This window comes from Miscanthus floridulus, chromosome 2 (genome assembly GCF_019320115.1).
Source record: "Miscanthus floridulus cultivar M001 chromosome 2, ASM1932011v1, whole genome shotgun sequence".
NCBI classification, from domain to species: Eukaryota; Viridiplantae; Streptophyta; class Magnoliopsida; order Poales; family Poaceae; genus Miscanthus; species Miscanthus floridulus.
The window spans coordinates 68,506,757-68,650,935 of NC_089581.1; the positions used below are offsets into that span (position 1 = coordinate 68,506,757).

Genomic DNA, 144,179 nt, shown 5'->3' on the forward strand with positions numbered 1-144,179 from the left:
GATCAAGTTAGAGCCATCTACACTTATGATCTCTACATCATCTACCCCAAATATGCATTTGAATCCAAGATCACATAATTGAGCCACGGATAGCAAATTGAAGTTCAAGCTCTCTACTAGCAACACATTGGATATACTCATGTCATTTGATATTGCAATCTTACCAAGCCCTTTGACCTTGCCTTTGCCATTGTCACCAAATGTGATACTATCATAACCATCATTGCCATTGGTGTTGATTGAGTTGAACATTCTTGCATCACCGGTCATGTGTTGAGTGCACCCACTATCAAGAACCCAATACCTTCCTCTGGCTTTGTAATTGACCTACAAAAGAAGATCAATTCTTTTTAGGTACCCAAACTTGCTTGGGTCCTTGAAGGTTAGTCACTAGGCTCTTTGGCACCCAAATGGCTTTCTTCTTTGAGCCCATCCATGGTTTGCCAATGAACTTAGCCTTTACACCATTTATACCCTTAGTAAGCATATAGCATGAATCAAGCTTAATAAAGGATACATTAGCATTTTTGTTCTTATTTTTGGATTCTTGCTCTTTGTGACCCACTTGTTTGTAACTAGTGCAAAACCGACCATTGTTCTTCACAAAACTAGTCTTGTGAGGAGCAAAGGCCGCTTTGCCTTTCTTGGGGGTATAGCCCAATCCCTCTTTGTAGAGAGAAGCTCTTTGGCTACCCAAGCACATAAGCAAGCGGTCCTCACCACCATAAGCCTTAGCTAGGTTGTGAGTGAGCTTAGTGACCTCCTTCTTGAGGTTCTCATTCTCAACCACTAGTGAGGCATCACAAGTGAGACCATCACTACTAGATGAGGTAGAAGTAGAAGTGCTACAAGAAGGGTTAGAAGGAGCAACAATGATAGGCATAGATAGCGGTTCATCAATTATATCACAAGTTAAACCTACATTGCAAATTTCAACATGCTTCTTTCTATTTTGCTCATCAAGCAAAGAGGAATGAGCCTTTTCAAGCTTTTTGTGAGCTTTGCCAAGCTTCTCATTGGCTTCCTCTAGCCTCCCATGAGATGCATTGAGCTCATCAAAGGCTTGCTTAAGGTCTTTAAGTTCCTTACGCAAGCTTTTGCATTCCCTTCTCTTGATATCAAAGTGTTCTCTAGCATCTTCTAGCATGTCAAATAATTCATCTTTAGTAGGTTCATCATCATCACTATCACTATCATTTTCATTTTTATGTTCATTATCATCATCATGTTCTTCATCACTTTCATCATCGCAAGATTGTACCTTAGTGGCTTTAGCCATGAAGCATGATGAGGATTCGAAGAGAGAAGACTTCTCATTTATGGCAATGCTTGCAAGAGCCTTCTTCTTGGTGGTCTTGTGATCATCACTATCATCATCATCATCACTTGAGGAAGCATCACTATCCCAAGTGACTACATATGAACCACCCTTCTTCTTCTTGAAGGCCATCTTGTCCTTCTTCTCTTTCTTTTCCTTCTTGTCCTTCTTGTTCTTCTTGTTGTCATCATCATTGTCACTATTGTATGGGCATTGAGCAATAAGATGATCTTTGCTTCCACACTTGAAGCACCTTCTTGACTCTTCTTTATTCTTGGAAGAAGACTTCTTTCTTCTAGCGTGGTAGCCCTTCTTCACCATGAACTTGCCAAATCTCTTAACAAATAGAGCCATCTTCTCATCATCATCATCATCCCATGATTCATCTTCTTCACTTGATGTTTCTTGCTTAGCTTTGCCCTTGGATGATGTGGGTTTGAATGCCACACTCTTTTTCTTCTCATCTTTCTTCTCATCTTTCTTGTCCTTCTTTTCTTCCTTCTCATCATCATCTCTATAGGTATCATCGGTCATTATATCTCCCAATACTTGGTTTGGTATCATGGTGTCCAAACCGCTTCTCACTAGAATGGTGACCAATGTACCAAATCTTGAAGGCAAGCATCTCAAGAACTTGTGGGAGAAGTCCTTGTCCTTCACCTCTTCTACAAGTGCTTTGAGATCATTGATAAGCACTTGAAGCCTATGAAACATCTCCAACACACTTTCATCCTCCTTCATCTTGAAGCTTGCAAACTTCTCTTTGAGAATGTAAGCCTTTGCACCCTTCACGGCTTGAGTGCCCTCAAATGATTCTTCCAACTTCTTCCAAGCTTCATGAGCCATCTCAATATTCTTGATTTGCTCAAATGTTCTCTCATCAATTGCATCATGAATAGCACTAAGAGCAATGTCATTGTTTTGGAGAAGTACTTCTTCGGCCGTGGTGGGATTCTCTGGATCACCAATCTCAATTTTGGTTTCTACCACCTTCCACACCTTTCTATTGATTGACTTGATATGTGTGGTCATCTTTGACTTTCAATAAGGATAATTTGTGCCATCAAATTGGGGTGTCTTCTTGGTGTTGTTGATTTGAGCCATTTTAACACCGAAGGTTGTTAAGCCTCAAATAACAATGACCTCTTCTCTGATACCACTTGAAAGGTCCTAATGGCTAGAGGGGGTGAATAGAATAATAAAATTTCTACAACAACACTTAACAAAATGGTTAGACAATTATAAGGCGAAGCGAGTGTTGCGCTAGCTTACTCAAAATGCAAGCCACCTACCACAATTCTAGTTTAGATAGTGTCGATCCACACAAAAGCTATGACACTATCCTATGTTAGTGTGCTCTCAAAGGCTAACTAAAGAGCCACACCAACCAAGCAAGCAAGCTCTCACAACTCGCTACACTAAAGAGCTTGTCAACTAGTTTACGGTAAAGTAATGAGAGTGATTAGAATAGCTATACCGCCATGTAGATGAAGAACCAATCAATCACAAAGATAAATAACGATGGAGACCAATCACCTCAGAATCAATGATGAACACAATGATTTTTACCGAGGTTCACTTGCTTGCCGGCAAGCTAGTCCTCGTTGTGGCGATTCACTCACTTGGAGGTTCACGTGCTAATTGGCTTCACACGCCAAACCCTCAATAGGGTGCCGTACAACTAACATAAGATGAGGATCACACAAGCCACGAGCAATTCACTAGAGTACCTTTTGGTGCTCCGATGGGGAAAGGTCAAGAACCCCTCACAATCACCACGATCGGAGCCGGAGACAATCACCACCTCCGCTCAACGATCCTCGCTGCTCCAAACCGTCTAGGTGGCGGCAACCACCAAGAGTAACAAGCGAAATCCACAGCGAAACACGATCACCAAGTGCCTCTAGATGCAATCACTCAAGCAATGCACTTGGATCACTCCCAATCTCACTATGATGATGAATCAATGATGGAGATGAGTGGGAGGACTTTGGCTTAGCTCACAAGGTTGCTATGTCAATGAAAATGTCCAAAGATGTGAGCCACAGTCGGCCATGGGGCTTAAATAGAAGCCCCCACGAAATAGAGCCGTTGTACCCCTTCACTGGGCACACTGCGCTCTGACCGGACGCTTCGGTCTTGCTGACCGGACCCTGGACTCAGCGTCCGGTCCACTGATGAACGCCACGCGTCACCAGCTTCAAACGTTGTTCATCAGATTCCAACGGCTACGAAGTTGACCAGACACTCTGGTAAAACTGACTGGACGCTGGAGCCTCTGCGTCCGGACGAGTACAGTAAGGGTCGAAAACCAGTTTTCCTCGACCGGACATAGCCTAGCGTTCGGTGGTAAACCCTAGCCTCTGTACCGCCAGTCAATGTGATCGGACGCAGGCAGTCAGCGTCCGGTTCTTTTGGATCCAGCGTCCGGTCACTTGACCAACGCTGGCATCACCTCTGTTTTCACTTCTAACTTCTCCACCCTTGCTCCAATGTGCCAACCACCAAGTGTATCACCTTGTGCACATGTGTTAGCATATTTTCACAAATATTATCAAGGGTGTTAGCATTCCACTAGATCCTAAATACATATGCAATGAGTTAGAGCATCTAGTGGCACTTTGATAACCGCATTCCAATACGAGTTTCACCCCTCTCAATAGTACGACTATCAAACCTAAATGTGATCACACTCTCTAAGTGTCTTGATCACCAAAACAAAATAGCTCCTATAGTTTATACCTTTGCCTTGAGCTTTTTGTTTTTCTCTTTCTTCTTCTCAAGTTTAAGCCCTTGATCATCGCCATGCCTTCACCATTGTCATGCTATGATCTTCATAAGCTTCTCTACTTGAAGTGTGCTACCTATCTCATGATCACTTGATAAACTAGGTTAGCACTTAGGGTTTCATCAATTCACCAAAACCAAACTAGAGCTTTCAATCGACTGGTCCTGCGTCCAAGCCAGACAGATCTCCAGATCGTTTCGGCTTGCTACGTGTCCACCCGGCGTGGCTACCACGTTTTCGCACCGACAGCAGCAAAACGTTGTGAAAGAATACATGGCATTTTCATATTCGAGTAACATGAGTAATGAGTTCCATGTTTTACATTTACAATGAACTGCAAAATTATAGGGGCAAACAACTATACCCTTTGGATTGCACTCTGCATTACGCGCCTGTAGAGCGATCATTTTTATATCCAACTGGCAGTCTAAATTGACTGTTGAGACAATGTTCCTTAGACATCAAAGGAAGGATGGTGAGAACTCTATGTAAAAGTGGACACAGAGGCGTCACTAATCGTCTAAAAGTCCTTTTCTTCTTAAAATCAAATTCAAACAACTTAATCCCAGAATATGTTTACGAATTGTATCTTCATCTGCAAACCAATTGTTTCGTTGTCATTGTCACACCGTTTACAAGCACAATCCCTAAAACTTTCCTAAGTTGAGCTAATAACTTTCCTAAGTTGAGCTATTCACCGAATCAGGCACGAATTTCCCAACGCGCAAATCACGACCATCCCCAATAGATAATCAACCCCGGCGAGACCCGTGTCCAGATTGGTACTGATCAGATTTAGGTGCCACTAGGTTTTATAAAAGCACCAGCAAGCACGATAAAACTGATCAAACCGCGCCTAGATCCATAAAACCCGTCCGATTCAGGAGCTACCGCACGCACGCACGCGTTCAGGTTTATATCGCCCAAGCCCCAAGGCACGTAAGACTCACTGGAGGGCAGGGATGATGCCAGAGGGGTGCCTGGCGAGGTCCACTGGCCGTGCCGCGTCCATAATCGTTGCGCGCCACCTCGTCCGGCACCCACCCCCATCGCGCCTCCGCTCATCCCCAGCAGCGTGGACATGGCTCGATTGACCCGATCGAAGCCCCAAGTCCTACAGTAGAGTGAGGATTTGCAGCGGGGGGAAGGGTTCAAATGGGGCTGGTTATATACGGAGGTTGAGGCGTTTGAGCGGCAGGATTGGGTGGTGGTGGAGGCGGCAGTGGCGGCGGATCGAGAGCGGCGGGTTAGGGTTCAGTTCGCGAGTTTGGAGAGGAGTTATACGCGCAAGGGAAACCGGGTCTCTAGTTTATATAGACAAGGGGGTGGAGTCGGAGTATGGGTCGATCGTGCCCGGGAAAGGACTAACATCGGTCGGTTTTGGCGGTGTGGGTTGAGTCCCGACCCGACAAGACTCGGGACGAGGAGATGGACCAATGCAAATGCAGTGCCGGCCTGTCAGGTGCCGTTAAGCTAGACTGAACAGCTGGAGCACGCGGCGTCATTCCTGTTCCGTGCGCATGTGAGCAAGGTGTAGTGTAGTGGGTGAATGACTTAAGCCTAGTTTCAACCGGGAAACTACTTCCTATTTTCCTTACTCGCCACGTTAATAACAAGGACACTGCTAAGACTATCTCCAACAGGTGACCCATTAGGGCATCCAAACCCAAAATGAGTCTCCAGTAGTATTGTATCAGCCTCCAACAGAGTATCCATATAGGAGACCCATTTTAGGTGCCAAGAGAGACATAACCTAAATCTGAGTATCCTCTCTTCTGAAGACTCATTTGCAGAAATGGTTCTTTTTTGGGTCTTGTTGTTGGAGAAGATAAAAAATAGGTATTGAACCCTTTGTCTGTAGCACTATCCAAACATGAAATGTGTCTTGTATTTTGGGTGCCGTTGTTAGAGATAGTCTAACGCACGGGCATGCGTGCATTAGACTAGCCGCACGACGTCTTCCTCCTCACGCCCCTGGTCCCCCCACCTTCTTCTCTGCGTGCGCGGCATCTTCCATCTTCTCCCTCTCTAACGCCCCCTCGTTCTCGCCCCTGCCGCTGCCCACGGCCCTGACGCGGCGCGATAGGGTTTCGCCGAAGCTCCATGGCGCCCGTGGCGGCCTTCCCCCCCTCCCGTCGCCACCATGGCCATGGGCGCCCCCGTCCCGACCTGGCCCACCGCCTCCGCCACCGCCAAGACCCTAAGCTGCCCTCCCACTGTCCCCGTCGCCTGGCCAGTCTGCACCCGCCCCAAAAAAATCCCTTCTAAGCCCGTCGGAGATGGAGATCTTACCTCACCGGAACCCTAACGGCGGCAAACTCCTTGTCTCTAACGCTGGCGAGCTCCTCGCCGGAACCCTAGCAGTCTTCTTCTTCTTCGACTCCGGTGGGGGAGCGGGCGTGGTGAGGCGTGAGTGCGGGCGAGCGCGAGCGCGGCCGCCGGGGAGGAGCTCACTATTGGCAGCCGGCCCATGAATTAATCTGAGAGGGAGGGATGAAAGACGATGCCTTCCGAGAGAGACAAGCGTGTGCTGTGTTAAATGCATGCACGCCCAGCTTTATGAAAATGCCTAATAAGAAACTGCCTGGAGAAATCACCGTACACAATGCAGAAATCACCGTGTAGACCACCTTTGCTTCACGTCCAATATAATCCACTCCCTTGCCGCGTAGGGTGGCGGCGGGCCACGCCGTGCCAGCAGCAGCCACGAGCTAGGCCGCGCCACACCAACGCGGGCGTGGCTATGGGACAAATCATCCAGGATTGATGGGCTTATTATTTTACTATATGCATTGCTACTTAATCTGATATTTTTATTGTAATGATTATATGAGCTTGTCTTGTTTTCTTACCAACTACTCCGTATGTTGCCTATTGTTTTTTATGAACTTTTATATTTATGGAGTATTATGATTGACATATATATTGTTCGATAGCAACATATTTGCATGAGATGTACAATAGATCAAAGAGATGTAATCTTGTTGACTACATAGTTGCCTGATCCATCTTCCTTGTGTGGTGTTATTATATTCTTCTTTATATAGAAACTATTATGAAAACTATGGGTTACAAAGGATACTTTCTACATAAAATTGATTGTTTTCTCTCACCTCTAGAAACTATCCTTAGAAATCATGGGTTGGGACTGCCCTTATATCCCCACCCATTCAGATACATCTTAGGCAATGAATGCACCTACTTCTCCTGAATATAAAAGTCTCAAGTTAGTGATTGGGTAAGATTGATGAAACAATTAGACCCAGGGTGAAGATTATCTTTGGCTCTATCACATTCATGTTGTATGTGTTATAATTCGTTCTTAATTCCCGTATCACACCATGTAAATGTATTTTGATGAATTGAGTGGCCAAGCGGTCGACCAACTGGTTGAGCTAAAGAGTGGCCACAATAGAGTGATTTGCCAACCAAGTGGCCAAGCGATGATAATCAAAATAATTCAAAACCACATCTTACAATAATAAGACGTGAACTATCACAATTATAAATAAACACGTGGAGCGTGCGTATGCACGCTACCGGTATATATATAAAGTGGAACCCGTACATGCCAAGCATGTATTTGGAGGGATTTAGTGGCCAAGTAACCAAGTGGTTGAGTTATCGAGTGACCACGATCGAGTGAATGGACAACCAAGTGGTTGAGTGATAAATCAAATAACTCAAAAACCCACACCTTACTATGATCAGACGTATCACAATTAACATGTGAGACGCGCAGCATGCTTAGACGTCGACTATTACAATTACAAACATGTGGGGGGCGTGAGGCATGCAAGTGCATGGCTATATTAATTATATTTAATATTTAATAAATAAAAAAGGATCAAGTACACAAAAATCAAGGTAGCTGCCAAATTGTTTATATTTATTATAAATCAAAAAAAGCAAAAATGAAAAAATATAAATAAAAAAGAAGCAAAATGGGGAAAAATATCAGAAGTGGGCTTTAAACCCACGCCCTCGTCGAGGACCAGAAGTTGAGTCCAGCGCCTCAGACCACTCGGTCATCCTGACTTTAGTGACGTTTTTCATGAGTATTATGTATTATTCTTATCATAGGTAACCTGTATTCTACTTTTTTCATTTTCAGAAGAAAATTCTTCATTCACGTTGGCCTACAAGATTAAGTTTGGAGCAAATTCGGATCTGTCTGTATATCTAAGGATCTAAACCGTACACCAATGGGAATGAGCAGGAATACATAGGCTAGAGCATCTCCACCGGTCCCTCTTTCCTAACCTCCAATGATAAAATATTGTTATTTTAGAGATTTTGTAGCTCCAGCAATTCCCAAATCCAATCCCAATGGAATTTTTTTTTCTCGGTCCCTCAAATTATAGCCTCCCACCCCTCAAATAAAGGGGAGGCCTCTCCCCCCCTAATACATTTTTTTTATTGTGGGTTGGATTTTCTCGTTCTATTGGAGAGAAGATTATCAAATCCCAAAACACGTTTTGTATCTCATTCGATAACTAGTTTTTGAGATTGGAGTTTTCTCCGACCGCTAGAGATGCTCTTATAGATACTGCTAATCTCATGTTTGTTTACATCTGTATCCTTAGATTCAGTCAAAAATATTTCTTCACATATTAGGTAAAAGCAATACCCATATATATTGTGTTTCACTAATTCGACCAATGCACCTTTTGTGTTACGCCCAAAATTTTTTGATCCATGGCAACATAATATTATATTATAATCCCTCAACACAGGAATAAATCTGTGGTAACACTGTTCATGTACTGTCTTTTCACTTTTTAACACTGTTTATGCTCGCATGTTCGGTTTGCTGGTTCGTATCGTTGCTGGTTCGTGAAGAAGTACTGCTGGCTGGTTTGTGTGAGAGAAAAATATTGTTTCGGCTGAAAATTTACGATCGTATACGACAAGCACAAGCCAAACGAACAGGCTGATTGTTTGGGCTGCACCGCTGTGTACCACACCTTCGTCCAGTTCAGGCCTTGTTTAAATTTAGGACGTAAAGTTTTGGGTGTCACGAAGGGATATCGTATAGGGTGTTTAGATACTAATAAAAAAATAAATTATAGAGTCTGTCAGTAATCCGCGAGATAAATTTATTAAACCTAATTAATCCATCATTAGCACATGTGTTACTGTAGCACCATATTGTTAAATCATAGACTAATTAGGCTTAAAAGATTCGTCTCTTAAATTAGTCGTAAACTGTGCACTTAGTTATTTTTTAGTCTATATTTAATACTCCATGCATATGTTCAAATATTAGATGGGATAAGAAGTAAATTTTATGGGAGAAACTAAACAACGACATAGCTACTTTTTTTTTTTGTTACTGTTTCAACTACTTCCCTCGACTCGTGCAGCGGAGTGCGCGCGTTCGTGCTAGTCTTCCTTGTGTCATCGCAATGTACAACGTTCGCATTTGATCGTCTTGGATTCTATCTGACAAGGGACTAACAAAGAATGAAAGAATCATAAAAGGATTTTTATCCATAACTAATGTGTGATTCAAATAATTTTTTTGAAGTACCTAGTGCTCGTGGGTTCTATATCGAAGGGTCTGTTTGGATTTTCTCTTTTAAACTTTAGATCTAAAGTTAGCCCTAAACTTTAGATCACCTCACATTGGAGCTTTAGAGCACAAATGTGAGCTAAAGTACTCTAAAACTTTTAAAGCTCTAAAGTTTAGGCGGGGAGTCAAACAGGCCCTAAGTTGTACATGCGATCTTGAGCGGCCATTCTAATCTAAAGTATAAATGGATTAAGGGATTATACTCTATACCTACGAGTTAAATACTAATGGAGTATTGTCTAATTATCTTGCTTGTACTCATGGACCCCACATTGTAAATGGGAGGACCCCTTTGATTGGGTTTTCCAACCTGCTTTGGTTTCTTAAAAAGCCAAAAGTTAACCTAAGATGTAAGAAAACCAACCTCCTTTAGCCTAAAAGTTGATTTCTCCCTAGTAGAAAACCCACAGCAACTCCCCTCCGGCTTTCATTGGTTTTGGAGGTGGGCAACGTCGAAAATATTACCCACCTGTCACTGGTTATGAAAAAATAACGATTCTTTTTCCCATCTATTCCTCGTCGTGTGAAAGGGAGAGAGACGTGGGGAACTCCGGTCTGTATCGAAGCCTCGTGTAGCTAGGGTTCTCGTCGCCCGCCGCTACTTCGCCGGTGCCATCCGTGGCCGCATGCTGCCTCGCTGACGCAGCTTGTGGACGTCCGCAACCTCGCCCGCCACAGCCACCGACTGGCCGAACGCCAACCTCGGCCCTAGGCTTAGGGGGTGTTTGGTTCCATGGACTAAATTTTAGTCCATGTCACATCGGACGTTCGGATGCTATTTAGGAGAACTAAATATGAGTTAATTATAAAACTAATTACATAGATGGAGACTAATTTACGAGACGAATTTATTAAGCCTAATTAATCCGCCATTAGCATATATTTACTGTAGCACCACATTGTCAAATCATGGACTAATTAGGCTTAAAAAATTCGTCTCGTAAATTAGCCACAATCTGTGTAATTAGTTATTTTTTCATCTATATTTAATACTTCATGCATGTGTCAAATATTCGATGGGACAGGGACTAAAATTTTCCTGTAGGAACCAAACACCCCCTTAGTCGCTGGCTAGCTGGCTGCTTCAGCACGGGGCCAGGTTCCCCATGGTCCCACCGCCCACTAGCTCATCCCTAGGGCACCATCCCGTCCTTCTCCACACACCCCGTCCTCGCCACCGTCCAGCCCCGGCTCTCAAGGTACATCAACTCCACCTCTGTCCTTCTTTGAATGTGCGGAACACATGATTAATGAACAAAATAGATGTACGATTAGTAGTGAGCATGGAGCCTAAAGCAGGTATGAGGTGGATTCTTTTACTTGGATATAGGGTCCACTCTAATGCTACCTATTGTGAGCAGAGACGTAACAAAAGTCTATTTTATTAGGCCGCATCTTACTGCCTTTTTGCACCACAACATTGCCTTTGCTCTTAGTGTGTTTGGTGAGGGGCACGACACTATTATCCTCAACAGTGTAGAGGTAGAGCACAACAAGCAACACCCAACGCCGAGAATTCAGACGGTATATATAGAATTATTTAAACATTTGTTAGTTTTTATATACAATGGTTAAATTTAAATGTTTATCAGATATTAGTTGGATATATATGTGACTATTTTCGGACATCGGGGAGTTAACGATCAAGTTGTATTTGTATTAAAAAAGTCCATATTTGTATATGATATATCAAAGAAAATTACAATATTTAAAAATATATATTCAATAAACATCCGACTCTCTTTGATCGGATGGCCAGAGAAAATATCAATATCGTTTACATCGGACTCTCTATGAACGACTACAGCAAAAGCACAAACCTATACACTGTATTTTGCATAACCGATGTAGCTCCTACACAATCTAGTAAGCAAAAACACAAAGTTCCTAAGCTCACTAGCAATGCCCAATAATAAGGCTACACAAGCCAACTTATAGAGCGCAAATTTTTTAGCTACACAAACTAAGTAATTTGACTAACAAGGTTACTCAAACTAAATTAGCTATGCAAGGAAGTTACTTCTATGCTACACAAGCAAGAAGGTAACTAGCAAGCTATACAAGTGTAACGAGGATGCAAACCAACGGGAAGACAATGATGACACGGTGATTTTTATCCTGAGATTCACGTGCTTGCCAATACGTTAGTCCCCGTTGAGACAAGCTCCAAGGTTGCCGCCGGTCCTCTTGCTAGTGGTGACCCGCAAGTCACACTTTTCCACGTGGAGTGCTTACCACAAGCTCTAGCACTTGACCCGGCTGGACCATTTGTCGCCCTTCGCGTCTCGCTCTACTAGAGTTGCTCTTCGTGGCTTCCGCGGGATAAACACAATCCCTCTCACAATCACTTCTCCGGAGCACCACACAATCTTCTTTGCATGCTTCGATGGAGACCACCACCAAGCCGTCTAGGAGGTGGCAACCTCCAAGATTAACAAGCACCACCGGCTTGCAACTCGATCACCTAGTGCCACTCGATGCAATCTCACAATGCAACGCACTAGAATCACTCACAATGGATTCGCACTTCTCGCAAGTACAAGTGAGTTAGAGGCTTATCAAACCAAGCACACACAAGGGCAACACACACCCAGGGTGCTCAGCCACCCAAATACCTGAGCTCTACCTCTATTTATAGCCCCCAAGCCAAATAGAGCTGTTGGAGCAAAGCTGCACTTTCTGCAAGGGCACCGGACACGACGGTGCGGTCATCGGACATGGGGTGGCGGTGCCCCCAACGGTCGAATCCAATGGCTAGTTTGACTAGCCATGGTCACCGGACAGGCGGCAGTGGCACCGGACAGGGGGTGGAGGTGCCACATTGGCCAACACCCTGAAAACCCTTCTCTCTAAAAAATAGGGCGGTGCATCGCTGTCACCATGACAGTGACCGTGGCGGTGACCAGCCCTACTCCCTCGCTCTCAGTCGAAAAGAGGCGGTGGCATCAGACTACACCTGGCAGTGCACCACCCTCACCATGGCGGTGTGCACCGCAACTTCTAGTGACCACCCCGACTCATGCTGTGCTCGGGCAAGTCCAGGTGGGCACCGCCCTAGGGGTGGCGGTGCCACCGGACCACCAGTGGCGGTGCCAGTGCTCAAACTTGCTACTCTCGGCCTCCTCAGCCAGTCACCACCATAGGGGTGGTGGTGCACCAGACAGGGGGTGACGGTGCCCCCAGGGTAGCACCCCGAGTCCGGTGTCACCTCCTCTTCTTTGCCTTTTCTAACACCTTTGCAAACATACAAACACTACCAAGTGAGCACCACCTTGTGCACGCGTGTTAGCTTTTCACAAATATTTTCCAAAGGATTAGCACTCTTTTCACAACGCCACTTGATCCTAACACATATGTAAAGTTAGATCGGTCAAGTGGCACTAGATGACTAATATGCGAACAAGTTTGCTCCTCTTAATAGTACGGCCATCTATCCTAAACCTGGTCATGTACTTCTCTACACAACCTTTGACCGGTGAAATAAAATGCCCTACAAATATACCTTTGCCTTACGCATTCCATTCCATCTCCTCCAATGTTGATGCAACATATGCACCAACCAATCACAAATGATATGATCCACTTCATATCATCACATGACCATATTGGTTCATCGATCTTGACTTCACTTGCTCTTCACCATTGCCTCGGTCCATCGGCGTCAAGTCATCACTCAACTTGCCCTTCACTCTTACAACCGGTCCATCGAGCCAAGTCCTATCTTGATCTTCTCCACCTTAGTCACATGACTCAATGTCATGTCTCATATGCAATAAGCTCCTCCATCATATGTGTGAGCTTTACAACATCTCCGAACCATTTTCACCTCTATGGCATATGTTGCTCACGCATATATACCTGTGGACTAATTTCCTATGTGTCTCAAATTAAACATAATTAGTCCACCTAGGTTGTCACTCAATTATCAAAACCAAACAAGGACCTTTCACCTGCTAGCCATGCCACCGCCGTCGTTAGGTTTTACGGTGAGTGGGTTGGGTTGGGGGGTCTAAAGCCCTAGAGGTGGGAGTGTGATGGGGTGGGCTGTCTAGGACATGGGGCGCATGGCTTGATGGGCTAGGCGCTGGAGATTTGGGCCAGGGGTTGGATGGGTGGGCTAGGGATGTAGGGCTGGGGGACGCGGTGTAGTCTACTGCCTGCTGGTTTCCTTCTCTTGCTGATCGATTCTACGGTTTCTCGGTTTGGCACCAGGCAAAAACTAGGCACTGAGCCGATGACCGAAGTTTGCTGATACAAAAATGGAGACCGAACTGAAAAACTGATACTTTGGTTCGGTGGTCGATTTTCGGCTTAAATATGCCCACCATGAATCTTGTTGATTGAGTGTTTTGAATGTCTTGAGTGATACGTACATATTAAGTTCAGATTGAGCATAATGATCATTGACCAATGTGCATGATGTTGCTATTGGTGATCTTTGATGAGTGACTATGGTTTCATTATCGATGGGAACGTCGCCTACCACCGAAAGCACAACGCCGTTAAATCCTAGAAAATTCGCTCCTACGGAATGTCGAACCCAGAATCTGAGGTGCTACTGAGGCTCCCGCAACCATTAGGCTACATGCCCTTTCGCTATCGTGGTCCTGTTCTGGTATGGTAGTACGAACACATCCCAAAACATCTTTGGCCATCTTTTTTTTATAAGATCTTTGGTCATCTAGTACCTGCATAGAATGATTTTGAATTGTCGTACCTTGTGAATTTAAGAGTTGTGTTTGTTGTGGAGTCCATCTCAATTCGAAGATAATAAGCCTTGTCTATGGCTTGACCATCACGAAGCGCATGCTTTGGCAGTTTGACATCCAACTAATAATAATATATATTGTGGAACCTATGAATTGTGATCTTTTATTATGCTAAGTCATCAAAGAAGCACTAATCGACCATCCATTAACTAACTGTAGTGTGACAGAGTATTAGCTAAACGAGTTTACGCCTTGTTCGCTTGAACTTATCAGTCCGGCTTATCAGCCATGGTGCAATGTTTTTTCTTTCACAGCAAAACAGCATCAGTCGGCTTATCAGCCGCAAAAACCATCGGCCGACATAAAGACCGAGTGAGTCAATTCTTGATCCTACATTGGCAACTATGCCAGATCTTTATTGTGTGGCATGGGGGCATAGATGTATAGCGACCACTATTATCATCTTTTCTTGTTTGAATTATTGGAATACAATCCAAATATATACTCCCTCATTGTGCTTTTTTCTAGATACGATTTGCTACGTATCTAAAAATAATATATATACATCGATAAGTAGGAAAAAGATATATATTATAGATAAAAATTAGAACAACTTACAATTAATAGAACTGTTAATAACTTTGTAGAGACATGTGTAAATTTTTTTTTACCGAAACATTAATCTATTTTATCTTATTTGTTTCTATAAACTAGATGGACTCTGACCATTTCAAATTTCAATGCTAAATAAAGATGGGTCTTTCATCTAGATGTGCCGGTACTTAAGCTTTTTAAAACTTTGACCAGTATTAGGTACTAAAGAATGTAATTCTAACGTAGTATTGAGTCAGTTTTTTTAATTTAATCAAGTTTATAAAAAGTTATTAATATTTTTAATCTTAAATAATTATCATGAATTATATTTATCATCAATATTTTTGTTGTATATCTTGGTTTCATAAATATTGATATTTTGTAAACAAAATTGCTTAAATTTGGATAATTTAAATAAAGACAGGACTATGACGGCATACTTTTTCAGGAAGAAGGCAGCAAGGTACTTCCTCTGTCTCAAAAATGGTGCAATTCTAAAACATTGTTATGCTAAATTATGTCAAGTTTGACCAAATCTCTACATCTAAAAAAGGCTCTAAAGTCATCATCTATCCGATGATACCAAATCTTGACGCCGGCTCATGCGTCCGTGTCCAATATGAATCATACTCCACTCGGAGCTCACATGTACACGTCCTACCCGGTTACGATACGAAGACCGGATCCACGTGTCCGGGTCTGATACGAAGTCCTCGATGCTCACACGTCTGCGCCCGATTACCGAGATTCAATTAAAAAGTTGTGACACCGGTGCAACACATCGAGAGTAATATCTATCATACTAAATAGGTACGTATACATACTTTCATAAAATACTTATTTTGTGTTTTCAATATTGAATTGGTTTTTTATCTGTATATTTGGTTAAACTTTAGACATTTTAATTGAGAATGTATCTAGAATTTCATATTTTTTGGACGGAGGTAGTACTTAGATCCCTCGTGAATCAAAATTAAAAAATGATTTGGCTGTTTGGCAGTAATTTTTTAAGAGGTCTGCCATATAAAAAGAAGTGCAATTACCGTTTAGTAATATATAATATAATATGTATCTACGAATAAAATGCGCCGTGTTCAGCGTGGACCCAAAGGGTTGGTGGCGAAAAAGAAATTGCCAGTCAGACAAGCACACGAAAACAAACAGCACGACACGGCGCCCGCCCGCTTCTAGAAGGCGCACTCACCTACCAACAAAGCGGTGAACTGGAGCATTTGTATACTCCATTTGGCATGATCCCCCTGAGTAATTCCTGGACAATTCCATTCGTCGGTTCATCGTGCCTATTTAGCAGGGGTGCGGTTGGTTCGATGATAAAGTTGGATGGGATACGGTCATTCATGAATATTAGGATAATGATATCTATGATGTATGTTTGGTTAGATAGATAGAACGAGAACGTGCCATTTTTCTGTTTGATTAGATGAATAAAAGTGGATGGGATTAGAATAGTTGTCTAATTATATATATTATTTAAAAATAATAACAACTAATTAGACACTAATAAATATGCACTAAAACTAATTTTGCCATGAAAATCACTAATTTAAAATGGATATGTTAATTACCACAACTAATAATCTAATTAGCACACAAAACATGCACTAATCAACGCATTGGCATTTATCAAAACTAATCCTACCATCGTAATTACTAAGTAATCATACATATACTAATCATCCTTAATTTATTTACTAATGACAAAGATTAGAAGACATGGATAAGCTGGTTCACGAGATTTTTATGAACCAGGAAATCCAGCATCTAAGGGTATATTCTCTATCCATGGTTTTACCGGTCCCAGTGATTCATCCAACCAAATGTCAGTGATCCATGAATAGTCCAATCCCATCCATACAAATCCAACCAACCAAACACATACTAGGTGACTGTCGTGCTGACATTCTCAATCCTGAGCATCGTGCCGGGCTGCCGGTAGCCCTGGGCAAATTTTACCGAGAATCGAGAACTGAACCGAAAAAATCGAGAACCGAACCGAGTTTATCGAGAACCGAAGTCTTAGTTCCCTGTTAGGTTCTTATTTCCGAGGAACCCAAATTTGTTCGGTAAAATCGGTTCCCCCCTCGGTTAACCGAACTAACCGAGGAACCGAAAATAGTGTAGTAGTGTGCTGTCTTAGTGTCTTGCACTCTTGCTGAACGCTGATGCCTTGCTTTAGAAGTTAGCACTCTATTTATGTATTTGTTACTCTGTTTGACTGTTATATATTTGTCATTGTGGTTTTGTATGTAATCCTGCTGAAACATTGTCAAAATTTGCTATTGAACATGTTGTTACATGGATTTTGGGTACTGTTCTTTTTTTTTGTTCTACCCGGAACTGAACCAAAAGAACCGATACCGAACTTGGTCGGTTCCATGTTTTTTGAAGAACCGATCGGTATTGGTTTTCTAAGAACCAAACTTCTTCAAAAACCGAAGAACCGATCGGTTCAGTTCGGTAGAACTGAACGCCCAGGGCGAGCTGCCGGGGTCTCCATCAGCGCTGGCTTTGGCAGGATCCGAACGTGGTAGGTGTCATGGCAGAGGGCGCGGGGACAACCAGCAAGCAGCGGCGGCATGGCACCAGCAGCAGGCAGCGGTGGTGGGAAGAGGAGGGCAAGGAGAAGTGATGGTCACGCTCAAGAGATATGGATATTTTCCGACTGTATTCGAGACCGAATCCGTTTAGAGAAGTTCAGATCTATCCGTATTCGAGTCTGGATATTCAACATCCGATACCGTATCCGTATTCGAATACTAAAATCGCATATTTATGATGTTGATATCAATCGTATCCTATAAGACATGGTTGACACTATCCGTATTCGAACCGAATCTGGACTGAAATATGAAAACAGATATAATATTAATGATATTCGTTCGTATCCAATCTGTTTTCATCCCTACTCAAGAGACATCATTCATTAATTGTATATATCAAATTTGAATAGATGGATGCATGCTTGAGTACCTATTTGTATCGAATGAAGATCAGTCTATTTTTTCTTCACAGGGTCCAAGTAGCCATTTTTTTGTTGGTTACAAGCATTATTTATTTTTCTTACTTCATATCCATTGTGTTCTTTGCCAATTGAAATGAAATCTAACTAAACTCTATTCATTGATATACGATATGGGCCATAGGTGGCAAAAGGTTTAGATTGCCTATAATCATTTTCTTTCAATACTTTATGAGCAGTGGCGGATGCACGATGCGGGATAAGGGGGGGGGGGGCAAAACAATGGAGATATTGATTTGCATGAAGATTTAATGGTGAAATCAAGTTTTTGCTACAGTGATTAGGCTTGAAATCAAAAAATTAGGGGGGCTGGAGCCCCCCACCCCCCAGCACACCCTGTGGATCCGCCGCTGTTTATGAGCCAAAGGAAATTTATATGGTTAATTGCATGGTGCTCTCGCCGGCCCTACTGTAATAATGATGAATAATCGTTCTACAAAAGCTCTTGAATAAGTAGCATGGGTGTCTCACTATTTATCTATAGTCTTTTCATGGCCTCTGGCAATAACTACGAACGACTGTGTATTATATCACATTGTATTATATCTTATTGCTGATGAATGTTCTTTAGGTTCTTTCTGCTACTTAAATCTCCCGTGGTAACGCGCAGGATATCACCTAGTTATTGCAATGTGTAGAATGCCGATATTGGTTTTTTTTTAAACTGATATTGGTTTATTGGTTATCCATTGGAGGCTAATATGAAGCCAAATTTGCGTACCTAGGTTCATATGTAATTGGATCGAACAAATACATGTAATAACAGACATCAAGTTCATTTTGACATAACTCTCGTTGTCCTCTTGTTATATGTTGTTTAAGAATAAATGTATAACAATACTATGAACGAGTATTGTGAAAAAAAAACTCTCATTCCTAAGGACCGTGCTAGTTTCACTGAAGGGTTCCATATCCTGATTTTAAGACTCCATATGTTAGAAACAATACAAATAAGTTTTATCCTCGTACAACTTATTTCATCCATGAAACTTTTGTAATCTCAATCTCTTCGTCCATTCTATGCCACGAAACTCTATTGAAATCCCATTAAGGCTGGTCTAATGCCAGTCTCAGTGGGATAAGCGTTTTTCGTAATGTGACAACGCTTTTAAGAAGTGAGTTTCATGAACATAAAAGTTGCCCAACACAATTACCAACTCTCTGTGAATCATAAAATTAAATGCTTATAGAAACATAGAATGAAAGTTTCCACTGAGGGAGTGGGTATTTCATCATGTTTCATTTATTCTATATTACATGGGAGTCTTTTTTTTCATGTTTATATTAAAAAAACTCGGGCTGCGGGGGTAAATACCCCGAGCTATTTTAGCTTAAGGTAGATGACATCTCACCCAGCCTAAGAATGAGAGGGTCATGAATGAATAGTAAAAATATAACGGCAAGAGTTTCATGGGTCATGAATGAATGGCATTTCTTTAGCAATGGAGTCTCTTTAGCAATGGAGTCTCAATGACTGTATTGTGACAGAGTATTAGCTAAACGAGTTTACGCCTTGTTCGCTTGAACTTATTAGTCCGGCTTATCAACCATGGTGTAGTGTTTTTTCTTTCACAGCAAAACAGCATCAGTCGGCTTATTAGCCGCAAAAACCATCGGCCGACATAAAGACCGAGTGAGTCAATTCTTGATCCTACATTGGCAACTATGCCGGATCTTTCTTGTGTGGCATGGGGGCATAGATGTATAGCGACCACTATTATCATCTTTTCTGGTTTGAATTATTGGAATACAATCCAAATATATACTCCCTCATTGTGCTTTTTTCTAGATACGATTTGCTACGTATCTAAAAATAATATATATACATCGATAAGTAGGAAAAAGATATATATTATAGATAAAAATTAGAACAACTTACAATTAATAGAACTGTTAATAACTTTGTAGAGACATGTGTAATTTTTTTTTACCGAAACATTAATCTATTTTATCTTATTTGTTTCTATAAACTAGATGGACTCTGACCATTTCAAATTTCAATGCTAAATAAAGATGGGTCTTTCATCTAGATGTGCCGGTACTTAAGCTTTTTAAAACTTTGACCAGTATTAGGTACTAAAGAATGTAATTCTAACGTAGTATTGAGTCAGTTTTTTTAATTTAATCAAGTTTATAAAAAGTTATTAATATTTTTAATCTTAAATAATTATCATGAATTATATTTATCATCAATATTTTTGTTGTATATCTTGGTTTCATAAATATTGATATTTTGTAAAAAAAATTGCTTAAATTTGGATAATTTAAATAAAGACAGGACTATGACGGCATACTTTTTCAGGAAGAAGGCAGCAAGGTACTTCCTCTGTCTCAAAAATGGTGCAATTCTAAAACATTGTTATGCTAAATTATGTCAAGTTTGACCAAATCTCTACATCTAAAAAAGGCTCTAAAGTCATCATCTATCCGATGATACCAAATCTTGACGCCGGCTCATGCGTCCGTGTCCAATATGAATCATACTCCACTCGGAGCTCACATGTACACGTCCTACCCGGTTACGATACGAAGACCGGATCCACGTGTCCGGGTCCGATACGAAGTCCTCGAAGCTCACACGTCTGCGCCCGATTACCGAGATTCAATTAAAAAGTTGTGACACCGGTGCAACACACGAGAGTAATATCTATCATACTAAATAGGTACGTATACATACTTTCATAAATACTTATTTTGTGTTTTCAATATTGAATTGGTTTTTTATCTGTATATTTGGTTAAACTTTAGACATTTTAATTGAGAATGTATCTAGAATTTCATATTTTTTGGACGGAGGTAGTACTTAGATCCCTCGTGAATCAAAATTAAAAAATGATTTGGCTGTTTGGCAGTAATTTTTTTAAGAGGTCTGCCATATAAAAAGAAGTGCAATTACCGTTTAGTAATATATAATATAATATGTATCTACGAATAAAATGCGCCGTGTTCAGCGTGGACCGAAAGGGTTGGTGGCGAAAAAGAAATTGCCAGTCAGACAAGCACACGAAAACAAACAGCACGACACGGCGCCCGCCCGCTTCTAGAAGGCGCACTCACCTACCAACAAAGCGGTGAACTGGAGCATTTGTATACTCCATTTGGCATGATCCCCCTGAGTAATTCCTGGACAATTCCATTCGTCGGTTCATCGTGCCTATTTAGCAGGGGTGCGGTTGGTTCGATGATAAAGTTGGATGGGATACGGTCATTCATGAATATTAGGATAATGATATCTATGATGTATGTTTGGTTAGATAGATAGAACGAGAACGTGCCATTTTTCTGTTTGATTAGATGAATAAAAGTGGATGGGATTAGAATAGTTGTCTAATTATATATATTATTTAAAAATAATAACAACTAATTAGACACTAATAAATATGCACTAAAACTAATTTTGCCATGAAAATCACTAATTTAAAATGGATATGTTAATTACCACAACTAATAATCTAATTAGCACACAAAACATGCACTAATCAACGCATTGGCATTTATCAAAACTAATCCTACCATCGTAATTACTAAGTAATCATACATATACTAATCATCCTTAATTTATTTACTAATGACAAAGATTAGAAGACATGGATAAGCTGGTTCACGAGATTTTTATGAACCAGGAAATCCAGCATCTAAGGGTATATTCTCTATCCATGGTTTTACCGGTCCCAGTGATTCATCCAACCAAACGTCAGTGATCCATGAATAGTCCAATCCCATCCATACAAATCCAACCAACCAAACACATACTAGGTGACTGTCGTGCTGACATTCTCAATCCTGAGCATCGTGCCGGGCTGCCGGTAGCCCTGGGCAAATTTTACCGAGAATCGAGAACTGAACCGAAAAAATCGAGAACCGAACCGAGTTTATCGAGAACCGAAGTCTCAGTTCCCTGTTAGGTTCTTATTTCCGAGGAACCCAAATTTGTTCGGTAAAATCGGTTCCCCCCTCGGTTAACCGAACTAACCGAGGAACCAAAAATAGTGTAGTAGTGTGCTGTCTTAGTGTCTTGCACTCTTGCTGAACGCTGATGCCTTGCTTTAGAAGTTAGCACTCTATTTATGTATTTGTTACTCTGTTTGACTGTTATATATTTGTCACTATGGTTTTGTATGCAATCCTGCTGAAACATTGTCAAAATTTGCTATTGAACATGTTGTTACATGGATTTTGGGTACTGTTCTTTTTTTTGGTTCTACCCGGAACTGAACCAAAAGAACCGATACCGAACTTGGTCGGTTCCATGTTTTTTGAAGAACCGATCGGTATTGGTTTTCTAAGAACCAAACTTCTTCAAAAACCGAAGAACCGATCGGTTCGGTTCGGTAGAACTGAACGCCCAGGGCGAGCTGCCGGGGTCTCCATCAGCGTTGGCTTTGGCAGGATCCGAACGTGGTAGGTGTCATGGCAGAGGGCGCGGGGACAACCAGCAAGCAGCGGCGGCATGGCACCAGCAGCAGGCAGCGGTGGTGGGAAGAGGAGGGCAAGGAGAAGTGATGGTCACGCTCAAGAGATATGGATATTTTCCGACTGTATTCGAGACCGAATCCGTTTAGAGAAGTTCAGATCTATCCGTATTCGAGTCTGGATATTCAACATCCGATACCGTATCCGTATTCGAATACTAAAATCGCATATTTATGATGTTGATATCAATCGTATCCTATAAGACATGGTTGACACTATCCGTATTCGAACCGAATCTGGACTGAAATATGAAAACAGATATAATATCAATGATATTCGTTCGTATCCAATCTGTTTTCATCCCTACTCAAGAGACATCATTCATTAATTGTATATATCAAATTTGAATAGATGGATGCATGTTTGAGTACCTATTTGTATCGAATGAAGATCAGTCTATTTTTTCTTCACAGGGTCCAAGTAGCCATTTTTTTGTTGGTTACAAGCATTATTTATTTTTCTTACTTCATATCCATTGTGTTCTTTGCCAATTGAAATGAAATCTAACTAAACTCTATTCATTGATATACGATATGGGCCATAGGTGGCAAAAGGTTTAGATTGCCTATAATCATTTTCTTTCAATACTTTATGAGCAGTGGCGGATGCACGATGCGGGATAAGGGGGGGCTAAAACAATGGAGATGTTGATTTGCATGAAGATTTAATGGTGAAATCAAGCTTTTGCTACAGTGATTAGGCTTGAAATCAAGAAATTAGGGGGCTGGAGCCCCCAGCCCCCCCCCCCTGTGGATCCGCCGCTGTTTATGAGCCAAAGGAAATTTATATGGTTAATTGCATGGTGCTCTCGCCGGCCCTACTGTAATAATGATGAATAATCGTTCTACAAAAGCTCTTGAATAAGTAGCATGGGTGTCTCACTATTTATCTATAGTCTTTTCATGGCCTCTGGCAATAACTACGAACGACTGTGTATTTTTGGTTCAGCATACCACCATTCATATATCACATTGTATTATATCTTATTGCTGATGAATGTTCTTTAGGTTCTTTCTGCTACTTAAATCTCTCGTGGTAACGCGCAGGATATCACCTAGTTATTGCAATGTGTAGAATGCCGATATTGGTTTTTTTTTTAACTGATATTGGTTTATTGGTTATCCATTGGAGGCTAATACGAAGCCAAATTTGCGTACCTAGGTTCATATGTAATTGGATCGAACAAATACATGTAATAACAGACATCAAGTTCATTTTGACATAACTCTCGTTGTCCTCTTGTTATATGTTGTTTAAGAATAAATGTATAACAATACTATGAACGAGTATTGTGAAAAAAAAAACTCTCATTCCTAAGGACCGTGCCAGTTTCACTGAAGGGTTCCAATCCTGATTTTAAGACTCCATATGTTAGAAACAATACAAATAAGTTTTATCCTCGTACAACTTATTTCATCCCATGAAACTTTTGTAATCTCAATCTCTTCGTCCATTCTATGCCACGAAACTCTATTGAAATCCCATTAAGGCTGGTCTAATGCCAGTCTCAGTGGGATAAGCGTTTTTCGTAATGTGACAACGCTTTTAAGAAGTGAGTTTCATGAACATAAAAGTTGCCCAACACAATTACCAACTCTCTGTGAATCATAAAATTAAATGCTTATAGAAACATAGAATGAAAGTTTCCACTGAGGGAGTGGGTATTTCATCATGTTTCATTTATTCTATATTACATGGGAGTCTTTTTTTCATGTTTATATTAAAAAAACTCGGGCTGCGGGGGTAAATACCCCGAGCTATTTTAGCTTAAGATAGATGACATCTCACCCAGTCTAAGAATGAGAGGGTCATGAATGAATAGTAAAAATATAACGGCAAGAGTTTCATGGGTCATGAATGAATGGCATTTCTTTAGCAATGGAGTCTCTTTAGCAATGGAGTCTCAATGACTGTGTGGGGGATATACCCCCGGGTACCACAAGATGGTACATGGGCCGCACCATCCAAGGTGGCCCGGCCCGTAAGATCAAGGCGTGCACATCAAGATTACAAGTTGTACTAGATATTATAATAGTACCAAATTGGATACTTTACTTGTAACTTTGTCTCTTCGGAGTATATAAGGAGAGACAAGGGTCCCCTAGAGGATAGGTTAATCTGTATACATCTCAATACAATACACCAAAGACATAGGACATAGGGTATTACGTCAATCAGACGGCCCGAACCTGTCTAAATCGTTGTCTCTGCGCCTTGTGTCACCATCTGGTTCCTGATTACACGCATCCTACCGATAATCTACCACCACGGGCACCCCCCTCAGTGGACTGCCGACCATATTTCGTCGACAGTGGCGCGCCAGGTAGGGGTCCCCTTTTGGGGTTGTGCGTGCTGATCTTCCGATGAATCAGATGGCAATTTTTTTCAGCAAACAATACCAACGACAACTCGGCTTCATGTGCTGGGCGATGGACAATCTGCTATGGCGACATCCTCCAACAACGACCCACGACGACCTACAGCCCCTACAGCGGACTCGTTGTGCCACCCGCGCAAGGTGCACAGGCAGGTCAGATCGGCATGCATGAACTGAGGAGCGATGCAGAACTCCCCGACCTTGTCAAGCATCACGCACGTGAAATCCAACAGGCAATCCAATCTACATGCACCAAGCCACCAACCATGCAGGCGTGCGGCAGTAATTAGTCACGTATCCATATTTGGCTAAAGATCCAATGGCAAACCGAGAGGACCAGACGTACAAGACATCAATAGAGTCATGCCAGGCCAAGCGAGCAATCAATCAGAAGGAACAAATGATCTACAATGCATGCACATGCTAATTAATTAGCCTTCATGCATGCGTGCATATACGCGTAGACCAGCCGATCGGCGACATGCCCGGCTCGACATCTGAGAAGCAAGCTAAGTCATGTTTCCTATTTTAATTAACTATACTATCGAATATATATTGGATATATCTACATCTACGTAATTACTTTTGGCAGGAGCCGAATCATGCCCAGACGCAGCCATCAAGAAGCTAGTTGTTGGGAGATTTATACGTACATGATTACGTACCTTTGCATCAACCAACATCAAGCAAGCTGCGACAAAATTGATTGGCTTGCATGTTATCTGGTCGGAGCTGAGCGTCTTCAAAGCCTTCAAGCAAGACCGGTCTAGCCGACCAGCGAGCCGCATCGAGCCACGTCGAGCCGCTGAGCGAGCCGCGTCGAGCCATCAAACGATCCACATCGGGCCATACGAGCAGACGTCGCAAACAAAACCGATCTACAGCGCCACGCGTGTATACGGAAATAAATTCCTTGCTGCTTACGCACGGATTTCATCGGCATGATATCAACAATGACTGCGACAACTAGGACCCTCGTCTGTATCCTTCGGTGAACTGCCATGTTGCAGCGGCGCCTTTCCTTGCCGACTCTGCCTCGACCGAGTTCGACTCCGACTCCCGGAGCAATGGCCGTGGCTGAGTAGGCTGCAGGACTCAACCCAAGACAAAGGCTTGCGAGATTCCCCGCCGTCACGGACTAGCGCCATGCACCCGGCTCGAAGCGCCGAGTCCCAGGTTTCAACGACGCGTTGATTCTACCATGTCCCGAGCAGCTCCGCCGAGCTCCGACTATGTTGACCACGGACCACATCGACCACGTCCCGAGCGGCTCCGCCGAGCTCCGACCACCTCGACCACCAGACCACGTCGCAATGATGATCACCGCGAAGAACGGCGCTACGACAATCGCGACCACGATCATGACGACAGATCAGAAAGCTCGAGGACCGGACAACTTCATCGCCACCGATCAGATTTCTATCCAAAGATAAGTACACTTCTAATATTTATATTTAATATAATTTTCATTACGACGTTTCTCCACAACGTCCTCGTCATGATTATTCTTCCAATAACGTTGGTCCATGTATACCATCCTAAATATAACATACATCTATACTGAATGCAAATCCTCGACCAGTCACGTTGACGCTCGAACGCCTTCAGAGACGGCCCTATCTCCGGCTTCTCCCTACACGTACACGAGCGTCTGCCCTCTGCGTTATGGGTGGTCGGCAGCGGCTCCTTAGCGACGCTTTGTTCTTCCTACACGTGCACGGGTTCCGCGCCCCGCGTTATGGTTAACAAGCTAATTAGGGCTGGAGACTCAGCTATATACTAACTGGTCGGACGGTTTATATTAAGTATAAACACAAACTTCATATTAACACTGATGTTTACAAAGCACCAACTGCTTTATCACATCATGCTCATTTGCAAATGACTGCTGAGTGTTGTTTCTTCACCGCTGATTTTTTCTCCATAATTTATTATTTTATACATCATGTACTACTATTCTACATATTTATATTGCAGGAATTTCGAGCTATGCTCGGGGACTTCGTCGCTCGCTTCTCGACCATGGCTCGGGGACTTCGTCGCTCGCTCCTCGACATGTGCTCGGGGACTGCCTCGACCACTCTCCAACCATGGCTCGAGGACTTCGTCGCTCGCTCCTCGACCTGTGCTCGGGGACTGCCTGCCTCGATCACTCTCCGACCACGGCTCGGGGACTTCGTCGCTCGCTCCTCGACCTATGCTCGGGGACTGCCTGCCTCGATCACTCTCCAACCACGGCTCGGGGACTTCGTCGCTTGCTCCTCGACCTGTGCTCGGGGACTGCCTCGACCACTCTCCGACCACGGCTCGGGGACTTCGTCGCTCGCTCCTCGACCTGTGCTCAGGGACTGCCCCGACCACTCTTTGACCACGGCTCTAGGACTTTGCGTCTCGCTCCTCGACCTGTGCTCGGGGACTGCCTCGACCACTCTCCGACCATGGCTCGGGGACTTTGCGTCTCGCTCCTCGACCGTAGCTCGGGGACTGCCTCGACTACTCTCTGACCACGGCTCGGGGACTTTGCGTCTCGACTACATGTGACTGGCAACTCGCATACAGTTGGGATATTTTTTCTCACTTAGACCTTGCTACAAGGCTCATACCTCGCCTTCCAGCAAGCTCGGGGACTACATCGGTACGATGCACCTGCCGGTGCATCTTGTATCGCCTGTACGACGGTTGGATTCTCAACTTAACTGGGAATTCTTTTTAGACTCTGGCACCACGTGCCTACATCACCTACTACCAGGCTCGGGGACTAAGTGGGCACACTTCACCTTGCGGTGAATGTGTTTGTTTTTCGACCTCTACGCCTCTGATGATCAAGGACGCTACGCTTCAAGACGCACTTACATTTCTTTTCAGAAATACAAGTGGGCACACTTACCAGGACGGAAATCTTTTTCTTTCTTCTTAAGAACACCATACATTCTTCGGACAACCTCCTTCTCCGGCGACAACGGTGGTCGGAGATGTCAAGAACTCAAGCCTCACTGTTCGGAGAAGGTTGAAACGGCGTGTCGCATCAGAATACATGGCGTTCGGGGACTAGCTGTGGGGGATATACCCCCGGGTACCACAAGATGGTACATGGGCCGCACCATCCGAGGTGGCCCGGCCCGTAAGATCAAGGCGTGCACATCAAGATTACAAGTTGTACTAGATATTATAATAGTACCAAATTGAATACTTTACTTGTAACCTTGTCTCTTCGGAGTATATAAGGAGAGACAAGGGTCCCCTAGAGGATAGGTTAATCTGTATACATCTCAATACAATACACCAAAGACACAGGACGTAGGGTATTACGTCAATCAGACGGCCCGAACCTGTCTAAATCGTTGTCTCTGCGCCTTGTGTCACCATCTGGTTCCTGATTACACGCATCCTACCGATAATCTACCACCACGGGCACCCCCTTCGGTGGACTGCCGACCATATTTCGTCGACAGACTGTATTGTGACAGAGTATTAGCTAAACGAGTTTACGCCTTGTTCGCTTGAACTTATTAATCCGGCTTATCAACCATGGTGTAGTGTTTTTTCTTTCACAGCAAAACAGCATCAGTCGGCTTATCAGTCGTAAAAACCATCGGCCGACATAAAGACCGAGTGAGTCAATTCTTGATCCTACATTGGCAACTATGCCGGATCTTTCTTGTGTGCCATGGGGGCATAGATGTATAGCGACCACTATTATCATCTTTTCTGGTTTGAATTATTGGAATACAATCCAAATATATACTCCCTCATTGTGCTTTTTTCTAGATACGATTTGCTACGTATCTAAACATAATATATATACATCGATAAGTAGGAAAAAGATATATATTATAGATAAAAATTAGAACAACTTACAATTAATAGAACTGTTAATAACTTTGTAGAGACATGTGTAAATTTTTTTTTACCGAAACATTAATCTATTTTATCTTATTTGTTTCTATAAACTAGATGGACTCTGACCATTTCAAATTTCAATGCTAAATAAAGATGGGTCTTTCATCTAGATGTGCCGGTACTTAAGCTTTTTAAAACTTTGACCAGTATTAGGTACTAAAGAATGTAATTCTAACATAGTATTGAACAGTTTTTTTTAATTTAATCAAGTTTATAAAAAGTTATTAATATTTTTAATCTTAAATAATTATCATGAATTATATTTATCATCAATATTTTTGTTGTATATCTTGGTTTCATAAATATTGATATTTTTTAAACAAAATTGCTTAAATTTGGATAATTTAAATAAAGACAGGACTATGACCGCATACTTTTTCAGGAAGAAGGCAGCAAGGTACTTCCTCTGTCTCAAAAATGGTGCAATTCTAAAACATTGTTATGCTAAATTATGTCAAGTTTGACCAAATCTCTACGTCTAAAAAAGGCTCTAAAGTTATCATCTATCCGATGATACCAAATCTTAACGCCTGCTCATGCGTCCGTGTCCGATATGAATCATACTCTACTCGGAGCTCACATGTCCACGTCCTACCCGGTTACGATATGAAGACCGGATCCATGTGTCCGGATCCGATACGAAGTCCTCGAAGCTCACACGTATGCGCCCGATTACCGAGATTCAATTAAAAAGTTGTGACACTGGTGCAACACACGAGAGTAATATCTATCATACTAAATAGGTACGTATACATACTTTCATAAATACTTATTTTGTGTTTGAAATATTGAATTGATTTTTTATCTGTATATTTGGTTAAACTTTAGACATTTTAATTGAGAATGTATCTAGAATTTCATATTTTTTGGACGGAGGTAGTACTTAGATCCCTCGTGAATCAAAATTAAAAAGTGATTTGGCTGTTTGGCAGTAATTTTTTTAAGAGGTCTGCCATATAAAAAAATGCAATTACCGTTTAGTAATATATAATATAATATGTATCTACGAATAAAATGCGCCGTGTTCAGCGTGGACCGAAAGGGTTGGTGGCGAAAAAGAAATTGCCAGTCAGACAAGCAAGAACACTCTGCACACGAAAACAAACAGCACGACACGGCGCCCGCCCGCTTCTAGAAGGCGCACTCACCTACCAACAAAGCGGTGAACTGGAGCATTTGTATACTCCATTTGGCATGATCCCCCTGAGTAATTCCTGGACAATTCCATTCGTCGGTTCATCGTGCCTATTTAGGGCAGTCCCAATAGTAAATTGATAATGGTTTCTATCCTCATTAAATGACTTGCCACGTAGGCAAAATATTGACATGGCAACGTATTTAATGAAGAAAGAGAGCAAAAATCATAGAAATTGTTTCTTCATGAAGAAATCAGGTCTACTCTTGATCCAATGTACCAAGAAACCATGAAATCACCATTGGGGAGAAACCACCAGTTTCTAGGGAGCTCGTGTCGCACTTCCATTGGAGGAAAAGATAGAGTTGGGGGAGAGAAAGAGAAAATAGTTATTACTCATAGAAACCATGGGTTGGAAAGCAGTACTTTTTTTGTGCGGTATCCTATGTTATAGAAACTACTAGTTTCTTTTATTGGGACTGCCCTTAGCAGGGGTGCGGTTGGTTCGATGATAAAGTTGGATGGGATACGGTCATTCATGAATATTGGGATAATGATATCTATGATGTATGTTTGGTTAGACTGATAGAACGTGCCATTTTCTGTTTGATTAGATGAATGAAAGTGGATGGGATTAGAATAGTTGTCTAATTATATATATTATTTAAAAATAATAACAACTAATTAGACACTAATAAATATGCACTAAAACTAATTTTGCCATGAAAATCACTAATTTAAAATGGATATGTTAATTACCACAACTAATAATCTAATTAGCACACAAAACATGCACTAATCAACGCATTGGCACTTATCAAAACTAATCCTACCATCATAATTACTAAGTAATAATACATATACTAATCATCCTTAATTTATTTACTAATGACAAAGATTAGAAGACATGGATAAGCTGGTTCACGAGATTTTTATGAACCAGAAAATCCAGCATCTAAGGGTATATTCTCTATCCATGGTTTTACCGGTCCGAGTGATTCATCCAACCAAACGTCAGTGATCCATGAATAGTCCAATCCCGTCCATACAAATCCAACCAACCAAACACATACTAGGTGACTGTCGTGCTGACATTCTCCATCCTGACCATCGTGCCGGGCTGCCGGTAGCCCTGGGCAAATTTTACCGAGAACCGAGAACCGAACCGAAAAAATCGAGAACCGAACCGAATTTACCGAGAACCAAAGTCTCGGTTCCCTGTTCGGTTCTTATTTCCGAGGAACCGAAATTTGTTCGGTAAAATCGGTTCCCCCCTCAGTTAACCGAACTAACCGAGGAACTGAAAATATTGTAGTAGTGTGCTGTCTTAGTGTCTTGCACTCTTGCTGAACGCTGATGCCTTGCTTTAGAAGTTAGCACTCTATTTATGTATTTGTTACTCTGTTTGACTGTTATATTTGTCACTGTGGTTTTGTATGCGATCCTGCTGAAACACTATCAAAATTTGCTACTAAACATGCCGTTACATGGATTTTGGGTACTGTTCTTTTTTCGGTTCTACCCAGAACCGAACTGAAAGAACCGATACCGAACTTGGTCGGTTCCATGTTTTTTTGAAGAACCGATCGGTATTGGTTTTCTGAGAACCGAACTTCTTCAAAAACCGAAGAACCGATCGATTCGGTTCGGTTCGGTAGAACTGAACGCCTAGGGCTAACTCCCGGGGTCTCCATCGGCGCTAGCTTTGGCAGGATCCGGACGTGGTAGGTGTCATGGCAGAGGGTGCGGGGACAACCAGCAAGCAGCGGCGGCATGGCACCAGCAGCAGGCAGCGGTGGTGGGAAGAGGAGGGCAAGGAGAAGTGATGGTCAGTTGGTCACGCTCAAGAGATATGGATATTTTCCGACTGTATTCGAGACCGAATCTGTTTAGAGAAGTTCAGATCTGTCCGTATTCGAGTCTGGATATTCAACATCCGATACCGTATCCGTATTCGAATACTAAAATCGCATATTTATGATGTTGATATCAATCGTATCCTATAAGGCATGGTTGACACTATTCGTATTCAAACCGAATCTGGACTGAAATATGAAAACAGATATAATATCAATGATATTCGTTCGTATCCAATCTGTTTTCATCCCTACTCAAGAGACATCATTCATTAATTGTATATATCAAATTTGAATAGATGGATGCATGCTTGAGTACCTATTTGTATCGAATGAAGATCAGTCTATTTTTTCTTCACAGGGTCCAAGTAGCAATTTTTTTTGTTGGTTACAAGCATTATTTATTTTTCTTACTTCATATCCATTGTGTTCTTTGCCAATTGAAATGAAATCTAACTAAACTCTATTCATTGATATACGATATGGGCCATATGTGGCAAAAGATTTAGATTGCCTATAATATTTTTTTTCAATACTTTATGAGCCAAAGGAAATTTATATGGTTAACTGCATGGTGCTCTCGCCGGCCCTACTGTAATAATGATGAATAATCGTTCTACAAAAGCTCTTGAATAAGTAACATGGGTGTCTCACTATTTATCTAGTCTTTTCATGGCCTCTGGCAATAACTACGAACGACTGTGTATTTTTGGTTCAGCGTACCACCATTCATATATCACATTGTATTATATCTTATTGCTGATGAATGTTCTTTAGGTTCTTTCTGCTACTTAAATCTCCCGTGGTAACGCGCAAGATATCACCTAGTTATTACAATGTGTAGAATGCCGATATTGGTTTTTTTAAAACTGATATTGGTTTATTGGTTATCCATTGGAGGCTAATACGAAGCCAAATTTGCGTACCTAGGTTCATATGTAATTGGATCGAACAAATACATGTAATAACAGACATCAAGTTCATTTTGACATAACTCTCGTTGTCCTCTTGTTATATGTTGTTTAAGAATAAATGTATAACAATACTATGAACGAGTATTGTGAAAAAAACTCTCATTCCTAAGGACCGTGCCAGTTTCACTGAAGGGTTCCATATCCTGATTTTAAGACTCCATAGGTTAGAAACAATACAGATAATTTTTATCCTCGTACAACTTGTTTCATCCCATGAAACTTTTGTAATCTCAATCTCTTCGTCCATTCTATGCCACGAAACTCTATTGAAATCCCATTAAGGCTGGTCTAATGCCAGTCTCAGTGGGATAAGTGTTTTTCGTAATGTGACAACGCTTTTAATAAGTGAGTTTCATGAATATAAAAGTCGCCCAACACAATTACCAACTCTTTATGAATCATAAAATTAAATGCTTATAGAATCATAGAATGAAAGTTTTCACTGAGGGAGTGGGTATTTCATCATGTTTCATTTATTCTATATTACATGGGAGTCTTTTTTTTTCATGTTTATATTAAAAAAAACTCGGGTTGCGGGGGTAAACACCCCGAGCTATTTTAGCTTAAGGTAGATGACATCTCACCCAGCCTAAGAAAACCCCCGAACCCTATGCCTCGCCCGCATACAGGGGCACGTTAGCTGGTGAGAGGGCCGGTCCATTTTACTTGTGCTCTGGGAACGCAGACAGGCGAGGTTTTTTTCCCCACACTGCCGACCTGAAGTTCGCCTGACCCAGGATTCAAACTTTGGTTACGAGGAACGCCACCCGAAGGCTTGACCAATTGGTCTAGCAACTGTAGGCTTTCATGTTTATATTTAACCAGAGGTCATGTAATTAGGGCTTGTTTGCTTGCTGCCTGCGAGATAAGTTTGCAGCCAGGCAAGCATATGAATCTCAGGCCACCAAAATTCAACGCCTGGGAATTCTTGACTTGGCTAGACAGGTTCTTGGGGCACCGCAACGGTATAAACTAGTTATTGGCTTTAAACCAATTTTCTCAATAGTGCTAATTTTTAGCATATAACTCATAATATAGATAGCCTTATGTGTCACTCTCATATGATCTTAAAATATGTGTATGATCATAGCTCTTAATCCAAAGCTAGATTTTCTCTTTCTTTCATTAAAATAATATAAAAAATACTTTACGTAGCTTATAAGTCACCATTGCTGGTGCTCTCGTTGCAGCAAGCAAATAAGCCCTTAGTTGGTGTCATGCATTGGGATTGGATGTAAAATTAAGAAGGCCGCGAAGGGTGCCACTCAATGCAGAAGGAGATATACAGTCATTACTGCTTAATGATCACACCAACGAACGATCTTATTCACACCGATTTTGCGTGAACTTAAGCCTATCCAAACCGAGGTGAACCAAACCTTCTAAGCTTCTATCCCTACACATCTTTCTTAGAGCAAGTATAATAAAGGGTCATAATCAAACTAAATACTGAGGTAGATGAGAGAAAAAAAAAGAGGAGAAACGGACTGTAAATTTATAGCCGGTATGGACACAAGAACTAAGACCAAACTCAGTGGGGATTTAATGTCCTAGTTTCCAACACATCTATATTGGGAAAACAGTGCAAAATAGTTTTATTCCCATAAAACTCTCTCTACATTTATAAAACTTTTATCATCTCTCTTCATCGTACAGTGCCACATCAGCATATTTAATGTCTATAAAACTCTGATGAAACTCCATTGAAACTGGCCTAAGAAACTACATGAGAGAGTCATGAATGAATAGTAAAAATATAACTATTATATAGGTGAACAGAGAGATAGACGGCAAGAACGAGAGATAGATTGCAAAAATTTATAGGGGCCATGTTTAGTTTCCACCAAACTTCTGAAAAATACACTATGTAAAAATAAGATTTTTCATCACATTAAACTTACGGTACATGCATGGAGTATTAAATATAGATGAAATCAAAAATTAATTGTACAGTTTGGTTGTACTTTACGAGTCGAATCTTTTGAGCCTAATTAATTAATGTTTGAACAATAATTCACAAATACAAATGAAATACTACAGTAACACATTAATTATTTGGCTACTCCCAAATCCAGGAACTAAACTTGCTCAGGGTCGGCATCCGGCTATTATTAGCCATTTTTCTGCATGACTCCAACGCCCTGCTTCACTCCCTGAGCTGGCACATCTCCACTCCTCGCCCTCTCTCCTGTCTCCTCGCTCCACCCCCACCACCGGCCCCGCCGAATTCCAAGGTCTATTCTTCTGCCCCTCTCCCGTCCCCGAGATCGCATATTCCGAGTTCCTGATCACGGAAAACCCTTCTGGGGACCCGGGAATTCCTCCCTCAGATCCGCGCTTTCCTCGGAGGCGTCGCTAAATTGCGGGTTCTTTGCGCAGGTTTCCCGCGTGCGGCGGCGAGCGGGGCGGGACGGGGACGGGGATTGGGTTGGATTGGGAAGGGGTAGGGACAGACCGAGCCGTCGCCCGTTGACTAGCGCGGCCGCCAGAGATGGGCAAGGGCGGCGGCTGCGTCCCCAGCAAGAAGCGCCAGCCACCGGCCGCCGCGCCCTCCTCGTCGTCTGCCGCGGCGGCGGTGCCGCGCGAGGCGCCCGAGGAGGAGGTGGCCAACGCGGCTTTGCCGATGGCCGCGCGGAAGTTGCGGCTCTACATCGTGTTCTACTCGATGTACGGGCACGTGGAGTCCCTGGCGCGGCGCGCGGCGGCTGGCGCCGGCGCGGTGGACGGCCTGGAGGCCGTGCTGCGGCGGGTCCCCGAGACGCTCCCGCCGGAGGTGCTGGAGAAGATGCAGGCGCCGCCCAAGGACCCCGCTGTCCCCGTCATTGCGTCGGCCGCCGAGCTGCAGGAGGCCGATGGGGTGTTGTTCGGCTTCCCGACGAGGTACGGCGCCATGGCCGCTCAAATGAAGGCCTTCTTCGACTCCACCGGCTCGCTCTGGGAGGCGCAGAAGCTCGCTGGGAAGCCCGCCGGGTTCTTCGTCAGCACCGGAACGCAGGGCGGGGGCCAGGAGACCACGGCGTAAGAATTGAACACTCTTTATTACTCTTTCAGGTTTCTTTTATTTAATACCCGTTACATGCTCTTGAAGGAAGAATCGAACACTTGCTATTCCATTGATAGGTCGTTTCTTAAAACTGAAAACAGGCCATACTTCTTGAGATTAATTACTATACTTTGTTGCTATAAAAGTGTTTAACTGAACCTCCAGTACAGGTCTATGACTTCTTTTCCTTCTGTTTTACTCAGGGTTAAGCAAGCCTACAATAGTATAATCCTGGTTCGTTAACTGGCTGAAGGATTTGTGATGTTTTCACTGCCTGATGGTTTAGGCTCCATGTGTGAAATAATCAAATCATGGATCAGTTTAGCACCTCACTCATTTTTCTGCTTTTGTTTGAAATTGTTTGTGTTCCTTCTCCCCAATTATTAGAATACCTGTTTTTATTGTATGTTTGATAATTTGCACTTCTACTCCATCCTCCGTTGTAGTTAATTCAGTGAATGCGAGTTTACAACTAGGAAATGTTATTAAATAGTATAATAATATACAAAACGACAAACAATTTACCAAAATGAGCGGTAACATGTGTAATTGAAGCTGAAATGCTCTTATTATTTTGACGACTTCCCGTAGTTCACTATCAATTGCTTCTAAAGCAAGATTCCTGCATCATGGTAATGATGATAACAATTTGCCAATTTGGTTGTTACAAAATATGAAACTGAAGAACCATATTTGTAGCAATTTAAGATTTCATCACACTATTTTCTCCATTATTGATGATCATGGTGCTGTACAGTGAGACTATTAACAACAACACGGGGTGGTCATAGATGAATTTAAGGACATTGGATATGATTTGTACAAAAAGGACTCTTTTGAGTTAATGCTATGGTACGGAGTACATTTAGGTGTACCTGATCAATATCTGCCGCAGTGCAGATCAAACTGCAGTGTGTGGTACAGTCCTAAGCATGGGCAGTAAATTCAAGATTTTTAAGATCAGGATGAACTAAAACAGATGCATGATTGAGAAGTTCCTATGAGAAATCAAAATTGCGGCCTTTTAAATTCTTGCATCCAAACAAAGGCTAACCAAAACTACTACTGGCTGAAAAATATTATCCCTTGTTCTCTCAAGGGAAAGGGATTTTGGATATTTTTGCTTGTTAGGTAAATGCTCCTTATTCCAGTTTGTAGCCAGTTGGCTATCCTTTTCAGTTTCTTCACTTGAACGAACCAGACTATACCTTATTAATTGCTTTCATAGTCTGCTTAACAGCTTAAGGAAAACAATGCAAAGAAAATGAAAAAAAATCTTAAAGCATAAATAATAACCATTACTTAATTTACGGTGTTGCTACTTAATTGCTCTAGAATCATAATTCTTTAGTACAAGGCTGGGACTAGTGTTCCTGTGATCATAAAAAGAATAAAAAAGAATAGAAATCCTTATGCCTTGGTTTCATTCTCCTTACTTGTTTGCGACTTGTATTTTTTCTCTATATAATCTTTGTAGCAGAATAGAAGTATCTGAATTCACTAGCTATTCCTGATCAGTGACCATGCTTTGTTTATTGTAGTTGGACGGCCATCACCCAGCTAGCGCACCATGGAATGCTTTTCGTCCCCATTGGCTACACCTTTGGTTCAGGCATGTTCAACATGGATGAGATCAGAGGAGGCAGCCCCTATGGTGCTGGCGTCTTTGCTGGCGATGGCAGCAGACAACCTAGTGAGACAGAACTCGCCCTTGCAGAGCACCAGGGCAAGTACATGGCCTCAATAGTGAAGAAGCTAGCTCACCATGCTTGAGCCAGCCACCCCTGTGCAGTAAAAGTCACACAGTCACCTTCCCCTAGCCCTTGGCTTCTCCTATTGTTTCCAGATACATCCGGCCCGTCGTATATGTGCACAGCTTGCCCTATTGTTTGTCAAAGTAGCCACCCCTAAATTAAGGTTCCTTTGTACATCGTTGGCATAAAGGTATTGTTGTCCATTTGAATAATAAGTGTCCCACAAAGTGTTCATCAATAAACATCATATGTCATATTGGTTTTGGAAAATTTGGTGTGTGTTCTTTTGCGCAGAACCATTCTTATACTATGAAAGAAAAGCATTTTTGTTCTGTTGCTTTTCCTGTCTGCTTCAATGGCCCCATGTGGTCCTTTGGATTAAAGGACTAGCCATCTTGAAATCCTATAATATTACTATGAGATGGCTTTCCATAGCAATTTATGAGGAAATTCTGGGATGGAATCCAATCTCTTGGAAACTCTCTTTTATATCTTTCACTTAAACTCCTGGTGTTTCTCCTATGTTGCATCCAACACTCTCCATCAGAACTTTACCATGTACTTCAGCATTTTAGAGGGGAAAATATATTTAAAACCTCACTCAACTATTGACCCAGTCCGATTATGTTTCCTGAACTGCAAAATCATATATCTTTTACTACCTCAACTATTTAATATTGTGCAAATCACACCTCTTGGTGGTTTTAGATAGGAAAGGGCCATATCACCTCTCAATTTTTGTCCTGGTTAACTTTCCTCCCTCTGTCCCTCAACCTTATAAGAAGAGGAGAACTAGAAGAATACCCTGCGTATTGTAACAATAATTTCTTAGAATTAAAATCGTTGCATGTATAAGCTGGACATGTAGTCAAAACTAGGCAATATAGTGGAAGAATCCAATAAAAAGTCTAACAGAATATTAGATTGAATTATAAGATGATGGAAGGATGAAACAAATCTATATTAGAATATGGATGCCTTATATTTTGATTAGATTGAAAATAGTAGCTGAACCTATTTTTTAAGGAAAAAATAATTGTACTTAATGGGTATGATTTGGATATTTTTTTTAGTTATAATGGAGGATGATTTAGGCCTGGTGTAAGCGATAGAGTCTTACCGCCTATGACCGGAGGGTCCCGGATTCGAGTCGCGGTCTCCTCGCATTGCGCAGGCGAGGGTAAGGCATGCCACTTATACTATTTCTCAGACCCCACACAGAGCGGGAGCTCTCTGCATTGGGTACACCCTTTATAATGGATGATGATTTAGATAATGAATGGTGTGGATAGTTTACATGAGGATTTGAAATTGTGAGGAAATGATGTGAATAGCTTGCATGTTGAATTAAAAATAGTGAGTTTACTTTTATAAGATATACAAATATAGATATATTCTTGCTCCCTCAATATTTAAAACGTGCAAATCACAACCCTAGTTGATTCTGGAGATAGTTTTATGGAAAGTAATTCATAATAAGATCCCTCAAAACGGAATGAATTCCACGATCCTGACTCCCTATGCCACTGTTTACGACATTGTTAATTTGCTGGGCATTGTTCGTGACAATAATGAGGCCCTCCGGTACTGTTCACTACACTGTTTGGTCCACTGTTTCCTGCAGCATTCATCTCCGCGCACGGCGGAGTGCGCGTATACGATGCCCCACATGCCATATGGCATCTCACATTCTATGCCTCTTCTTTACTATATGCGAAGTTTGGGTTCATCATAGACGAGTTATATCGGTACAAAATGTTAAGCTCCCTTAATATTGGGGTTTTCGATGCTCTTGGTGCCATATGCCCATATCAACATATCACTGAGTGTTTTCAGAGAAAAAAAAAATCATTGAGGACCAGTGCTTTAAATCTACCTAACTAATGGATTTGATTTATGAACATTAAATATGTTAACAATTAAGGAGATATATGATACTTCTTCCACTTGAAACCACTGAGGCGTATGCAGCCTGTTCGTTTGGTCGTAAACGATCGTAAATTTTCAGCCAGAACAGTATTTTTTTCTCACACCAAATCAGCCAGCAGTAATAATCCACGATCGTATACGATTGTTTCAGCCCCAGCCAAACAGGCTGATGATTTATCGGATGTGTCGGAAGAGACAGGCATATGATTTATATATACAGTACTTGATGTTTTTCTTTTTTGAAAATTATACAGTGCTAGATGTTGATGGAGCAAGCATATCTTGATTTTACCATTTAGGGAGTAAAATAAAACGAAATCAGTCCCAATTCATGGGAGTAAAATTTGGCCCCGTAAAGCTCAGATTGTTTTTTTTTCTTTTTTTTTAGAATCGTAAAGCTCAGATTGCTGGTGCAGGTAAAAAATAATTCTGGGCCGGAAGGGTCCGAAATCCATTTCCGGTTGCTGGACCGTATCAGGCCCGTCCGCCGTCCGGTACGGTATATCTCTCTCCCAAAACAGAAGGCGCCTCGCCGACGAGAAAGTGAACACGCGCTCTTCCGACGGCGGCCATTTCAAAATTTTGAAATCGCCCTCCGGACCAGAGGAACTGAGAAGCGTCAGCCCTCGCCTGTCCTCCCCGCCTCCCGCACTCCCGCTCGCCTTCCCTCGTCCGCCGCTGAATCCGTTCCGTCCCACCTCGCCGTCGCTCTCTCCGCCCCCGTATACAGGTATAAACACACCTCCGTCCCTCCCCTTTGTTTTCTCCCTTTGCGGCCTCGGCTCAACCTCGATCGCCGGGTGCAAACGCTGTACGGCGTGATGATCGCGGTGGTGGTCGCTCCTGTTCCCTTTCATTTGGGGCACTTCCGATGCTTTTCCTTCTTCCGATAGGGTTGTAAGATCTTATTGATGTGCATTTGGTGGCGCTTTAGGTTGGCTTCGTATTATCCTCTGTATAGATAGCGCGATCGTGTAGTGTTGGTGCCGTGTTGCGTGATGCTAGCGACGTAAGCGGCTCACTGTTGATTTCCCCTCATTCAGTTCGAAAACTGCTGGCCAGTCGGTGCAATAGCTTCAACTCAACACTCAACAGTATAGGCATGTTGATTTCTGAATGGGGGAATCGAGAGGAGCAGAGGCGTTGGTATGGTTTTCTAGAATGGTGGATACGGCTGAGCAAAGCATGTTGTAAAGCTTAACTGCAGTTTGCCTTTCAGCAGAACGAATTGTCCTGGTTCAGTATATTTGTTGTTTTCTCCACAAACGTGTAGATTTATTTATTAATCCAGAAATATTTTGTCGGGTTCATAAACTCGGGTCCCTCGGATACCGGCTTCCACGCCAGGGCTCAGCCCAGGAGGACGGCCTTCTTCTCTTCTGGACCGGCCCGAGAGTCTAAATTCAACAGACCGGAGCACTCGCTTTAGGCCTTGGCCGCATTCGGCCCATCTTTCCAACTGGAGCACTAGCTCAGGCTCAGGCCAACTCCGAACGGCCTCTCCGATCGGAGCGCTAGCATCAGGCCCCGGCCACCTTGGCACGGCCTCCACCCGGAAAGCCTGACCTGAGGACCGCCTCCAACTCCGACCCCGTGTCTCCGACCGGGGTTCATAGAAAATCCTGCCTATCGCTATTCTTCGACTAGCGCGCCAGTACCGATTAGGGCCATCCGATCGGGGACGCCCGCTTGGAAAGAACCAGAAGGCGTACTAAGGAAGGCAAGACAGGGCTCGCAAGTCAAACCACGGCACCAGGGACCATACCCTACGGAACAGTATTTTACAACCACCCTGCCACAAACAGCATTGTAGGCGCCGACATTTACCTCTACAGTATTGTAGGCGCCGATCAAAAACACCCGTACGGTAAGACCCCCCACGTGCCTCCGGGCATCGACAGTATTGTGGGCACCGGAATTCACCGTACCAGGCGAACATGGTAAAGCCATGCCTCCAGTCGGCGAGACAGCATTTTTGCAGGTACCGATGTCCTCCAGTCTTGAAGAAAGCAGCACAACCTCCCACATGTACCTGACATTCTGCAGTGACATCAACAGTATTGCGGGCGCCCACCATTGTCCCATCCCCATCGGCGTGGGCAACAAGGCTTAGAAACGTCTGTACTCTCTCACTCTCTCACTTGTAAAGCCATCCCCTTCTTCTATAAAAGGGGATGTGCTCCCTCCGAACAGAGGAGGGTTAACCTAAGTCGACTTCTTCAAGTTCAGGTTTAGGGTTGGACACTTCGTTCATAGCATAACTCCTGCCGATCTCGGCCCTTCCGACCGGACCGACCATACACCTCTCATTTCCCCTTCTCGTTTGTAACCCCACTACAGACTTCGAGCACCTGGGCTCGGGAATAAAGTCACCGACCGACCCACACTAGACGTAGGGCACATTGCCTGAACCAGTCTAAATCCCGTGTCATTGAGTGCTAGGCCACCTCCGATCACAATGTACAACAAAACTACAAATATTTACTAGTTGGTCACTTTCTGTACCGACAGTTGGTGCCGTCCATGGGGAGGACGCTATACGTTCAACACTTTTTTGGTAATCGGATGGCCCATTTCTCCGCCACCCCCGTCGTGGCGGGTTCGGGCGATACGATTCGCTTCGGCTTGATAGAGTTTCCCGCACTCTCGCCCGTCGGGATGCGGGTTCCACCCGTCTTCGAGCCTTCCCAGGCCTTCCGCTTCAGAAGCCTGGACTTTGCCGCCGACCGGCTCGGCATACTCCACCTCCGCGAGGAGACTCGTGACCCGGCACCCGTCGGAGGGACGTCCTCCATCAACTTTGGGACACACGACTCCAACGGCTCAGCATCTGTGCTTCATTCTGAGCAAACTCTCTGCTCAAACCCCGCTGTGAGTAATATACATGTTGTTATTTACTTACTATGTTCTATCTTCCGCCAAATACCCGGTGGGTTACCGTTGTCCCCGTCGCAGCCACCATACGGCCGATCCCCCTATGGCCTTGTGTCCCACGCGGACGCGTACGCCCGGGGGCTCCAGCGGATGCCAACACTGCCCCTCTCACGTCTGAACTCGTGGGGATGGCGGACTATGGTCCCAGCTGTCTCGACTTCATGGATGACGACGTCGGGAGTGATGACTCTAGCATCGGCGACGTGGCACCAAGCCACCGCCCGTCCCGCGAGTGCGCTATGACGGATGCTCCGGAACGGCCGCTAGGGGTAACGGAGTCCGCACGGACTCACGCCCCGCCGGGCCCTCATGCGGAGACCCCCGAGCTCACGTGCGAGCACGGAGAGGATCTACAACGACAGTGGCCGCATCGGCCACCAACTGCGCCAACGCGCTCGGTGCACCACGTTGCGCCCCGCGCACATGGACCGGCGAACGACGCCCGGGGTTGCGCCCATTGGGTCCAGCGCGACACCCCAAATAGGGGAACCAATCCCCCGCAGTTCGCTTGGGCTAGTCAGAACGTTGCCACCACGGCAATGCTCCTGCATGACCTGCCCGAGCCGAACGACCCTCGCGGACGGCCAATCCATCAGAACCTCTGGGCACTATTGGAGACCGCCGCCGTTCAACAGGCAGAGTACTCCGTATCGTGACTCGCGACCTCGCACCCCGTCCAAGGAACAGGGACGCAGTAGATAGGGCACCACACCCTGTCATCGCTTCAACCACCGATTGCCGCATAAGGAGCCGCAACCGCTCCTCATCTTGACTTGACGACCGCCCTGTATCGACCGCCTATCTACGCGTGGCTTGGGCCGAACCAAGACGCGCGCAGCGTCAACCAGAATTCCAGCCCTGACAGCCTGGAACCACGGACCTTTGTCCAACACCCCCAGTAAGCGCCTTTTCTGCCATGCTTCAACGAGGGCCGCGACAAAGGTAAGGCCAAGCACCAGGATCAAGATGAGGGCCCCTTCACACAGAGGGGAAAGAAGAACAGAAAGGATCACCGCCGACCGGCCAACTCCGCGTTGGCCGCCGCAACAGATTACGCGGGCACTCAGCCCCGGCAAGACCCTCTGGGCCACTTTCACGAGCTCATGGAGAGCCCATGCACCAACCACAACTATCCCGTCAACCTTCTCTACAAAGACTGCCAGCTCCTCAAGCGCCTGCTGAGGTAGGCTAGCAGGCCAAAGGAGGAAGAAGACAGGGAAGCATCGACTGAAGGACGACGATGACGATGCTCTCTCCAAGGACCTTGGAACAACTATGTCGTTTATTCTTTTCCTAAGTTTCAGTCTTACCTTACTTAGCGAACGCTCCTACAAGAGCACCCTGACCCGAACACTGTTCGGCTCGGAGCGCTCGGAGGCTCCACTAGGGGGCTCTACTACCCCTTTGTTATTTTTTTACCTTAAGTACTCTTTTGCTTTTGTATAGAGAAACTCCTTCCTACCTAAGTAAAAGGGTAGTTTGTTCCTTTGTTTTACCTTACGTAACTTTGCTTTAGAACATTCCGACTGATCGTACCCCGCCTTTTCCTATGGCTACGACCGGCCGAGCCTCACGGGCCACACCCCGGGCTCGCAAGGTTGTGACCTACGGAACAAATGGGCAGGTACGAGATAGAAAGAAATTTAAAACAAAATTATGCTAAGGAAAAACTAAGGAACGAAAGGGAACAAGCTTCCCCGAACGGAGCGACTCCATCACAAGAACAAAAACCAATTGCAGTCATTAAAACACACCATGAAACATCTTACACGGGGGCTTCCCCATGAACTTAAAACTTCCTACATTTACTAACTACTATTATATTTTTACATGCTACTGGGTTGACCCAGCGACATCCGACAACGGTGCAACCGACGAAGGCGTAGGCTGCTCACTTCCTGACGGCACGGCATCCGGCTCGACTGAGGCCGAGGCGACATTTCCCCCCGAACAGGCTCCGGGCTATCCGCAGGCTCGGAAGCATTCTCTCCACGCATGCTTTGGGCCATGTCTTGATGGTGAACGTCCATCACCCACTTGGCGGAGACTTGCTCTGACACCGACCGCGCGTGCGGCAGCAAGCTCACCCCAATGGATTGGATGTCCTCCGTGCTCAGACCCTCAGCATACCCACTGCAGATAGCGTCGAAGTCCAAGTTCAGGTGGTGCATCGCCACCGAGGTCAGCACCCCCGACGCTCCATAAAATAGCCCGCTCCTAACTGCGTCCGGGACCTCGGCCAGCTAGACCGTGAGCGCGCTGGTACTTGGCACCGACCCAAAGATTTCCAAGACGACGAGTCGGGCAACGTTGCGGATCTGGTCGAGATCCCCTTCGAGAGCACGTCGCTCTTCACGGGACTTGGCTGGCTCCTCGGCATTCTGGCTGAAGCTCACCTTGGACGTCTCTAGGTCTCGCTCTAGCGCCTTCACCTTTTCACCCAGCTCTGGAGGAAGGGCGACAAACTCAGAAATAGGCTGAGGGAAAAATCAACACCACAAGAAAACAAAAGGGTACGCACTGGTGTGAGAGGCCTCAAGGGTGGAGAAATCCTCTGCCTACCGGGCCACCTACTCGCGCAACCGGGTACTCGCGTCTTCCATCCCCATCGCCTGGCTCCAGAGCATGAGCACTTCCTGATCCGCCTCCAATCGGGCCCTCTGCTCTGCTTCCAGGGCCTTCTGTGCCCTCTCCAGGGCGGCCCGCTCTGGCTCAAGGGCCGCCAAGGCCTCTTGAAGTGCCGCCTCAGTATTGGCCAGGGACATCCGCAGCCCCGCCTCGATCTCATGGTGGGCCTTCGCCGCCTCAAGCCTGAAAGCATCTAGGCCCCTAAGTGGATTTCGGTGATTAATGTCAATACAAGATTACTGTGACTAACGTGTATTTTGCAGAGGCAACTAAGTTAGGTCATGGTAATGGAGATTGATTGGGCAATCGAGGTTGTCATGCCCCTACGATGGAAATCGTTTCGGTTTTCAAAGGATGGACGACAAGGTTAAGGATAACTAGTTCTAAGTGTCAATTGAAGTTGGAGAGACACTTAGAGTAGTTTAGGACTTTGTTTTTTCCTTTAGCCGTACTATGAAGGGGGGTATGAACAGGTAGCTTGACCTAGTTGAGTCTAGTGAGTTAGGTGTGGTGCACACTTGTGAAAACTAGCTCTAGATAGCTCCTATGAATGCCTAAAATCCTTTGGAGCAAACTTTATTCACATATGATCGAAAGTTGGAAGTGAATGGAGGGTCAAATACTGACCGGACGCTGGCTCCGGTGCGACCGGACGCTGGTCGCAGGGTCTGGTCAGTTCATTTGACTGTGAAGAACAAGACTGGTGTGACCGGACGCTGGAAGGTCGTATGACCGGACGCTGAGGCCAGCATCCGGTCGACTCCAGTAAGGGTCCAAACTTGAGAAAGTGCGACCGGACGTGTCCGGTCAGCGGTGACCGGACCCTGAGTATCCAGCGTCCGGTCATTTATAGTAAGCATCCAAGAGCGACCGGACACGTCCGGTCGGTACTGACCGGACCCTGACAGTGTCCGATCACCACTTGAAAACTGTTCGCGGGTTGAACTGACCGGAGCGTCCGGTCAAAACGATCGGAGCATCCAGTCACCCCGCAGAAGCTCATAACGGTTCGTTTTTTAGGCTGCCTTATAAATAGAAGGTCCACTCATGAGTGGAGTCACTTTTGCTCATTCCAACAGCTGAGAAACACGTTTGTGAGTGCCAAGAAGAGCAAGGTCCTAGTGAGGTGTTTGTGATTTGAGAATCCAAGAGTGAAACCTCATTAGTGAATCAAGAGTAGACAAGTGTGCATCCATCTTCTCATTAGGCTTCGCGTGGTCAAGTGAGAGTTCGTGCTTATTACTCTTGGTGATCGCCATCACCTAGATGGCTTGGTGGTGATTGGGAGTTCGGTGTTCACCCGGCGGAGCTTGTGGGTGACCCAACTCAAGTTGTGAGCGGCTTTGGGTGATTCGCCGCGACGGAGTGTCGAAGAATCAACCCGTAGAGAGCACTTGATCCTTGCGCGGATCAAGGGGGAGCTACACCCTTGCGTGGGTGCTCCAACGAGGACTAGTGGGGAGTGGCGACTCTCCGATACCTTGGCAAAACATCGCCGTGTTCTTTTCTCTCCCTATTTACTTTGAGCACTTACTTTGAGTATTTACTTTGAGCAATTCAATACTTGCTTTACATTCTTAGAATTGCTATGCTAGAGTAAGTTTGGAACATAGGGTGTAAGTTCTTTGTGCGTTGATTTGATAGGAACACTTTTCTAGGCACAAGGGGTTAATTGGGCTATCCGTAGGATTTGATTATTGCAAGAAAATTTAGAATTAGCCCAATTCACCCCCCCTCTTGGGCATCTTGATCCTTTCAATTGGTATTGGAGCCTCGTGCTCATATTTTTAAGCCTAACCGCTTAGAGCAAGATGTCTCACGGGGATGGACCTCCTCCTATCTTCGAGGGGGATGATTTTCCATATTGGAAAATTCACATGGAGGCTTACCTAGAAGCTCTAGATGTTGGAATTCTTAGAGCCGCCTCTCAAGGGTTCCCAACACCTAAGAATGCCGCACAACTTCAAGGCGATGAAGTAAACTATGAAAAATGGAATGCAAAGGCTCGCAACACCATCTTTAGAGGCCTTTGCAAAGATGTGTTTAATCGTGTAAGGAACCACAAAGACGCCCATGCACTATGGTTGGACGTTTGTGCGCTCCATGAGGGAACCAAGAGTGAGCGTGAGGAATGCTATCATCTTGTGATTAAAAAGCTAAATTCTTTTGAGATGCTTCCCAAAGAAAGTGCTAATGAAATGTATTCTCGTTTAAATGTTCTTGTAGAGGAAGTCAATGGGCTTGGACTTACTCAAATGTCACCATCCGACGTTGTGAGAAAGATCTTGAGTGTCCTCCCCATTGACAAATATGGGCACATTGTGACCGTGCTACATCAAGGTGATCTTTCCACCGCTACACCGACACAAATCTTGGGAAAGATCAATGCTCATGAGATGTACATGCACATCACGCCACAAGATGGCTCATCCTCTACAAAGAAGAAAGAGAAGGACTTAGCATTCAAAGCTAGCCAAGATAAGGGCAAGACAAGACTTGAGTATGAGAGCTCAAGTGATGAAGATGATGAAGAAAGTCTTGCTCTCATGGTGAAGAAGACCGCCAAGATGCTAAAGAAGCTAAACAAGAGTGGCATCAAGTTTGACGGCAAGAAGAAGTTCTTCACTAGCTCAAGAAGAAAGCCAATCTCCGAGATGGATTGCTACAATTGTGGTGAACTTGGTCACCTAGCTCATCAATGCACAAAGCCCAAGAAAGACAAGTTCAAGAACAAGGGCAAGAAAGATGATTCAAGTGATGAAGATGAAAAGAAAAAGAACAAGCCATACAAGAAGAGAGATGGCAAAAAGAGAGACTTCTACAAGAAGAAGAAGAGTGGCAAGGCCTATATTGTCGGTGATTGGCTCACGGACATTGATTCATCTAGTGGATCATCCGATGATGAGAGTGACAATGAGAAGGTGGCCGCCATTGCTATTGATCTTGCATCCTCACCACCACCATCGCCATCATCCTCTACACACCTATGCCTTATGGCTAAGGGTGAACGCAAGGTAACTAAGAGTGATGATAGTAGTGATGATGAGCAAGCTAGTGATGATGATAGTGATAGCGATGATGATTCACCCACATATGATGATCTTGTCAAAATATTAAGAAAATACACTAAGATCATTAGAAAGAGTAGAGCTACAAATGAAAAACTTGATGCTAAAAATGATTCACTCTTAGCTAAGTGTGATACATTAGAAAAGGCTAATGATGAGCTCAAAGAAACAAATGATTCTATATCATCCAAACTCAAGGAGCTCAAATCTTCTAAGAAAGAGCTTAAAGATAAACATGATAAACTTGAGTGGGTGCACAATGAGCTTATCACTAGTCACAACAAGCTAAAAGATGAATATACAACTCTAAAGATCAATTATGATACCCTTGTTATTGCACAAGAATTCTTACCAAATGAGCCACATGATGCTACTAACCATGTTGTTAAGATTGATATAGCTACCTCATGTGATGATTTAATTGATGAGAGCATTGAGCATGGATCTAGTAGCAAAGGCAAGCAAGTGGTTGAGTGCAATGACTATGATGAGTATGTCAAGCTCAAGAGTGACCATGAGAAGCTCATGAAAGATCTTGAAGAGATGAAAAGTCACAACACCATTGTGCTAGAAACTCTTGATCATGACAAAGAGTTGATCCTTGAGAATGAGAAGCTCAAAGAAGAAAACAAGAAACTCAAGGAAGAGAAGAACAATAATATTCTCAAGGAAGAGAACAAGAAGCTCAAGATGGAGAAAGAGCATCTCAAGGTGGGATTGAGCAAGTTTGCTAGAGGCAAGCATCTCCAAAGTGAGCTACTCATGAATACCGTCATGAAGATGGATAAAAGTGGCATGGGATATATGGCAAGTGTAGAGAAGAAGAAGGCTCAAGCTCAACACCAACAATCAAAGCCAAAGCTAAAGCCAAAGAGATGTTTTGAGTGTGGACAAGAAGGCCACTTTGCTCATGAGTGTCAAACTCCACCACCACAACCCTTGCCCAAGCATGCTAGACCCTTTGTCTTCAATGCTCACTACATGCTTAGAAAAGATTCTAGTGGAAAGATGAAAGTCATGTTCTTAGGACCCCCCAACAAGAGTAGGCCTAAGAAGATTTGGGTGGCTAAGTCACTTGTTGAGAAGGTGAAGGGCCCTCAACAAGTTTGGATTCCTAAAGCTTGAATCTCTTATGTGTAGGTGAACTACAAGACCGGTGGAAGTCATTGGATTATTGATAGTGGTTGCACTCAACATATGACTGGTGATCCTTGTATGTTCACCTCACTAGATGAAGAGGTAGATGGACAAGAGAAAATAACTTTTGGAGATAATTCAAAGGGCAAGGTTAAAGGATTGGGCAAAGTGGCAATATCAAATGATCATTCCATCTCCAATGTGCTCTATGTTGCCTCATTGAGTTTCAACTTGCTATCCGTTGGGCAATTGTGTGATCTTGGCTTCCAATGCTTATTCACCGAGAAGGAGGTTGTTGTATCCAAAGTAGATGACAAACAAGTGATATTCAATGGGTTTAGATACAACAACTTATATCTAGTTGACTTCACCTCCGAAGATGCAAACTTGAAGACTTGCCTATTCACCAAAACAACACTTGGGTGGCTATGGCATAGAAGACTTGCTCATGTTGGGATGAGCTCACTCAAGAAGCTTATGAAGAATGATTTGGTGAGAGGGTTGAAGGATGTGAAGTTTGAGAAGGACAAGCTTTGTAGTGCATGTCAAGCCGGCAAGCAAGTTGCAAACACTCATCCAACCAAAGCTTTCATGTCAACCACAAGAGTGCTAGAACTCCTACACATGGATTTATTTGGACCAACAACATACAAGAGTTTGGGAGGAAATCTCTATTGTCTTGTGATTGTGGATGACTATTCAAGGTATACATGGGTGTTCTTCCTTCATGACAAATCTGAAGTTGCATCTTGTTTCAAGAAGTTTGCCAAGAGAGCTCAAAATGAATTTGAAGTAAAGCTCAAGAAGATAAGAAGTGACAATGGCAAAGAGTTTGACAACACAAACATAGAAGCTTATTGTGATGAAGTTGGAATCAAACATGAAGTCTCCGCAACCTATACTCCTCAACAAAATGGTGTAGTTGAGAGGAAGAACCGGACTTTGATCACTCTTGCTAGGACAATGCTAGATGAGTACAACACCCCCGAAGCTCTATGGGCGAAAGCAATCAACACCACATGTTATGCATCCAACCGCCTATTTCTTCAAAAGTTCCTTGTCAAGACACCATATGAGTTGCTCAATGGGAAGAAGCCGGACGTCTCCTTCTTTAGGGTGTTTGGTTGCAAGTGCTATATCTACAAGAAGCGGCAACACCTAGGGAAGTTTCAAAGACGTTGTGATATAGGTTTTCTTGTTGGTTACTCATTGAAGTCCAAAGCATATAGAGTATTTAATCATGCCACCGGCTTGATTGAAGAAACATATGATGTGGAGTTTGATGAATCTAACGGCTCCCAAGGAGCACATGAGAATCTTGATGATGTAGGTGATGAACCATTGAGGGAGGCTATGAAGAATATTCCGGTGGGAGACATCAAGCCAAAAGATGATAAAGATGATGTACAAGTCATTGACCAACCTTCTTCATCAAATGTACCACAAGATGGTGAAAAAGATGGGAGAGTAGAAAATGAAGATACTCATATCTCCCATGAGCAAATGGTGGTACAAGCACAAGATGTTGATGCTCCACAACCTCCTCCTCAAGTGGTCAATAGAAGAAATACACCTCTCCTACAAGATCATCCACAAGATCTCATCATAGGGAGTCCAACAAAGGGTGTGATGACTCGATCTCAAAAACTTACTTCATTTATTGCTCATCACTCTTTTGTCTCTTGCTATGAGCCTACCAAGGTAGAAGAAGCTCTTAAAGATCTAGATTGGATCAATGCCATGCATGAAGAGTTGAACAACTTCACTCGCAATGAAGTTTGGACTCTTGAAGAGCGACCAAAAGGTGCAAGAGTCATAGGAACGAAGTGGGTGTTCCACAACAAGCAAGATGATCAAGGTGTTGTTATGAGGAACAAGGCAAGACTAGTTGCAAAGGGGTTCTCTCAAGTTGAAGGTTTGGATTTTGGAGAGACCTTTGCACCGGTTGCAAGATTAGAAGCCATCTGTATCCTTCTTGCATATGCATCACATCATGAAATGAAACTATACCAAATGGATGTGAAAAGTGCATTTTTAAATGGCTTTATAAATAAACTAGTCTATGTTGATCAAACTCCTGGGTTTGAAGACCCTAGATATCCTAATCATGTTTATAGGTTGTCCAAGGCACTATATGGGCTTAAGCAAGCCCCAAGAGGTTGGTATGAGCGCCTTCGGGACTTCCTCATTAAGAAGGGCTTCACCATTGGAAAGGTCGACACCACACTATTCACTAAGAAGCTTGATGGGCATATCTTCATTTGTCAAGTATATGTTGATGATATCATCTTTGGATCATCAAATGAAGACTCATGCAAAGAATTTGGTGAATTGATGTCGAAGGAGTTTGAGATGTCAATGATTGGTGAGCTTACATTCTTTCTTGGTTTTCAAGTCAAGCAAATGAAAGAAGGCATCTTCATCTCTCAAGAGAAATACACAAAAGATCTTTTCAAGAGATTCAAGATGGATGAATGTAAGCCAATCAAGACACCAATGCCTACAAATGGACATCTCGACCTAGATGAGGGAGGTAACCCGGTTGATCAAACTCTCTACCGTTCTATAATTGGTAGCTTGTTATATTTAACCGCATCTAGGCCCGACATCATGTTTAGTGTGTGTATGTGTGCTAGATTTCAAGCTAGTCCTAAGGAAACACATTTAATTGCCGTAAAAAGAATCCTTAGGTATCTTAAGCACACGCCAAGCATTGGTCTTTGGTATCCCAAAGGAGCTTTATTTGAATTAATTGGCTATTCTGATTCGGATTACGCTGGATGCAAAGTTGATAGAAAAAGCACATCCGGAGGGTGCCATTTGCTTGGTAGATCACTTGTGTCTTGGTCCTCCAAGAAACAAAATAGTGTGGCTTTGTCCACCGCCGAAGCGGAATACATTGCCGCGGGTGCTTATTGTGCACAAATATTATATGTGAAACAAACTTTGCTAGACTATGGAGTAGTTCTAGAGAAAGTACCTCTTTTGTGCGACAATGAAAGTGTGGTAAAACTTGCAAATAATTCGGTTCAACACTCTCACACCAAGCATATAGATATCCGCCATCACTTTCTAAGAGATCATGTGGCTAAAAATGATATATCACTAGAAGGTGTAAGATCCGAAGATCAATTAGCGGATATCTTCACTAAACCGCTAGATGAGGCTACATTTTGTAGATTGCGAAATGAGCTCAATGTACTTGATTTTAGTAACTTCACTAAAAATTGAGCTTGTGTTGTCCCTTGCATTCATTGTAATATATAACATGTTTAATTTGTGGCAATGCACATAGGGCTTGTCTAACATGGTTAAGATAACCGCCGAAAAACGTGTGAAGAAGCTTAACCTTGGATCAAACTTGACAAGCAACTAGATTTACTTACAAGTATTACATATGCATGAATGTTGTTTTGTCGTTTTGTTCCATTTGCCCTCTTGTTGCCTATTTTCTTAAAAAGAATTATAGCCTAAGGCAAAATATTTTGAAAAATATGAGGGTTTGAGAGAGGTCACTCACATCAGTCTCAATTGGTGTTTATTTGGATCTTATTCAAGTTGGGACTTAATTGGGAACAGGCAGCGCGAAGGAAGTTTGAAGACTTGCTGGAAAAGGTGCACCGGACGATGCACCGGACGCTGCTGTCCAGCGTCCGGTCAGTTCATAGGAGGTGAACTGCTGATGAAGGAGTGACCGGACACTGCGTCTGTGCATCTGGTCAGGAAGGGTTCAGCGTCTGGTCGATCGAAGGGTACACAAGTTATACTGATCGGACCCTGCCTATGTCCGGTCATGGACCACCGGACGCGTCCGGTCCCGATTCCAGAGGATTTGGACCTCTCTGGAATCGACCGGACGCTGGGTGGTAGCGTCAGGTCGCTACACCGGAGCGTCCGGTCAGTGGATCTCGCATGTTTTCAGGACTCTTTTCTGTTTCCTTCTTTGGTTTGCTTTGGATCCTCATATAACCGCGCCTCTGTGTTCCCTTTCCTTGACCTAACCCGCTCCACCTTATCCCTGTGACCGAGCCCTAGTCAGCGCCACCGCCTCCTCGTGCCCAAGCTCGCCGCGCCGCCATCCAGCCAGCCTCGCCCGGGCTTTCCAGCGCAACCCCATGCTAGTGGCCATGCCCAGTAGCCGAGCTTCCTGTGCCGGCCACGCATGCCACCAAGCCAGCTAAGCCCACGCCAAAGCCGCCGAAGCTTGCCGGAGTCATCTAGCCCTAACCCTTGGTAAGCCTTCCTTTTCTGCCGATTCTTCAGGCTACTCATATTTTGCGCTGCAACCTGTACTTCATACTGATCCACAGCCAATTCCTCACAGTGCCTGGATTGACCTAACCCTAGCTCGGTTCCGAGGATCCCTCGCATGACATCTTATCTTTTCTTGGATCGCTGATCGTCAGGTAGAAAGCCATTCGATTCAAATTCGCATCTACATTGCTTTCTCTATTAGGGTTTCGCATCTATTAGACATATGGTATTTATTTGTATATCCATCTATTCTATCGTGCAGCGAGTCGGTTCCGTTGTGGTTCTTGTGGCAGTTGGCAGTCAACTCGGAGCCAAGCTCACGAGTAAGGATCGAGGCCAAGCCTCAAAAGCGGTAGTTCGACAGTTGATCCTCATCAGCGGCAGTTCACCATCTTGTCAGCTCAGATGGCTCGCACCAAGAACGTTGGTGGTGGCCCAGGTGATGATGATTGGAGGCCCCCGCCTTGCTAGCCAGCCGGATCTAAGGGCAAGTCAACCAAGCAGGTGACATCCAAGAAGCGGAAGTACCCCGATGCAGAGACAGCGAGAGCAGCAGCTGTTGCAGAGGCCACAGAGCGTGCTGAGAGAGGTGGTGCCCGCAGTGGAGTTGTCATTGCAGATCAGCCAGTTTCACCAGCACTGAGAGCTACGATTGAGGATGTTGAGCGTCGTCACGAGAGTCTAGCTGGGACTGCCAAGTTTGTAGGACGACAGGTTGCCATTGAGGAGGGTCCGTCAGCTCAGCAGTAGCCTCCACCAGCAGAGCCTCAGCCAGCCTAGGAGACTTAGGAGGGTCAGGAGACCGAGCCGGCACCTCAGCTACGCCGCTCGAGTCGTACCAATGCTACAGTTCCACCGAGGCTAGTTACACAGCGTAGAGGTTCACGTCCTCCGCCCAGACCTCAGGGTCCGCCTCCAGTGGTTCACCTCGATTTAAGAGCCGCCATCGCCAGACAGGTTCAGCAGCTGTGATTTGTTGAGTTTAAGGTTTGGTTTCCTCTGAGGAGGGATGAGAGAGCAGCAGAGGGGTTTTACACACCACTGCTGGAGGATTTCTACAATGCTTATCTCAACAGTGGGGCAGTGTTCAGATCTCAGAGAGTCTGTCAGATAGAGTCTATTGTGGCAGCAGCCAGAGAGAGCATTCGGCCATACTTGTCATATTTGCCAGGACTATTAGATCTGATTGGACGGACAGGGATATATGTACCATCTTGGGTCCGTCAGTTTTATGCTTCGCTCTACATCGATCCACATCATAGATTAATTCACTTTGCCTTCAAAGGCAAAGACTACAGAGTGACGAGTGGCAGAGCCAGAGAGATACTGAGGCTATAGGAGTAGCCTGTCAAGATGCATGAGGTCTGTTATGGTCAGCAGGAGCCTCCCAGGCGTCCTCATGGAGGGTTGGTGCCCCCTATAGATTTAGTGCGACATTGCTTCAAGGAGCCGTTTGGAGAGGGGTCGAGCAGGAACCCCAGTGACTTGACTCCTAGAGTGAGGGTACTAGAGGCCATCATCAGGAGGACACTGCTTCCTAGGTAGGGATACAGGGAGGGCCTGACTCGCTTACAGCTCTAGCTTCTCAATGCCATCATGTAGCAGACAGTATTTGATATCTGGGATCTCCTGCTTTCAGAGATGGAAGATACTATAGCTGAGGGATTCAAGGGTTGTAGGTAGCTTCCCTATGCTCACTGGATCACGTTCCTCATCCATAGAGTAGTGCTTGATAAGCCCCCTGGCATGATGGATAAGTATACAGGTGCCACCATAGAGTTCCCAGCTTACAACCTATCATAGAGGATCAGGCACACCACTCCTCAGGCACCCAAACAGCCTAGCCGTCGTCCCGACGTGCCAGAGTCCGCAGCTCAGCAGGATGAGATCATTAGAGGGATTGCAGCCACTGAGGAGGAGGAGCTAGAGGCACAGCAGGAGGTGAGCGAGTACAGTGACAGCTCTGACGACAACTACTAGCCTATACCTCAGATGCCTCCACGCAGACACGATGCAGAGGCCGGTAGCTCTAGTTCTGCTCCACCTGCTCCATAGATAGACCCCGCTCTCATTGCTATTCTTGAGCGGATGCAGCGGGATTAGACACGCTAAGCACAGGAGACAGCTACCAACTTCGCATAGTTTTAGGCTCGTCAGGATGAGTTCTAGCGGTAGCAGTAGCTCCTTCAGCACCAGCAGTTACTTATGCAGCAGCAGCTCATGGGATTCATGTAGCATGTAGTGACAGCCATTAGGATCCCACTGCCACAGCCTTTGCCCCAGCTTGCACAGCCTCCTACCACTTCGATGACTCTAGCAGTACAGCCCAGTGGGCTCTAGAGTCAGGGATAGCCTCTAGCTCAGTTTGCTTCACCTCCTATACAGGTGTCCCAGTGGTTAGCCTCACCCGTGGTAGCCTCGTAGTTCACTCCATTTCAGACGGGCTTCACACTAGAGCAGTCTTCCTCGCTATTCATGCCTGAGACGTCAGTCTCCAGGAGTCTTGGAGCATCCTTCAGCGAGTTGACCAGCATGCCTACTCTACCTCATATGCATTCCACCGGTCCGTCTACAGCAGCTCCAGTCGCAGTGACTACTTAGAGGCTCCCCTCATCTGTCGCCTCGTCAGATCCTACGACAGACATACTAGTAGCTTCCCAGGCAGCACCAGCCCCAGCTTAGACCCAGACCGCTTCAGCGACACTTCCTACTTCTGAGGGTCAGTTAGTTCAGAGCTTAGGGTCAGATGATGATGGCACCTAGTTCCATCTTGCTCCACATACTTCAGCGCCCGACTCGTCCGCTGCAGCCCCGCCGACCGACCCTTAGGTTTTTGTGTTTGACGCCAAAGGGGGAGAGGATTTGTGTATGTAGACTTAGGGGGAGCAAGTTTTAGGGGGAGCTAGTTATCTAGTATTAGCTTATTATATACATTTGGAGTTTTATTTGTGTGATACACTATTACTTATGCATTCATGTGTTTACTTTCATGCATACTATTATATATATGTGATAGTGCTATCTACGTGATTGTGATAGTTGACATGTGTGATTTCTACTTTGCATTATCTATATGTCATATCACTTGTGATGCTCATTTGTTTTTGCTTCCGCGCTTATACTTCGAAGCAAATGAGCTTTGTTACTCGTACTCATGCTTAATTCATATTCTTTGAGTACATTGTGTTGGTTTGGGTCATATAAGCTTGCCTAACTCTTTTGCTCTTATCAATAAAAGCTTATATGAACCAAGCCCTTCAAAAACCTCACTCCATAACATACTCGAGGTGGTATTGTCATCAATCACCAAAAAGGGGGAGATTGAAAGCATCTAGGCCCCTAAGTGGATTTCAGTGATTAATGTCAATACAAGATTACTGTGACTAACGTGTGTTTTGTAGAGGCAACTAAGTTAGGTCATGGTAATGGAGATCGATTGGGCAATCGAGGTTGTCATGCCCCTACGATGGAAATTGTTTCGGTTTTCAAAGGATGGACGACAAGGTTAAGGATAACTAGTTCTAAGTGTCAATTGAAGTTGGAGAGACACTTAGAGTAGTTTAGGACTTTGTTTTTTCCTTTAGCCGTACTATGAAGGGGGGTATGAACGGGTAGCTTGACCTAGTTGAGTCTAGTGAGTTAGGTGTGGTGCACACTTGTGAAAACTAGCTCTAGGTAGCTCCTATGAATGCCTAAAATCCTTTGGAGCAAACTTCATTCACATATGATCGAAAGTTGGAAGTGAATGGAGGGTCAAATACTGACCAGACGCTCGCTCCGGTGTGACCGGACGCTGGCCACAGGGTCCGGTCAGTTCATTTGACTGTGAAGAACAAGACTGGTGTGACCGGACACTGGAAGGTCATGTGATCGGACGCTGAGGGCCAGCGTCCGGTTGACTCCAGTAAGGGTCCAAACTTGAGAAAGTGCGATCGGACGCGTTCGATCAGCGGTGACCAGACCCTGAGTATCCAGCGTCCGGTCGTTTATAGTAAGCATCCAAGAGCGACCGGACGTGTCCGGTCGGTACTAACCAGACCCTGACAGCGTCCGGTCACCACTTGAAAACTATTCACGGGTTGAACTGACCGGAGCGTCCAGTCAAAACGATCGGAGCGTCCGGTCACCCCGTAGAAGCTCATAACGGTTCGTTTTTTAGGTTGCCTTATAAATAGAAGCTCCACTCATGAGTGGAGTCACTTTTGCTCATTCCAACAGCTGAGAAACATGTTTGTGAGTGCCAAGAAGAGCAAGGTCCCAGTGAGGTGTTTGTGATTTGAGAATACAAGAGTGAAACCTCATTAGTGAATCAAGAGTAGACAAGTGTGCATCCATCTTCTCATTAGGCTTCGCGTGGTCAAGTGAGAGTTTGTGCTTGTTACTCTTGGTGATCGCCATCACCTAGACGGCTTGGTGGTGATTGGGAGTTCGGTGTTCACCCAGCGGAGCTTGTGGGTGACCCAACTCAAGTTGTGAGCGGCTTTGGGTGATTCGCCGTGACGGAGTGTCGAAGAATTAACCCATAGAGAGCACTTGATCCTTGCGCAGATCAAGGGGGAGCTACACCCTTGTGCAGGTGCTCCAACGAGGACTAGTGGGGAGTGGCAACTCTCTGATACCTCGGCAAAACATCACCGCATTCTTTTCTCTCCCTATTTACTTTGAGCACTTACTTTGAGTATTTACTTTGAGCAATTCAATACTTGCTTTACATTCTTAGAATTGCTATGCTAGAGTAAGTTTGGAACATAGGGTGCAGGTTCTTTGTGCGTTGATTTGATAGGAACACTTTTCTAGGCACAAGGGGTTAATTGGGCTATCCGTAGGATTTGATTATTGCAAGAAAATTTAGAATTAGCCCTATTCACCCCCCCCTTGGGCATCTTGATCCTTTCAGAGCCCTTGCTTGGCAGCAGTCGCCCGCTCCACCACACGCTGCTCCTCCACCCGCACCATGACCATCTCGGCCATCCAGACTTGGGACTCGCGGTAAGCGGACTCCGCCTGGCACTCTAGCTTGGCTATCCGGGCGTGTTCTGCACGGAGGAAGTAGGACTTCTGGGACCACACCTTCCTTATTTCCTATAAAAAACAGGCATGCTAAAAACAACCGACAAAAGACTCAAAGGGTAAGGGAGAGCACCAGAAACTCACCTCCACAGCAAGCTATAGGTCAACCTCAACCAACTGTCAGGCGAACTGAGCCTGCTTCCGAGCGCTCTCCAGCTTCACGGACAGCTCGGTGAGCTCAGACACCCTAACATGCCCTTATCCGCCAAAAATTTCCCAGAGCTGGTGCTCCCAGGAATCCCAGAGGATGAACCTCGCCTTCGATGGGTCCTCGGGGAAGGGCCACTCTAGGTCACCCTTCGATGAACCACCGGAGGGCCTAGCCTCCGACCGGACCACCACCAGCTCCCGCGGCGACACCACCGGCTTCGCCATGGCATCCGCCTCATCGTCAGACGGAATCTCCACCACCTCATTCTTGTAGGATGCCACCGCACGTCCCAACTCTGTTCTGGCCACACTCCCCTCCAGCGCCTTTGGCCCTGATGGCAAGGGTAGGTCGTGCAGCCCTCCACCCACCGAGACAGGGACCTCGTCCTCCCTTGTCTCTTCCGCCACGCCCGGTGGAGGGGCCACAAGAGTTACCTCCATCATAACCCCCACCGTCAGCACCGGGATCATGGCCAACAACACCGCCGCTGCTGTCACATTACCAGCAGCCACCCCGAGGGGCACCACCCCCAGGAGCAAAAGCTTCATTGCCACCACCCTGCTGCCCCCTTCACTCGCCGCTACATGCTATAGCGTGGGCCTCCAATCCTCCTGCATGGGGGTCGGGGCGATGCTCAAACCCAGCATCCCCTGGCCGCTGACAAAAATCATAGGTAAGCCACACTCCAGAAAGACTCGACCAACAAAAGTCGATGAGGCAGCAGAAAGTAACATACCGAGTGGCGAGCGACACGACACGGAAGGCAGACTCCGACGACCACATACCTGTAGGGCGAGGAACACTCCTAGGCTATGACCCACGCCCCTTCACTGCGGACGGGGTCAAAACCATCCCAACCGGTGCCTGCCCGGCCTGCGGGTCACTATGACCTCCGGCTCAGGACTCCCCGACTGGAGCAGCGGGCGGGGCATCCTCTGACTGCAAGTCGCGTATCGACCAAGCACCAGTCTGCCCCTCAGACTGCCCGAGCTGCTCGACTGTGGCCACGGTAGGCAAGGCCACCTCTAGCTGCAAGTCTGGCGTTGGCATCGGCTCCGTCGCCACATGAGCGCCCGTCCGCTCCTTAGACCGCCCAGCTCACCCAGCCGCGTCTGCCGTAGGCGGTGACAGGACTGGTGGCGCCACCGAGGAGCGCGGTGACCGCGGCCGCTTCAACGTTCGCTCGCTAACGGTGTCCGCGCTCGCTGCATGCTTCCGCGAGGCAGGAACCTTCGTGCACCGCACGGCCTCCTGCTCCTCACCAACCGACGTCACCGTAGGGTCGCGACGCACCACCGAGGTCACAACGACCTCCCGACTCTCCTCCTTATTGGAGAAGACCATGTCCTCCAGGTCTGTAGGATCATCCGACGTGAGTTCCAACTCAACGTCGCTCCTATGTTCCTCGGCCTTCACGCGTCGGGTGACCTTCTTCTTCTCTTCCTTCCGCTGAACCTCCTGGGTCCTCTTCTTCTTCCGAGCATCGACCGCCTCCTTCTGGGTGGCCTACCGAGCCCGGCCCTCTAGACCCTTAGGAAGGTGTGGCCAGGACTTGTACCTCCTAAGCCCCTATGGAATGATAGAACCAAAATCAAAGAAAAGGGAAAGGAATAGAGAAAGAACACGAACAAGGAGCATACCAGCGTGGGCACGATCGAGGCATTGAATGGTATGGGCTTTCCCTTAGCCGTCTCTCTAGGCCTCAGCTATAGCACTTGGCCGATGTGGCTCCAGACCTCGTCGTCCAGTAGATCCTCTAGTGATGCACGGTCCAGGTCCGATCGACCGCCATACGTCCACATCGGGTGCGTCCTCTCTGCCAGCGACATGACCCGACAGCGGTAAAGGGTGTGGAACACCTACACCCCATCGAGGCCACCCCTTATGAGCTTCCTTAGCTCCTCCTCGATGACCCCCACCTTGTGCTTCTCCATGTGGACGTAGCCCCACGACCAACTCTTCTGCTTTACCGGCCTCCCACTGGTAAACACTAGAAACGGCGCCCCCACCGGATTCCGGATGTAAAACCACTCCCCATGCCATCCCTGGTTGGAGTCACATGGAGTATATGTGGGATACGAGCCTCCTCCTGCACGCAGCTTCTGCTGTAGGACAAAGCCTCTAACCGGCGCGATCTCGGTCGAACTCCAGTCTACCATGGCTCTCCTAGAGAAGAAAAGCCAGAAGAGATCCATGTGCGGCTCCATCCTAAGGAAGGCCTCACAAACGGTGATGAAGTCGGTGATGTGCAGCACCCCCATCGGGTTGAGGTGCTGTAGCTCTAGGCGCCACTCATTGAGGAGCCCGCACAGGAACTAGTGCACGAGATACCCTAGTCCGCGCTCATGGAAAGTGAGGAAGGAGACCACCTCATCGGGATGAGGCTATAGGAACTCCTCCTTCCTAGGGACCCTCCAGTGCGCCACCTCCCGCGGCGGTAGAAACCCCTTCTCTGTGAAAGACTCCAGCACCGAATTCCTCATGGTGGACGACCGCTAGTCCGACATTCCACCCTAGATCGCAAAAGGATCAGTAAGTTCTCTTCTTCTCCCTCGACTCTCTCCTCCCCCCTTTCCTAGAAACCTTCGCAGCTCTCAAAGACGCTCTCGATGAGGAGGAAAAAGAAAGGCGGCGGCGGCAGACGATGAACAAGCAAAAGAATGAAGCGAACAACCTCTCTTCTCCTACTTAAAGGAAGGGGAGCAGCGGTTAGGAAAGGGCGTGATGATCGGGAAGGCGAAATGGCAGAGCAAAAATCTCTCTTTTTTCCATTAAATGCAGATGGGATGCCTCCTGACCGACGGGACATGCCCAGCGCGATGAAACGGCTCCTGATCGGGCGGGATGTGACAGGGACATGGCCCACCACTACCGCATGACCAACCACTACCACACGTCGGGCATGAAAACCAAAGCACCACCGCACACGGATGACTCCTTATCTCCCTAGGCCAGACCTAGAGAGATCCAACAGCAAAAATCTCTGCTAGGAGAAATCAACCGGCCTCCTGAGTCGATCAATTCACTCAGGATAAGCACCTGAGATACAGGTAGGAAGCGAAGGGGCGCCCCATGCGGGCCATGCCGACTCCGCCTCGAATGATGAGCATGGGTCCCGGTCAGACATTTCCGACTGAAGCTCTCCAAACCCTGTCTCTCAGGTCATTAAGGTGAGCATGTGTTCATTAAATACAAAACTGTTCACACAAGGGCTAACCCATGATTGACAAGCGCAGGTCTCGGTCGGACATTTCCGACTAGAGGTCTTCGAACCTCGTCGCTCCAGTCATCAAGGTAAAACACTATCAAAGCTCCTCTATTTCAATTTAAAACATTCATACATCCATACGCGCATTTCATACCACACGCCTGACCCCCCAGACGGTTAGGGCATGAACCGACCGGGGGCTCGGGAACTAAGCATTGCACATGTAGCGAAATGCATCAGAACGCTCCGTGTTGTGTTACGAAGTGGCGGTTGCCTCATTCAATATGAGTAACCAATAGAGCCAGGGGAGAAAACCGTAGATGAGCACCGTGTGGCCCTAGCCCAGTCTGGCAGACTAGGTCATCTCAACCTTCTCGTTCGATCCTGAACCTCTCGCCAAGCCCATAGAATCTCCATCGAAGGGGAGGCCAAAAGGCCACCCAGGTTGGTCTTCAGAACGACCTAGACATCTATCGGGTTGCAGGTAAAGGAGTAGTGGAATGTCACAAGAGGGCTATGCTGACCCCGTCACGAACGACAGACCTGGATTCCACTCGATCACACCCGTTAACAACTCACCGAGCTAGTCTTTCGAGACCAAGTGATTGGGACAGGAGACAAAACTCAGCCCTCCTGGTTTGTGAGGAACCAGATAGGGTAACGCACATAAACTCACATCGACCCCTATGAAAGGCCTGATAGGGCTCGGGGGCTCAAGAAAAATGCCAAGGACGGTGACCTCGAACTCGCTAGATCCACGACTATGACTCACCCGGTCCCCGGTGCGCACCGATGCTAGGACCCACGAGCACTGCCTCGTCTGATCTTTAACTAAACTAACAATGTCTTCATAATGGCTTCGGATGGCTTCACTGCGCTCCAAAGAAACCCTAGGACCGTGACTCCTAAACTCGCGTCGACAGGATCGGCGACATCCAGCTACGGCTCTTGGGACTGTGACTCCTAAACTCGCGTCGCTAGGATCGGCGACATCTGGCTATGGCTCTTGGGACCACGACTCCTAAACTCGCGTCGACAGGATCGGCGACATCTGGCTATGGCTCCTAGGACCATGACTCCTAAACTTGCGTAACGGCTTCAAATGGCTTCACTAACTAAAAATAAAACTCTCTTGATCCACGGCGCGCGCCAACGCCTAGGTCTACTCATGATTCCACCTCAATCCTATCCACGGTGCGCACCGACGCCATGGTCCATTCATGACTCCAGCTCACCCGATCCCACAGCGTACAATGACACCATGGTTAAACAAAATTTTGTCTCAAAACTAAAAAACATGCATACACGCCTACTGAGACGACACCCCCAGCCAGTTTAGTTCGAACCGCCTGGGGCTTGGGGGCTACACCCACGGGTGCGCTCGCGCGCACCCACTGACAAAATAGAAAAAACATCCCCCGTTGACAAACTTAGAAACACCCCCCAGTCGGTTCGGCACGAATCGCCCGGGGGCTCGGGGGCTACACCCGCAGGTGCGCTCACGCGCACCCACCGGCAAGACAAAAATCCCCCGAATGATTCTGCCCGAATCGCCCGGGGGCTCAGGGGCTCCTGTCGGGTTCATAAACCTAGGGTCCCTCAGGTACTGGCTTCCACACCAGGGCTCGGCCTAGGAGGACGGCCTTCTTCTCTTTTGGACTGGCCCGAGAGTCAAAATTCAATAGACCAGAGCACTCGCTTTAGGCCCTGGCTGCCTTCGGCCCATCTTTCTATCTGGAGCACTAGCTCAGGCTCAGGCCAACTCCGAATGGTCTCTCCGATCGGAGCGCTAGCATTAGGCCCCGGCCACCTTGGCACGGCCTCCACCCGGAAATCCTGACTTGAGGACCACCTCCAACTCCGACCCCATGTCTTCGACCGGGGTTCATAGACAACCCTACCTATCGCTATTCTCCGACTGGCGTGCTAGTATCAACTAGGGCCATCCGACCAGGGACGCCTGCTCAAAAAGAACCAGAAGGCGTAATAAGGAAGGCAAGACAGGGCTCGCAAGTCAAACCACAGCACCAGGGACCATACCCTGTGGAACAGTATTTTACAACCGCCCTGCCACAAACAGTATTGTAGGCGCCGACATTTACCTCTACAGTATTGTAGGCGCCGGTCAAAAACACCCGTACGGTAATACCCCCCACATGCCTTCAGGCATCGACAGTATTGTGGGCACCGGAATTCACCGTACCAGGCGAACATGGTAAAGCCATGCCTCTAGTCGACAAGACAACATTTTTGCAGGTACTGACGTCCTCCAGTCTTGAAGAAAGCAGCACAACCTCCCACATGTACCTGACATTCTGCAGTGACATCAACAGTATTGCGGGCGCCCACCATTGTCCCATCCCCATTGGCGTGGGCAACAAGGCTTAGAAACGTACGTACTCTCTCACTCTCTCACTTGTAAAGTCATCCCCTTCTTCTATAAAAGGGGATGTGCTCCCTCCAAACAGAGGAGGGTTAACCCAAGTCGACTTCTTCAAGTTCAGGTTTAGGGTTGGACACTTCATTCATAGCATAACTCTTGCCGATCTCGGCCCTTCCGATCGGACCGACCGTACACCCCTCATTTCTCCTTCTCGTTTGTAACCCCACTACAGACTTTGAGCACCTAGGCTCGGGAATAAAGTCACCGACCGACCCACACTGGACGTAGGGCATGTTGCCTAAACCAGTCTAAATCCCATGTCATTGAGTGCTAGGCCACCTCTGATCATAACGTATAGCAAAACTACAAATATTTACTAGTTGGTCACTTTCTGTACCGACACATTTCTTATAAACATGATTTTCCTTTCATTCTATGTGATTTATGAGTCACTATATTGCAATGCATCCCAGCACCCAATTTCTCCTAAGTTATCCCAATGCTTGTCAGTCATCATACACTATATATCAATTGATATTGAGGGGGCGCATTGTTGGCCCACAGGATCACTGGTTTAGGTGAGTGAACCACTCATCAGTCTTGTCGAGCACCCGCTAGTGGTTCTGAGCACCCACTAGCTGTGTCGACCAAGAACCAGTGTTGTCTGTCCCCACGCACTATGGCTAGAGCTTGAAGAAGAAGGAAGAACAGAGCATGCACACATAGTATAAGACACCAGCGTTGGCCGAAGCCCTATTTGGGAGATGGTAAATCTAAACTCTCTTCATTGAGTTGTTGTGGTAGTCTATTTATACAACTCTATCCATCTAGTCCTAGTACAGCTATCCTGCTGCAACAATGACTAGATAACATACATGGCTGACTCTACGCCGGTCTCTGCATGTGGCTATAGTGCTGCAGGTGAGCCGTGCGGCGCCTGCACCTATAGTGCTATAGTATCACAGCAGGGGGCAGAAAGCTCTAGTTTGGTTTTGGTGAATTGATGAAACCCTAAGTGCTAACCTAGTTTATCAAGTGATCATAAGATAGATAGCACACTTCGAGTGGTGAAGCAAATGAAGATCATGACATGACGATGACAATGCTATGGTGATGATCAAGTGCTCAGACTTGAAAAAAAGAAAGAGAAAAACAAAAGGCTCAAGGCAAAGGTATAAATGATAGGAGCTATTTTATTTTGGTGATCGAGACACTTAGTGAGTGTGATCACATTTAGGATCGATAGCCAAACTATTAAGAGGGGTGAAACTCGTATCGAAATGCGATTATCAAAGTGCCACTAGATGCTCTAACTCATTGCATATGCATTTAGGATCTAGTGGAGTACTAACACACTTGAAAATGTTTGTGAAAATATGCTAACACATGTGCACTAACACACTTGACCGTTGAGATCGGATGAACAAAGTTTGAAGTAGGGGTGAAAGGTCCTTGTGTGGTTTTGGTAATTAAGTGACAACCTAGGTGGACTAATTGTGTTTATGTGAGATACATAGGTGATTAGTCCATAGGTACATGTGTGTGAGCAACATATGCCATGAAGGTGAAAATGGTTTGGAGATGTTGCAAAGCTCACACATGTGATGATGAAGGAGCTTAAATGCACATGAGACATGACATTGAGTCATGTGATCAAGGTGGAGAAGATCAAGACAAGACTTAGCTTAATGGACCGATTGCAAGCGTGAAGGGCAAGTCGAAGGCTTTGGAGTGATGGACCGCGTGGCGGTGAAGCTTGAGCAAGACTTGGCGCCGATGGATGATGGCAACGGTGAAGGGCAAGTGAAGTCAAGATCGATGAACCAATATGATCACGTGATGATATGAAGTGGATCATATCATTGTTGATCATGTTGGTGCATGTGTTGCATCAACATTGGAGGAGATGGAATGGAATGCGCAAGGCAAAGGTATAACCTAGGGCATTTCATTTCACCGGTCATAGGTGTGTAGAGAAGTTTATGACCGGGTTTAGGATAGATGTCTGTACTATCAAGAGGGGCTAACTTATTTGCATATCGGTCATCTAGTGCCACTCGAGTGATCTAACTTTGCATCATCGCTAGGATCGAGTGGCGTGGCAAGTTGAGTGGCTAATCCTTTGAAAAATGATTGTGAAAATGCTAACACACATACACATGATGGTGTACACTTGGTGGTGTTGGCACATTTGCAAAGGAGAAGTTGGTGATGAAAACGAGTGAGTCGTGCTAGTTACAGAGTGACCGGACACGTCCGGTATGGTGACCGGACATGTCCAGTATTTGGCGGCGTACTCAGCGATCGGACGCGTCCGGTCACCACACCGGACGCATTCGGTGTGAATCAGAAAGAGCAGTGTTCAGTAGAGCAGTCGATCAGACGCTGACAGCATCTGGTCCGGTGTGACTGGACGCGTCCAGCCATCGGTGGGTGCTTACTATACTCGATTGGACGCTAAGGCTCAGCGTCCGGTCAGTTTCTAACTGTCGCATCCGGTCGGCCCTGGAGGCTTAGTAGACTCAACTGGACGCAGTGGTTGAGCGTCCGATCGTTTCGTCCTTAGCGTCCAGTCATCTTGTCAGAGAGCCATTGGAGGCAACGGTTGGACATGTGGTGGTCAGACAGCTACCGGACACGTCTGCTATAGCGACCGGATGCATCCGGTATTCACGATCGGTGCGTCCGGTCGACCTGAAAAACACCCAGTGAAGGGGTAACGGCTAGTTTAGCCCTTGGGGCTATAAATAGAAGTGGCCCTCGGCCATGGCTGGTGCTAAGCACCTTGGGGGACTTTGTGTCCATGCTTAAGAGTGCTTAGGAGCCCTCCATCTCACACATACTTGATAGTGATCATCTGATTGTGTGAGTGAGCCATTCTAGTGCCATTGCATCATGAGGTTGCATCGAGTGGCACTAGGTGATCGAGTTGCAAGCCGGTGGTGCTTGTTACTCTTGGAGGTTGCCACCTCCTAGACGGCTTGGTGGTGGTCTCCATCGAAGCCCGCAAGAAGTTTGTATGGCGCTCCGGAGAAGAGCTTGTGAGGGGCATTGTGCTCGCCCCGCGGGAGTCGCGAAGAGCAACTTTAGTAAAGCGTGTCATTGCGCTACCCTCACCTTCGGGGTAGGTTCTTGCGGCGCCCGACGTGCAGGCTTGGCGGGTGATGCCAATTATCCGCCGAACCACTAAGTGAGCGGTCGACACAACGAGGACTAGCGTGTTGGCAAACACGTGAACCTCAAGAGAAAAATCATCATGTCAATCTTGTTCTTCCCGTTGGTTTGTATCCCCGTTACACAAGCTTGCGATTACTTTCATATACATTGAGCTTGTGTTGTTCCTTTTATAATTAGTTAGCTTGTGTAGCTTTCTAGTTACCTTCTAGCTTGTGTAGCATAGAAGTAGCTCCCTTGCGTGGCTAATTTGGTTTGTGTAATCTTATTTGTCACATTGCTTAGTTTGTGTAGCTAAGTATTTGCGCTCTCTAATTTGGCATTGGTTGCTTTGTTATTGAGCATTGCTAGTGAGCTTAGTTGGCTTTGTACTTTTGCTTACTAGCATGTGTAGGAGCTCCCTTGTTGCTTAAAGTACTAGTGGCATAGGTTTATGTGACCTTGCTCCTAGAATTGGTTAGGTGAGCTCTAGCTAGCCCAGCACCTTTGTTGCTTGATTAGTATCTTTGGAAGGTGCTAGAGAACATAGATAGAGGGGTGTAGTCTTGGCTAGACCGATCGTCTTAATTCCGCACTTATTTCGGTTAGCCGACGTGATTAATTTTAGAAAAGACTATTCACCCCCCCTCTAGTCCGCCATCTCGACCTTTCAAGTGGTATCAGAGCTAGGTCTCTCATTTGTGGTCTTCACCGACCCGAGAGGATGGCGGTTTATGGGCTAGATGTTGATTGTCCACACATTTTTGATGGCACACACTTTACACAATGGAAAAATTGGATGATATGCAATTTTAAGTTTATTTGCCCTCAAATGTGGTGGATGGTAGATGTAGGCTTTTCTCATGTGTTGGATAAAGATAATCTAACTCAAGCACAAGAGAAATGCCTAGATCTCGACATCCAAGCTACTAACATCATGTATAGATCTTTGCATGATTGTATATTTGGAGAGATCATTGACATGAAGACCGCCCATGAGATTTGGAGTTATCTCAATGAGAAATATGGGACGGTCTCCGATGATGATGATGATGATGAGTCCAAGATAGAGGCACATGAGTGTGTTGAGCATAACCACAATTTGGTGATTGTGGAAGATTGCTCCACCTCATGGTCAAGTGATGATGATGATGATCGATCTACCACAAATTCACTTGAGAAGGTTGATGATGATGCCACAAGTGTTGCAAGTGATGATGCTACCCCATGCACACTTGATGGTGATGATGGTTCATGCTCAAGCCTTGATGAAGATGCTACTACAAGCTCTCCAACTACATCACCACATTGCTTCATGTCACAAGATGACACCAAGGTATCAAATGATAATGTGGTTGATCATGTTGATTCATATGATGAGCTTGTTAGTAGACTTGCTAGCATGACTATGTCTTTAGAAAATGAGAAAGCTAAAACATTGAAATTAGAAAATGAAAACTCATTTCTAAAGAACTCTTGTGAAGAACATAAAGACTTACTTGATGCTTATAAATCTTCACATGATGAGCTTAAATTGAATCATGAGACACTCCTTGCATCTCATGATAAATTATTAGAACAACATGCTTCTCTCATTAAAATGTTTACCAAGAAACTTAAAAATAATGAGAGTTCATCACATGGGTCAATTGATCAATCATATATTATTGCTAACCCTTGTGATGTAGGCAAGAAGCATGTATCCACCTCCTATGATGATTTATTAGATATGCCATGCTCTTCACAATTAGATGCTTATTCTACTTCAATGTCTTGTGAGACTAACCTTTTGAAGTAGAACAATGAGCTCAAAAATGGAGTGAAGAAATTGAGCAACAAGCTAGAGAGGTGCTACAACTCAAAAGTCACCTTTGAGCACATGTTGAAGACTCAAAGAAACTATGGTGACAAGTGTGGCCTTGGCTTCAAGAAGAAGATGACAAAGGGCAAAAGAAAGAGAGAAAGAAAGATGAAGAAGCTACAACAAAGAAAGCTCTCTCATACCGTGTGCTACCGGTGTCATGAAGTGGGACACCTTGCAAACGTTTGCCCTAACATTGAGAAGCTCAACAAGATAAAAAAAGAAGAGAGGCTAAAGCATGTCAAGTGCTTCAAGTGCCGCACTTGGGGTCACCTTACCTTAATGTGCCCAACCAAGCAATTGGTGAAGCAACTAAAAGAGCCTCAACCAAAGCCACAAGTTGAGCAAGAGAAGACACCCCAAGAGCAAATCAAGATCAATCATAAAGATAGTGGTGACTTGATGATGATGAAGAAGAAAACAAGAAGGGGTGGAAAGGCAAGGCATCCAATGCAAACTCAAGATGCCAAGATGATGAGCAAGAATGAAGATGAGAAGAAAGATTATGCTCACATCAAGTGCTTCAAGTGTAAAAGTATGGGACACTTTGCCTCTAAGTGTCCTACCAAGCTTGAGAAGAATGCTCAAGCAATTCATGAGAGGCAAGGCAATGAGAAGCACCACATGAGCAAGGAAGAAAAGGCTCAATCAAAGAGAAAGTGCTACTCATGTCGGGAAAGGGGACACATGGCATATTCATGTCCCCTAGGTGACATTTCTAAGCCTATTTCAATTGTTGATAATAATGTACTTAGAAAGAATGGTAATGGTACCTCTATGGTTGCTATTGCAAAGCATCCCGCTACTCATACTAAGGCGTTGCCTAAGTATGTTGCTCCTAACTTGAGAGGACCCAAACTTGTTTGGGTACCATCAAAAAGTGGATGATTGATTATAGGTACCATCGGCATTGGAGGCTTGGTTCAAATGATATTCATCTTGTTGATCATGTAGTTGAGCCAAGTATTGCTAAGTGATGATCATTATCCCAATGCCATGACAAATTGAATGAAGTCCAAATGTGCTACAACATACAAGTGTAAATTTCAAGTTGTTGGTGATTCATTGGATATATTTGATGACTTGCAAATGATTGAGTTGAAGCTTGCTAGTTGGATGATCATGAGCTAACCAAGGTATATCTCTTGTTGATCATTTTATTTGGGTGCATATGAGTTGATTGAATTGGATAAATATGCAATGTTGCTTGCTATGAGATGATTGAATGGATAATTGATTAGTAGAAGTTTGGATTGATTTGTGTTGGATAAGTTCATAAGATGACATTTAGTAAGAGGTTTGAATGGATATATGTCTTATGGAAGTATTCAAACAAGTTCGTATCAAGTTTGATTCATACATAATGAAGTATAGCTCAATTGTTGAAATCCGTCCTATAATTGAGAATCTGAGCTAGCTGTGATCTTAGCCATGTTTGAGTAATCAAAACTTATTGGATTGGCATGAAAATTGGTGTACATGCTGTAGACTTATGGTATAAGATGCTGTAGAAATTTCATGAGAATTGGATAAGAAATGCTTTAGTTTTGGAGTGGATCTTATCAGCTATAGTGCAGCAGTTTTCAGCATGTAGCAGTGGTGGAAGAATTGAAATATGGCAGCAATCTAGAAGTCCAATGAAGCTAAAATTTTTACAGCTGCTAAGTAACTTAGTATTGCACACCTCCACCAAATTTCATGGTATTTGGATTTGTACTTTGGGAGATATCCTTATTTCTTTATAGGGTACAAAATCTGTTAGAAAAGTGACAAATGTTGGATTGATCTAGAGTCACTTTGAGTGAAAGGTCCTCAAGTTGGAAACATGTTTACAAGTGTTTGAGGTACCTAAGTTTGGTTTTGAGATGATCTAAAAGCATGACAAGCAAAGAGTACAAGGCTATTTGATTGTGGAGTGTACTTTGCACACATTCGGTACTCAAATTAAAAGATCAAGATCAAACTCAAAGATGAAGTTAAAATTTAAGTTCTAGTGACTATTGGAAATCATTTGGTAGAAAGAAAAGAACTTAAACAAGAAGAAAGAAAAGGACTTAAAGAAGGAATCAAGGTTACTCATTAAGTTAAGTCCATCACTTGGATCAATCAATCAAGTTATTTCAAGTGAGTGTCAACAATGGTTCTTGGAGAGAGGTCACTTCTCCCTAGTGTAGGGGCTTGCCGCCTATATGTAGGTAAACCAAGTGTGGTACTTGGAAGGCTAACATGGAAGTGGTGATCCGAGAAACATTTGAGATGCTTAGTTGAAGTAGTCAAAAGGGTTGATCAAGAAAAGCAAGCAACACCCAAAAGAGAGCTAATCATGATATTTCAAGTGGTATTCTCAAATTGATACTCTCATGCAAGCAAAGATCAAAAGATAAAGCAAGTCAACCACAACAAGAAAGTGCACTTGATTATAAGTGGTATTCATTTCATATGGGTGAAGAATGAAATTCAACATGGTATTTATTGGTCTTCACCAAGCTTATAATTGGACTTCACATTGCTATTGGAGTAATGAATTGGAATCTATGTGACTATCCTCTACTCCAACATAGCAAAGGTATCATTGTAATGTGCATGATCATTTCATCCCTTACTAGTATGCGGTTAGTGCATATAGTACATACTTCATAGGATCATGCATAACAAATGAAATGCTTAAATTCATAGCCTACCACTATTGTTTGAATGATTACTTGATCTAGTGGTTAGTACATGAATTTGTTCATGAGCTAGTGAACCCAAGTACTTGACTCAATTTGGATTGCTAACAAGTGATAAGTACAACATTGGCAAGATAACCCTTGCAAGAGGTGTGAAGAAGCTTGTCATTGGTTCAACCCGAACTTGGAAGCTTAGGCAAATCATTTTAGTTCAAGTTAATCATAGAAACTCATGATAGTGATAAGAGTATAAGGACAAGACAACAATGCAAATGGATATCTAGTTTGTTTGTTTCAAGTGATATCTAGACTCAAGTATTTCATCAAGAATCTACAAATGATGTCTAGATCAACTCACAAGTGATATCCTATAAGTGGTACTCATGAAGATAGCAAATGTTCAAGAAATGGTTTTTATTGATAAATCAAACAAGTGGTTCCATACTAGAAGATTCTTTCAAATGATATTCACTTCAGACAAGTGGTATCGTATCTATACATAGTATTAATCATGCAAGACGATGGTTCCACAAGTGATCCTCAACTACAAGAGCTCAAGTGTACCAAATGGATGACCCATGCTATCACATAGGGGGAGGTGTCCCACAAATTGATCACAAGATCAAAAATCTTATGTGTGGTATCTCAAGAAGCCCTACACAAGATACAAGTGGTACAAGCTACAAGTGGTATTTACAAATGGTGTCATTCCAACAATCAAGTGATGTCCATAAAAAATGGAAGATTCAAGCCTCAACCATCTACCCCAAACGTATACCTTTGCATCAATGAGAAGCTCACCTTTTATGGAAATTGATGACAAAGGGGGAGAGATTGTACAAAGATATGAAAGCTTTGAGATTAAGATTGTACAAGGGGGAAAGATAAGATATAAAAGATCAAAGAAGTAGAGGTTGGACATGGATATGGACAAAGAGGGAGCAACATTGAAGAAAAGATGGATCAAAATTCTTGGACAAGAAAGCACACAAGTAGGGGGAGCAAGCTCATGAACTTTGATTGATTGCATTTGATATGTGCATATTCATGTGCTTGTTTGCATTGCATAAGCTTTAAAATTCAATATGCATGCTTGTGTGGTGTATGCTAGTTGTAGAACTTGAATGATGATTTGATAACTAGCATGCATAGGATGATAGCTAGACACTTGGTATGCTTTTCAAAGTAATGCTAGTACCTTGCTTTTAATGTTGATCTCATGAGGTATCTAGTGCTTTTATGTTCAAGTGATATCTAGCTAACTATGGTGCCAAGGATGAACTTAAAGGTGCAACTCCGATTGGTACACGCTTCAAAGGTTTATTCTATACACCTTAGCATCATTTTGTAGTAATTACTCTCCCACAATTTTAATCTATGCATATGTGCGACCTTCAAATCAAACACTCTAGCACATATGTAGGGGGAGCTAATACTACCATTTCGGGTTTGTGGTACTTGTCCAAAATCATTTTCACATGGTAAAATTGCTTGGGCAAGCAACATGAATCCAAAAGAGCTTAATTTCCATATCTTTGTAGAGTTATCATCAATTACCAAAAAGGGGAAGATTGAAAGGTCCTTGTGTGATTTTGGTAATTGAGTGACAACCTAGGTGGACTAATTGTGTTTATGTGAGATACACAGGTGATTAGTCCACAGGTACATGTATGTGAGCAACATATGCCATGAAGGTGAAAATGGCTTGGAGATGTTGCAAAGCTCACACATGTGATGATGAAGGAGCTTAAATACACATGAGACATGACATTGAGTCATGTGATCAAGGTGGAGAAGATCAAGACAAGACTTGGCTTGATGGACCGGTTGCAAGCGTGAAGGGCAAGTCGAAGGCTTTAGAGTGATGGACCGCGTGGCGGTGAAGCTTGAGCAAGACTTGGCGCCGATGGACGATGGCAATGGTGAAGGGCAAGTGAAGTCAAGATCAATGAACCAATATGATCATGTGATGATATGAAGTGGATCATATCATTATTGATCATGTTGGTGCATGTGTTGCATCAATATTGGAGGAGATGGAATGGAATGCGCAAGGCAAAGGTATAACCTAGGGCATTTTATTTCACCGGTCATAGGTGTGTAGAGAAGTTTATGACTAGGTTTAGGATAGATGGCCATACTATCAAGAGGGCCTAACTTGTTTGCATATCGGTCATCTAGTGCCACTCTAGTGATCTAACTTTGCATCGTCGCTAGGATCGAGTGGCGTGGCAAGTTGAGTGGCTAATCCTTTGAAAAATGATTGTGAAAATGCTAACACACAATCACATGATGGTGTACACTTACTGGTGTTGGCACATTTGCAAAGGAGAAGTTGGTGATGAAAACGAGTGAGTCACGCTGGTTATAGAGTGACCGGACACGTCCGGTATGGTGACCGGACACGTCTAGTATTTGGCGGCGTACTCAGCGATCGGACGTGTCTGGTCGCCACACCGGACGCGTTCGGTGTGAATCAGAAAGAGCAGTGTTCGGTAGAGCAATCGATCGGACGCTAGCAGCGTCTGGTCTGGTGTGACCAGACACGTCCGGTCGTCGGTGGGTGCTTACAGTACTCGACCAGACGCTGAGGCTCAGCGTCCAATCAGTTTCTAACTGTTGCGTCCGGTCGGCCCTGGAGGCTTACTGGACTCAATCGGACGCAGCGGTTGAGTGTCCGGTCGTTTCATGCTGAGTGTCCGGTCGTCTTGTTAGAGAGCCATTGGAGGCAACGGTTGGACATGTGGCGGTCAGATAGCTACCGGACATGTCCGGTATAGCGACCGGACGCGTCCGGTATTCACGATCGGTGCGTCTGGTGCAGCGTCCGGTGCTACGTCCGATCGACCCGAAAAACACCCAGTGAAGGGGTAACGGCTAGTTTTGCCCTTGGGGCTATAAATAGAAGCGGCCCTCGGCCATGGCTGGTGCTGAGCACCTTGGGGGACTTTGTGTCCATGCTTGAGAGTGCTTAGGAGCCCTCCATCTCACACATACTTGATAGTGATCATCCGATTGTGTGAGTGAGCGATTCTAGTGCGATTGCATCATGAGGTTGCATCGAGTGGCACTAGGTGATCGAGTTGCAAGCCGGTGGTGCTTGTTACTCTTGGAGGTTGCCACCTCCTAGATGGCTTGGTGGTGGTCTCCATCGAAGCCCGCAAGAAGTTTGTGCGGCGCTCTGGAGAAGAGCTTGTGAGGGGCATTATGCTCGCCCCGTGGGAGTCACAAAGAGCAACTTTAGTAAAGCGTGTCATTGCGCTACCCTCACCTTCGGGGTAGGTTCTTACGGCGCCCGACGTGCGGGCTTGGCGGGTGATGCCAATTAGCCGCTGAACCACCAAGTGAGCGGTCGACACAACGAGACTAGCGTGTTGGCAAACACGTGAACCTCGGGAGAAAAATCATTGTGTCATCCTTGTTCTTCCTGTTGGTTTGCATCCCCATTACACAAGCTTGCGATTACTTTCATATACATTGAGCTTGTGTTGTTGCTTTTGTAATTAGTTAGCTTATGTAGCTTTCTAGTTACCTTCTAGCTTGTGTAGCATAGAAGTAGCTCCCTTGCATGGCTAATTTGGTTTGTGTAACCTTGTTAGTCACATTGCTTAGTTTGTGTAGCTAAGTATTTGCACTCTCTAATTTGGCATTGGTTGCTTTGTTATTGAGCATTGCTAGTGAGCTTAGTTGGCTTTGTGCTTTTGCTTACTAGCATGTGTAGGAGCTCCCTTGTTGCTTAAATTACTAATGGCATAGGTTTGTGTGACCTTGCTCCTAGAATTGGTTAGGTGAGCTCTAGCTAGCCCGGCACCTTTGTTGCTTGATTAGTATCTTTAGAAGGTGCTAGAGAACATAGATAGAGGGGTGTAGTCTTGGCTAGACCGATCGTCTTAATTCCGCACTTGTTTCGGTTTGCCGACGCGATTAATTTTAGAAAAGACTATTCACCCCCTCTAGTCCGCCATCTCAACCTTTCAAGGGGCCACGTGGCGTGCATTGCATGACCAGACGCTGGGGTCCTACGTCCGATCGATATGAACGGAGCGTCCGATCACCCCGTGTTGTGCCCAGTGAAGGGGTACCACGGCTCTATTTCGTGGGGGCTTCTATTTAAGTCCTATGGCCGGCTCAAGCTTAGTCTCTTGGTCATTTGCATTGACATAGCAACCTTGTGAGCTTAGTCAAAGCCTTCCCACTCATCTCCATCATTGATTCATCATCTTTGTGAGATTAGGAGTGAATCCAAGTGCATCGCTTAAGTGTTTGCATCTAGAGGCACTTGATGTTTGTGTTTCGCTGTGAGATTCGCTTGTTACTCTTGGTGGTTGTCGCCACCTAGATGGCTTGGAGCAGCGAGGATCATTGAGCAGAGGTTTGTGATTGTCTCCGGCTCCAATTGTGGTGATTGTGAGGGGTTCTTGACCTTTTCCCGGTGGAGAGCTAAAATGTACTCTAGTGAATTGCTCGTGGCTTGTGTGATCCTCATCTTGTGTTGGTTGTGTGGCACCCTATTGTGGGTTTGGCATGTGATGCCAATTAGCGCGTGAACCTCAAAGTGAGTGAATCGCCACAACGAGGACTAGCTTGCCGGCAAGCAAGTGAACCTCGATAAAAAATCATTGTGTCACCATTTGATTCCGAGGTGATTGGTCTTCATTGATTTTTATTCTTGTGATTGATTGGTTCATTCCTCGACACGACGGTATAACTATCTTGTTCTCTCTCTTTACATTACCGTAAACTAGTTATCAAGCTCTTTAGTGTAGCTAGTTGTGAGAGCTTGTTAGTTTGGTTAGTGTGGCTCTTTAGTTAGCCTTTGAGAGCACACTAACTTAGTGTAGTACCATAGTCATTGTGTGATTAGAATCTATAGAAACTAAAGTTGTGGTAGGTGGCTTGCATTTTTAGTAGGCTAGCGCAACGCTTACTTCGCCTCATAATTGTCTAACCGGTTTGCTAAATATTGTTGTAGAAATTTTTAATAGGCCATTCACCCCTCTTTAGCCATTAGGACCTTTCAAGTGGTATCAGAGCCGAGGTCACCGTGATTTGAGGCTTAACAACCTTCGGTGTAAAAATGGCTCAAATCAACAACACCAAGAAGCCACCCTAATTTGATGGCTCAAATTATCCTTATTGGAAAGCTAAGATGACAACTTATATCAAGTCAATCAATAGGAAAGTTTAAAAGGTGGTAGGGACAAAGATTGAGATTGAAGATGAAGAGACTCCCACCGTCGTCGAAGAAATGCTACTCCAAAATAATGACATTGCTCATAGTGCCATTCATGATGCTCTGGATGTACTTTGCCGGCACAAAGTGGAGGTACTTAAAGACTGCCTCTTCTTCGTCGATGGTGACGATGTGGCTCTTCAGCTTGCTGATGAGCGTCTGCAAGCGGAGGGAGAAGTCCTCCACCGTTTCACCATCTTTGAACTTGAGGTTGGCGTACTCCCGCTTCAGAAGCTGGGCCGTCGCCTTCTTTGCGCGATTGGAACCGTCGCGCATCGCCGCAATAGCCTCTCACGCCTCCTTAGCCGAGCTCTTCGCCCCCAACGGCTCCCTGTACTCCGTCGGTACAGCAGTGAGGATAGTCTCCAACGCTGAAATGTCATCTTCCTCATTGTCGGTGCTCTTGTCAATAGCATTCTAGAGCCGTCGGACTCTGAGCTTGACCTTCATGGTCACTTACTACTCACCATAGTTGGTGCGAGTCAGCGTCGGCCAACTGGTGTCGATGACCTCCCGCACCGTGCGAACAACGACCTCCGGTCGTGGCTGGACAGCCACAGCAGTCCCACTGCTGTCGCCCATCTCCGAACCGCCCGTCATCACCAACGGTTAGTCTGACGACGGCGCTTGTACGGCTCTGATACCACTTGTTGACCCACAGGATCACCGGCTCAGGTGAGTGAACCACTCACCAGTCTTGCCGAATACCCGCTAGTGTTGCCGAGCACCCACTAGCCATGCCGACCACGAACAAGCGTTGTCCGTCCCCACACACTATGGCTAGAGTTTGAAGAAGAGAGAACAGAGCATGCACACACAGTACAAGACACCAGTGTTGGTCGACGCCTTATATGGGAGATGCCAAATCTGAACTCTTTTTATTGAGTTACCGTGGTAGTCTATTTATACAACTCTATCCATCTAGTCTCAGTACAGTTGCCCAGTGCTGCAGGTGAGCCGTGCGGTGCCTGCACCTGCAGCGCTACAATATCACAGCAGGGGGCCTTTCGGCGCCGCCTTCCCTTGCTGTGTTCACACAAGGTAGCAGTAGATTATCTAACGTGCATGTTGCAGTGTTGGTTTGAAGAGGCGTCGTTCATAATACTGAAGCTATGGAGGATTCTGTACAAGTTGCATGTGTAATACCAAATGCTGCAGATACTGCATTTCAGATTTACTCCTTGAAGCGATCGGCATATGCTGCTGTGCTGAGAGCATTCTGTGCTCACTCAGACATTCTCTCAAGGGTACTTCCTCACTCCTATAAGTTCAGCTGTGAAGTATTAGTACTAAGCAAATTATATACAGTAGGAAATATGGTGATCTGTTACTCTATACCATGACATGGTAATATGATAGATACTTTTGTTTCTTATGTCACTTCTGAGGATATCTTGTTGAAACCTTACTCTTCATGCCCTTATTAGTTTCCTTACTTTAATCCTCCTTTTTTATGAGTATGTTTAGCTATTACACAGTTCGGGTGAATTTCAATGATAGCATTTTTTTCTAGAATATGCACGATAGCATGTTCAGTATCTTTTTCAGCTACATATATGTGTGTTGCATGCTACTTACCTTTGCTTTCTTACAGGACAAAGTAAGATGTCTCACTGAACTGAGAAATGAGCTTAAAATATTGCAGACTGAACATGCAGAATGTCTTGTGAAAGCCAGATCAAATAAGCAAATCAAGTCTTTTAGGTGAAATAGTTAGTAATCAATATTGCTTCTCATAGTAAAACATATATGCTGATTGAAAGACTTATCTGTTCCACAGCTCCAAATTTCTAACTTTTTGAAATTTTCGATGCTATATGTTGGCATCTAGTACTGTTTCATGTTTCTGTGTGGCCTAGATAAATATTTTCTTGTTCCTGTTTCCTTGTCTTACCTAAGCAAATTCTCCCCAATACTGATCACCTTCGTATTAGATATATTACAAAACAATTTATGTGGACTGCTGCATTTCTTGTCACAGTGCCGGCTTGCACTCCAAAGGAAACTGCACTGAAGTTATAAAGGATTATCTAGATCTTGCATGCGTCCTACCAGATGCTGGAGATACTGTGTTTCAGATTCACTGCTTGGAGCGATCAGCATATGCATCAGTGTTAAAAGCTTTCTGTGCTGTGACAAACCACATCTCATTGGTACATCTGTTAGCTATACCTCCTTTTCCTATAAGCTCCAAATACAAGTAATCGAATCATAGATGATATAATCATTGGATCAATTGTATATTGTTTTATTATACTCCCTCGGTTCCAAATTATAGTTCACTTGGGCTTTGCTCCAAGTCAAAACTTCTTTAACTTTGAGCAAGTTTATAGAAAACCGCACCAACATGTACAACATCAAATTTCTTTCATTAAATTCTCCATAAAACATATTTTGAAATTACATTTATTTGAACTTGAGATGTCAACATATTTTTCTAAAAATAAGGTCAAAGTTAGAGAAAGGTTTGACTTAGGCAAAGCCAAACTTAACTATAATTTGGAACGGAGGGATTTTGACATTGTATCCAGGCCACGCCTTTTTACCCGTTTGCTTTATTCAGTACTCTTTACCTATACATTTTTACAGTTACAGGTCAAGCTTCTATCTCAACTAAAAAATGAACTTAGGCCCCGTTTAGTTCCGAAAATTTTTGGCTTTTGGCTACTGTAGCACTTTCGTTTTTATTTGGTAAAAATTATCCAATTATGGACTATTTAGGTTTAAAAGATTCGTCTCACGATTTCTCGGCTAACTATGTAATTAGTTTTTTTTTCGTCTACATTTAGTACTCCATGCATGTGTCGCAAAATTCGATGTGATGGATACTGCGCAAAAAATTTTGGTTTTTGGATGAAACTAAACGGGGCCTTAGAATATCGCATAGTGAGCATAAAGAAGTTATTATGAAGGTCAGTTTAAATGAGCATATCAAGTCTTTGAGGTGAGCATGTCTAGTCATTTGTTCTCAGTACGAAGTGTATGCTTATTAAATGCATTTTCTTCCCTGCAGTTTCACATGCCTAACCTTTCTTATTGAGCAGGAAATTTAGTTTGGCAAATCTGTCTGTTGTTACAAAGACCAATCCAGCTTTTGATGTGCATGCTGTGCTTCATGACAAGATTGGCTCAACTGGTCAGGTTTGCACTTCATCCACAAGCTGCCTCAGTTTGATACAGCAATCACCAGTATCAGAGAATTCAATGTCCTCCACAAGGTGTCAATTTTCTTTTTTTTTTCCCACACAAATCAATTTTTCACAAATAAATGTGTTGATGCTCATTTATTGTGATGGCTAATGGAACAGAGACATTGGGATATCAAATAGCTCTAATGGAGCCAAAGAAGGACCTTATTTAAATCTTCATAGATAAAAGGATTGATTTTATTAGTGCTATGAATTTTTTTGTATATATATACATATCTGAATTTTGATATATTGACATTCGTGTGACATGAATTTTCATATATTTATATACACCAATGTTGATATATATCCTAATATCCTAAGCTCAGCGCTCCAAACCCTAACCAAGGCGTAAATAATAACCCTAAATTCTATAGTTATATATATTTGAATTTGAATATTCATAATTAGTGTTACATGAATCCGCTCCAAACCCTAATCAAGGCTCCAAACCCTAACCAGATCGAGCTTGGCATAAATAATAACCCCTAAAGTCTTGCTATATATAGTTATTTAAGTTTAAGCCACTGACTCGCTCCATTTGCATATGCATGACTAGTGTATGGTTTTCATTTATATATAGTTGTGGTAATTAAGATGGCCGAGCCGCAAGACGACTACAAATAGAACGAGGTCATGATGAACATTATCAATGCTGGCACTCAATATGGCCCCAACTAGAATGAGGCTGACCCGAAGTTCTATGATAGCTCTCAATACTTACTGAATTTTGGAGATGAGCAAGAACTTCTTGTGCAAGAAAATCCTGACGAGGTATATTTGTTAATAATCTTGCATCTCATATATATATATGAAATTAAACATAATTCCATTAATTCGTATATATATATATGCATCACTGAATCTTTGTGTTTTTACGTATGTAGCCCTCTGGATTGACGACGTCGATGAAAAGTAAAAGTGCACCAGGCCCGACAAAACCGTTAGAGGGCCACCACATAATCACATAAGTCGATCCTAATACCGGCGAACCGCTCCTGCCAACAAAGAATGCAAAGAAATTTGTAAACCATGTGTGGGGTTCTTGTTAGGGACAGGCTCCCGATCAGCGCCCGTGAATGGAAAATGAAGAAGGAATCTCCTCAGATCAGTTTTGTCTTTGAGCGAGACAAGGACGTTCTTTGGGATTCAATCACTGCACATTTCCATCTACCAGGAGGTGAAGATATAAAAAAACTAGTTAAAAGTTGGGCTCTCAAGAAGATGGCCACACAATTCCAGACCGGGAATAAGAAGCTATACAATGAATTTGTGAAGAAGAATCTGACTCCAGATTTCAGTGGTAATAGCTCATACAAAAAGTTGAGGGATGACTAGCCTAAATTTGTGAGGTACAAGACCTTAGAAGAGGGTGAGGCACGGGCGAGAAGGAACTAATAGAATGCGTGACAAAAGGTATACCATCATAAAACGGGATCAGGTGGCTACAAGAGTGGCATTCCTAGGTGACAAAGAATGGAAGCAGACATGCTTTCCAAAGGGATCCATCCATTTTCAATCGATTGGCCCGAACGTACTAAGAATTGGTTTTCGCTCATGGGGGATCACTAGACCTAGAGACCAGGGAGTCGGTTGTCGGTGGGCAAATCAAAATAGCAGCACAAAGACTTTTTGATATTGTAGATGCTTCTGCCAGTGGTGTCTTTGTGCCCAACTAAGAGAAGGATGAGCTGATGTACGCCCTCTAGATTCCTGAACACCCTGGGCGACTATGAGGCAAAGGGTTGATTTCGTGGCGGCATGGCTTTCCTGAGGACGATGCTACCTACAGAAGCCGCCATCAAAGGAAGGACGAGCAGGCAGAGCGGATCCGCAGGTTAGAGGAGGTGGTGCTTCGATCGTAGGAGCAAGAACTAAACATGGAGGTGAGAATGCAAGAGGAAATCATACGGCAAGTGGCACAATAGTTGAGTAGCCAAAGGCAGTCAACATCAGAGCATGGAGTCAACATTAGCCCCCCTCAGCTAAGAAGCAGTTGCGCTTCCACTGAACTCCCAAATCAAGATGATGCATTGCAGCACTTCCCCGTGGATGACATCACTGTGCCTTTGACGCCATGTGAGCTGCACATTCCCATGGGGAATAGCACATTCATGGTGGCATACGGTATTGTTTCTCCTGTGATCCCTAACAAGACACCAAGAAGCCATGGGAATTCAATTCCACCTGGATATTATAGCATCTCGGTGGATAGAGTTATCAAAGAATGTAGGAAAGTGGCTCTTGACTTTCCTGGAGGTGATCGGGAGAAGACCCTAGGACAAGCAGAGCATTTATTCGTTATATGGTGCAAGCGCTACATCATTATTCTTAGTGCGGTGGCTAGGGTACCATCGCCTCGTCCTCAACTACCTCATGATAGGTGCGGATGAAAGTGAGTGAAACAGTTTTTGAATAATCATTATCAATTATTGGCTTCTCGCGTATAACCATTTACTCATAATTATTTTTATACTCACAGGTCTCCCAACCTAAGTCTAGTTCTTTCATCCCATGATGATCATCAGAGTGCTCTGGACGATGATGATGTGTTACATGGCACGACAGCATCTCCATCTCCATCTCCTCCAAGGCGGTCTCCCCCTCCTCCGCTTCTCGCGCCATAGAGGTGCCATAAGAGGCCCTCGCCCCCGATGAAGTCCTCATTGAAGAAGAAAGCCAGTCATCGTAAAACAAAGTCCCCGGAGAAGCTGCCTTACGAGAAGTCTGAAGAGGAATCAAAAGCAGCGGCACAAAAAGATTTGGATAACTGGCGACAAAGTGTGGCGGAATCAATAGCAAAGAAGAAGGAACTTATGAAAAACCCGATAAAGCCGCACTACATAGCTCAACGAAAACTAAGGAAAAGAGTCAGCGAAGTGGAGAAAAAGTGGCGTGAGTCATGTAAGCCCTCACTATTATCGGACTATGAATGCTCTCTCGACAAGTCATATAAGGCGTCGCTGAAAGCAAAGAGAGCAGGGAAAGATGTTGCACAGCTTGGGCAGCAATCTAAGTAATCTATCGACCCGCTAGTTGTTGAGGATGATTGTACAAACGCACAGGGCGGTCCAATTGATAGGGAGACACTCCAAGAGTTCATGGACACAACAGGTCTCACACCACAACAACTCATTGGGGGATGATCGATACCAACAGCCAAATTTGATATTTACCGGACCTATGTGTATGACAGGAGTCTTGTCAACCCTAAGTCCTGGTCATCACTAGGTATGCAAATGTTTTTGTTAAACAAGTGGTACTTAAATGCGTGTACGAAGGAAGAGGCATGGCTTCTTGCCAGAGTTGGACCAGAGCATTACTTCAATGGCTATGACATTGTACATATTGAGTTCAATGAATTACACCAACTATTAAACCGGGACGCTCTCGACAAATCTCTCCTTGGCTACTGGTGTCTGTAAGTGATTATTTCTACAATTGAAGTAACTTGCATGTTAGTTCGTTGTCTATATATATTTATCCTCACACTATATATATTAGTTTGTACTATATAAATGCATATTTGAGATGCTGAAACTAAAGAAAAAGAGGTTAACTGATGTTGGTTTCATGGATCCGAATCATACATTCAGAGACACGGTTACTCCATATGATAGATGGTGACCGCAAGTGGAGAAGACTCTATTTAGGTTCTTAGATAAGCAACATGACAAGACACTGATACTCTTCCCTTACAACTTCAAGTGAGTGTTAATATATTGTGCCCATTTCATTTTGCTTACTCCATGTTGACTTTAGTTAATGAGTTATGCCTACGTATAAACATGTAGCTTTCACTGGATACTGTTGGTCATCAATATGCCTAGAAGTCTTGTAAAGATCTTTGACTCAGCGACAAAACCCGAGAAGATTACCAAGAAATGATAGATATTCTCCCGTGGTAATTTCGGTCTCGCACGCTGTATACTCTCTTATGCCATTTTATTGATATAACACCATTATGGTCATTGGAAAGTGCCTCTGGATATAGTCCAATACCGAATAAGTACTAGCTAGGTCACCGCATCTTTATTTATTTCAATTCATTATTACCAAGCTTTATTGATTGATGATAAATCTTTTCCTTGTAAAGTGGTGTCTGCAGTAGAGATCGGGGAACAACTTATGTGGATACTACGTCTACGAGTTCCTCATGAGTACTCAAGGAGAGCAAGTGAAGAGATCCTCGAAGTACGTACAAAATATACACAATTTATTTATTACCATTGTGTTGATATATATAATCATATATATATTCATACTTTTCCTTTCATTCGAATTGAAGGTTGAATGGAGAAAGCAAAGAGTTCTGCGATGTGACCAGATCAGAGCAATTCAAGAGGTATTGTTAGGATTTCTTATGAATGAGGTCATAGATCCCAAAGACACGTACTACTATAACTATAAAAGCCATAAGACTGATGAAAATTAGGGTTCAATGAAATCCCAAGGACATAAGGACAAGGTTTTTGTGACTTTATTATGTACATATTCCATGCATGTACAACCTCTTGAAATATATATATATATATATATATATATATATATATATATATATATATATATATATATATATATACATTTTAGTGTGATATTTATGTATAATGCTTGAACGGACGTACGTATATATATGGACGTATATTAGCAGCGTAGAATTCGTATATGAAAAACTAATCGAAACAAAAAGAGTTGAATTGAAAAGAAAAAATAAAATAAAAAGGAAATAAAAAAACCTTTAGTACCGGTTGGAAACACCAACCGAGACTAAATATGCCAGCCCTGGTGCAATGTCTGGGGCCCATTTAGTTCCGGTTGGTAATAGCAACCGGAACTAAAGGTACACTTTCAGTCTAGTTCCTAGAACCGGGACTAAAGGGGGCCTTTAGTCCCGAATTCGCAATCCCGGTTGGAAAATCGGGACTAAAGGGGTTTTTTCAACCGGGACTGATGCTTAGTCCTGTACTAGTGATGAAACTAGTACAATTTCTTTATAAAAAAAATGTTACCTATCTATTTATAAAATAGAATTGTTTGGAACTAATTATTTACGATGAAATTACATCATTCTTATCCAGGTCCTCAAGCTATAAAATTGCATATCTAGGTCCTAATAAACTATTTAAGTACCCCGGTCCAAAGCAGTTTTGTCACAATCTATTGACTGACATAGCGTTTCAGCGTCAAATTAGCATGTGGGTCCACGGTTCATAATTCCATGGACGGTTGTGAACTATCACATGATTCTCACCTCAATCCCCAAACCTTGAAATTGCATAAATCCCTAAACATGCTCGCTGTGCATGTTGGCCAACTTCTCTCATGGAGGCGTACACCCAACAACAGTGCTTGGCCCGTTTAATCGTGGTTTGCATGTGGCATCAATACATTCTTGCGAAGACGAAGACAAAATGAGAATAAGAAATATGGAGATCAAGAATGAGCAAAGACTCAATGTCTCACTATCTAATATACTCACAGAACTAAAGATGAGCAAACGCAAACCCTCCCCCCCCCCCCCCCCCCCCCCCGGCGCCGGCATGGCACGGGCCTGTGCTCTGGGCTGGGTTGGGCCACCCTGGGCTTCGTGCTTGGGCGACAGCCCGGACACGGCCCTCTGAGCCACTTTCTGTGCCATATCGGCCTTATGAATCTGGTTTAGCAGGCGGGGCCAGCCCGTGGCCCACCAAGTGCCAGCAGAGACTGTTCTTCGTTGTAGCCACCAGAAGAGCCAGAGAGAGGGAGCGGCGATGGGAAGGAGAAGCAGCCGCGGGAGGTGGAGGCCGGATCCGCCGTGTAGAAGGCCAGATCCTTCTCCTTCCTCGTCCTCTTCTTCATCGCTAGAGCTGGAGGCTGTCGGCGCTCGAGGCCGCTCCGCTCGAAGCCGCCGTCGCCGGGCCGTGGAGGAAGAGGGCAAGGGGGCCGCCGGCAGTGTGGAGGAGGCCGCTGCCCATTGGCTTCCCTTGCCTGGTGAGCCAGCGACACAGACGAGGCGAGCGGAGGCGGGGGAGTGCGGCGCATGTGAGAGTGCGAGTGTGCGCGGCACCTACGAGCATGTGAGTGCTCATATGTTGCACCAACCACTGGGCCTTCCTCTAAATGTCGGGCCGTTCGGTACGTGGCGCCCGCGCGTGCCTGAGGTGCAGCCTAGGCACAGCCCTATGCACCAGGCCAGGCCAGCCCGGGCTAAAAACCGTGCTTCGGGCCGGGCCACTGGGCTGCGGGCTATATCCTCATATATACACAGAACTTGTTTACACATTATACATTATAGCATTAGCCGGATACTTGACAAGCCAAAACAGTAGAGAGAGGGGGAAATTAAGATTGCAAATCAAACCAGTTTGAGCTGGAACAGAGCTTAAACGCAACAGATACTGGAAATGAGAAACACAAGAGTCTGGGTAGTTGGATAAGTATCCAACGAAACAGGGAACAAACGCTCAGACATTTACTAGTAGAAAACTACAAAATATGCTTTCATTCGGTAGCATATCCAACAAAAACGAAAATGAAATCTCTCTGAAAACTGAAACCATAACATTGCATAACAATGGCATTCTCTAGGAAACCTAGTATTCACATTCTAAATTATAAGTTGTTTTGACTTTTTAGCATAAAAAAGTCAAAACGACTTATATAACTTATAATTTGAAATGAAGGGAGTACATTTTATGAGTGTTTGCATTGGCTTGCCGTTGTTTGTTTATGGAAGTGATACGATCAATTTTCATGATGTCCAAACCATTTTCAATTATTCTTCGGCGCCGCACCGCAATTAGTAGCTGCACCTTGACGTGGCCCGTGAAAGGATAAAAAAAAAAGAAAAGGAGAAAATGACCTATTAGCAGTAGGGTTAAAGAAAATAGTCCTAAGAATGAATCGCCATGAGATGTGGAAATAAAAAAAAGAGTTGGGAGAAGGGATGTGGAAATAAAAAAAACTATAATGATTCTACGAGGACGTCCGTCCTCAAACTCATGTTCGGATGCGCCCCGTGACCCCACTCCCATCCCGCGACCGACCACTCCCCCGTGGCCCCCACTCCTATCCCACGACCGCGCCTGCTCCGCCCGCTCGCTCGCTGCCGCCCGTGCCTCATCGTGCTCTGAGCCTGCTAACACCCTGGGACGGACGCCGCGCCTGCGCCTAGCTCGCTGCCGCCCCGCCCGCGCGCTCCTTCCCTCTCTCGTTCTCCCGTCCGCAACCTCCATTGTGACCCGCGCTCCCCAGCGACCCGGCTCCCGCTCCCCCAACCAGAGACGAGGACGATGGCGGCGGCACCGACGATGTAGGTCGTTCCTCCTCTAGATCTGAGCCCTCCTCCTCCTCCTCTTCTGGATCTAGGCCCTCCTCCTCCTCTGAATTAGAGGGGCGTGGCGGTGGCTAGGGTTCCGATGACCTCTGTGGTCCTATTCCCTCCTCCCTCCAGCAAGCTCGAAGGTGATGGCCAGGGGCTGGAGCAGCCTGCACCTTGAACCCACACCTTTGTTGTTTTTGTACGTCTTTTTTTTTGTTTCTCCGTGTTGCAAGGGGGATTTTCGTATGTTGCAATAGGTGATCTCATGTGTTGCGGAAAGGGAGTTCTAACGTCGGGATTGTTGCAATAGGGTATCTTAATTGTTGAAATTACCTTTTCCAAATGTTGTAGCACTAAAAGGTGATTTTGAGATGTTTCCATTTTCATGTTTCATGGTTGATTTTGCGATGTGTGTAGTAATACAGTTTTAGATGTTGCAGTACAAATTTTTCAATGTTGCATTACATAATTTTCTATGTTGCAGTACATATTTTTTGATGTTGCACTACATAGTTTTGCGATGTTGTAGTATTTTATATCCCGATGTTGCACTACATAGTTACATATTTTTTGCGATGTTGCACTTGAAAGTGTTTTGTGCTCTTGGGACAGGGGGCGCGGTGGGATAACGGGGTGCGGTGGGGAACGGGGACAGGGGCACCGTGGGGGACAGCGGGTGCGGTGTGGATGGTGGCGTGGCAGGGGAACGGGCCGCCGCGACAGGCGTGGGCGGACGCTCCTCCAGATTGGTTTGCTCATATCGAATCGTTACGTTGCTTGGTCGGGATCAGACGGTTCCTGGGAGGTTTTTTTTCACGATCGGGCCATTCACCCATTTTTCATTAAGAGGAAATTAGGTTCCGAAACACAATGCGCGATCACGCTGGCAAGGAGCCTTCGTAATCACACGCACAACACCTAACTACTGGATTAGCACATTACTTATTACATGACAACGGTGTTACACGACCAAATCGGGCAGACAACGGCGAGCGTCTCGAAGCCGGCTTGAACCCAGTCCTCCGCCTCCCGCACCACGTTCCGGAGCAGCTCTTGAGTTCCCGCCACCGCTCTCGAGAACGTCCTGTTGTTCCTCTCCTTCCAAATGGACCAGGAGATCAGCAGCATCAAGGAATCGAACGACGGGCGTGCATCGTGGTCCAGCCTTTGCCGCTGCGGCCGCCACCACGGACCAATGTCTTCAGCACCCTCAGGCACTAGCGCCGTTAGGCCTACCGGCGCCAGTAGGGAGAACCATAGCTCCCTGGTGATCACACACCCCAGAAATAGATGATCGCTGGTTTCAGCTGCCTGACCGCAAACGAAGCAAGCATCATCATCCTGGTGGCCATGCTGCTTGCAACGGTCCGCGGTCCACAGACGACGATGGAGCGCAAGCCATAAGAAAAACTTGACGCGGGGTGCTGCCTTGGTCTTCCACAGCTCTTTAGCACCCAATAACACCGTCAAGCCGGCGAAGAAGGCTCGATAGGTGGATGAGGCCGAGTACTTTCCATCTGCTGACCACTTCCAGGTGAAGCGGTCCGCCTACAGCTGATCAAGCACCACACCACGCAGCAGACCTGGAGATATTGGCAAAGCACATGGGTGGTGAGCGCGCCCACGATGTCGCGCGCCCAGCGATTTTGGAAGAGTCCATCCTTGACTGACCTCCTCCTCCCCGCATTGGAGATCGCCGCGAACAGATTTGGCTCGAAGTGGCACAACGGCCCAACAGGCGCCCAGCTGTCCGTCCACAGCCTAGACGAGCACCCATTACCCAAGATCACCGTCATGCTAACAGCGGCCATGCCGGCGGCCACAGTCTTCTCCGCTTTTGACGGCGAGAGGCCTAGTTGCGCTGTCCTGCTAAGCCATTCCCAACGCAGCCTTAATGCGAATCCAAAGAAACGTAGATCAAGGACACCTAAGCTGCCCAGGCAAGTCGGCCTGTAGACTTGCACTTCCCTCCAGTGGTCGACTCAGCGCCAGCCCAGAGGAATGCGCGCCTCCGCTTGTCATTTTGATTGAATGCCTACGCGGACGGGCAACAGGTAATCAAACGGCCCCGAGGGACGTCCGGACGACGCGCGCTCGCACCGGGAGCTAGGAGCGTCGAATAAAAAAAGAGTTGGAAGAAGGGGTGAGGGTGAGCTCGACGCTCCTCCACGACCGAGCTGGATCTCCGTCACCCAGCTCCTCCATGGGGAAGGCCAGAAGACTTTTTTCACTTGGGCATTCGATGTCAGAACGAGCTCTGACTCGGGCTCTATAAGTGAGCCCAATTACCCCTCCTCCCAACTCTGGATCACGGACTGTAGTATCGTTATTCCAGCCAGGTTCTACGTGGTTAGAAAACCAATACGGCACTAATAATTATTACGTATTACATTACAGAACTGCAAGGCGAGCGTCTTTTTATCAGCACGAACACGGTCCGGCCCTGACAAAATCAGCCCGTGGATCGAAGTGGGCTGACCCGAGGCCAAGAGCCCACAGGACTCCCATGGCTCCCATCAAGCAGCGACTCCGACGGACGGCTCCCCACCGCCCTGCCGGAGCTGCTGCCGAACGCCACCGCCGCTGCTCCTTGAGGCGCCTCAACCGCCATCACGTTGGGTCAAACCAAACAAGCGCTTAAACACGCCGTGGCCGTGGTGCTTCTCGTTTTCGGCCAGCGCAAGGATGCTTGCTGTGATTGAAAGAAGCCAAAACAGTAGGGAGATGGGAAAGTTAAGATTGCAAATCAAACTAGTTTGAGCTGGAACAGAGCTTAAACGCAACAGATACTGGAAATGAGAACTTAAGCCTGACTTAGTACTACTATATGCTAGCTCATCTCTACGAAACACAAGACTCTGGGTACTATCCAACGAAACAGGGAACAAAAGCTCAATCATAATAACATTTACTAGTATAAACAATGACCAACAGGATCCAAAATATGCTTCATTCCGTAGCATTTTGGTTTCCAACTATTAGCTTCATCAGTAATTAGTTGATCCATCTTACTCTGGTCCTGCATATCCAACAGAAAGGAAATTGAAGTCTCTGAAAACTGAAACCACAACATTGCATAAAAACGGCATTCTCTAGGAAAACTAGCACATTACCATTGATTATACCATCAGTTATCTATCATGCTTAAAGTGCCGCAAGCTTGGTGATGAGATCTACGAGGACAGATGGGCAGATGCTTCTCAGATGGTCCAAACCACCGACCGCCATAACTTGTTTGAGATGAGCAGGGAAGTCCAGGAAGTCCAAGCATTCCTTCTTGAGCTGCCGGCAGTGGTGCTGCTCAGCTAGCGCAAGGATGGTAGCCACTGTGTTCGTGTTGATGTAGCTGCCCAACCTTCTTTCGCACACCAGCCTCAGCCCCTGGACACCATACCTATCTGCTGCCACAAGCAACTGCTGCCACATCACATTAGCATCGCCATCATTTCTCTCTCCCTGTTTTCTCTTCATCATTGGCACGGTATCAGTGTAAATGAATGTAAGCAAGAGCTTGAACACTCTTGCTTCTATGTCGTCTATGCGTATGACTTCGGAGGCTGTGTCCTTCTTCATCGGGCCGAAGAACTCAGCCCTGAAGACTGCGGATCTGGCAGCGAGCAGACACCGGTGTGCACAGATCGTCTCACCACTGACCTGAAATGTCACATCCATTCTCTCTTTGGACTCGAGGAGAGACAAAATCCAGGTGCATATCAGATTTTGGCACCACAAAAGCCGGCAGAGCAAATGCAGTGGAATCCCCAGTGTTCAGCTTCCTAATGACATCTTTCAAAACAGAGGGGCACCTACTAACCAGATGGTCCAAGCCGTCGAGCGCCATTACTTCCTGTAGATTGGCAGGAGAGTTCAGGAAATCCAAGCACTCCTCCTTGAGCACTCGGCAATGGTGCTGCTCAGCTAGCGCAAGAATAGTTGCCACCGTGCTTGTGTTGATGTATGCACACAACTCTTGTTCACAAATCAGTGTCAGCCTTGGGAGATCATATCTGTCTGCCGCTTCAATCAAGTGCTGCCACATAATTTCGTCTTCCTCTATGTCGTCGACCTCCGGCACTGAATCACTGTATATGAAACCGAGCAAAAGCTTGAACACTTGTTCCTCCATGTCCCTTACATGTATGACACCGGTGGTGGTTCCCTCTTTCATGGGGCCAAAGAGCTGTGCCTTGAAGACAGCAGACCGGGCTGCGAGCACGCACCGGTGTGCCCTGAATGTCCCACCCCCGACCTGAAACGTCACATCAGCACCGGCGCCGGACTGGAGGAGATCACCAAGATCTTGTTGAATATCAGGTGGAGAAGGCAACACATCGCTGACCGGAATAGGGCCACCGACGGCTTCGTTGATGTTAGCGTCCTTGTAGATGATGATGTCGCATCTTACGGTGAAGCTATCATTCTTCAGATAATTTGACTTCTCAAAGATTCCTCTTCTCTTTAAACATAGCAACTTGTAAGCATCACGACTACAGAATTTGTGATTTCCCTTTGCGCGACCACGCAATGACTGGTTGTTGGTCTGGACCTGATCAACGACGAAGCTGAACTCATACTGCACCATCACAGGATCGACAACGTTGCCTTGATCAAGGAAGAGATAAAAGGACATGTAGCCATCCTGTTCTGGTTGGTAGCCATTGGGGTAACACTGGAGAGTCCACCGGTAGCCTCCAACTTTTGGCGAGATTCTCTGAACTCGCCATTGGGGGCGTCCTTGAGAGAGGAATACCCATTGACCACTAGGAGGTGGTACCCGCTGTAGGTGACAGCAGTAGTGCCTGAAGCAGGTTGCTGTGGCCTGACCTCTCCGACAACAGATACGCCGGCAAATGACATTGAAGCCATGATTCCTTTCAGAACTGAAGATACGAGATGGAGTTGCTCGGATGTGCTGGGACTCGGTAAAGAGGCTAGGAGTACGTAGCTTGAACAAGAACAATGGAGGCACCTGTATATGTAGTAGTTGATGCCCTGTATACACACTTTTGGAAATATAGCGTTCACAACTCGTCTTCAATCCTCATTTCTGCGATAACTGTTTGGAGACTTTTCGAAACTCGTGGATATCTGATCTATAACCTGTACATAAAACTCTTTTACTCCTTCCTTAATTGAGAGGCCGAGCTACCTTCGTTTAAAAAAAAAAAACTCGTGGATTTCTCTCTTCGACTTCTGAAGCTGTGGAGGAGTAACTGCTTGGACTCTTCGAGAGTCGTGAATTGACGGCCGCAGAGATTTTTTTTCCCAAGCGATTGAGGGAAGCCCTTGGGTGCGCCCTCCCAGGACCACCAGAAAAACGAGCAGGAAGCAAGCGTCCCTCACTCCTCGTCCTCGTGCCGTTGTGCGTGTCTATAGCCTCACGTCAGTCCAGACTGGGCTGCCGACGGGTCACTCGGTTGTTTCGTAGACTTGCAGCAACTAGTGTTTTTTTTTTATAAACAACCTATAGTTTTTTTAAACAAACAATCTAATGTTTTTTAATATAACCCACGGTGTTTTGACAACACAAGAAACAACCGACGGCAACCCACAGTGAGGACGGACAAGCTTCGTCGACCAAACAAGAGGGCAAGAGATGATGAGGTATAAATTTCTCTTCCAATTTTTTTTCAGCAATAGGGGAAGTATCTATATCTATCTATAAAAGACTATAAATTTGAGGGGTGTCCCATCGCGGATACTGTTCATCAGATGCGCACACAGACTCAGATCACTGTATATGACAAACAGCACCCAACCCGATAAGGAACAGTGCCGCCTTTTTTTTTTGGGTCCCACCGTTTACTGCTGCCCGCGCGAAGCACGGGGTTCCCTGCTAGTGAGAACTTTAAATTTGAGGCCTTCCACATCATCGCGCACTGTTCATCTGGCGTTTTCACATACCCAGGTCACTGCAGGGCAACGTTACCGGGTGTGTTACTGTTCATCCAACGTTTTCAACAGTACCAGGTACCGGAAGAACAGTGCCAACCTTATAAGTTTTTTTAACCCGAAAAAGGAACAGTGCCAGCCCGATAAAAAAATGAAATATTGATTTGGCTTATGAAAGACTTGTGGGAAATTATAGTTGGGGTGATGCTATGGACTGGGTTGATTGTTATACCTTGCTTGTTTGTAAGTTGTTCACCGAAAAAGTTAGAAAAAAGGAAGGGAGATGCTAGGGTTTGGATGTCCAGCGCTCAGGACGCGACTGGACGCAGCCCCCACCAACCAATTATTAAACGATTCCACTAACTGTGGGCTGGCATCGCGGCTCCAACCGGAGTTTGATCTCAGGTTGCTCGCAGTAACAGAACAACGAAGCGGTATCCCTGCCCTGCCCATGTAACAGAGAAGGGGAGAGTGCGCACTCGCGTCCACGCCGCCATCCACTAGCGCACCTCCTCCACCGGCCCCGCCGCTCCCCCTCCGCAGTCTGAGAAGGATGCAAGGCAGTAGAAGGCGAGGAGACACCGAGGCGAGGCAACAGAAGGCGAGGAGGGAGATGCAACATCCGATCTACTTTTCAAACATGCAAATACAACACTTGCAACATACGTATGAAGACAGATAAAACACTTAAAACATGCGTCTGAAACACTTGCAAAAAAACACCAGAAAAAACATTTGAAACCATTGCAAACACACGCAACATCCTGATAAAAGCACCTTCAACATATGTGTGAAACATATACAACATCTAGATAAACACTCTTACAACATACGTCTGAAAAAACAAATAAAACTTTGGGAATATACGTTTGCAACATACATGTACAACCATTACAACAATGCAACATTACGATCCACTTTTGTAACATCCATATGAAAATACTTGCAACATACCTCTTAAACAACTGCAACACTTGAAACAGACACTTGTAGCATGCACTTTACTGCTTACAAAATGGAGGCTCGCCGGTCTCCATTGACTAGATCACTAGATTTCGCTGGACGCAGTCGCGCCGTCACCACCATTGACCATCGCCACCATCAACCAAATCGACTCCGCCAACCGCGCGGGGACCCCTTCGTGGCCGCCGGTATCCTGGAGGCTCCACGCAGCCCCCCGTAGCCGCTGTAGCTGGCGTCGTAGTCCCTGCCACCACCGAATCTCTCTCCAGGCAGTGGATCTTGTGGAAGGAGCAGCGAGGCAGAGTGGGGCGGAGAGAGAGAGAGAGAGGAGGAGGAGGAGGAGGGAGATGCTACTTGCTCGTCGCTCCTAGTCGGAGATGAAGCAAAACGTTTAGGGGTGGATAGGTAGCAAGGCGAGCGCATCGGAGTGGAAGTGCGGAACCGCGTGCGCTGGCCCATATCAGCGACGACCCCGGCTGGCACGCCCGCCAGCTCCTGCGGGGACGCGTCGAGGTCCACAAGGCGGCCACCAAGCTTGGCGTGGCCCAGGCAGAGGTGCCCGGTTAGGTCATAGCCGCACTCGAGTACCCGACCGTGGCCATGCCCGCCTCCGCCGCGTACTGCGCAGTCATGCGCGCACACGAGGAGCCCCACATCGTCGTTGTCCATTGTTCGCCCCCTACTCTGCCCCGTGCCTGTGTGGGTTATAACAGACGGAGCTGTGAGGGGAAGGCCGACCCAAGCTCCTCCACGTGTGGCCTCGGGTGTGTGGCCGCCGGCGTCGTAGACGCCACGCAAGAGGTGTCGAGCGAGGCCATCAGGCAGGGCCTCCGTCGTTCTTGTGAGCGTGTTCCCCCACGGTCATCCGGTGCTCGACACTATGCCGCTTCAGCCCTAGTGCTGCCACGCACGTCTAACAGATGCAGGGGACCCTCGGCGTCCGATCCAGAGCTCCACGCAGGTCACTGCGTGTTCTCTTCCCGCAGCAGCCAATCACGTGGGCGAGATGGTTGCAGGGCGACAGGTAGACAGGGGCTTCGGAGGAGGACGCAACTGCGGTGCTGTACGTCAACGTGCCTCGCCCGGGCAGGAAGTGGGAGCGGGAGCCGTACGTGACGCCGATGCAGAACATTGCGACATTGCCTCGACGGAGACGAGGTAGCCCTTCCCCTGCCACTCGAGTCTGGCTCCAGCGATGCAGAACACGGCGACGGCCTTGGTTTGGCGTGGTGGGCGACGGCGACGGTGAGCGCGAGCGACATGCGGCAGGAGGTGTTGTATGCCATGGTGAGGTGGGCGACGGCGGGCGCGAGCGACATGCGGCAGGAGGCGCTGTATGCCATGGTGAGGTGGTGATGGCGAGCGCGAGCAACACACGGCCACGGTCTCGACAGCGCGTTGCTCTAGCAAGCGGGACGGTGAGAGAGAGAATGGTCTATTTTTAATAAGGATATCTAACGTGAGGGGTTAATTAAAAAATACATGCCATGTTAGTGTGTCAGGTCAGCAAAAAATGTCCACATGGCTGACATGGGTCTGCGGTACACTGCTTAACAAGTTTAGGGACCTAGAAATACATTATCCAAGTTCATGGACCTATGTGGCACAGACATATAAGTTTGTGGGCCGCTGTTGCATTTAACTCTTTTGAAAATGAAGTGGCAAATTCTATACAAGATGCTCAACTACCCGTTGCGGAAGCAAAAAAATGGTGGTTATTGCTTGTGTGATCCATCACAATTTTATTCATGAGCATGGTAGTGAAGATTCGGACTTTGCTCGTTTTGATTGTGATCCTTATTTTATCACAACAATATATACCAGAAACGTATTTCCAGTATGCAGTCATCTGATGGTTCTGCTTTGGAAACCAATGCCGCCACTATGGATATATTCACTACCGGAAACCGGCACTTTGCCGAGTGCCGGAAGCTTTGCCGAGTGTATTTTATTGGGTACTCGGCAAAGACGGCTTTGCCGAGTGTTTTTTTCAGCACTCGGCAAAGATGGCTTTGCCGAGTGTTTTTTTGCACTCGGCAAAGATGTATTTTGCCGAGTGCCATTTTTCGGTACTCGGCAAAATGCGTCTTTGCCGAGTGCCTTTTTTCTGGCACTCGGCAAAGATGTATTTTGCCGAGTGCCATTTTTTGGCACTCGGCAAAATGCGTCTTTGCCGAGTGCCTTTTTTGCACTCGGCAAAGAGGCATTTTGCCGTGTGCATTTTTTTTTGGCCCTCGGCAAATTATTTTTTCAAAGCAATTTTTTAGGCCCGCAATGAATTCAAATGAAAAACTTTTCAACTACAAAGTTGCATAACTTCTCAAGATCTACAAAGTTTATTTTGGTCATTTCTTCATTTGATAAAACGACAATAACGTTGTTCATAAAATCTACATCTCTCATATTAGTTTCATGAAAGTAGAAGAGGGATATATAAGATTTGTGAATAATGTTACTACCACTATGTCGGATGAACAAATGACCAAAATACACTTTGTAGATCTTGAGAAGTTATGAAATTTTGTAGTTGGCAACATTTTGATTTGAAATCATCTTGTCATGCAAAAACGGCGTTTGAATTTGAAAATTTGAATTTTTCAAAAGACCTCGGATGGAAAAACTTTCTGAACGAAAATTGTAGATCTCCAAAAGTTATGAAACTATGTAGATGACAACTTTTTGATTTGAAATCATCTTATCATGCAAAACTACGTTTGAATCTCTCAGATTTAAAATTCAAATTTTCCAAACGACCTCGGATGGAAAAACTTCCTAAATGAAAATTGTAGATCTCGAAAAGTTATGAAACTTTATAGTTGACCATTTTTTGATTTGAATTCGTTTAGGGCCTCAAACAAGCAATTTACTCTCGGTTTAGTATAATATATGAGGATAGATAACGGAATTTAGACATAAGTGACAGTGTAGTGCAGTGGTAGAGCAGCAGACACGCGAGGAAGAGGTCGTGAGTTCGAATCCCACCGGCCGCGTTAGCCGCGAAGTTTGCGCAAAAAATGCAGCGACTTCGATGGCCGGTGGTGCTGGACGGACGGGCGCTGGCCAGTGGCGGCCTTCCCCGAAAAAAATTTGCTATTATTTTTGGGTTTTTTCGTATTTTCATTTTGCCGAGTGTAAATCTTTGCCGAGTGCTTTTCCGGCACTCGGCAAAGGCTTTGTCGAGTGCCCGACAAAAAGCACTCGGCAAAGGCTTCTTTGCCGATTAATTCTTTACCGAGTGCCCTTTGCCGAGTGCGGCACTTGGCAAAGCCTTTGCCGAATGTATTTCGGGCTTTGCCGAGTGCCGCAGACACTCGGCAAAGTGTCGGTTTCCAGTAGTGATTCCATGATGACACCACGGCTTTTGCTCTAGAACTAGCATGTAATGGAAGACTAGTCCTCGTTTAAACTTTAGTTATTTTTATGCATGGACAATCATAATATTGTTGAGATGTTGTCATGAACATGGGTTAATTAATTATCTATCTTGTGTGTCAAGATATTGTATTTGTGTTAAAAAAATTACACCATTTTTTTGAACAAATATGAACAAAAGATCTGTGCTACATGTATCATATTACAACGCAAGGGCAAAACAGGCCATTCCCACCAAAACCTCAATTTCATCAATCTAGAGCTGCTGTGTAGATAAATAGTTTATGAATCTCATATCCAGATTCACTTTTTCCGGTAGACGAGCTCTACCAAACAGACCCTTATAAATACATTCATACTACATAAATACGTGTGCGTTACTTCGGGACGGTTAGATGTATTTTTTTTTTTCTGGTCTGGTCTATTACTTTTCCGAGTCCGATCTGTTTTTTAGAGTTTTTTTTTACCGGATGGCGGTAGTTTTTTTTTTCTGGTCCGGTCTTTTTTTTGGCCGGAAGTGTTTGCAGTCCGATGGTAGTTTTTTTTTTTTGCCCGAGTTTTTTTTTTCGGGTCCCCATCCAGTACGATCTGGTCCGGTGTTCTTTTGCGGAGATGTTTGCAGTCCGACTGTAGGTGGACGATTCCTTAAAGTGTAGAGATTGTCCGAGATTTTTTGCAGTCCGATCGTAGGTTTAGCGGAGTTTTTTTTCGGTCCCGTTGATTTCGTTCTGCCTTAGTTGGACGATTCCTTTGGAAACTTGATAGGAGTCAATTTCAGTGTTGGGCTGTTGGCAGCAATGATTTTCTCCATCGTGTACTCCCATCAAAGTTTGATGTTTGAACTAATAACATGAAAACATTCTAGCAAAGCTTATCGAGATCCTATATTTTGGCATATAGAAACATAGAAAAAAAACAAACAATTTTCGTATCGCTGGCATATATAGACAGGTGTATGTTGTTAGGATTATTTTGCAAAGACCCAAGTGTTGTACTGCGTTGTGGCAGCCAAGCTACGCCACACCTTAGTTTCCATCCATCCCCCGCCACTAGGCCAAAGCTACATCGAAGTTTGAACTGACATGAAAACAGTCGAGCAGAACTGTTCAGCAAAGCTTATCGAGATCTTCCATATACAGAAACACTGAAAAATCAAACCACTTTTGTATCGCTGGCATATAGAGACGTTTAATAATTAAATATGGTCTTATTTGTCGTATATATAAAATAAAATAGGGGAAAATATGCTAACAAACAACTGAAAATTAATAAAACTGCGACTGCGAGAACGAAGAAATATTACCGGGCTTGGCTGCTTGGGTGCCAAGCTTGGCAACTAACTCCATCATTAATAAAACGACGCCGGTGCTGCTCGATCTCCTTCATGGCGCCGAAGAGCTCGGCGTTGAAGACGGGGGAGCGGACCGCGAGCAACCAGCGGTGCGCGGCCAGCGTCTCGCCGCCGAACTGGAACACGACGTCGGCGCCGTGCTCGGTCTCGAGGAGGTTCCTGAGGTGCTGCTGCAGGTTGGACGGGGGCACGGGCACGGTGGCCGGGGAGACCTCGCCCGCGGCGAACTCGATGACGAGCATGTCGCACTGGATGGTGAAGGCGTCGTCCCTGAGGTGCCTGGATGGGGTGTGGTTCGAACCTTTCGAACACGGTCCCACATGGCCACGTCTCGTATCTACATCGAGCTGTTTTGATTAGGAATCGTCCATCACAGCCCGCCCCGACGCTGGATCGGACTACGCGGTATGTCGCCCGCTCTCCTCCGACGGCGTCTAGGGAGTCCGCATCCCTCTTGTGCCGTGCGAAGCCGATACCCGATATGTCGCTCGCCACACTCGCCTCCGCCCACACGTTTACAACCGGTTGTGCAGGCTGCTTGGTGATAAGCTCGGATGATAATGACGTGCGGTTGATTGTTTCTATTTTTCTTTTTAATTAGCAGTGGGACCCACTCAAACACGAAAAGGTACATTTTGCAGATGCTTTGGTCAGCGTAATTAAATTAATTATTAAATAATTTGCACATTTACATGTGTACTGTGGGAGTAAACTACAAGACAAATTATTATTGAGTTTTTCTTCAAGTTTCTGGACAAGCTATGTAATGCTTGGGTTTTTAGAGCACACTAAAGATGCCACGATAATGTTCTTTTCATTTAGTTTTTTTATTTATTTTTAATAAAAAAATGATAAAGACCATGAAATGGGCTTTGCATTTTCTATGAAAATAGATTTGCAGATTTTTAATATGATAATCTAAATCACAAAACGTGTGTGTTGTCACAAATGTGCATGGAAATTCGCGAACCCGATGCAATGCACGGGCTTATATCGAGTACAGTAATACTTCTGGGCTGCGACGCCAGACCATCTACCCTTCCAATCCTATCCTATTCGCTTGTCCACTAGCTTCTCCATAAGGCTCTCTAGTCACACCGTTTTTAAAAAAAATCAGCGCCGCCTCAGTGTTCTCTAGGCATCCAGGCGTCCACCTGCTGGCATCTCCACTACGCTCGAGCGCAGCCGCCGTCTTCCTCCCTCTCCATTGCGCCTCCTGTCCACCACGGCCACCCGTCATCCTCGCCTTGCTCTGGTGCCTAATGTGGCTGGCTCTTCGGCCACTTCATCCACCACCCCATGGCACACCCCTTCGGCCAGCGGCGCATATATAGTAGATGAACTCCTCTGCCGTAGGTGTATGCAGCCATGCGACCCTCCTGTTTGCTATGGCGCCGCGCTGTGCCGGCTACCTTGATGCGCCTCCAGCCCCCTCCTCGCTTAGATGTCCTTCACGTCGCCTATTCTGATGGTCGGCCTGCTCGTGGATGATCTTGGACGGCAGGGAGATGGTGGCTTGGCACAGCGGGGTGCATGGGCGTAGCTGCGCTCCCCGGTGCGGCAAGCAACGAGGGGATGTTGCGTTGAAATCGCATGTTGCAAGGGTATGTTTAAGTTGTTTCAGAATTTTCAGAGGTATGCTACAAGTGTTTCACATGGATGCTACAAAAGTAGATCGGTATATTGTATATGTTGCAATAGCTATACACACATGTTACAAACGTCTGTTCTAAATGATTTATCTATTTTATCAGATATATGTTGCAAGCGTTTTATCTGGATGTTGCATATTTTTCACGTATATGTTGAAAGTGTTTTATTTGGATGTTGCATATGCTTGCAACGGCTTTCGTGTTTTCAGGCGTTTTGCAAGTGTTTCAGACATATGTCGTAAATGTTTGTTTCGAACTTATGTTGCAAGTGTTTTATTTGAATGTTGCAAAAGTAGAGCCTACTGCAGCTGTCGGGACGCCGTGCATGCGGTTCCGTGTGAAGCACACATGGCACGCAAGCAGGTGCAGGCAGTCCCCGCGTGCGTGATACGGAGCGGGGCGGAAAGCGGTTCCCACGTGCGCGTGGGAAGCGAAGCGGAAACGGGCTATTCCCATGTGCGAGCGGGCAGCACGGGCAGGGCAACGCATCTGCGTGACGCGGGCATGGGAAACGAAGGCATAGGAAAAGGAGAGGTGGGCGACACAAGCAGGCGCGGACTGACGGACGCCGGATGCTAGCATCTCCGCTTTGATTATGTTGGGATCCTTCCATGACTGCTCTTTTTTATTGACCTTTGTCAAAAGCTGGGATCGGGACAGAAACATGGTCAGCGATCCTCCCAAGGTGGATTTGTGACCCCCTAATCAACTTGTTTCGTAGAGTGGTCTGTATTTCATATCTTTTTGTAGTAGGCTCACAATAATGCGTGATGAACCTAACCTGACGGCGTCGCCTCTCTACGCCAGGAGCCTGCTGGTCGACATGAACGTGGCCGTGCTCGCCTACTCCGTCGGTAATTTGCTGGTGTTCAGTAATGCTGGCGTTGGTTTCTGGGCTGGTTTGAACTGACTGATGCTGGTTTGTTGTAAGAGAAAAACACTATTGACTGGCTGGTTTGGGCTGGCTGAAACCAACAAACGAACATGCTGGATGTCTGGGTCTGGCTGGTGAGTGGTGACCATGAATACTTGCTGAATACGATCCATGCTGCTCTGCTGTGTGCCAAGCTAATTTTCATTCTTATTAATTTCATCAGATGAACACGACGAAACAAATAGCTAGCTGCCTCATTATTATTATCTCTGGAGTCTAGTTATTCAACAGTGAGTGTATGGGCGGCTTCTCAACACTAGTTTAACAGATCTCCTAGGTTAGCAGTATGAGGCGGCTTCTCAACACTAGTTTAACAGATCTCCTAGGTTAACAGATCTACTATCCTTGGATGGTAGAGGCTGGAACTTTGTTCCATTATATAAAAAAGGTTAGCAGTACGAGCTATATGACACTGGGAAAGAAACCACAAATGGGAACTCTAGTTTAGTTCAATCTCTTTTATATATAGGTTCAATACAGTTTCCTGAAAGGAACCACAGATGGGCTCTTGGATTATTTTTTCTGTGTTTCAGCCTTTTAGGGAGTTCTATCACATTGTAATCTGCAAGCATATGTTTCATTCTTAGTATATTCAGTGGTTACTCCAGGTGGTTCAGAAACTTAGAAGCTAATCTAGCTGCTTCAAATTTTATTCTCTATACTAGTGTATTGATCATCCTTTTGCAACCCTGACAAAGCTGAAAGGTGTTCCTCCGGAAGTCGTCATTACAAGGCTATGTGATGATGCCTAAGCACCTTTGTTAAAAATGTGAACAAAATGCTATGATGTGGCATCAGCGTATATTTGTATGCCATATTATGGACTAGCTCCAATCTTTGTGAACAAAGGCTCTGTTATTTATGTAGTTTTTCACCACTTCTGATCTGTTGGAGGCACACACAGATGAAAGTATACATGGATATTGTAGTAGCATGGTAATTCATGTGCAAATATAATAGCTATTTGTATTATATATCGTAACGGCATGGGGCATAGGTGTAGACAACATTATTTTAGATTAAGTTTTGTAGTGGCATATGTGAGTAACTTAGATGTATATTTAGGATTATTTGACTAGTTTGTCATAATGGGATATTATGTGAATAATATTCCTCTATTTTTATTTTCTAAGATTTATTCTTTTTTCCTGGCGCATCCTCCGAGGATTAATATACAGAACCTCCATCATAATTTCTAATTGCAATAGTACTCCCTCCTTCCCAAAATAAACCAATTCCTAGAATAACCCTAAGTCAAATTATATTATGTTTGATCAACTTATGGCACCAAATATAACATCAATGGCACTAAATAAGTATAGAAGAAATTCTCACATGGCATGGCATCGTAAATTATATTTTAACCATTCATTTATTTTATATTCTATTATTTATGATTATAAACTTATGATTATTAGATAATACATTTTATTATAAGCTTAATAGTATTAGCAGAAAGTTGTTAGCCAAATTGTTGATCAAAGATTATAAAGTTTGTCTCTTGAAGTATGTGAAATGTCCCATAAACTGGACAATAGAGAGTATATTTTTTTATATATCTAGTGATACTATTTTGGTACAATATCATTGTTGATAGCAAAAATGTGCCAAAGTACGTAACGAACTCCTCTCGTCGAGACGATATAAAATATATTTCGATCATCTCATTTGGAGTCATTTGGATGAAGATATGATTTTAAGGCGTTGAACTAGGCAAACCGGCCTGGTTGGACGTTGGATTCATGGGCATGACCATGCCCTGCAGTTTTGGCCCGGCTCAGGCACGACTCGGAACAATAGCCGCCATGCCTGTGTTAGCACGGCCCGATGGAAGGACCATGCCTGGGCCTCTCCCTTAGCACGGCCCGATTAGGGGCGAATCGAATGCATCCCGCTAACTTTCCATATATAATAGACTCCAAACCCTAGCCCCTTCCTTCCATCCATTTATGATTCTTCTTCCTGCCGCCTTGCGTACGTTTTACCGATGTCGCGTCCCCTCCCAAACCACGATGTCGTGCCCCCTCCCTTCAGGCCTTCACTAATGTCGCATCCCCTACCTCCCCTAATCTCTTTCATACCGCTCCTCGACCTCGATCTCCCACATCAACTAGTCCCTGATCTCGCTCCCCTCCTGGCAAACTCTCCCGTCTAGCGAGCAGGGTGTGGAGGCGCGCTCGCCCACGGTGTCCGGCGCACAGAGTTAAGGTGCGCTCGTCCACGACAGCCGATGACATGCGACAACGGCGACGGAGCAACACACAAGGCGGAGCAGCGCGTGACGAGGTCGTGGCTGGACCGTAGGTGCAGCCCATGGGCGGGCATGGCATGACCCAATGAGCCAGGCGTGCCGTGCCGGCCCAACTCCCCATCAGGTCTTGCCCTTTGCAGGCCTGTGCCGTGCCGGACTGAACGACCCATTTGTCTATTTATAGTAAAAATCGGCTACGCCGGTTTCAGGATCCGGCTAAGCTTGTTTTTTTGTCATGGGAATCCTGTAGATTTCTTTTTGGAGACGTTTTTCTACAATGACAAGACCGACCCCTCTATATATGTTAGAGGTTCATGGCCGATTAGGGGTATCCAACGTCTAATCTTCAAAAAAATCAATCTACTGCCATTTCCCGGTATGGGTGGTCTTGCCAACCCAAAAGCAACCTGGTTGTGCCCCTCTTTGACAAATCTTCCGGGCGGTGCTAGGCCATGTGCGGCCTCGCTCGAGCGTGCTAACTCTTGCAGATGTGTGACCCGAATCGACGTTACAGTCATGCATTTATGTTTTTTTTCTTTAAAATTATTTAAACTTAAAATAACTCTAGAAGTTGGTTTAATTTTGTATGGAGAGAGTATTAGATAAAGATAGTAATAATAATACTGAAAAGTGTCGCACGCAGTTGCATTTCAAAATTTGCTTCTCGTCGTCAGTTAAATGGCAGGCATATATTAAAACATGTGTAAATAGAGGACGAAGCAAAGTAATCGAACGGTGAAGAATGCGACAAGCACGAGTAGGGGGCTCAACGTGTTGCTCCAGCGACCCATGAGCCCCAGGGCGAAGGGGTAGAGATGCACCACTACGTACGCGTTGAACGCCAAAGCGAACACCGCCATTGGGCCATCCCTCCACGACCCCCCTTCCATCGCTGCAACCATGGACGTCAGGTTCACCGCTAGCACCACGGCCGTCGGGACCATCAGCACCGTCCACCTCACGGCGTAGAGCTCAGCGAACCTGTCTTTCACACTGCAGGCAGCACTTGTGCTCGTCGCATGCTGCTTGGACGTCAGCTTGAACGATATCTCCTTCCCGGCCGCGACCTTGAGCGCCACCTGCACCGCCGCCGCCAGGTATGCGCCCGTGGCGGACACCATCCAGAACTGCTGGTTCCGCCACCAGTCGACCAACGCTATGCCGGACCACCTGGCCTCCAGGACGGCCACCATCGCGAGCGTCAGCATCAGAGCCGCCACAAAGGCGATGTACGTGGCAGACGGCGGCCTGATGATTATTGAGAAGAAGGCGCCGCCGGTGGTGGCGCCGTTCCCGGTCACGAGCTGGATCGCCGGGAAGACGCCGCAGTAGGCTATGAGAAAGATGGAGGTGAACGGGTACACCGTGGTGTTGAGGTACGCCAGGCGCTGCAGCGGGTGGAGCCGGCCGCCGGCGAGGAGGGCATTGTTGCGGGAGAAGAGTATCTCGAGGGAGCCCGCCGCCCAGCGGAGCACCTGGTACAGCCGGTCTGTGAGGTTGATGGGCGCGGTGCCGCGGAACGCGTCCGGCGCGGTGGCGCAGTAGGCGGAGCGCCACCCTCGCCGGTGCATGCAGAAGCTCGTGGCCACGTCCTCTGTCACGGTGCCGTACATCCAGCCGATGTCCCAGCCCCACGCCGTCCCGTCCTCGTAGCCGCACGAGACGAGCGCGGTTGCCTCGCCAATGGCAGCCGCGTCGAACGAGCACGGCGGTGATGAAATACTGACCGTGTCCCATTGCTCCGGTTGGTTCGTTAGGACGGCATGCACCGAACGAAGGGACGGCGTCGAGACGCCCAACTTGTCGGCCTCAGTGCCAGTGGCAACGCCCTTGCCAGCGTCGTCGCCGTGTGGTCTCCAGAGCGGCGGGTCGACGCCGTATAGCGCCTCACGGCGAAACATGCAGCCGGTGCCCACGTAGATGGGTCCCTGGAGGCCGTCGAGGCCGGGTTCAGTGCAGTCGAAGAAGACGCGGTTGTGGTTCGCGTAGCGGTCCGCGGGGTCGACTCCGTCGAAGCGCTGCGGGAACTGGACGAACGCTACGTCGCTGCCTTCGCCGTCGAGCATGTGGCAGACGCCGGCGCGGAGAGCCTGCGAGTTGTTCACGTAGTGGTCGCAGTCAAGGTTGACGATGAAGGGCGCGTTGGAGAGCACGGCCGAGGCACGGAGCAGCGCGTTCATGGCGCCGGCCTTGCCGTGGTGCACGCGGCCGCGCCGCTTCTCCCGGCACATGTACACGAGCGCTGGAACCCGCACGTCGACGGAGCTGAGGTCCAGAAGATTGCTGACACCACCGACGGTGGTGCTGGCGCCAAGTTGTGGCGTGCTGCCGGGAGTATCGAGTACCAATTCAACAGCTCCGGCATGATCTTCCGCGGTGCCACGCCGCCAACAGCTTCCATCGGCCAGCGACGTCGTCGACCGCTGCTGGCGCCGCAAGTCTCCGGCTTGCAGAGCGTCGATCCGCAGCCGCAGTTCTTCGTACTCCCGGCGCACGCGCCTCCGGTTCCTTGCCAGCTCCGGCCACGCCCTTCCCTTATAGTCACCCCTCCTCGCCTTGACGCCGCCATTATTGGCGCCGGGGCTGAAGTAGGCCTCTGGGTTCCTCGGCTCCACCGCGTGCTTCCGGCAGAACGGCACCCACAGTCCAGCGAACCGGGCAGCCTCGGCGACCGCGTCGTGCGTGAGCAGAGCTCCACTGTCGTCCGACACGTAGCACGTGAGCTTTTCTGCTGGGTAGTCCGCCGCGAGGATGGAGAGGATGGTGTTCACGGTCACCAGCGGTGGCTCCTTCTCGGTGTCGGCGGTGGTCACGAATACATCCATGGTCGGAAGCATCGACTCATCGAGCGCACTGACGAAGACAGTGCGCCGGACAGGCTGCATCTTGGGCAGCTGGTCCAGCACCCACATCAGGGCAAACCAGAGCTCCCCGGCGATGGACACCATCCACATGCCCAGAACTGTACTTTTGTCGTCGGTGCCTGTGGAGCTAATCATGGCAAGAGCAGTGCTGATTCGCCACTTGAAGAACAGCACGAAGATGCCCATCCGGACGATTATCGTGAGCCTACAAACACCAGGGTTTTCGCCACTTAGTTGCCTATGTTTGTCACATGACTTTTAGTAATTTTTACACATAATAACTTGTAGTAATATTTATATTAACTACCTTACTCCCTCTTTCCACAAATGAATGTAACTATGTCTTACGTGCAAGTCAAATTAGTTTAACTTTGACCGAGTTTACAGTGAATAGTATTAACATTTACGTCTTCAACTAGCAAATATACCCGTGTGTTGCAATGGGAGAAAAAAATCTATCAAATTAAAATAAGTTAATGTCGGCGACAATATGACAATACTAAGATTTTATCAAATTAAAATGCAATCTTGATAGTTTTTTCTCCTATTACAAAGCACATAAATATTTAGATGTATTATATAATAACTTTAACTTTTTATATTATCCTTGTGTTTTTATAGTTAAACATCGAGTTTTGTGGCCTTTGAGGACCCACAAAAGTCTGTAATTTTAATCTCTGATTAAAGTCGACAAGGAGTTATTGTCGTGTAAAGGATTGATTTGTTCACTGATGGAGACCTCTCTAGATTTTTCACATGCTAGTCCTTATCAGGAGATTGCAGAGATACATTTATTTAAACTAAATTAGACCATTAACAACTTAAGATTTTGATTACTTGAACCGTCGGCTAATCATGGTTTTAATAAAAATAAGTTTTATTTTTAATCAAAATTACATCGACAAATTAGTGGTAGAAATCTTTATTTCTTATGGATGGATCAATGGTTCAAAACTTCAAATGCCTATATAATAATAGGAGTATTATATTTATTATATGTGTTTTTTTTTTTTACTTTTTGGGGAAATCACCTGAGTGGATGAATGGACTGCAACCAAAAAAACAAGAAGATCCAAAACGAAAAGGAATCCATGGAAGGTGAAAACGGAATCGGATGAAAAAGTGCAAGGAGGCTGTCGAGGTTCACCAGACGTTTCATCATCATTCTCTTGCACTGCCAAACGCGTGGTGGTGGTGTTCGTTTTCGTTTGCCAAATGTTAGCAGCAGAGGCAGTTCCGGGACGAAAGACTTGACCGCATGACGCATCCCGTACCATATCCACCTCCGGTCGTCACAATCTGCTCTACCGCTTGGCCGAGTTCGCGTGTAACGTCATCGTCGTCGTTAACTGAAAACGAGATGCCCAGGTGCTCGAAAGGGTGGCGTCAGACGTCATCATCGCCAGCCGCCCTGCCGACTGTGGAGGCGAAGCGGAGTGCGGCGACGCACGTCCAGAGGCAGCGCGCTAGCGCCACGAGACCGCCGCGCCCGGCCCGTGCGCTCCGCGTCCCGCGCGTCGGGCAGCAGCCGGATGATGGTCGGTGGAGTTGTCCTCGGATGAACGGAGGAAAAGACACCGAGGAAAGGAGGGAAAGAAAACTAACGTGGATATGGAAAAAAGGATTTAGAGTTTTAGACTGACAAAAGACCGAAACGTTGAAGAAGATTAGAGGTGGACGAAATGTTAGAGGTGGCAGAAATTTTGACTCTTTAGTATTAGGGATGGACTAGATTTACTACAGAAATATATTTCATAATCAATTTAATGATATTTTTAAATATAATTTTGGTTAACCTTTAAATTGTTTGACTTCTCAAAAAATGAAATTGCATGCTTTTGTGAGCGAAGGAAGTACATGTTTTTAATAAGAACCACTTTGATAACCATTTTAAAAGAATACTGTTGATAATTTACGATCCGTGAAATGTTACCTTATCTATTACTCCTTCTCTTCTAAATTGTAAGCATTTCTATTTTTTAGATATATAGTTTTTCCTATGTATTTAGATATAATATGTATTTATATATGTATGCATCAAGAGTAGGATGCGTATAGCTTATGTTCGTAATGGTGAATATATTCGTATCTGCGTTTGTACTGTGATTTGTAAGAAAAAAACTAAAATTCATTGTTGATTGATAGAGTTGAAGAATAAGATGTGTATGCTAATTTGATTTTGTTAACAGGCACGCCAGTAAAAGCTTTACAAATGTTAAATTATTCAATTTTAAAAATAAAGGCTAAAAGTTTTGTGGGCTGTGCTTGCTCGCTGGACTAATAATTGCACGGCGAGTGTACGTGATATCCTATCCAATTTTAGTGTTTTAGAAGATGGATGCAAGAGCTGCATCAGATCTCCTATCTCATATCCTATACCAATAATTTTTAAGAGATTTTTCAGATCTCCTATCTCGTGTCCTATACCAATAATTTTTAAGAGATTTTCTAGGAGAAGCTTAATCTATCCTAAATAAAAGGAGACAACCCCGGCCCTCTCCCCTATCCTTAAAAAATATAGGAGATAGTTAGGTAATTTGTTGTAGCAGTGCTCTCCTATATCCTAAATGATTTTAAGATACTATCTTAAAATAATTTATAGAAGATTTAATATGAGAAATCTGGTGGAGATGCTCACCTTCCGTAGTTTCTTGCATCCTGACAACACTCATTATCAAAGCTGTCAAGTTACGGCAGCATGCAAAATCATGAGTACATGGACGCCATGCATAAGTCGCTGTCCGGTGAACTCATGATTCTTTTCGACCAACTTGTATTCGTATTTTGAGATACACGAACGGATGCATACGTGCACATATATATGCACATTCTGGCTGCCTAGCTACGGCTGCTTTCTTTTAACTGTTTATTACTTATATACATTAGTTGTCTAATTTTTTGTTGTTGTTTAGTTAATATATAATTTTTTCACTGTTTGACTATAAAAATTATAAGTTATCTCTCGTCATTGTTTTTTTATTTGTACTAGTTGGTTGTATCATCTAAAATCACGTGAAAATTCAGGCACAAAATGTAACAACTCCCCGGGCTTACTCCTCTGTCCTTAATAAATAGATTTATGAAGTTGTCTTAAGTCAAACTTTTTAAACTTTGATCAAGTTTATAGAAAAAACATAAAGATTTATGATATCAAACTAGTATCATTAGATGTACAATAGAATATGTTTTCATATATAATATGCTTATTTTATGTCATAGATGATGTTACTCTTTTCTATAAAGTTAATCAAACTTAAAAAAGTTTGACTGACACAGGCTCTAGGAATTAATTTATTTTAGGACAGAGGGAGTATTTCTTTTCGCCTGGCTTGTAACAACTCCCTTAATTTTTGTCTCCTTTGCTTACCTAAAAGGATCACATCATCATATGCATGCACACGCCGCTTCTTTCTTTTTTTTTTCATTTTTCATTTTTCTAATTCCACGTGCTTCTTTAATAGCCCGCATGAGACCTTATAAACACGATACCCATTGTTTCGTATGAAGAATCTTATGTACAAATTCATCAAACAAAGAGTTTTGTACAAAATCTCATCCATATTGTAATTTAAAAACCTCATTAGTTTCTTGAAGTGCATGTTATAGTGTCAGAAAGTAAAAATGTTTATTGAATTCACTTCCAATTCTATACCTAAATATTTCCAGCTATTTTTCTCGTCCATCATCCCCCAACTAACTTCGTGAATGTGGGAATTGTCTCCCTTAACGACGTCTGTCTATAGCTCTCACGTTTTATATAGTTACGACATCCTGAAATAGCCAGAATATAACTATGAATCCTAATCCAAATACAATAAGTACTAATCAAATTCCTTTTGTATTTGTTGGAAACTAAGGCCACACGTGTCTTATACGAACCAAACTCGCTCACTTTGCGACACGATTAATTTGCGTAAAAAGGTTGCTCCATCCGTCCTAAATGCAAGGTACTTTAGGAATTTTAGAACAAATTATGAAAACAAATTATAAAGTAAAATAAATGACACATATAACCCTCTATTAACTATATAAAGATCTCATTCTTATCGTATTTTATAAACCTTGTAGTAGGCATTAATGGCAGGTATGCATGTGATTGGTGCTTTTAAAGAAGTTAATATTTATCTAGAATACCTTATAATTTGGAGCAAATTTTTAATACTCCAGTACTTATGTTTCAGAACGGAGGGATTAAGTAGATGCATTTAAGCACACTATGTACCTATCATGTATACGAGTACTACACCTTAGTATGGCGCCATGAGCTTTGGTGCGGTGTATATGCACATCCTTATAAGAGCATATCAACCAGATTTTCTATTCAATCTCCTATATCTAAAAAGTAGCATTTTAGGACATAAAGGTGTTGTAGTAGATCTCTTATCTCATCTGTTATACCTATAATTTTTAGAAGACCTCCTAAAAAAACATAATTTCTCCTAAATAAAGGAGGCAATTCTCTATCTCTAAAGGATACAAGTTTTAGGTAGTCTGCTACAGTAGTGCTCTCTTATATACTAAAATGATCCTAAGGTACTCCCTTAAAACAACTTATTGGCGATGCAATATAGGAGATCTAGTGGAGATGCTCTAAGCTTTGGTGTCATTATCATGCAAGCGCCGTCACCAGCCCTTGTTACGTGTATATTCTTGGCGCTGTGTATATTACGTATATTTTTTGTGTTGTGTACGGGGTACATTTCTGCAACTAAAATCTCCAGTGGTCCAAATGTGAAATACTTTAAAAAATAGATGTTAATATATTTTTAAACAGACTTAGCCAAAGTTAGACAAATATGACTTAGAGCAAGTCCAAAACTACTTACAATTTGATACTGATAGAGAGTACATGGTTTAATTTTAACAAAATGTTCCCCTGCCTCCCTAAGATACTTTTATAAATACACTTTTGGTGGAACAATTATTCTGGTCCTCTCTAATAAAGAAGTATGAAAAGCATGTTCCCTCTATTTCAAATTACTGAATGAAACAGCTTGTAGTTGTTAATATAAACACCAACATGTTTGAAGAAATCTGTACGTATGATTAGTTACCTGTATAACTTGATGGTAATTGTAGAGAGTTTTGTGGTCCGGACAAGCAGCAGTCTCTCGACACTAGCCGACTTCTTCACATCTTTCGGCGACTCCTTATCATCATCGGAGGTGCTATTGCCATTGCTCTTGGTTATATATGTCGTCGACATACTCGCACTACTGGTCAAGGCATCAAGCCCTATTGTTCTTGACAAGAAGGATGCTGTGTGGAATCAACCCTATATATGGAGGATTGCTGGACTGGTCGTTCGCCCACAGTTGCTGATTTCTGATTCTGCTTTAACTTTATTTATACTTGGTTTTCATACTTATCCTAGCCTATTATTACATTTTCTTATTGGAACTGGTGGCAAATATTTTATTCCTATCCCACAAATTATGCAAGATTTATATATATACATGCTTAGTTGTCCACCACAAAAATGATCTCATCAATTAAATAAGTTCCATGTGCTTCACGGCTGGTAAGTAGGCCTAATACACTCGAACACTATTCCGGCCACTACTGCACTGAGGTTATTCGTAAGTCCCCGTCACCATGCATGAGTCACAGTTTGGCAGACATGCACTACTGTCCCGTTCGCTGGTCTGAAACTTGGTTGAAACTTGCTGAAAAACACTGTTCTGGCTGAATTGTTGTAAGAGAAAAATACTGTTCCGTCTAAAAAAATAAGCCGAACAAGTCGAATATGCGGTAAGCCGAACATGGCATAATTTCTAGAGATGGCCGTAGGTGATCACTAGACTAGCATTTCTGCTGTAGTGGTCTTAGACGGTTGTTCTTTTTCAAATGTTGTCGTCTATATGGAATCCATGTTGTCATTTGTACTGAGTTCGTCTCCACCAAATACATATCTTATTTGGTCATGAGAATAATTTTGTGCTTGTGGAGCTGGTAGTGATAGCACACTATCTGATATGGATCTTATAATTAAGAGATGCAGAGTACAAGCATATCGCGTGACATACCTGCTTGCTTAATTGGAACCCACTGTTCACGATGATCTTGATCAGCATTATCTACTCATAAGGATGATGCATGCAAGCAATTCAATTAGCCATCCTCCATCCTTTCAGATACCTAGAGAAGTAGCACTTGACAATCTAGCTGTGACGCACGCATCAGTTTAGCTTACTATTTTTGAGAGTGCAGTGTGATGTGTGTAGGTTGTGTGCTCTAAGTGAATAAATTAAATCTGCATCTTTTACTGGTTGATATGATTATTCTATGTTTCTGCTATTTTTTTGGGAGGAAATTAAAGCAGGAATCAGACTTATTAGTTCATATTGAGTTGCATAAATCTGCATTTAATTTGTTAACTGTTGATATGATTGTATGTTTTTGCTAACTTTTTGAGAGAAAAATGTAGTTATTACTTTATATATTGAGCTGCATGCACGACTAGTCGTTTTAACAAAAAAAAACTTAAGCTAATAAAGAAAAGTAGACAATTCACTTGTTGATAGATAAGCCTAGTGCTAAAGCACTTGTATCTTACTTTTTCTGCACTTTACTTTCCTTGACTTCCAAGTCTAGTGTTAGAAATATGCTCAGCATCCACTTTAGTGGTTAGAATATGCTGTAGCAAGTGAGAGTCCCATTTGCCTATAAAGGGCAAGGGGGTGTCATTGTAAAAATAAGCCATTGCATTTCTCATTCAATCGAAGCGGCCAAAGGCCAAGCTGCCCTCTGGTAGTTCCATATCTGAATATGAGATCCAATCGGGCTAACAATGTAGTATCAGAGCTGTGAGGGTTATTGAGTGAGCGAGCGCCATATCCACCGCTAGCTAGGTCGCAAGAGCACGCACCGCCGTGGGTGCCAGAGCCAACGATCGCACGCCGCGCCTTGCTGCCATAGAGGCAGCGGCTGCGACGGCCGCTGAGACGGCTAGACAGGTGGCGGCTGCGGCGCAGCACTACGTGCCGAGATAAAGCAGGAGCTGGAGCCAGCTAGAAGATCACGTAGCCTAGTCGGGCGCCGCCGCCAGTCGCTGTCACCAGAGTGGTGTCGTGGTCGGCGCTGCCGCTCCCCGGTGCTGCAGACGGTCTACCGTGACTCCGGAGCGGGAACGCGGTGGCTGATGCTCACCAAGTCAAACTATCATGAGTGGAGCCTACTGATGAAGGTCAAGCTGCAGGCCCGACGACTGTGGGAGGCGGTTCACGTCGGTGGTGTTGACTACGACGATGACCGCCAAGCGCTGGAGGCGTTGTGCACCGCCGTCCCCACCGAGCTCAGCACCTCCCTCGCCAACAAGGCTACGATAAAGCCTGCAGGGGAATCGATCGCCGCGGCACGCATCGGGGGAGAACATGTGCGCTGAGCGACGTTGCAGCGCCTTTGAGGGGAGTGGGAAGGCCTCACCTTTCATCCTAGTGAGCAAGTCTTGGACTTTGCCCTTCGTCTTACCAATCTGATAGAGCAGATGGTGCGCAACGGTGACACTGACCTCATGGAGAAGCGTGTGGTGAAGAAATTCCTCCACTGTATGCCAAAGAGGTAGGCGCGGATCATCAATTCGATTGAGATGCTCCTCAACTTCGAGTAGCTTACTGTCGAGGACGTCATCGGGAGGCTCAAGGCGGTGCAAGACCGCAAGCAGGCACCGAACTTCGAGCAGAGCGCTGCCGGAGGCAAGCTATTGTAAACGATGGAGCAATGGCGTGCCTTCAACAAGAAGAAGAAGAAGGAAGGATCCGGTTCGTCCAGCTCCAAGGAGCGTCACCGATGTCCACACGGCGGTAAGAAGAAGGAGGAGAAGGGACCCTAGGGCCAGGCCAACGCTGATGGTGGCACCACCGGTGAGCGCAAGGCGACCTGGGATGACACCTGCAACAACTGTGGCATGACTGGTCACTGGGCCAAGGACTACCGCCTTCCTCCATGCCACGGTGGGTAGGCTCACGTTGCACAAGTAGAGGAGTAGGATGCCACCCTATTCCTAGCGCACGGGTGCGTCGAGCTGCAACAAGACATAGGGGAGGGGGTGAAAGGTCCAAGCTTTCCCATTTCTAGGTTGGCTGGCTCTACCGAGCTCCACCTCAACGAACCACGCACCCACGCCTTCCTCAGCAAAGGTGTCACCGATGACAAGATCGACGGCAGGTACCTCGACACCGGTGCGACGCACTACATGACTGGTCGGTGTGAGTTCTTCTCCGACCTTGACTCCGACGTGAAGGGCTCCGTCAAGTTCAGTGATGCCTCCACCATCGAGATCAAGGGCGTCGGCTCGGTCATCTTCAAGGCCAAGATAGGGGAGCACCGTCTTCTCACCAAGGTGTACTATATCCTGGCCTTGAAGAACTCCATCATCACCGTCGGGTAGCTAGACGAGAACGGTTTGCGGGTCAAGATTGAGGACGGCATGCTACGCATCTAGGATAGAGGTTGCTGTCTTCTCGCTAAGGTGAATCGGGAAAGCAACCACCTTTATATGCTCCATGTACAGGTGGCACACCCCCTCTGCCTTGCCGTGCACTAGGACAATGAGGCATGGCACTAGCATGAGCGCTTCGGGCACCTTCACTTCAAAGCCTTGAAGCAACTTGATAAGAAGGAGATGGTCCATGGCATGCCCTGCGTCGACCATGTCGAGCAGCTCTACGACACCTGTGTGGTGGCCAAGCTAAAGCGCTGGTGTGGCAGAATCTCCTAAATTATAGGGCCCACATGCACCTGTCACTGTCCGATGACCTTTGATATCTATGCATATGTTTCCAGTAACTTAAGAAGACTGTTGAGTGTCCTCAGGGAACCCCGAATCATCCACGATTTCCAAGCAGGATCACATTACAGGTTCACTGCAGTATTACAACATTTATTCAAATATCTACACCAGAGTAAAAATAGCGGAAGTCTTACAATAACATAATTTACAAAACAGTAGTTTCAAACCTCACAACTAAGTTCGATGATTGTTACAAAACAAAATAGTGGAGTGACATTATAATATATTACAAAACACACAATGAAACTACCCTGCCCAAGGGCCACACATTTACTTCTCATCGTCATCACAAGGAACAACCGTCATGCAGCACGATCCAAAATAGATCTGCTCATGAGCCTCGCCTGCAACAAGGGTCAACGAACCCTAAGTACAAAAGTACTCAACAAGACTTAACCGAAATAAAATTGATAGAACTCAGGAATGCCGGCTCATGGGATTCAAGGTATGGCTTTAACAATAATCAAAGTTCTTTTGCGTAAAAGCTCTTTAACAAAATTCTTTATTTCAAAGGTAAAACTTTATAAGTACCACATATGAATCTACCTTGACCCGTAATGAGATCATGAACTTCATATCAATCTCTTTCTCAAACCTTACTCAAGTTCCAGTTATTAAACTACGATGATGAATAGAGAAGTGAGTCTCTATAACCGAGGAGCAACGACGATTCGAACCGATTAACACCTAGTTGGGAATTCTAGACCACACGACATATGCAGGTCCCCGACCTACATATATCAACCTACTCTCGGATCCTCTAAAATAAGAACGGGTCCGCGCCACCCGAGAATACAGTACTCCACCAATCCAGCCCGTTGCCACATGGGTACATGCTATTCCCGCCATTTCTCCACTCCTAGTGCACGAGTAGCCAATCTCGTAATAGAATCGCCAAGTTAAGGCTTACTGGAGTATGTGGTTAGTACTACAAAGTCTCACCGCACACAGTTCAACAATGGTACGGACCTTAACCGACATAGACGGAAAGAATCCGCTCACAAGACCTCCAAGTCTTGTGGCTCACACACAGCGAGTCCATCTGGTCTAGATTTATTACTCCACATGCTCATATCACATGATAACATAAGTAACCAAAGTTCGATTTAAGACTTGCAGATGACAGGTAATCACCCGACTTTGATCTATCTAAGCATGGCTAAGCATAACTAGACACTTACGACGTAAAACTGGTAACAAGGTATATACGAAAAAACAATGTTGGTAATGCATCAATTAGGCTTTTACTTAACTCTTAATCACTTGATGCAGTAAAGAAAAGCAAAAGCAAAATTAATTTGTAAAATACAAGGTAGGGTTGTATGCATCCGGGGCTTGCCTTCGTTGACGGAAAAGTTCGATTCCTGCGATGTTCCACAAGTATCCAATCCGACCTCAACAGACGGACTAACCTCCTCAGCAACTTGATTAACTATCACGTGTTCACCTTCATTCAATACACGTAGTAACAATACCATGTTTAACATGATACGGAATACGAAACATGATGCTTGATGATGGATTCAAAAGTTAACAACTGGAATGCAACTTTCCTTCGCGGTACAGTTACAAGTCAAACTAACTACACCTTTCCAAAATACTAACATCAATTGCCAAAGATCATTACCAACTAATGACCCAAGGACATCATGCAATCAAAAATTCAAACAAAACCTAAATCACTAAAGGTTACTATTTGCTTTTATGAATTAATTAATTAATTAAGAATTATGAAATAAATCAACTTGTTCCAATTGACCTCAAAATTTTTGTAAATGTTTATCACATGATAACTAAGTGGCAAAATAATTTTCATAATTTTTGGATAAATAAATAAGCCTAAAAAAATCATGGAAATCTATTTATTAATTAATTGAGCAATTGTATCACATTCAAAAAGTACTGTAATTCAATATTTCATATTTGTCCTAAGTAATATACATCACAAAGAGGTCACACAAAAATTTTCATAATTTTTGGAGCTCTATATCAATCTACACAAAAATAACAAAAATAGACACTATTCATTCAAATCTGAAAAACAGAAAATTCATTTTGAACGTTGAGTCACTGACAAACCGACCCCACATGTCATCTTCATCCTCAGGCTTTGACTCCGGCGACACGTGCGCTGACCGGCGATATCTCGCCGACGGCGGGACCAACGGTGATGACCACGGTACCAAAACACTACCCTCGACTAGGCGCATCGATTTAGGGCACAAGCTGGACTAGCTACGGACTGGACCGAGCACTACGTCGGCCATGGCGGCCATGACGGCGCGGCTATGCTATGCTGGCAATGTGAGACTTGTAAAGCTTAAACAGATGGCCTAGGAAGCATCAGCAGCTCACCCCAAACACGACTGAGTAGAGCACAAGGTCGGAGGAGCACTGGAGACACCATTCGATGGTCACAGCAGTCACGGTAGAGCAAGCAATGGCGACGGTGGCGCTCCGGTGGCTGCAGTGGATAATTTGATCAAGCATCAAGGTACAAAGCACCACGGCATCGTGGCGAAACTGAATCATGCTTCGGCAAGGACAGAGACTCACCGCAACGCGCTTACCACGACGAAATGGGATCGCGAGGGAGGTTGCCGGCCGCGAGGAAGAAGAGCACGCACCGCGAGTTTCCGGTGAAGACAAACGACAAAAGCAGGTTGGTTGGGTGCGCAAGTAGCAGGCAGAGCTATGACAAGCTTTGCAGCGGCTGGAGTGCGCTAAAGCAACGGTGAGAGCTCACCGGTGTTGTGGCCGTGGCGTCGGGAAAACAGAGCAAGAGAGCGGGGGCAAACGGCGACGGCCAAGGCTAAATAGAGCGGCTCAGAAGCGCAAGGAAGCTACGCTGTGGCCTTCACTATGCCAGCGCGACACCAAAGATGGCCACGACCGTGCCTGGAAGCAAACCGAAGGTCGCCGGTGGTGTAGCTTAGGCGGTGAACACTATTCATCAATATTACAGAATTGCCATTCATTTTCAAATTCAAATTACTCCCAAATTTGTATAATAACTCAAAAATCTCCAAAAATAAAAGTTGTTCAAAATCAAAAGTTCTACAACTTTGCTTTTATAACCAACCCCTAATTCGGTCTACATTTTGAAATGAACTTTTGAATTCAAATAGGGAATATTTAACAAATTACGCCTTTTTGAATTACTCCAAATTTTTCATAACAACTTTGAAAACTCCAAAAACAAACTTTGTATAACTTGACAAGCTCTACACTTTTGCTTTTGGGCTCAACCCCAAAATATGCTTAGATTTTGAAATGAGTTTTCAGGGTAGGATTTAAATACTAAAAATCAGGGTTTTCTGGAAAATTCAAATCCAAACCAAATTTTGACTTGATTCAAATAATTCAATTCAACACTCATAACATAAATGTAAACTTGTTTTAGTGAATGCATATCAAAGTTTGCAATATGACCAAATGCCTTGCAATGCATATGATGACATGTCCTATTTTTAATATTTAAACACCCGGGGTGTTACAGCTGGTCCTTCCCACATCAATCCTCCTACCGCGCCACCGAGCAACTTGAGCTGGTGCACGGCAACCTCTACGGTCTAGTGTCACCGGTCACCCTTGGAGGTCGAGCTACTTCCTACTACTCATCCAAGGCAACAGTTATGAACACCATCAAGCGCCACTAGCCATCCACGGAGAAGGAGTGCAGCAGCAAGCTCCAGGTGCTCCACACGGACAATGGCGGCAAATTCATGGTAGTTGAGTTCATAGTGTACTGTGCCGATGAGGAGATTCAGCGCCACTACTCAGCGCCCTACTCACCATAGCAGAACGATGTGGTCGAGCGTCGCAATCAGACGATGGTGGCAGCGGCGTGCGCGCTCCTCAAACAGCGTGGCATTACGACGGTCTACTAGGGAGAGGCCATGATGACCACCGTACACATGCTCAACTACTCTCCGACTAGTACGTTCGATGGCAAGACACCATATGAGGCCTGGCATGGACGCAAGCTGGTGGTTAGCTACCTACACATCTTTGGCTACCCCGCCTTCGTCAAGGAGCTAAACCACGTCGACAAGCTTGATGATCATAGCTCGCTAGGGGTCTTCATCGGCTATGTAGAAGGGGCTGAAGCCTACCACGTGCTCAACCTGGCAACACGACATGTGCATGTGGCGTGTGATGTTGTGTTCGATGAAGGATGAGGCTAGGCATGGGACAAGGCAGTGGATGACGGGTCAAAGACCACTCTTTGTGACTTCACCATCGAGTATGCGTGGGCTACAGGTGCTAAGGAAGCACAAGGTGCATCTTCATCAACGTATGGGTCTTCATCACCAGCTTTGACCTCTTCACCAACTCCACCTCGTTCGCCATCACCAAATTCGAGGGAGCACGACAACCCATCGGCGATGGTGGGTAGTCCATCAGTGGTGGTTGGTAGCATGTCGGTAGCAGCTCTGACCTCTACATCATTGTAGCTGATCTCTCCAGCATACCAGCTGACCTCCTCAGCATCTTCTACCTTGCCCGCTATGATGCTAGTGCACGTAGGGTGGCTGAAGGTCGAGTACACCACTCCGCTAGAGGACGATCAAGACCGCCTAAATTCCTACTATGATGATGAGCCTTTGCGATATCGCACGGTGGCAAGCATCCTCGGTGACCAGTCTTCACCAGACCAGCTTCATCTAACACACGCCGATGAGCCGACCACTTATGCTAAGGTGTAGGGTGATCTAGCGTGGCAGAAGCTGATGGAGCAGGAGCTCAAGTTTGTTGAGCAGAACCGCACCTAGGAGCTAGTGCCACTGCCTAACGGCCACCGCCCTATCACCCTGAAGTGGGTGTTCAAGCTCAAGAAGGATGAGGTGGGTGTGGTGATCAAGCACAAGGTATGACTGGTGGGGCGCGACTTCATTCAGCAGGAGGGGGTCAACTATGATGATGCCTTCGCTCCCATGGTGCACATGGAGTCAGTCCATGTCCTCCTCATGCTGGTGGCTCAAGAGGGGTGGCAAGTCCACCACATGGATGCAAAGTTTGCCTTCCTCAATGGCGACCTCAAGGAGGAGGTCTACGTGCGCCAGCCACCTGGCTACGCCATCGCCAGAGAATAGGGGAAGGTGTACCACCTATGCAAGGCACTCTACGGCCTATGCCAAGCACCGCACGCCTAGAACGCAAAGCTCAATGCCACACTCAAGAAGATGGGCTTCAAGCAGAGCGTGCATGAGGCAGCGGTGTACTGGTGGGGTAGCAAATGCAACATTCTACTAGTCGGTGTCTACATCGATGTTCTCATCATCACCGGCACTGAAGAATAGAAGGTGGAGGTGTTCAAGGCGTAGATGAAGAAGACATTCAACATGAGCGACCTCAGACTCCTTTGCTTCTACCTTGGCATCAAAGTGTGCTAGGACGCCACTAGGATCGCCCTCCGCCAAACCCACTATGCCAAACGCATCCTTAAGCTTGGCGGCATGATAGGCTACAATCCGGCCCACACCCCGATGGAAGAGAAGCTCAAGTTGAGTCGAGAGAGCACGACGGAGCAAGTTGATCCAACCTATTATCGGTGGCTGATCAGGAGCTTGCGCTACCTGGTCCATACCTGGCCGGACATCGCGTTCATCGTCGGGTACATGAGTTGGTTCATGGAGCAGCCGATGATGGAGCATCTATAGGCCGTCAAGTGAATCCTATGCTACATGGTGGGTGTCGGTGTTTTGAATCACCGACTAGTAAATTTGTGATTTATGTGTCTGGCCCAGATGGTGTGCCCAGAGGACATAAGAATTTATAATGGTTTGGGCGGTATGTCCCTATGTCTAGTCTGCTGCTGCTTATGTTACCGACACTAGTTTGTAGTAGGGGTTAGCAATGGGCGAGAGAGAGAGCAGGTCTGAAGTCTCAGGTAAAAGGGTCGAACGGAGTTGAGTCTCGTTGAGCTCATTAGCCATTCATCATGCCCTTCATGGAGCATCCTGCTTCCCCTTTTATAGATGAAGGGGAAGGCACAGGTTACACAAGAGAGAGAGAGAGAGAGAGAGAGAGAGAGAGAGAGAGAAAAGTGAGGAGGAGGAGGAAGGCCTCTAGGGTTGCGGCACCCTTCATCTCCTTTATGCGGGTCCCACTGGTCCTATAGATGATGATGGTGATGACTCCAAGTCGTGACCCTATTCAACATAGGCACTATACACGGGTGTCGTCAACCAGTCATGGCACGCCATTCTGTCCCGGTGGGTGGTATGGTAAGCAGATGCCCCTGTCGGAAGTCGTACAGGGATTAGGTAGCATAGCACCGGCACGCCCGACACTATTGGCGATGTGAGTTCTTAGGTATGGCCCATCGTGGCCTAGGGTCACATCAAGACACACCTACTCCTTTTTTGGTGTTAGAAGTTTGACCCTAGTTTTGTACTCTTAGACCCATAGTGGTTGGAGGCGGTATGAACCCCTGTCGGGCGAGGCGGAATCCCCCTTCGAGGGGTCTAGCGAGGCAAAGTCTGTGCTCGAGGGGTTGGGCGAGATGGAGCCCGTGCCCTTAGGGTCAGACATGATGGAGCCTATGCCCAAGGGGTCTGGTGAGATAGAGCCCACGCCCTCAGGGTCATGCATGATGGAGCCCATGCCCTCGGGGTTGGGTGACATAGAGCCCGCATCCTCGGGGTTAGGTGAGACAGAGACCATACCTTTGGGGTTGGGCAAGACTAAAATATAATCTTGACCATCTAGGCGAGTTAGCATTCACGACCATTAGCTTCCTTCTTCTAGGTATCCCTAATACTGATATCCAACAGTAGCCCTCGAGCCTACGGAGGAGTAGGATACTCCTTCAAAGGCTTTATCAGGCAAAAAAATTCTGAGGGTCTTGATCTCCCTTTGTGGGCCGTAGGATGTCTTGGTAGGGTAGTGATTCCTTTCTGTCATGTTTAGACTCTTCTGGAGCATGCTGCTATGGGATTCGAGGGGTCGGAAAAGATCTCTCTTGATTCCAATCCCCCTAGGATCCGATCGATCCACCATTGTCATGCGACCACGTATTCGGTATCCTTGCAAGTCCGACTTCCCCTGAGCCCCCGCACATAGCAAGGATCCGGTCAAGGGGTCAGCTCTTGTGGTCATCCTCCCTCAAGTATTTTTTCAATAAAACAGAGGGGTTGAGCCGTGCCATGTTTTCCTCGATGGATGAATCATGGTGCTTGGTGAGCTGTTAATAGGATAGTTCGAGTGGGGCCCTAGCTTCCCATTCATGGGGGGTCCAACATAGGTCAATTGGTGACCAACTCTTGATTCTTGGCAGCAAATCCATGTCATTCTTGGGTCCATTGGACTGGTCCCAAGGGCTTGTTGCCTTTCTTCAGATAAAAACCATGGACCATGCTTTGGCCAAGACCTAAACATGGGTTGGGATGCTTGTGGTACTCGTATGCCTAGGCATCAGCTGCTAGCAGGCCCATCCCTTACCACCCCTCACTCTAAAGGTGCCCTAGAGCAGTTGTGAACCCATTAGTGGGCCAACCTTTGAACTCCTGGGCCTTAATGGGCTGTGGGAGCATTTTCAGCTCCGTATCCCTTCTTACCTATGGTGGTTTTTGGCCCATCAAGGGGCAAATAGCTGTTTGGCACGCCCTTCAAGGAGCAGCTAGGGGTGGTGCGTGCACGATTCTTGAAGAGGTGATGTGACGAGGTGCGACAGGCGTGTCAACCTAGGCGTACGGTTCGCCCCTCGCTCTTGCATCGCCAACAAAATCCTTGTTCCTCTGCCCTTGCTCTTCCGCCATCAACGAAGCTTTCATTCCTCCACCCTTGCTTCCCATGGAGTCATGGTATTGCTTCGACGTCATCAATGTGCGCATGGAGGGCCTTGTCAAGCACGACCTTCTCTGCAGGAGGACCTACATGGCGGAGTGGCTCGTGACCGGTCGTGAGGAGTCGTCGGCGTCGCCCGATGGCTACGTCATGTCCTTCGTGCCCTTCCATGAGCGCAGACTCACGATTCCTCCCCACCCATTCTTTTGGAGGCTACTACACCATTACTAGATTGAGTTGTAGCATCTGAATCCCAATGGGATCTAGCACATCACGACCTTCATCGAGCTATGCGAGGGATATCTAGGGATCGATCCCCACTTTGAGTTGTGGAGGTACTTCTCCGTCTCCCTGCTCAAGAAGAGGGATAGAGCTAGGGACCTGCTGGTGCCAATGGGATACGTGGGCATCCACCTCTGGGGCAGTAGTCTACCGAGTACATGCCCTGCCAGCTATCGAGGTCCAATAAGGGGTGTTATGCATAGTGGTTCTACATGAAGAATGACACCGCCGCCCCCTTGCCGGACTTCACCGGATGCCTCATTGATGAGGCGCTGTAGGTGTGGTCATGGGGACCTCCCAAGAAGGAAAAGAAGAGGATACGCGATATCCTTGATGCCATCATGTTTCTAAAGAGCCATGACCTTCATGGGGCCAATGTCATTGGGGCATATCACGCGAGGTGGGTGGCACCGCTGATGGTGCAAGCCCTCTCGCTATGTGTGTAGCTCGATAGGACGATGCATGCCTAGGGGCCGCTCCACGACATCGAGGTCACATAGTGCATCAAAGAGGCGAAGGAGGAACTGATGCCATGTTCCTAATCCTAGGATATCCCACGTTGGGACCGGATGCGGGCTTCGTCGAGCTGCCGATGGGGTTGGGCTTTTGGGCCTCCGTCGCCTGCTACCAGAGCACATAGCCATGAGGGTGGCAAACCATGTCATATGTGAGAAGAGGAAGAAGGAGAAGGACGACAAGAATGCAAAGCGATGAGTGAAGGAGCAGGCAAAGCTTAACCAAGGAAGGCGGCGACAAGGCTTGAAGGAGGAGAAGGAAGAAGATGAAGAAGAAGGAGATGGCTCTAGGTCACCTGTCCAATGGGACAAGCTAGGAGGAGGGGACGAGGACCCATCTCTATTGTAGGTGGGGCCTTTCCTGTGGCAAGCCTTGGGTAGGAGGGGGAGGATGTGCCCCCGGAGCTAGCAGAATCAAGCCGCCCCGCTCTGTCTAGGCCTTCCTCGGTGCCCCCAGAGCCAGAGGGAACTGACCGCTTCCCTCCGTCTGGGTCTTCCAAGGTGCCCCTAGAGCTAGTGGTAACCGGCCGCTCTGCTTCAACCGGACCCTCCAAGCAGAGGGAGGGCTCAAAGTAGCAACGCACCAATGAGGCACAACCAAGGTCAGGCAGACCGACCCCAAAACATCATGGTCCGGTGGCGTCGAGGTGAGTTAAGAGTTTTTTTGTCCTTTCATTCTAATGAATTTTTGTCATAAACTAACTATCATGTCCTTCATAGCGTTGGAGGACATGGGATCTCCAGAGGCTTATGCCAAAGAAGACCTCACCCTCCAGCAGATGCGCTAGGAGCCGGCTGGCGTTATGCTAGAGGCGAGCGAGAGTGGTGTTGGGGCTAGCCGCACAGCTCACTACCACCCATTTGGAGGTGGCTGAGCTTGTCCCCGTGGCCCAGGAGCTGGCTGACCTTCGAGTTAGGGAGAAGGATGCTCACGATGATCCCACAAGGCCAGGGAAAAGCTCATGGCCCTGATTGAGAGGGCACACACAGACACCATAGAGGCTAAGCGGCTATGGAAGGAGCAGGACAATTTGCTCCGGGCCATAGAGGGGCTTCGCATGGAGTGTGACTTGGCTCACCAAGAGCATGCCAACACCTAGCAGTGGATCAACCTCCTTGAAAGGTGAGCTTGAGGGGGAGAGGGAACTGAAGGTTGTGGCCGAGGGCATGTCTGCCATGCTTGCCAAGAGGTTGGTTAGCGCCACGAAGAGGTCCAGCGCATGGAGGCCAAGGTGACCCGGTAGCTTGGTAAGGTGTGCAAGCTTCAGGCGGACATTGATGGTAAGCCTCTGATTTCCCTTGTTGTCTTTCTCCCCAGAATCCATGGTTGGCCTTTTGACATGTCTGGTATGTAACTTGGATAGGTCTCGATGACAAGCTTGGGGCGGAGGTGACGAAGAGTCGTAGCCTATAGAAGGAGCTCAACGAAGTGAAGGCCTCCCTCCTGAAGGAGAGCAATGAGCATGATACCCTGTGCGTCGCCAACTAGCTAGTCTGCGATGATCTCGAGCTAGCCTTGGAGTAGGAGACGAGCTTGCTCGTGGTCCATGTCATCCAAATTATGGATTGGGTGCGTGAGATTGTGAGGGGTGCGCTTCACTTTGGCGTTCATTGGTCATTTGAGAACGCTCGTTCTCACTATGAGAACATCGATCTGGCGACGATGAGTCAGGGCTTCACTCCTGGTTACTCTGAGGCTGAGCTAGAGGAGATCGAGGAGTTAGTGGCCCCCTAGCACAGAACCTATCTGTCAAGATCTAGGATGAGGTCATCCCCCAAGGGGTTAGTTAGTTAGATAGGGCCAGGCAGCGAACTTGTAATAAGTAGACAAGTTTTTAACTTTTGTTATGGCCAAACAGACTTTTGGTTCTTCTTCTCCTTTTTTTGTATAAAAAGGTTAATGTGTTTTGACCCTTTTCGTAGTTAAGGCTGTAAAGCTTGGGGTGTGGGTGAAAAAACTCTGATCACGCTGGTGAGTAAAAACACCATAAGAGAGGATCGAGCGCAGAGAATGTTTTTGGGTAGATATACTCTTATTATCCCCTGAGTGAGGCCTGACCCCTTTCCGCTGCTGTGGTTGGGTGTCACTGAAGATCGAGGATACAAATAGCGAAACCGATAAGAAAAAAATGTTTTTGCATTTCAGGAACATCATTCTTAATTTCCATAAGTATATGCATAGCCTAGGGGTAAAAGTGATGTAGCTATTCGATGTTCTAGGCATTGATGAAGACTTTGCCATTTATAGTCTTGAGCTTGTAGGTGCCCGATAGGAGCACCTCCGCAACGACATACGGTCCCTCCCACGGCGGAGAGAGCTTGTAGCGGTTCTTGTTGCTATGGACAAGGCAGAGCACCAAGCTCTGATGTTGAAGGCTGACCCCACACTTGATGGCCGTGGTACTGGCACAATACTTGTTGGTACTTGGCTGAGCAGAGGAGGGCAATGTCGCGCATTTCATTGAGCTGATCCATGGCATCCTCGAGGGATGCCTCGGCTCCTTGCTCATCGTACACCCTAACCCTTGGCACTCCATAGTCGAGGTCAGTTAGGAGGATCGCCTTGGAACTATAGATCATGAAGAAAGGTGTGTAGTCGGTCGCCTGGCTGGGGGTCATCCTCAAGCTCCAGAGTACCGTGGGAAGCTCTGCAACCCATCGTCCACCAAATTTGTTCAGCCAGTTGAAGATCCTAGGCTTAAGGCCTTGCAAAACCATGACGTTTGTGTGCTCAACCTATGCATTTGTGCGGGGGTGCACCACGGCAGCCCAATCGACCAGGATGTGGTAGTCATCATAGAATCAGAGGAATTTTTTCCTAGTGAACTATGTGCTATTGTCTATGATGATGGAGTTCGGGACTCCAAAGCGGTGGATGATGTCGAGAAAAAATTGCATCGCTTGCTTGGGTTTGATCACAGAGATCGGTTGAGCCTCTATCCATTTTGTGAACTTGTCCACGGCGACAAGCAAGTGCGTGTAGCCCTTGGGCACTCTTTTGAGGGGTCTAACTAGATCAAACCCCCAGACCACGAATAACCATGTTATAGGGATCATCTGAAGTGCTTGGGCTGGTAGGTGGGTTTGACGAGCGTAGTACTGACACCCTTTGTAGGTGCACATAATTTGCTAGGCGTCGACCACCGCGGTTGGCCAGTAGAAGCCCTATCGGAATGCTTTTTCAACCAAGGTTCTGGGTGTGGCATGATGTCCGTAGACCCCACCATAGATGTCCTTCAGCAGTAGCCTCCTTTGTTCGATGGGGATGCAACGCTATAGGATCTTGGTGTGTCTTTGCTTGTAGAGCTCCCCCTCAATAATGACAAAGGACTTGGCGCGGTGTGCAAGCCATCAGGCCTCTATTTTGTTCGTCGGGAGCACCTCGTGGAGGAGGTAATCAAGGTAAGGTGTCCTCTAGTCAGCTAGAGGGTCAGGCTCTACCACAGATCTTCGTCAAGCACCATGACCTTGGGGCCAGAAGGAGCCAACGGTCGGTCAGCCCCGGAGCCTAGGGTAGGCAACCCATCACCAGTCTATTCCCGCTCCTCGTAGTAGACCTAGAGCTTGCATTGATCGTTGGTGAAGATGCCCGTTGGCACTAGCTCTCAGCCGACGTCATTTTTGCTAGCGTGTCGGCCGCCTCATTGAGCCATCTCGAGATGTGGTTGAGTTCAAGGCCATAGAAGTTGTCCTCCAGCTGGCGGACTTCTTGGCAGTACGCAGCCATCTTGGTGCTGTGGTAGCTTGACTCCTTCATGACTTGATCGATTTCTAGCTATGAGTCGCCTCTGACATCAAGCCGTCCAATGCCCAACTCAATGGCGACACATAGGCCGTTGATGCGTGCCTCATATTCTGCCACATTGTTGGAGGTGGAGAAGTGGATGTGAACGATGTACCTCATGTGCACCCCGAGGGGCAAAACAAAGACCAGTCCCACGTTGGTGCCTTTGTTCATTAGTGATCTGTTGAAGTACATTGTCCAGTACTCCTGGTCAACGGCTACTGGCAGCATTTGGATCTCGGTCCATTCTGCAACGAAATCGGCTAGCACTTGGGACTTGATGGCTATCTGAGGGGCACACAAAATACCCTGACCCATTAGCTCAAGTGCCCACTTCGCGATTCTTCCTGTGGCATCTCGGTTTTGGACAACTTCACCAAGAGGGAGGGATGTCACGACCATCATCGAGTGTGACTCGAAGTAGTGATGCAACTTCCTCCTAGCGATCAGGACAGCGTACAAGAGCTTCTGAATTTGGGGATAGCGAGTCTTGGAATAAAAAAATACTTCACTAACGAAGTATATAGGATGCTGCACCTTGAGGGCGTGTCCCTCTTCTTCCCGTTCTATCACTAGGGCGTTGCTAACAACTTATGTGGTGGTTGCAATGTAAAGCAGGAGTGGTTCCCCATCAGTCGACGGGACCAAAATTGGGGCTTTCATTAGGATTTCTTGACCTTGTCAAGTGCCTCTTGAGTCTTAGGCATCCATGCAAATATGTTGGTTTTCTTTAGAAGCCGATATAGGGGGAGGCCTTGTTTGCCGAGGTGCGAGATAAAATGGCTAAGCACGGCGAGGCACCCCATAACTTGCTGTACTCCCTTTAGATTCTAAATCGGGCCCATCCTCATGATGGCGGAGATCTTCTCTGGGTTGGCTTTGATGCCGCACTCGGAGATGATGAACCCAAGCAGCATACCCCTCGGGACTCTGAAAATGCTTTTCTCCAGGTCGAGTTTGATGCCATTTCTCGGAGTTTCACGAAGGTTTGCTCTAGGTCTGCTATGAGCTGGTCAACCTATTTAGACTTGACCATGATGTCATCTATGTAAGACTCAATGGTTCGCCCAATGAGGTCCCCAAAACACTTGAGCATACAACTTGGTATGTAGCCCCTATGTTTTTTAGACCAAACAACATCATGACATAGCAGAACAATTTGAATGGGGTGATGAAAGAAGTCACAAGCTAGTCAGATTCTTTCATCATGATCTGATGGTACCTAGAGTACGCATCAAGGAAGTTGAGAGTTTCGCACCCCAAGGTCGAGTCGACTACTTGATCTATACATGGCAAAGGAAATGGATCCTTTGGGCATGCCTTGTTGAGATTCATGTAGTCAACACACATTCTCCATTTCCTATTCTTTTTTTGTACAAGGATGGGATTGGCTAACCACTCAGATGATACACTTCCTTGATGAAACCAGCCACCAAAAGCTTCACAATCTCCTCGCTAGTGGCCCTGCGCTTCTCCTCATCAAAGTGACACAGGCACAACTTTACCGTCTTGGAGCCTAGCCTGATCTTCAAGGCATGCTTAGTGACTTCCCTCGTAATGGCTAGCATGTTTGAGGGTTTCTATGCAAAGATATCTCTATTGGCGTAGAGGAAGTCGATGAGCATGCTTTCCTATTTGGAGGAAAGCATGGTGCCAATGTGCGCCACTTTATCCTCGGAGTTATTAGGGTCTATGAGGACCTCCTTGATGCCCTCCATGGGCTCAAAAGACCTGGCCGACCACTTAAAGTTGGGTGCTTCCTTAGTGGTCCCCTCCTTGATGACCGTGAGCTCCTCGGAGTTGATAATCACCGAGGCGTGCTCACAGCACTCAACTTCACACTCGTAAGCACGCTGGAAGGAGGTACCAACGGTGATGACCCCACGCGGGCCTAGCATCTTGAGCTTCAGGTAAGTGTAGTTGGGGATGACCATGAACTTCATGTAGCACGATCATCCCAGGATGGCGTGGTAGGTTTCATGGAACCCGACCACCTCGAAGGTGAGGGTCTCCATCCTATAGTTGGCTGGATCCCCAAAGGTGATGGGCAGGTTGATGTACCCAAGCAATACGGCTTGTTTCCTCAGCATGATGCTGTGGAAAGGCGCCCTGGTCGATCGGATGCGTGACCGGTCGATGCCCATGGCATTAAGCATCTTGGCGTACATGATGTTGAGGCCGCTACGTCCATCCATCATCCCTTTGGTGAGCCGCTTCGTGCCGATGATCGGGTTGACCACGAGTGGGTACCTTCCCGGCTATGGGATGCTCTCTGGGTGGTTAGATCGGTCAAAGGTGATGGCAGACTCTGATCACCCAAGGAAAGATGGCGTGGCTGGATCAGCCATGTAGACCTTGCGATGCACGAGCTTTTGACAGCGCCTGGAGTCATAAGCCACCATCCTTCCCCTTGGCCCCATCGAAGATCATGAGGCAACCATCTAGCGTCAGAAAGCCACCATCCTTCCCCTTGGGCGTCGTCTACCGTTGGCTCAGGCTTCTTCCTCTGGTCCCCTTTTTAGAGCCGCTAGACAAGAAACACTTCATGAGGGCGCAGTCCTTGTATAGGTTCTTGATGAGGAAGACGTGGTTTGGGCACGGCCCCTCGAGTAGCTTCTCAAAGTGGTCGAGAGCACCCTCGGCGGGCGCTCGGCCACCTTTCCACTCGGTAGCGGCCATGGGTGAGCCCCCATGTCACTACTTGTTCTTCTTCTTGTTTAGATAGTTGGAGGTGCCCTCACCAGTGTCCTCATCCTGCTTCACTTTGCCCTTGGGGCGGTTAAAAAATCGCTCTGATTGCCTCCTCGCCCGAGGCATGGCTGGTCGCGATGTCGAGGAGCTCCTTGGTGGTTCAAGGGCCCTTGCATCCTAGCTTGTGGACCAGGGACTCACAGGTCATCCTAGATAGGAAGGCTTCGATGACGTCGGCATTGGCGATGTCGGGCAACTCGTTGCATTGCCTAGAAAAGCATCGAATGTACCCCCAGAGAGTTTCCCCAGACTTCTGTTGGCAATTCTTCAGATCCTAGGGATTCTCAGGGCGCATGTAGCTGCCCAAGAAATTTTCCACAAAGATCTCATTTAGGCCCACCTAGCTTTGAATCTAGTTGGGCAGAAGGTCTCCAGCCATATTCGTGCCAAATCGGCCAGGAACAAGGGGAGGTTGCGGATAATGAAGTAATCACTATTCGCACCATCGGCTTGACAAGCAAGCCGGTAATCCTTGAGCCATAGGCCAGGGTTCATTTCCCCGGAGTATTTCAGGATGTTGGTCGATGGTTGATACCACGGTGGGAAAGCCACATTGAGGATGTGCCGGCCAAAAGCCTAGGGCCCTAGTAGATCGGGGATTGGGCTCTGGCATTCGCCGCTGTCGTAGCGTTCGCTGCAATGAGGGTGGTAGCCATGGCCGGCCTCCACTCTCTTGCCACCCATCCATGCCTATAGGCATCCAAGGTGTTATGTGCATCACTGTTTGGGCAGAGATGCTCATGCACTGGGACCATGGCCAGCCCTCCGCCATCGCACGATGCTTGGTGGACGGATATGTCCTGGCCATGTCATCCCAAAGACACGCGCTGACTAGCATCGAGCTCGCATCGTCGAGACAACGAGCTTTCTGCCTACTGCACCGCTGCATGCTCGAGCAGTGTGCGGATCTCACGATGGGCCCGATAGTCTTCGGGTGTCATGGGCTCTAGGAGCCCTCAAAGCAAGGCCACCATGGCAGCTATGTTCAGGCTTGCCTGGGTGAAATGCAGGAGGCCTCTGCCATCCTCGATGATCCTCTGGTTTACATCACGGACGATGGTGTGTGCACACCCACTGTCTCCATGGTGTTCAATCTCATGCTCAAGCTCCACACGCTCATGCTCTAGCTGGAGTCGAGCATCCTCGACCTCCTTATGCCATTCCCTCAGCTGCACCACCCATACGCGAGGCGAGGCCCCTGCATCTCCCTCGACCTCGTCGTCGGGGTCAACCGTAGGAGTAGCCCATTCCTCGTGGATGTTTTTGACATGTCCCTTAGGGGTGCCTGCCATGAAACACTCTCATGAGGGGTGATGGGTTCCCTTGCTGGAGTTAGAGTCGAAGATCATCTCTGAGTCTCCCGCGAGAAGGTCATGGAAGGATTCTGCGACATAGTCCGTCATACCCATGAATTCATCATCCGTGGGGGATGGGTGCATCCGCTGTGCTGCGAGGTGACCAATGGTCCTTGTGGTGTTGCGCAGACCAAACAAGAATGCTGTCGGGGAGCTCCGGGTGAGGTATTTTGGGAGGGCGGTTCCCCTCTAGCAAGCTATGTCATGACATTTGCGAATGAGAAGGTGAGGCAGCGCGGGTCCTCCTAGGACGGTCGGGATCCTAGGAAGGCATCGAGCTGGCGCTCCAGCCTCCCATGATCAAAGCCGAGGAGCTGGTCGCTCCTGGGGGCACGGGCCTCCAGGGCGTGCAGTTGCAGCTCTTCGAGGGCCTCGATGGTTTCGTCGAGGCTGGTGGAGCAAAGAAGTTGGATGGGGGTGGAAGCCCGCACCAGCTCTCCCCCATGGTGACGAAGAAATCTAGGGTCCCAAAGCACACGTGCGTGCCTAGTACCTAGCTGACACTGTGGCTAGGCATCCATGGCCTGTTGTGGATGACGAGACACGCAAAAGGCCCCTACCTGGCGCACCAACTGTTGGTGTTTCGAATTACCGATTAGTAAATTTATGATTTGCGCGTCTGGCTCAGATGGTGTGCTCGGAGGACACAAGAATTTATACTAGTTCGGGAAGAATGTTCCTACATCTAGTCTGCTGCTGCTCGTGTTACCAACACTAGTTTGTAGTAGGGGTTACAAATGGGCGAGAGAGGGAGCAGGTCCCAAGTCTCTGGGTAAAGCCTCTAGTGAAAGGGTCAAACAACCCTGTTCATCACTGGCGCTGTATGCCGACGTCGTCAGCCGGTCGTGGCACTCCATTCAGTCCTGGTGGATAGCATGGTAAGCAGATACCCCTGTCAGAAGTAATACAGGGATTAGGTAGCATAGCGCCGGCACGCTCGATACTGTTGGCGACGTGAGTCCTCAGGTATGGCCCCATCATGGCCGCGGGTCACATCAAGACACGCCTACTCTCTTTCTGGTGTCAGAAGTTTGACCCTGGGCTCGTACTCTTAGACCCGTAGTGGTTGGAGGTGGAATGGACCCTGGTTGGGCGAGGCGGAATCCCCCTTCGAGGGGTCTAGTGAGGCAAAGTCCGTGCCCGAGGGGTCGGGCAAGACGGAGCCCGCGCTCTCAGGGTCAGACGTGACGAAGCCCGTGCCCTCGGGGTTAGACGTGATGGAGCCTGCTCCCTTAGGGTCAGGCATGACGGAGCCCGCGCCCTTAGGGTAGGGCGACATGGAGCCCGTACCTTCGGGGCCGGATGAGACCAAAATACGCTCTTGACCATCCGGACGAGTTAGCATTCGTGGCCATCAGCTTCCTTCTTCCAGGTATCCCTAATACTGATACCAGACAGCGGGCACCCTTGACTACAGTCTTCACTATGGAAGGGCCCCTGGCACGACGCGGTTCGTCGGCTACTGCGACAGCGACCTCGCCGGCGATGTGGATACCAGCAAGAGCACAACTGGGACGATATTCTCCCTCGATGATTGCTTGGTCAGCTAGCAGTCCCCTCAATCAGAAGGTGGTGGCCCTTTCAAGTTGTGAAGCGGAGTACATCGCTGCCACCACTGCCGCAACACAGGCGCTGTAGCTGTCAAGGATGCTGGCAGAGCTCCTTAGCAGGAAGGTGGATGTAGTTGAGCTAAAGGTGGATAGCAAGTCCGCTTTAGCTCTGGCCAAGAACCCTGTCTTCCATGAAAGAAGCAAGCACAACCACATCAAATACCACTTTATTAGAGATTGCTTGGAGGACGAGAGCATCAAGGGCAGCCACATTACCACTACTAATCAGCTAGCTGACATTCTTATCAAGTCGTTGGGAAAGTCCAAGTTCCAGGAGATGATGGAGAGGATTGGGCTACAACAGATCACCTCCGGTGCTCGGCACAAGGCTTAGGGGGAGATTGATAGATAAGCTTAGTGCTAAAGAACTTGTATCTTACTTTTTCTGCACTTTACTTCCCTTGACTTTCTAGCCTAGTGTTAGAAATATGCTCAACATCCACTTTAGTGGTTAGAATATGCTGTAGCAAGTGGGAGTCCTCTTTGTCTATAAAAGGTAAGGGAGTGTCATTGTAAAAACAAACCATTGTATTTTCCATTCAATCCAAGCGGCCAAGGGCCAAACTGCCTTCTGCTAATTTTATATCTGAATCTGAGATCTAATCGGGCCAACACTCGTAACAACACTCTCCCTCGTCTGAAGAATCCCTAGAAATATAAATCAATTAACTGCAATTATTGCTATTGATTGTGCATCTGAGATTTGAATTCTTGAGTAGTCCTGATACCATATTGAATTGTACGTACCTATCAATTCAAACCAAACCTTAAATAGATAAAGAAAGGTGGATAATTCACGTATACTTCAAAAGCTCGCGTGGTAACACAGAGATCAGAGGATTACTAAACCATACAACGAACAAAGATATAAGGGGATTGCTAAACCATACACAACAGCCGACCGGGACTTACCGTCGTAGACAGTTTCACCAGATTATGCACTTCGATCTACTTCGCTGTTCCTTCGTTCTCACTCACTTGCTTGACTCAAATGTTACTACCATCTTCTTATTGTACTACCTAGATTTCCTGCATCAGGGCTCAGTAGCTGTTCAACGCAAGTTACTGTCGTCTACCTAGGTGCGCTTCATATACGTAATAGGCAATATAAAGCGATCTGGCCTGCCAGCTAATTCATGTCTCTCTATGGAATCCATGTTGTCATTTGTACTGAGTTCCTCTTTACCAAATATATTTCTCATTTCATCATGAGAACAATCTGTTCTTATGAAGCTGATACTATTAGCACACTCTACCTGATATGGATCTTAATTAAGAGATGCGCAGAGTACATGCATATCGCGTGACGTACTGCTTGCATGGAACCTGCTGCACTTGCGCATTGCGCATGTTTACAGTTTCATTGCGCATGTGCTTCCAAAGTTTCCAGATGTATCGACGATATCTGAGGACAGGTGCACCTGCTTCCACAAGCAAGTAATACTGCAAACGATGACAGTAACGGCTCTGAGAGTGAGACACTGCCATTCAGGTTTTATTTCAGTGTGTTGGACTTTGCTTGGTATTACTCAACTAACTATGAGTCGTTCATTTAATGAGATCAGATGGCTATGATCATCTATTACTAATTAGAGGTAATAGTTGAAATATATATTTATTTAATCTTAATATGCTAAAATAGGATAAATAAGAAAACCAAAGACTTATACTGATGGTATACTACGCAAACCAAAAACTTATACTGATGGACCGTATGGTATATGGTTTGAGCAGTGAAGTAAAGGAGCCATGTTCATTATGTGAAGCTCTTCAGCCTGATTATTGGCGGCGTGCACTGCATATAGAGTTTGATGCACTCAAAAGGAATAATACTTGGCATCTTGTTTGAGCTCAGTCTGGACAAAATATTATAGATTGCAAATTTGGGTGCACACATTACCTAATGAGCTGGGCGTGCCACAATATCCGAAGGCAGCCATTCTTATTTGGTGTGATGATACTATTGGTGCAATATATTTATCACCTAATCCTGTGTTCCATGCTAGGACCAAGAATATTGAAATAGACTATCAGTTTGTAAGAGAACATGTTTCTCAGAAGCTGCAAAATATCAGAATCATATCTAGCGCGATGATCAACAGATCAAGTGGCCAATGGGCTTACCGAAGCTCAATCAGTTAACAAGCTGCATGAATTTAGAAACAATCTCAACTTGTGTAAGTTATGATTGAGGGGTAATGTAGAAGTATACAATGTGTGTTTATTCTTTAATAAGAAAACAATGTTCCAGCTTCTACCGGCCACCCGTAGATGGTACACACAGTTGATAATCCAGATACAAACCAAAGCCTTAAGGCTTGCACACCCACAAGAAAACACTCGGTTCGGCCCAGCTAGTGTGTTTATATATGTATGTATCGATAATTCCATATATTTATCCGACCGTACATTTTGCACCCTGCATGGGATCGATTGTACGTACTTATACCATATAGTACACTTTACACTGCAGCCACACTGGGTTGACTTTATTGACTCTTCAAATTATTGATTGCTGATCATTTCAACATATGGAGCAGCATGTCGTTCCAAGTATCAATGGCCCCGGGCAGGCACCAGTGCACGCAATCGTTGTGCAGGGTGAAGTGCTTCTCCGGCGTCCATCCCCGGTACTTGCTCGGGTGCGCGTCCGCACGCAGGATCATGGCTTCCGTTGTGTCCATCAGCAGCATCCTCACCTTGCTGCCACTGTCCGTCGCCGCCTTCGCCGCCGACGCCAACTCCTCCGCCTGCAGCGCGCGGAAATCACTTTCGAAGCCCTCGACCCTCTTCTGGCCACGCCGGTACGGCGCCGTCCGGACGCAGTTGCCGTCCCCGTTCCACTCCCCGCCCTCGTACTGCGACGGGTCCACGGTGCGCAGCAGCGCCGTGCCGCGGCCATCGCCGGCGCCAGACAGCGCCCGCAGCGCGGCCCGCGTGGCCATGCGCAGTGCGTAGCGCAGCGTGAGGTCGGTCACGTTGGGCAGCTTGCAGTAGTGGCAGCCGACGAGCCGCCCGGCCTCGTACAGCATGGACGGGCGGTAGAACCAGCTAGACGCCGACACGACGACGTAGTCGAACTCCGCGACGTGCGCCGCCCACACGTCGTCCGGCTCGTCGAGGTAGAGGTTCCAGACGCCCGTGTGCGCTGGCCCATCCTCGTCGATCTGCTCGTGCCGGACGAGGTACGGCGCCCAGAAGTGGGACACGGTGAAGTTGTAGTCGCCGTAGTAGTACACGGTGTGCTTGCTGCTTAGCCAGGTCGTTGTCGTAGGCTCCGCGACCCTGGTCAAGAGGCAGATGAGCGAGTCCTTTTGGTTCCTGCCGAGGGAGTCGCCCACGAAGGCAAGGGACTTGCCCCTCATCATGTGGAGGAAGCGCCATGGATTGAAGCGGGGCAGGTCGCAGCCGTCAGGGCGCCACCGCCAGTTGACGAAGCCCAGGTCCGGCTTGCCGTACCTCATGCAGTCGTAGTGCTCGTGGATCACCTTGCAGGTGTCGTTGGTGTAGTAGGGCGCGTCCGGGTCCGGCACCCACTCGCCCCTGAAAATGTCACAGCCGCCGCCCTCACCGCCAACTCCTCGCTGTTTGCTGGGTCGGCGAGACAGCAGCGGCTGGGGGAATAACCGAAGAAGGTTCCGTCGGTTTGGGAAGCTGAGATACACGTCCGAAGCTACGAGAGCTGCCAGGACCAGGAGAAGGGACACCACGAAGCATCTGCTGCTGCAGTGCTTCCTGCTGCCAGCAGCAGGGGGATGGGGATTATTGGCATCGGTGGTGTGGAGAAGAGACCTCATGGCTACACACTACACAATTGGCTAAGTCTTCCTCCCCGGGTGCGCATGTTTATATGTTGGGCGAATTCTTTGTATGCCATTAAAAAAGATCGTAATGTTCTGTGTGCCTCTGAAAAAGTTCAGAGATCTTCAGCGCCACTGCTCTAACTTTTTTATGCCTTCCGTACCACTGCCGTTAGTTTGGGTTCTAACACCGTCAAACTGTAGGTGTAAAAAGTCGAAAATACCCTTAAGTGTAAATACGTCATTAATTTTTTTAAGAATTTAACGACTTCAAATGAAAAAAACTCAAAACTAGAAAGTTGTAGATCTCATCGAGATCTATAATTTTCATATAAAAATTATTTTTATTTAATTTCGCAAAAAAATATGATTTTTCTAAGATATATTAATCATATCAAATCATATTTTTTGCGGAATTAAATGAAGATAATTTTTATATGAAAATTATAGATCTCGACGAGATCTACAACTTTCTAGTTTTGAGTTTTTTCATTTGAAGTCATTAAGATTCTTAAAAAATTTAATGACATATTTAAACTTAAGGGTATTTTTGACTTTTCACACCTACAGTTGACGGCGTTAGAGCCCAAACTGACGGCAGTGACATAGATGACACAAAAAAGTTGGAGCAGTGACGCTGAAGACCACTGAACTTTTTTAAGATACACAAAACATTACAATCATTTTTAATAGCACACAAGACATTCCCCCGCAACGCATTTTGGCCACGTTCCTACGCTCCTAGCTAGTTTAATTGGGCAGGCATGTATGACAAGGGAGAACAGCCGACTGGGCCAAACACCGCACCGGTGCTCTTGTGATGTATGCTATCACTGCATGAGTCGATCATCTCGTCAGCTGTGTTCGGTAGGTTACAACAAATCCTCAACCATCTATATATGATTGAGGATGATTGCATTGGCTCGTTAAAAATGTTAATTAACTATGTTATATATAAAGTTTATTTGTACGTATGTGCAGCGCAGAAGTGGGCTGCACACTAAGCACGCTAGCTAATTGTAGCAGTACAATTTGGCCATGTTACTTTCTAGTTTAATTGGGCATTCGTGAGAAGGGAGAACGATTGGGTCAAACACCGGACCGGTGCTGTTATCACCTGCATCCATGAGTCATCTTCAGCTGTGTTCGGTAGGTTACAACATATCCTCATCCATCCATCCATGACAGAGAGGATGATTGGCTCGCGTCAAATATCAACTATTCCTTCGGTTCTAAATTATATATTTTGGCTTAATTTTTAGCTACATTATTTTTACTATATATTTAGATATAGTGTATATTCACTACTAAAAAAAACATTTCTAGGGGCGACTGGTAACTTTTTGTAGGGGCGGTTTGCCCAGCCGCCCCTACGCAAGAGTCTCTACAAATCATGCATTTGTAGGGGCAGTTCCCAGGCCATCCATACAAATCGATTTGTAGGAGCGGCTTGTATTACCAGTCGTTTCTACAAATCTATTTGTAGGGGCGGCTTATATTACTAGCTGCCCCTGCAAATCGATTTGTAGTGGCGGCTGTAGTGCCAGCCGTCTCTATAATACCTGTTTGTAGGGGCGGTTCAATCTAGAACCGCCCCTACAGTTCATTTTCCCGCAAAAAAAAAATTAAATTTACAATTCAAATTCGATCAGAACTGTTTGTTTCCGTGTATTCCATCCAGCGTTCGCGTTGCCGAATGCCCCGCGACCAACTTTTCGAACCGCGTTCGCATTGCCGAATACCCCGCGACCAACGTTCCGAACGCGACTACAAGCACAATAGTATTATATAAACTACAATTACAAGTCCAATTCATAAGGATATATACAATCCATCATTTAATATACAAATTCCATAAACATTGTTATCAACGTCCTAGAGCTAGCCTTTCAGTCTCACAAAGATGTTGGTACTGAGGATTTCTACCTAAGTCAGACTTTCGGTCATGGTAGGCGCCTTTGATGTGTACAATCTGGTCCAATATGAAGTTGCAAAGGTTGCCGACAAGCTCTAAGAGTTGGTCATCCTTGTATGGGTCTTTTTTCATTCCTTTCTCTTCTCTCCGCTACAAGAGAACAAGTTTCGGTTTAGTATTTCATACCATGTACGAAGTTTTTATACTACTGATGAAGAGGTTCAAACTTACCCTTAAGGGGTGTCTCCTGTAGGCACTGGTGTTACTCATCAAAGAACATATATAGTATCCACAATGTACACTCCCAGGCCTCTGCTTGGGGCACTGTGTGTTTTGCATATGAAAATGTTAGGTAATGCTTTTGACAGCCATGTAACGGAGTACTGAAGAAGTAAGTTACACTTACCGCACATAGTGTTTTTATAGCCAGCTTTTCCTTCCTCGCTGGATCATGCCTTCTGTGATGATAAGTGACATAGAACCTAAATGCCCTGTTCGAATTATTTTAGCAAATACAACTTGTTAGTATCTAAAAGTGAACGTTACAAGTATGTATATAAACATATAAGCTAATGAGGATTGTCGATATATATACGTCTTGAGAATCGATATGAAGTCTTTGTATGTCACCGTGTCCTTATCTAATGAATCAAAGACCCATGCCATGCTCCTCCCGACATCAACGGCTATACAAATCCAGTGGTTGCTGCATGGATTTAATCATAGAACTAGATAAGCTCTTTTGCATCGAATAAAATATATCGAACAAAGCTTTAAGTATAGAGTTGAACTTACTCGAAGTTGTATGGTAGCCATATAGTAGAGTGTTGGAGATTTTTGAAAGCCAGGGCAATGTATGCCGCAACCTTAAGGGATTCTTCCCTTAGTTTCGCCATATGGATGCGCTCTTTCTCCCGAAGAGTCTTTGCAGCAGCTAGCTCTTTGGCATCCAATGTCCACCATTTAGGGTAATTAAAATTTGTTTGAGCTATAGCTTGAGGGTCTACATACCCGGCTTTCACACTTGGCATTTGTTTGACAATGTGCACTTGCATTCTACAAATCACGGCGTGGGTTAGTTACAACAAAATTCAAAGATTACTTTCATATCATATAGGGAGGACAAGGACTTACAGGCACCACGTGCGAATTAGATTCATCTCTATTTCTCCCAGGTGAAAGCATGTGTGCATGTCATTGAAGTCAAAGATAATTTTCCCGGCTGGGCTTCCAAATGTGCCGGTGGGGAAGCATGCTTGTATGATATCTATGCTCATTGGGAGAACACGCAAGTACCAATCATGGAACCTTCTCATTCCAAGTGGTAGGCGCTGGATGTCCCGATTTGGTAGGAAGGGCTTGCCTCTTTCATATGTTTTTGGGCAATCCTTTGACCATTTGATGGCATCAACATTTGGATACTGCTTTGCAATTTGGTGGAGTTTGCTAGTGATGGCCTCCTCAGAACCCCATGATGGGACTATTTTAACTTGGTTCTCAGGCTTGAACTGGTCATGGGAATACTACTTGGACACCAATGAGACGTCTTTGATCAGAACATAAACTGGCCTTATGTTGATTGGAATCTTCTTTTGAAGTTCCCATTTAGGTACGTCCTCATCTTGTTGTGCATCACCTTCTTCAGGAGGCACTCGTTGTTCATGTAACGGTTGTGCTTGTTGAGAAGACTGTGGCATCTCATCATGCACTTGCTCGGTACGAGCTGGAGAAGGTTGTGGCATCTCATCAGGCACATGCTCGCTAGGAGGCGGGGAAGAATGTGGCATCTCAGGAATGTGGGGGTCATGAGACGATGAAAATATCTCCTCGACCTCAACAACTTTGAAAGGATCAAGATGCCCAAGAGGGGGGGGGGGTGAATTGGGCTACTTCTAAATTTTCTTGCAATAATCAAATCCTATGGTTATCCCAATTAACCCCTTGTGCCTAGAAAAGTGTTTCCATTAATCTAACGCACAACGGACTTGCACCCTATGTTCCAAACTTACTCTAGCATGGTAATTCTATGAATGTAAAGACAAGTATTGAATTGCTCAAAGTAAATAGAGAGGGAGGAACGCGACGGTGTTTTGCTGAGGTATCGGAGAGTCACCACTCCCCACTAGTCCTCGTTGGGGCACCCGCGCATGGGTGTCGCTCCCCCTTGATCCGCGCAAGGATCAAGTGCTCTCTACGGGTTGATTCTTTGACACTCCATCACGGCGAATCACCCAAAACCGCTCACAACTTGAGTTGGGTCACCCACAAGCTCTGCCAGGTGATCACCAAGCTCCCAATCACCACCAAGCCGTCTAGGTGATGGCGATCACCAAGAGTAACAAGCACGAACTCTCACTTGACCACGCGAAGCCTAATGAGAACGGTGGATGCACACTTTGCTACTCTTGATTCACTAATGAGGCTACTCTCTTGGATTCATGAATCTCAATCACCTCACTAGGACCTTGCTCTTCTTGGCACTCACAAATGTGTTTCTCAGCTATTGGAATGAGCAAAAGTGACTCCACACATGAGTGGAGCTTCTATTTATAAAGCAGCCTGAAAAACGGACCATTACGAGCTTCTGCGGGTTGACCGGACGCTCCGATCAGTTCAACCCGCCTTCCAGTGATAAAGTATTGACCAGATGCTGGCAGGGTCCGATCACCACTGACCGGACGCATCCGGTCGCATTATACCCTCATTGGAACCTTACTGTACTCGACCAGACGCTGAACCCCCAGGGTCCGATCAGCACTGACCGAACACGTCCGATCGCAGATTCCCTTCTCTAGAACCTTACTGGAGTCGACCGAACGCTGGACATCAGCGTTCGGTCATTTGACCTCTCTAGCGTCCGGTCGCACCGAACACAATTTCCTTGATCAAATGAACTGACCAGATCCTACGGCCAGCGTCTGGTCAGCATTTGACCCTCCATTCACTTCCAACTCTCGATCATATGTGAATGAAGTTTGCTCCAATGGATCTTAGGCATATTGAGAAGCTACCTAGTGCTAGTTTTAACAAGTGTGCACCACATCTAACTCACTAGACTCACCTAGGTCAAGCTACCCGTCCATACCCCCCTTAATAGTACAGCCAAAGGAAAAACAAAGTCCTAAACTACTCTAAGTGTCTCTCCAACTCTAATCGACACTTAGAACTAGTCATCATTAACCTTGTCGTCCATCCTTTGAAAACCTAAACGATTTCCATCGTAGGGGCATGACAACCTTGATTGCCCAATTGATCTCCATTACCATGACCTAACTTATTTGCCTCTGCAAAACACATGTTAGTCATAGTAATTTTGTATTGTCATTAATCACCGAAACCCAACAAAGGGGCCTAGATGCTTTCAATCTCCCCCTTTTTGGTGATTGATGAAAATACCACCTCGAGTATGTGAAAGAGTGAGGTTTTTGATGGGCTTGGTTCATATAAGCTTTTGTCGATAAGAACAAAAGTGTTAGTCAAGCTTATATGACATAAGCCAACACAATGTACTCAAGGGATATGAATTAAGCATGCATGAGTACAAGTAATAAAGCTCATTTGCATCGGAGTATAAACGCGGAAGCAAAGCAAATGAGCATAACACAAGTGATATGACATACCAATGAATACAAAGTAGAGAGCACACATGTCATGTATCACAATCACGTAGATAACACATCACATAGATATAATAGTAAACATGGATGCATAATGTATCACACACATAGAAACTCCAAATGCAATAGATAATAAGCTAATAATAGATAACTAGCTCCCCCTAAATGTCGCTCCCTCTGAGTCTACATACTCGAACCCTCTCCCCCTTTGGTGTCAAACACCAAAACTTAAGGGTCAGTCGGCGGGGCTACAGCAGACGAGCTAGCGCTGAGGTACGAGGAGCAAGATGAAACTGGGCGCCATCATCATCTAACCCTGAGCTCTGTACTGACTGACCCTCTGTGGCTAGAAGTGTCTCTAAAGCGGTCTAGGTCTGAGCTAGGGCAGGTGCTGCCTAAGATGCTGCTGGTACATCTGTCATAGGATCTGAAGAGGCGACAGACGAAGGGAGCCTCTGAGTAGTCACAGCGACAGGGGCTGCTATAGAAGGATCGGTGATATGCATATTTGGCGGTGTAGGCATGCCGGTCAACTTGCTGAAGGATGCTCCAAGACTCCTAGAGACTGATGTGTCAGGCACAAATAGCGAGGAAGACTGATCCGGTGAGAAGCCCGTGTGATATGGTGTGAACTGTGGGGCTACCACTGGTGAGGACAACCACTAGGACACCTAAACTATGGGAGAAGCAAACAGAGTTGGTGGCTGTCCCTGACTCTGAAGCCCACTAGGCTGTACTGCTAGAGTCGTCATAGTGGTGGTAGGCTGAGCAAGCTGGGGCGAAGGCTATGGCTGTGGGGCCCTAAGTGCTATTACTACATGCTGCATAAATCCCATAAACTACTACTACATGAGTAACTGCTGCTGATGCATCTGCTGCTGCTACTGCTGAAGGATCTGCTGCTGCCGCTGGAACTCGTCTTGATGAGCCTGAAACTGTGTGAAGTTGGCAGCCGTCTCTTGAGCCTGTCGTGCCTGATTCTGCTGC

At 45.9% G+C, this 144,179-nt stretch overlaps 5 protein-coding genes and 1 pseudogene across 6 annotated transcripts; 2 read left to right on the forward strand and 4 right to left on the reverse strand.

The window, feature by feature from the left end:
• The first annotated feature begins 34,865 nt into the window (after positions 1–34,865).
• LOC136539058 (probable NAD(P)H dehydrogenase (quinone) FQR1-like 1) lies at positions 34,866–37,868 on the forward strand. 2 transcript variants are annotated; one of them, XM_066530987.1, is made up of 3 exons: positions 34,866–34,973; positions 35,119–35,757; positions 37,324–37,868. In XM_066530987.1, the coding sequence occupies exons 2-3, from the start codon at positions 35,231–35,233 to the stop codon at positions 37,553–37,555; spliced, it is 759 nt and encodes a 252-aa protein (XP_066387084.1). In that variant the 5' UTR covers positions 34,866–34,973; positions 35,119–35,230; the 3' UTR covers positions 37,556–37,868. The 2 variants fall into 2 exon arrangements, with proteins under 2 accessions (XP_066387084.1, XP_066387085.1); XM_066530988.1 differs by having other exon boundaries at positions 34,887–35,757.
• Positions 37,869–40,149: 2,281 nt separating this feature from the next.
• Positions 40,150–80,589, forward strand: LOC136536671 (uncharacterized). The gene is made up of 8 exons (XM_066528883.1): positions 40,150–40,195; positions 78,289–78,461; positions 78,809–78,918; positions 79,196–79,367; positions 79,804–79,844; positions 80,090–80,158; positions 80,259–80,432; positions 80,523–80,589. The coding sequence occupies exons 2-8, from the start codon at positions 78,327–78,329 to the stop codon at positions 80,587–80,589; spliced, it is 768 nt and encodes a 255-aa protein (XP_066384980.1). The 5' UTR covers positions 40,150–40,195; positions 78,289–78,326.
• Positions 80,590–88,647: 8,058 nt separating this feature from the next.
• On the reverse strand, positions 88,648–90,313 carry LOC136536672 (uncharacterized). The gene is made up of 4 exons (XM_066528885.1): positions 90,182–90,313; positions 89,992–90,044; positions 89,307–89,568; positions 88,648–89,250 (listed from the first exon to the last, which is right to left on the reverse strand). Exons 1-4 carry the CDS (start codon positions 90,311–90,313, stop codon positions 88,648–88,650), a joined length of 1,050 nt encoding a protein of 349 aa, XP_066384982.1.
• Positions 90,314–90,846: 533 nt separating this feature from the next.
• Positions 90,847–92,335, reverse strand: LOC136536673 (uncharacterized; annotated as a pseudogene).
• A 12,466-nt stretch (positions 92,336–104,801) lies between these two features.
• LOC136539059 (probable mixed-linked glucan synthase 7) lies at positions 104,802–112,187 on the reverse strand. The gene is made up of 2 exons (XM_066530989.1): positions 112,036–112,187; positions 104,802–107,186 (listed from the first exon to the last, which is right to left on the reverse strand). The coding sequence occupies exons 1-2, from the start codon at positions 112,185–112,187 to the stop codon at positions 104,810–104,812; spliced, it is 2,529 nt and encodes an 842-aa protein (XP_066387086.1). The 3' UTR covers positions 104,802–104,809.
• A 24,011-nt stretch (positions 112,188–136,198) lies between these two features.
• Positions 136,199–137,657, reverse strand: LOC136539061 (protein trichome birefringence-like 19). The gene has a single exon (XM_066530990.1). The coding sequence runs from the start codon at positions 137,655–137,657 to the stop codon at positions 136,380–136,382; it is 1,278 nt and encodes a 425-aa protein (XP_066387087.1). The 3' UTR covers positions 136,199–136,379.
• Positions 137,658–144,179: the final 6,522 nt, after the last annotated feature.

Excerpts from the sequence above, each read along its gene's own strand:
- LOC136539058 (XM_066530987.1), top strand. The coding sequence starts at position 35,231 with ATGGGCAAGGGCGGCGGCTGCGTCCCCAGCAAGAAGCGCCAGCCACCG. Across the intron at positions 35,758-37,323 it reads GGGGGCCAGGAGACCACGGC|TTGGACGGCCATCACCCAGC; the intron begins GTAAGAATTGAA and ends TGTTTATTGTAG.
- LOC136539059 (XM_066530989.1), bottom strand. The coding sequence starts at position 112,187 with ATGTCGACGACATATATAACCAAGAGCAATGGCAATAGCACCTCCGAT. Across the intron at positions 107,187-112,035 it reads ATTACCATCAAGTTATACAG|GCTCACGATAATCGTCCGGA; the intron begins GTAACTAATCAT and ends TGGTGTTTGTAG.
- LOC136539061 (XM_066530990.1), bottom strand. The coding sequence starts at position 137,657 with ATGAGGTCTCTTCTCCACACCACCGATGCCAATAATCCCCATCCCCCT.
- LOC136536671 (XM_066528883.1), top strand. The coding sequence starts at position 78,327 with ATGGAGGATTCTGTACAAGTTGCATGTGTAATACCAAATGCTGCAGAT. Across the intron at positions 80,159-80,258 it reads GAGCATATCAAGTCTTTGAG|GAAATTTAGTTTGGCAAATC; the intron begins GTGAGCATGTCT and ends CTTATTGAGCAG. Across the intron at positions 80,433-80,522 it reads AATTCAATGTCCTCCACAAG|AGACATTGGGATATCAAATA; the intron begins GTGTCAATTTTC and ends CTAATGGAACAG.
- LOC136536672 (XM_066528885.1), bottom strand. The coding sequence starts at position 90,313 with ATGGCGGTTGAGGCGCCTCAAGGAGCAGCGGCGGTGGCGTTCGGCAGC. Across the intron at positions 90,045-90,181 it reads CTGTGGGCTCTTGGCCTCGG|AACCTGGCTGGAATAACGAT; the intron begins GTCAGCCCACTT and ends CTAACCACGTAG. Across the intron at positions 89,569-89,991 it reads ATCCAGAGTTGGGAGGAGGG|GACAGCGCAACTAGGCCTCT; the intron begins GTAATTGGGCTC and ends ATGGCTTAGCAG.